Below are 144,179 nucleotides of genomic sequence, written 5' to 3' on the forward strand. Positions count from 1 at the left end.
TATAAGACTGATTACTGATTGTGATTCATTTTCATAGTTGTTTTGTTTGATAATTCGACATGCAACAAGTAAAAGTACTTCTCCAAATCACACATCTGCATACAGGTTTTGATAATTAATCTATTTATAAGGCATGTATTTGTTCCTCAGTTTGGCAGTAACGAATATTGCAACAACCATAGTAAAACATAATCAGTTAGGACTGGGTTATGTGGCTTAGTTTGATACATATAACATTTTGTAATTATAACTGTGAAAACATCGAAAAACAAACCTTTTTCAAGTCTTGATACTTCCACACGCCTCAAAACAAGTTTACAAAAATTGATATTATTAGTACATGACAGAACAATTTGCATGTAGAATGCTTCTTTTAATGAACAACAAAGGAACATTAAAATAAACTAACACCAAACAAACATACTGCATACTATTTGTTTTGGTAACTTGATGCTATTGGCATTTAAAAAAAATCTTTAAATGAAGATCTTAGTTATGAAAAGATTTGATGTCATAAGTTGGAATTCAGTCTTTTTCAAAGCAGTAAAAGACTTTTCATTGTTTGGGCTGGTATTTTACTTTTTGAGAAAATAACCTGATCACGAAACTTGCCACAAAATTCAAGAACACACTGATATGAGAAATGTGAACTCCACAAAGCCTCTATATATAACATATAGATAACTTTATAAACAAAACGATTACTGTATTGTTTCTGTCATAAAAACATACTTGCATCATTCATTTAAATCAAAACAACAAATAGATGGCAACATCAAATTATTATCAAAAGGGCTACTATCATGCAATAAAAAAAACAAGTATATAGAAACAATAACAAATTTTATTATCATTTTGATATGGAATGCAAAGAAAAGAAATATTTAAATTTCACTGTGCCATAAATAGTTACGCATGCAAGCTAAAGCAAAATGTACAAGCTACTTATAGTACCTTAACATTACAGTTCAAAAGTATTTGTTTTAATCAGGATTGACAAATATTACTTAATTTCATGACATGGTTTAATTGGGTTTTTTTTATCACTTGAAAATTTATAGAATGCACACCATCAAATACAGAAAATTATAAAAATACATTAGGTAAATGTTCAAAACCATACAATTCTTTTACCTCAATTCATATCTATTGATATTTTACTACTTTTTGTTATATCTAAAATAGAATATAAAATGTTGTAAATGAAATTTTTATCCAATCAAATGCTATATAAAAATATCTGTATGTTCAAGCACTACAAGTACTGTCAAATATAACAATTTATATCCACCAATTACAATTTCTAAGATATAAAAGCTTAAAATCAAATGCAAGCAAAAATCTAGAGATAGATTTTCAATTTTTGTATTTTCTAGTTTCTTTTTAATTGTCCAATGTAAATCCTATATGGTAACCATTTGACTTTAAGTGCTGATTTTGAACCAAGGATAGCTATAATCTTACTTTAAAATATTCAATTACTGTATCAAATGAAAATATTTGATTTCTTTAGAAATAGTTTTAAACTGTAGATTTCCATTTACCAAATAACCTTTTACAACCATAAATATTGTTGAGAACTTTTTTCTTTTACAACCTGAAAATGTTTTTCTTGTTTAAAAAAAACAAGCTATAAATTAGTAAAAAAAATAAAGATACTTTGAGCAAACAAACCTACCAGTCTCTCGAAACAAAGTACCATGCCGTCAATATCAAAAACAACTAATAGGATTACACCTGAATTATTAACAGATTTTATTCTAAATTATATAAGATCTGTTCTTATATCCTGTCAAATTGATAAATATACAGCAGCGTATCTATATCACAAATTGCTAAAACCAATTTTAAGTCTCATATAAACCCCTCTCCTATTCATATTGTTCTTGAAGAATTAATCTAAATACTTTTGCATCAAATTGTTCCTTAGAGAAAAAGAAAAAATTATATTTAGGCAATTGACCATGAAAATTTCATAACGTTCTATTGCCAAAAAAATACAACAATTGAATAGGATTTTCCATTACCTTTTACCTATACATGTAGTTAAAGATATCATTTGTAATCTATAGCTGAAATTTACATCCATAAGAAATAATGGCAAATCAGTCTTTAATGGTTTGTCAACAGATTTCACCATAATCTTAGCTATCTTCATATAGGCTTTAACATGAAGAACAGCTATAAAGGAGCTCAACTGCAACCTCAAACAGTATCCTGGGGACTATGTACTTTAAATTAAATGAATATTATTTGAAAATGACTTGTTGCCAAGGGCATACCTTCATATAAAATTTAGTTAACCTGGTGAATGTAAAATGGTACTATATTAGTTTTAAAAGGGTTGATAGTATTATGGCACAATCAACAAAAAAGTTCTAGCTGCGGCTTTCCTCAAAAAAATTTGCTCATAAAAAATTCATGCATCAAAAACAATTCAAAATTGTAGGTGTCCTCTGGAAATTGTCATTTTTTTTTCAAAGATGAAAAGATTCATGTTATTGTTGGCAGTGGAGTTTACAGGCTTGTAACTGTATTATGTTATCATGTTTGTAAGCATAAAAATGCTTTCAAAATAAGATTCTCTAACTTTGTTAAAATTGTAAGTTCCTATAACTAAAACTATGATGATCAACATGAAAGTCCGTAAAACCATCTAACAACATTTCACTAACAATGTACAAACAATTTATATTATTAAGCATGGAAAATCTATCCCTAGCAGTAAAATATAAATGCAATAATACTAAGCAGAAATAATAAGTATCACAGATAAATAATATTCTTAAAATTCTATATACATAATGGGACTTTATATATGCTTATGACTGCTGCTCTCGATGATAATCTGTAAGATTGCACATGCACATAAATACCAGTTTGAAATCATCAGCATTATTGTATATATCATTATATTACATAATCTACCCTACAGTTATAAAACATGACACATTTGATATAATATGTATGATTACATTCAAGTTTAAAACAAACTTATTACACTGGCCCATTCTGGACAATTGTCAATATACTATGGTTAAATACTTTTCATTCTTGTGCACATTTCATGAGAAATGTGCCATAAAGGAAAAGTTTACAATTGGAAATTCAGGAATATGCATTTCACAACTGCTCACATTGAAAGACAAATGAGAAATCTTGGGTAAACTTTAAAATTTGATTTTAAAGTGATTATGTAAAATGCAATGTATAAAACTTGTCATTAAATGCATGTATTAACATCTAAAAAAAAAAAGACAATGTCTGCAATTTCAATATTATACCAATTAGTACAAATAATTAAATTATGCAAAATCTAATTAGTTTTAGGATGATTTTTTCTGCAACAACAGCAATAATAATATTAAAATTTACTACATAGTAAATTCTTACCTATTTACCCTTCCTTCATGCAAAAGATTATATATCTATACTTCAATATTAACACACTAATAAGTTATATTTAAAATATATACACTTTAACAAATCAAAAATTACAATGCTGAATACAGTATAATAACCAATCCCTTCCAAATCAAATCTGTTATCTCATGTAAATTCAAGAACAGTATGACATATGGCTGATCAGTGTGAAACATATGTTAATAAATTTACTTGGATGAGATTCTTATCATATATATTAAGTACAATATCATTCAACAATTTGTTAAAATCAGATTTCATTATCTGATGATAATGTTCTTATCAAATTAAAGATTAGTTTCTGAAAATAATGACTTCAATTATCAGGGTTGTTCAGGAAAAGGGGGGATTATTGTCCATTATAATAATAAATGTCAGATATTATGCAATTTAAAAAAAAAAAATTCCGGAACCTTCTGTCACTTGTTTGAATTATAGTTCTTTTAACTAGAATATATATACAGCTAGCAAATGCTTATTAAAATGACTTAAGAACTGCAAACAAAAAACGTCAGCTCTAATATTGCAGACTTATCTTCCTACATGTCAGATTGTTACATCAACAGACATTTATCATATTTCTGCAGATTTAGCACATCTATAAATATATCTCAGAAAATATCACTTTGCCTCTGAAGAGAAACTAAATGCAATAAAATAAGAAAAATATGAGCACCATATGAAACAAAAGATAGGACACTTTAATGATATTAAAAATGAAATTGAGGCATTTTTTATTTAACCAGTCGTCTTGAAACCTGTTTAATGTGAAAGCATTATTTTGCTGAAATTTATCAGATAACAAAACCACTGTGATGTGATAAACAGTTATTAAAGGTACCAGGCTTATAATTTGTTACACCAGGCACATGTTTTGTCTACACAAGACTCATCAGAAAGCTCAGATGAAAAATAGTAAGAAAGCAAAACAAATGCAAAGTTGAAGAGCATAAAGGGCCCAAAATTCCAAATAACAACTGTTGATTGACTATCATTCAGGGAGTATTAAATGTCATTGACATATGTGAGCCAGGTATACCAGTGTTTATAAATATACAATTTCATTAGAGACTTGTATTCCAAATTTTGCAGAAAAAAATATTCAAAAATCAACAAAAGTTTTGTCCTCAATCAATAAAAATTATTCACACAAAATAAAATGAGGGTAGTTAAAACATAGATTTATTGCTGTTCTTTGTACCTTTATTCTAAAATTTCCCAAGATTCTAAAAGATACTCTATAGAACTAAATTTGTAAAAAGAAATAATAAAAAAAAGTTTTAAAACTTACTATATACAGTCAGGGGCATTACTTAAACAAGTAACAATTAAAATTACCTATACAAGTGATGTTGAAAACGAGGCTATTTTAAATATTACTTATATCAGTAACTTTTCTGAATATTATTTTTATAGGTGTCCATGGCCAATAATACAGATTTTACTAGGTTTAACAATTTTTTACAGTCATCTGGTTATTTTTCCCCTGACATATCAAATCTAATCCTTCTGAAACACTCTTTAACTTTCTGACGCACTTATCTTTCATACCGACGCTTCTGGGTCAAAGATTGGTCTCTTGGGACTATTAAATTATCATTTTCCTCCAAAATATTGAAGGAAGACTGATATAAATAGAGAGATACTTGTGAATTAATTAAGATTTGAAGTTATTTATAACTCGTAACCGAAATCAACTGCATATGTTCCTTAAATAAGTGTTATTTCTATTTTTTTTTTAAATGTATAAAATAACTGATTCAAGTAACACTTTTGTAATAACTTTTAATGGAACCCTTTATCTCTATACTCCTCTCAAATCTAATAAATTCTTCTTAAATGATGTAAAAACTCATTCAAACTACATTTAGTCTATGCTTCTGCTAGAATTTAAAATAACTCTATTAAGTTATTTTATTATTTTTAAAAACAAAAAATACTTATACAAGTAACTTAAAAAAAATTACTTGTTTAAGTAACGCCCCTGACTGATATATTTGCTGAGGTTCCTTGAAAGTAATATATCCATTAACAGCACCACATTCAGGTATAAGTAGAAAGTTTATGAAAAAGATATTTTGTTGAATAGAGCATTTCATAAAGCCTGTTTTGAGGTTTAAATACTTTATGGGGTAAGGATCTTTTCTCAAAACAAATTAATTGTGTCTGTTCATATTACCATATCACTTCAACATATCAAAATTTCTGCACTGAAATTCCCAAAGTCATATAATAATTACTTTACGGGTAACAAGAAAGTTATTTATTATTATGTATATCTACTTATTTTTTAGGGGGGGAAGGGGCACAACAAATAATACTAAGCTTCAATCTTTTTATTTCAAATCATGATTCAAAACACTTCTTAAAAATATAATTTTCCAGAACTTACTAAAAATGTCTTTGTGTTATTTACTTTTCTTTTAGACATAAATGATGTATGAACATGTTTCCAATTATCAAAACCAAAATCCTTATTGCATATCGGCATTGCACTTTTTATGTCAGAATTATGCATGATGAAAAACTTCTTAAAGTTTGAGAGAGATCATAGAATATTTGTGATATGTTCTTTGTATATAAATGTTTGAAACTCACGTTAGTGTTAATATCATAGAAACACAAAAGATCTTCTTTTCATGAAAAGCATTCATATAGTCAGTGAATTACAACCAAAGGATTAATGAGGAGAGTAAAAATAGCTCAATAAAATTGTTAGACTTATATCAAGCATTGAAACTTAACTTATTGCTAGTTATCAGAAGTTTGATTTATTTTGAGATAAGTTAAAACTTACACTTATCTATTTTGTTTATTCTCCTATTTTTGTCATAATTTGTTTATCAACTTCCATGTTATAAAATTACAAAAATATTGTGTATCGAGTTAACACATGATACCATGAAAAATTCTTAGATTATTAGCAGAAAGTTCATTGAAGAATTAAGTCTTAGTACAATTGTTAGGAAATGAAATATTGTTTTTTATACAATGACTCTATATTTCATGCATAAAATGTATAAATATATTTAATGAATAAATTGATAATGCTTATGTCCAATGTATAACTAATTACTGCCTTGATGTGAGACAATTTTTTACAGATAAATAAATATACTGATATTTTGTGACTATGACATTGAATGACTGAGACTATTTCAGTAATTTTAGAAATCCTTTTGACTTCTTCTTGTCTTTCTTGGCTTCTTCTAACTCCTCATTGTACTCTTTGATACGACTGTTGAATATATCTACAACACAAATGAAATAACTTATTACTACCTGTCAATTAGTATCCTGTAAACAATTAAACCTATTCCTTATCTCACCAAGGTTATCAGTTATCCTGCTCTCATTAGCCTTGTCAGTCAATTTTAACCAAGCATATCACCACTATTAAACAGACCATAAATTTATATTTCACAAGTACATTTAAAGGGAAATCACTTGTATACTGTAGGAATAAGATATAAAACCTTAAAATTTACTCTTAAGTCTTTAAACACAATAATTCTAGTTCTATCAGATAAAGAACACACAGTTCAGATTTTCTGTCATATCAATCCAACTGTCAATAAGGAATACTTTAAGAATAATTGTTGCATGCAGCGAAATACTTAAAACTGAAAATAATATTCTTAGCAAACAATTCTAAAATAATAAACATTTTAGGAATGTTTCTGAGTAAGAACTGTTCGATTAAAACATATGCGGAACATATGGTAAGGAATGAATTAACAAACTCAGTAATCTTCAGCCTCGTTTTGAAATTTTGAATACTTGTAGATCTGTACATTTCATTCTGTGACCAACATTTTCTCCTCATCTCTTGATAGGAAACTGATGTCTATCAATCTGAGCACTCGGTTGGGAACTGAGGTTTATCAAAAATGCTTATCAAAGGCATGACAAATTTAAACTTTCAATGGTATGCTATATTATGAACATATTGAATGGAATTGATATCTCTTGTGGAAAGCTGTCTCATTGGCAATTATACCACATCTTCTTTTTTAAAGTATATATTATGTCATTTTTAAATCATGAAAAAAAATAACAGCATTTTTATTTCTGTGATTTGATTTTGAAAACTTACTTAGTGTACTCGTCTTTGATTTGTTTTTAGTTTCCACTTTATCTGTGAGGAATACTTCAAACATCTGTGTTTCTGTAAACCATTCTAAGAACTGTTCCATACTAGAGGACTGTGCATTCTTTACAAAACTATCTCTCTAAAAGACACATTGTTTATATAGATATCATTTATTACCTAAATTGCTTTGCTAATTTGTATTCTTAAAAGTATGCCTCAGAGCGCTAGCAGAAAATTTCTCAATTGGCTATTTTTTTTGCAAGTGATTTTTTAAAAACATGATAAAATGTTTGTTTGTAACGTATGCTAGAGACTTAAGATTGGGTAACAAAGGAATAATACACATTGTAACCTTTAATTCCGAATGGCCTAGGCAGAACAGGTTTAAGTTATAGACACTAAAAAAAAATGAATTATTTTTGTGATTTCAGGTATATAGAAGGCCTATCATCTTTATTTTTTCTTAAAAAGAAGTACACAAAAACATACCTCAAAAACAAGCTGACCATTTTGCTGAGTTGTAATGTGGTTTCCATAATGTCCAATGGCTTCAACAAAAAATCTTAGAAAAGCTTCTGATATCAGCAAGTTCTGGGCATTTTTCAGATCTGAAAGTATTAGCATTGATAATTCAAAATCTGTAGTCTTTCTGCAAAGGCAATGCAAATAATTGCAGGAAACCTTTAAGTTACCTTTTTTCAAGGGAAAACAAGGAATGAGCTGTCCAATTGATAGCAAATTGGGTTTTCCCTTTTTTAACAGACATTCAGGCTTTTTTTACCTACCACCTCCTATTTTCCAATCCATCATCCATCAAAGACCTACTGAACGGCAATATTGATAATCTTCAATAACAAACTTGACCACCATTTAGTCACCAGCATATTCAAATTTTATGAGCATTGACTGAAGAATTTATAATCAATTGCACAGAAACAACATAAAGTGCCAGTTATCAAGAACCATAACACCTGGGAGGCAAACATATTTGTCCATAGGACATCATGCCTCACTTGCATTATCATGTGTTTGTGTTCAGAAAACCAAGAAATATGAATCAAAATCATAATGTCATAATATTGAAAAAAGGTTAACCAACAAAGAACATGTGTTCTAATTCTTAAGTTGGTGGTTCAAGTTTAAACATCATGGAACACTTCATTAGCTAAAAACTTGAACCTGAAATGGGATTGACAGACAAATCTGATGAATAGGTACAAAGGATGAACAAGCAGACAGACAAATGGACCAACAGACCATAAAACATTATGCCCTTCTACTGTCCTAGGCGATCCAGGCATAAAATATATAGTTCTCCATATCTTATTAAATATATCAATGGAAAAATATAATAAACTATTATGAGTACTGTGGATTCATTAATATTAGTTGGATACCAAATTTCGTGGATTTCGTTGGTACATGGAAAACACGAATTTAAATATTAAACGAATTGCAAATTTTCCTTAAACCACGAAAATTGGTATCCACGAAAATAAATGAATCTACAGTAATTGCCTAACCAAAAATTGACAATAGCAAGTAATTTCATACAATCTTAGAATAAAACATGCAACAGTGCATAAAATATCAAAAAGATGATGTGGTATGACTGCCATTTAAGTCACAATTAGCAACCAGGTGCTCCGCAGGGCGCAGCTTTATACGACCGCAGAGGTCGAACCCTGAACAGTTGGGGCAAGTATGGACAAAACATTCAAGCGTGATACAGCTCTGAATTTGGATTGTGATCAAATTTTTGACATTACATGGGTTTTTTTACACAAAACAAATGTCAAGATTTTACAAATCAATTAAAGATTTCTTCTTATTTAAATCTAAAATTAAATAGTTGACACAGCATAGGTTTCTGACACAGAATGAATGTGGTCTAATGAACTTAAAAGTTTTTTTTTGCCTTTGAGCAATTCACTATGCTGTTGAATATTAATCCTCTCAAAAAAATGTTTGAAGAAATTTTCTTTTTATTTATGAAATCTGAAATGAGAAAAATTTAACCCCCCCCCCTTTTTTTCACATCCCCGTTTCCCTTTTTCCAAAACTGATATCAATTCAAATTTCTAATGGAGTTTGCAACAATAACTACTTTTTTAAATACATCATAAAATATTAAAATGTAAAATAAAGTGCTTGTTATCACTGAATGGTAAAGATTGGTTGGTAGTAAAAGTGAATATACATTGTTTATTGTATAAAACAATAAAAAAAACTTCATCAGCAACATTTTATATTGGCAAATTTCCAATGAAGTTATTTACATAAAGTTATTGGCAAATAAAAATAGAAAATGACATCATAGTCATGTCTGGCAAATTTCCAACATACATTATCTAAAACATTTTAGATAAGATAAGGAAAAAAAGCTTCATCAGCAACATTTTATATTGGCAAATTTCCAATGAAGTTATTTACATAAAGTTATTGGCAAATAAAAATAGAAAATGACATCATAGTCATGTCTGGCAAATTTCCAACATATATTATCAACTACTATTCTATACAAAGAAAGATAACTCCAATTGAAAATTAATTGCTATTGCACAATATTGTGCAATTAGATATTTCTTGCTATTGTGCAATACTGTGCAATTGAAAATTTCTTGCTATTGCACAATACTTGATATGGAATCCTGATTTGGACCAACTTGAAAACTGGGCCCATAATCAAAAATCAAAGTACATATTTAGATAAAGCATATCAAATAAGCCCAAGAATTTAATTTTTGTTAAAATCAAACTTAGTTTAATTTGGACCCTTTGGACCTTAATGTAGACCAATTTGAAAACTGGACCAAAAATTAAGAATCTACATACACAGTTAGATTTGGCATATTAAAGAACCCATTTATTCAATTTTTGAAGAAATCAAACAAAGTTTAATTTTGGACCCCCATTTGGACCAACTTGAAAACTAGGCCAATAATTAAAAATCTAAGTACATTTTTAAATTCAGCATATCAAAGAACCCCAAGGATTCAATTTTTGTTAAAATCAAACTAAGTTTAATTTTGGACCCTTTGGACCTTAATGTAGACCAATTTGAAAACGGGACCAAAAATTAAGAATCTACATACATAGTTAGATTCGGCATATCAAAGAACCCCAATTATTCAATTTTTGATGAAATCACACAAAGTTCAATTTTGGACCCTTTGGGCCCCTTATTCCTAAACTGTTAGGACCAAAACTCCCAAAATCAAACCCAACCTTCCTTTAATGGTCATAAACCTTGTGTTTAAATTTCATAGATTTCTATTTACTTATACTAAAGTTATGGTGCAAAAACCAAAAATAATGCTTAATAGGGCCCCTTTTTGGCCCCTAATTCCTAAACTGTTGTGACCTCAACTCCAAAAATCAATCCCAACCTTCCTTTTGTGGTCATAAACCTTGTGCTAAAATTTCATTGATTTCTATTTACTTATACTAAAGTTATTGTGCGAAAACCAAGAATAATGCTTATTTGGGCCCTTTTTTGGCCCTTAATTCCTAAACTGTTGGAACCAAAACCCCCAAAATCAATCCCAACCTTCCTTTTGTGGTCATAAACCTTGTGTCAAAATTTCATAGATTTCTATTCACTTAAACTAAAGTTATAGTGCAAAAACCAAGAAAATGCTTATTTGGGCCCTTTTTGGCCCCTAATTCCTAAAATGTTGGGACCAAAACTCCCAAAATCAATACCAACCTTCCTTTTGTGGTCATAAACCTTGTGTTAAAATTTCATAGATTTCCATTCACTTTTACTAAAGTTAGAGTGCGAAAACTAAAAGTATTCGGACGCCGGACGACGACGACGACGACGACGCCGACGCCAACGTGATAGCAATATACGACGAAAAATTTTTCAAATTTTGCGGTCGTATAAAAAGTGAACCATTATAGGTAGGGGTTTACAATCCATACTAAACGCATTAATGAGAAACTATCTAGTCCATTTCTAGAAGGAAAAAAATAATTTATAAACTGATAATAAGTTACACTGACCAGTTTATGACAAGAATTAATGTAATATATTCAAATAAGATTTCATGTAAAATGGAACTTTAAAACTTCATATTCCATACCTCCCTCAACTTTGCACATGTTTAGGACTGTTTTCAATGCTTTCTGTACAGATTTAGGCAGCAATGTATCCTCATCTCCTTGTGATTTAATCACTTGTCTTTTATCAAGATCAAATATAAATATCTAAAATGGTAACAAAATGCTGTTTGGCAAGTAATAGTCAAGTCTCTTAATTCTAATAACAAAATAAAATACAGAAAAGTATCTCTTAAAACAATAAGTAGCATTGCTGTCTGACATATTCTGTTGGTTTTTTTTATATTTTTGCTTGTCTTTAATTTTATTTTCTGACAATAGCAAACAGTTACTTCTGCCAAACATACAAACTAAACCTATATCATGAAATGAAGAATTCATTAGATTTTAGAGTAGTATAGAGATAAAGGATTACTTTTAAAACAATGACTAAAAATATTACTTGAATAAGTAATAACACTTATTTAAGGAACATCTGTAAGTGATTTAGGCGACAAATAATAAATCACTTCGTCCTAATTAATTCACAAGTTTCTATCTATTTATATCTGTCAATCATCAAGATTTTTGAGGAATATGATATCTTAATAGTCCAATCTTTGACCCAAAGGGTTTGATATGAAAGATAAATGTGTCAGAAAGGCAATTAGTATTTCATAAAGATTAGATTTTATATTTCATGGAGAAATTAACCAGATGACCATGAACATTTGTTAAAGCTAGTAATATCTATTTAGTTGGACACCTATAAAAATAATATTTAGAAAAGTTACAGATAAGTAATTTTTAAAATAGCCTCTTTTTCAACATTACTTGTACAGTTAATTTTAAATAATTAAAGTAATTATGGCATAAAATTTCTTTTTACATGCATCTAATTATCAGTATTGCAGAAAGGCTTCAGCAATTGTTTTATATTATCTATGCATCTTCAAAAGCATATATAGTTTTACAGTTTAAGGACTTCAGCTCATCACTTAAAAATCCTCAGTAATGATAACAACATCTAAGAAAAGAAATCTAAATATAAATGTGAAATATGAATAACATCAAACTATTCTCCATGTTATCCAATTCCAGAATTTAAAGAATTATAGATTATCGTTGGTAATCTCAACAAGATTAATTTTCTCACTCGAGTAGATACAGCGAAAGTGAGATGACCAATGATTACCTGTTTATCTTTATTTTACCTATGATGACGTTGATAATTTCATTGAAAATGGCACATGCGCCCTTAGTTTCTAGCTATAATTTTCCATATCATTCTACTGTGTTGAAATAGGAAATTTTCAGTCAGTAAGATCAAAGGAAATTTTCATAAAATAACGATCATATTAGATATCAGGTATATGGTATTTATTCTCACCTCACTAAGTGGCAGATTAAGAACTTTCTGTAGATGTGATGACAGTATACCAATAACATATGGTGTGGGAGAACAACAGATATCTAACATGGTATCTGGTAATACAGGAATGTATGTGTGTGGCCAGGAGAATGGATAAAGTAAAGATCTCATAGCATGGATTGTCTGGGATAAAATCCTGAAATGAAACATCAGATATATAATTAAGAAGTGTAATTGTAGTCTTAACAATAATAGCTATAAAACAAGTTAAAATAAAATAATCAACTGATTTAAATGTATTAACTGCAGTATTATAGATTCTTGAAAAATATAACAAACACAGATCCCTTTTGATAATTTGTGTTTGTGTTTCATTGAGCTGTATCCCACATCTTTTATTTATACAAAAAAGAAACATTTGAGAAGTTTTAACAGTTCTGTTTACTTTATACAATGTTCTATGAACATATTGCTTGTTACAATGCAATAAGTATGGAATTTTAAAAGAAAGAATCTAGAATTTTCATTAATGACAAATAGGAAGCTATGTACTCTTACTATTTTCTAATGTCTTGTGTACTGATCGATACTGTCAATTCTGAAATTAGGACACTTATAATTGCCATGTTAAAATGACTTTCAAAAATTCTTGATTAGATCTTGCTTTTTCAGAAAAATATTGAATATAGATATATGTATCAGATATCAGAGTGGGGATTTCTTATTATCCAGCAACTTACATAGTTGCAATACTAATACATGTATTCATTAAAAAACTTGAAAAAAATTCTGAATTTACAGTTTATGCTATCTTTAGTCATAAATACAAACCCAAGGTTTTTGGCACAGAAAAGAATGCTTCTCTCCAGTAACATCACAGAAAATAATTTGATTAGTTTATCTACACCAAGCTTATGTAACAGTGTTTCTCTATTAGCCTGAAAAAAAGTAAAACAAAATTGTTAAAAAGATTTTTTTAAGTTAATATATACTGAACACATTCCCCATTTCCATTCTCAATTCTATTAACATAAATCTGATCATAAACAAAGTCTTCACATAATATTTGGATAGCTTAACTCCTCATAAATAATAAATCAGAAATTATCAATCTAATTTTTACCAATACAACAGAAAACTGACGAAAGATTATTTCTTATTAACCCCCCCAACCCCCCCCCTGAAAACTGAAAAAAATATTAGAAGAAATTTTCTTTTTGATTTCTGAAATTTGTAATGAGAAAAATTGCCTCCCAATTTCTTTTTTTTGTGGTCGTATAACAATACTTAATCCAGATTTATAAAAAGAAAAATCTGTGTGTACACTTTATTAACAATGTATGTATACAATGAAGGCATTAATAGGGAATGGCAAGCATGTAATAGCTTTTTGCAATTAATTTTAAAAATTTTAACTTATAATTACATAAACTATTGTTGAGATCATAAATATCTCTATCTATATTGTAATTTTTTACAGTGTCCAAAAATTTTCTTCTGCATTTTTTTTTCAATTTAGGCCATCAAAAAATCATTTAGCTTCAAAAGCACTTTCTCATCTTTTCTATCCTTTAAAAATAAAATAAAATCAGGACTAACAGAAAGGCATTCCAACCAATTCTAAAATAAAAAAACAACTAAAAACTTTTCCATATGATATACTTAAAATTTTTAGTGTGTGCACCAAGGATTTGTTTAACTTTACATCAATACACGAAGAAAACAATCAATAAAAAAAAACAAGTTATCTTCTTAGGTACTCACTCTTTTTTTTGTGGTAATAGTTATTAAAAGTTAATGTCTTGAAGAAAAGTAACCAAATATATAAACTACTTTGCCAGACGTGTTTGTGTATTGTATTTTGTTATTAAGTCGATTTGAAAAGCTCACTAGAGCTTGTGTTTATGTAATTTATTAAATATTTACTTGTAAAAAAAAACTTTGAATCTTGAATCTTGAAATGAGCATTATACAACCATCCCCAAGTCAATGAGATTGGACACTGTCTAGTTATATATTTATTGATAGATTGATTGTTTTGTGTTTTATGCCACAGCACTATAGGCTATCTTATGACACTACATTATATTGGTGGAAGAAACCAGAATGCCCATAGAGAACAATCGACCTTGGCAGGACAACCTACAATCCTAGTCAATGAAGATTGAAATAGAACAAGGTTCCTATTATTATTGCAAAAAAAAATGTACATTTGATTTTAGAGAAACCAATTGTATGCTTTATTATTACACAGTCACATGAAAATTGCATTGTTTACAGAAATAAAACATGTAAAAAACAAGAATGTGTCCAAAGTACACGGATGCCCCACTCGCACTATCCTTTTCCATGTTCCATGGACCGTGAAATTGGGTAATCATCTAATTTGGCATTAAAATTAGAAAGATCATATCATAAGCAACAAGTGTACTTAGTTTCAAGTTGATTGGACTTCAGCTTCATCAAAAACTACCTTGACCAAAAACTTTAACCTGAAACTCCCACTTTCATTTTCTATGTTCAGTGGACCTTGAAATTGGGGTCAAAAGTCTAATTTGGCTTAAAAATTAGAAAGATCATCTCATAAGCAACAAGTGTACTAAGTTTCAAGTTGATTGGACTTCAGCTTCATCAAAAACTACCTTGACCAAAAACTTTAACCTGGACGGACGAACGGAACCACAGACGGATGGACGGACGGACGGACGAACGGAGCCACATACCAGAAAACATAATGCCCCTCTACTATCGTAGGTGGGGCATAAAAATAACTTACCCGAATATCAATAAATTTGAAAAATTAATTGTTTGCCCATCTTAAAACCTTGCAATGCATTGAAAGTTCAAAACCTTACATTTTGTAGAAAGAATAAATAGATCTGTGAGAGTATGCATGCTCAAAGTGTTAAGATATACAGGAATTTTTGGATTAAAGTCCCAGAACTCTGGAACAACTAATCTAATAATCATAAACATTCAAAAGTAGCTAGTCTTCATGGAGCCTTACATTGCATTAAAATGTTGTAAGAATATGTGAAATTATTACCAGTCCAAGAAATCAAAGAACATGCCAACATGTAAAACACCTTAAAATTATTGCTAAAATCATGTCCTTGTTCAGTGTCTCAAAATGTAACTATTTCCTGTATTGACAAAATGCAGCAAAATTAAGCAAGTTGAATATATAATTTGCGGTCATAGGTTTGCAATCTTACATTATTACTGTTGGTGTTAAAAAAATTAAAAACAAGAATGTGTCCACAGTACACGGATGCCCCACTCACACTATCATTTTCTATGTTTAAAGGACTGTGAAATTGGAATAAATTCTCTAATTTGGCATTAAAATTAGAATGATCTTATCAAAGGAAACATGTATACTAAGTTTCAAGTTGATTGGACTTCTACTTTATCAAAAACTACCTTGACCAAAAACTTTAACCTGAAATTTGCACTATCATTTTCTATGTTCAGTGAACCGTAAAATTGGGGTCAAAACTCTAATTTGGCATTTAAATTAGAAAGATCATATCATAGGGCACATGTATACTAAGTTTCAAGTTGATTGGACTTCAACTTCATCAAAAACTACCTTGACCAAAAACTTTAACCTGAAATTTGCACTATCATTTTCTATGTTCAGTGAACCGTAAAATTGGGGGTCAAAACTCTAATTTGGCATTTAAATTAGAAAGATCATATCATAGGGCACATGTATACTAAGTTTCAAGTTGATTGGACTTCAACTTCATCAAAAACTACCTTGACCAAAAACTTTAACCTGAAATTTGCACTATCATTTTCTATGTTCAGTGAACCGTAAAATTGGGGTCAAAACTCTAATTTGGCATTTAAATTAGAAAGATCATATCATAGGGCACATGTATACTAAGTTTCAAGTTGATTGGACTTCAACTTCATCAAAAACTACCTTGACCAAAAACTTTAACCTGAAGCCAAAAACTTTAACCTGAAATTTGCACTATCATTTTCTATGTTCAGTGAACCGTAAAATTGGGGTCAAAACTCTAATTTGGCATTTAAATTAGAAAGATCATATCATAGGGCACATGTATACTAAGTTTCAAGTTGATTGGACTTCAACTTCATCAAAAACTACCTTGACCAAAAACTTTAACCTGAAGCCAAAAACTTTAACCTGAAATTTGCACTATCATTTTCTATCAGTGAACCGTAAAATTGGGGTCAAAACTCTAATTTGGCATTTAAATTAGAAAGATCATATCATAAGGAACATGTGTACTAAGTTTCAAGTTGATTGGACTTCAACTTCATCAAAAACTACCTCGACCAAAAACTTTAACCTGAAGCGGGACAGACGGACGAACGGACGAACGGACGAACGAACGGACGAACGGACGCACAGACCAGAAAACATAATGCCCCTAAATGGGGCATAAAAACAAGAATGTGTCCACAGTACACAGATGCCCCACTCACACTATCATTTTCTATGTTTAAAGGACTGTGAAATTGGAATAAATTCTCTAATTTGGCATTAAAATTAGAATGATCTTATCAAAGGGAACATGTATACTAAGTTTCAAGTTGATTGGACTTCTACTTTATCAAAAACTACCTTGACCAAAAACTTTAACCTGAAATTTGCACTATCATTTTCTATGTTCAGTGAACCGTAAAATTGGGGTCAAAACTCTAATTTGGCATTTAAATTAGAAAGATCATATCATAGGGCACATGTATACTAAGTTTCAAGTTGATTGGACTTAAACTTCATCAAAAACTACCTTGACCAAAAACTTTAACCTGAAGCCAAAAACTTTAACCTGAAATTTGCACTATCATTTTCTATGTTCAGTGAACCGTAAAATTGGGGTCAAAACTCTAATTTGGCATTTAAATTAGAAAGATCATATCATAGGGCACATGTATACTAAGTTTCAAGTTGATTGGACTTCAACTTCATCAAAAACTACCTTGACCAAAAACTTTAACCTGAAGCCAAAAACTTTAACCTGAAATTTGCACTATCATTTTCTATGTTCAGTGAACCGTAAAATTGGGGTCAAAACTCTAATTTGGCATTTAAATTAGAAAGATCATATCATAGGGCACATGTATACTAAGTTTCAAGTTGATTGGACTTCAACTTCATCAAAAACTACCTTGACCAAAAACTTTAACCTGAAGCCAAAAACTTTAACCTGAAATTTGCACTATCATTTTCTATCAGTGAACCGTAAAATTGGGGTAAAATCTCTAATTTGGCATTAAAATTAGAAAGATCATATCATAGGGAACATGTGTACCAAGTTTGAAGTCGATTGGACTTCAACTTCATCAAAAACTACCTCGACCAAAAACTTTAACCTGAAGCGGGACAGACGGACGAACGAACGGACGAACGAACGGACGAACGAACAGACGAACGGACGCACAGACCAGAAAACATAATGCCCCTCTACTATCGTAGGTGGGGCATAATAAAAAGAAATTAAACTCAATCGACATAATCATAGTAACACAAGCGTGAATTGAAATAAATCATGCACATATATATGTCAAAAAAGTACTCACTCTTATCATCTATGATATATAGTAATGAACAGAATATAAAAATATATATATGCATCCAAAAGTAAACTATAAAATTATTGGTATATATAAGTTTGGAAGAAAGAAAGAAGCATGACCTAAAGAATAAAATTGGATTGTAGTTTATTTGTCCCATTTTCCCATATCTTATTCATTAATTTATATTTTTAACTTAACCCTTTCAACGCTACACAAAAAAATAGAAAAATGGCTGCTGCTGCTGCATTTTTTTTGTGTTCATTCATTAGAACAGTATATTCTTTTTCAGACTGCTGTATCTTTTTTATTATATGAGATACAGAGAAAGTTATTGCATGAAAAATGCTCAGGAGAGCATGAACTGTAATGTTAGGCAATTATTTTAATGAAATTTTTATCAGGTTACCTGCATTTTCAGGTAATTAACAGGTAAAAGGTGTAATTTATTACATTTGTATTGAATTTTGAATAAAGACTACCATACACAATGTTTTATGTAATCGTGACACAAATAAATGGCTCTGTCCTAAAAAATTTCAGTCAACCTCTGTTTTCCCCCCTTTTTCTACGTCTCGTAATGATCGATCAAATCATATTTCCCACACGAATTAAATGTAATAAACACATCGAGATAACAAGAAACCTTTTAACTAATCCTCGTTGTTAGTTTCGCCATAGAAATGCTGAAATATTTCCATATTTATAGCTTCGTTTCCGATTTCCGCCATTTGCAGTTGTCAAAATATTGTTTTTAATTTCCTTCTATTTTCCTTCTACTGCATGATTTTACAATAAAAATTGCCAGGATTTCAAGCGCAAATGAGACCTTGTACCGCGTATGTCATCGCGGCATATGCCGTGTATAGCTTTTAAAGGGTTAAAATAACACACTGTATTTTATATGGATATTAGCTGACCAGTTAAAATGAATTATTGAAAAGGGATACATAAAGTTATCCCTTTTTATTCAAATTCTAAATAATAAAGAAGCATTATTTGAATATGTTTTTTCCATAAATCTATCTTTTATCCATTTACAAAACGTTTATCTTTATTTTACTTACATTATCAACTCTGTCGTCAGAAGGTCTGGCAAGAAATATAGTACCTGTTTCCCAATTCTCATCCTAAAAATAGAAACAAGAAATATAGTTCATGATTCCTAATTCTTCTCCTAAAATAGAAAGCAAAATATATATAGTTCTTGATTTCCAATTCCCATCTTGAAAAAAAGAAGAAAGCAAGCAATATATAGTTCTGGTTTCCCAATTCTCATCCTAAGAAAAAAAGTAAGGAACATAGTTCATGTTTCCCAATTCTCATCCTAAACGTAAAAGTAAGAAATATAATTCTGGTTAACTTATTTACATCTTTAAAATAGGAACAAGAAATATAGTTCATGTATTCTAATCTTATAAATCAAAGTAATAAATTAAGTAACTATTTCTAAATGTTTATCAAAACTGAACCAAACTAGAAACAATGATTCTTAATAGCAATGCACAAAGAATAAACCTCCTCACCAATATGGCTTAAGGTCATCATTTTTTCTTAGTAAAATTTACAGAGATACTGAACTACCACTTATTAATAGAGCAACAAAAGGTTACCCCATGACTCCCAGACAAGACTAAATATCTGTTTAAGGAGCTTTCTTTAAACCTATGAGTTGAGATTTCATACCAATGTCCTAACATGGACCATCTTTCCTGGTTCTGGTAAGGGTCTACCAAATGCTGCTACAATCAACTCTTTCGCCATGGTCAAAGATAGTTGTCTTTTGTCTTCAATTTCATCCAACAACTAGAAATAAAGTAAACAAGTACATAATATACCTTAAAATATAAACTATTATTTAAGGAATGACTGTAATATTTTTTCTGTCTATGAAGAAATAACATAAAAAATTTGGTGCACACTGAATAACGCGCATAGCGGGTAATTTAACAGTGTGCACCACATTTTTTATGTTATTTCGAATAGACAGAAAAAATATTACAGTCATTTCTTATAAATTAATTCTAAATTCTATTTTAAACCGTAGAAAACCATGAAAAAACGTTGATGACGTCACAGTCACATGACTAAATTATGTATATGGGCTCATAACAAAATAACGTCAGCCAATCTGAAGATGCTTTACATCCAAAATTAAATTACAGTCGACTCTCGTTATGTCGAAGTCAGCCGGACCAGAGAAATATTTCGAGATACACGTAGTTCGACTCAAACGAACACCGGAAGTTCGACAATCTAAGTGACACAACTCTTGCTTAGCTTGGTAAAGCTAAAATAAATCCCAGTGAATATGGCAAGGGGATCGATATTCTAGTATCGGATCGATGTATTTGTACGTCACAGTCTTTATTATTATAATAACATTATTTTTACTTATTCAATTGTTTCAATTAAAAAAAAATCCTACTATGGCTTTTCTAAGAGAGTAATTTCCAATCGATAGTTTCGTTATTCAGGTCGGTTATAGCTGACAAAACTGTTTATTCTCGGATACAAGAGATTTAAGAAAAGTTTGATTTCTATTCATTTTGTTTTATCTCACTCTTTTTTTTTTCAAAAGAAAATATAACAAGATTAAAGACGCCGATTGAGTTGTTTCTATGTGATCATCAACAGAAGCCATAATCCTCGCTTTATACACACCCAAGCTCATTAGTGTAAATCACAAATTAATTGTTTTGTAAACATTTCAAATACTTTTTCATGAACATTAACAATGTATCCCTAATTATTTATCAAAATTCTATAAAAGATAATCTTAATACGTAAACACTCATGGAAATAGCATGTCATAAATCAATACAGTCGTCAGTGACCGGAAATTTAATTACATGTGTATTGTCAGATTAACTATTCAATCCATTTAATCCCGGAGGTCATATTTTGACATACCGGTATGTGTATTAGTTCGAGATAAAAAATGAATTTTGAATGCTTTTGTTAACCTTGGGACCACAAATTTAGTTTGACTCAACCGAAATTTCGACTCATCCAATTTTGACTCATCAGGAGTTGAATTACATACCTATGACGTATGGAATAAAGTTCGGGACCACGTGAAAACTTCGACTCATCCGAAATTTCGAGTCAACCGAGTTCGAGACAACGAGAGTTAACTGTATATCAATATATTTGCAAATATCCCGCTTGTGTCAATTTTGAATCTGTAGTATTCAAGGTAACATTTTCGAGATCATAGGCTCAAACTATCTCATTTGCTAACAGGTAAAAAAATAACATGTTTCATTTTGGGGAAATAACATAGAAAATGATATTTGGTCTGTAGATTCTGAAATGTGACAAATATCTTATTTCTTAAGTAAATTATTATATTTTGCATAATAATAATAAAAACTTAAAATATTAAACATCAAACATATTTTTATAGAAATATGCTACTTCATGACATTTTAGAAGATTTAAAATTCATAATGTAGTTATTTATTCTGAATTTGCAGAATTCATAAACAATATAGGACATGTACAATATAAGGTTATATATTTTTGCAGATTTTCACTGTACATTTCTGTATGAATCTGACTTTCATATTGTAACGTAGTATTACAATCAATATATTCTCTTATTTATTATTACTTAAAATATAACCATCCAGTATACTCACCTGTGTAAGACATTAAACACTAACCAAAGATAGATAAAACTTAAAATACAACACAGAAAACATAAAAAAATAAAAAATATTCTTCATCTTACATCGTTATACATAGAGAAAGCATCTACAGGACTAACAATACAAATAACCTCTGGTAAACCAGCTGGTGTGTCGATAGGCTGAAATAAAAATAGTATATTGTCATCTTTAACTTTAATGAATAAATTAACCAACCAACCTAATTATTTTCTATTTTTTTCTTGGGAAAACATACACAAGTCAGGAGCCTGCAATTCAGTGGTTGTCGTTTGTTTGTGTGTTACATATTTGTTTTTCGTTAATTTTTTTTTTTTTTTTTTTTTACATAAATAAGGCCGTTAGTTTTCTCGTTTGAATTGTTTTACATTGTCTTACCAGGGCCTTTTATAGCTGACTATGTGGTATGGGCTTTGCTCATTGTTGAAGGCTGTACGGTGACCTATAGTTGTTAATGTCTGTGTCATTTTGGTCTTTTGTGGATAGTTGTCTCATTGGCAATCATACCACATCTTCTTTTTTATACATCTTTTTGTTTAAAAAAAATTGTGATTACATAAGCCAATATGGACATCCAAAATCTTGCTATGCATAAATAAGTTCTGCTTTTAAACTGTAATTATGAAATAAGATAAACCTTAAATAATATATCCAGAAATTATTTTAACTCTGTTCATACTCCACTAGTAAAACAATACTTAATCATTGGTTTATAAATTTTGTAAGTATCAAAACTTAAATGTTACTACCTCAGGCAAATCTTATTCTGGTGATTGTGTTGATTCTGTTCAGGCACTTTTGGTCTAAGATTTAGTATGCATAATTAATGTTTGTATTCAGTCATCTTACAACATAACTCTAATTTGTAATTTTTATCAGAATATTTAAATAAAACAATTTCAGCTAAGTTTGGATTATTATTTTTTGTATCAAATATTAACAAAAACATGATATTTTTAATTAAAGCAAAAATAACCTACCACAAGTCTTTTACAGTATCCATATACATGTTGTCCATCGAAGGTGGTCAGTACAAAGGAAAAAGACTCACTGCAAATATATATATCATAATTAAAACAACTTTACTAAAATGCTTGCTACATCATCGACAAACTATATTATCTGATGTTATTATAGAGCTATCAAATAAAATATAGTCAAAATTGTCAATTTAAGAGTTTAATCATTTGTCCATTACAGCAAAATCACTTCATAAAACCATGTTTTTGTTTACTCTTATTGGTCAATAATATATTGACCTGTGACCTTTATTGGCCATATAACTATTACGTATCTATAGTTGGATTCTTGTTTAATGTCTAGTTGTGGCATATGTTACATGCATATCACTATCAGACCAACAAGAAGTTAATATGATTTGAATATGAAAGCTGAGTTGTATATAGACAAACATGCTTAGTCAGAATTTGAAGAGCTTAATCATTAGGTACCAGTTAACAGGAATGCACGTCACCTATTAAACCAGGACTCACAATTCTGATGTCAAGCTGACCTATCTTTGCTCTTGTTTTCGCCAAATGTTAAGCACCAAAGCAGCAAAAAAAACCAACAATTTTGAAGTCTTTGGTTTGGCCTTACCAGGAATGGATTTGGCTGTTTCACTCCAGGCAAGCATGCTACCACTTGATCACTGAGGCAACCTATACACTGTATCACTATGAACTATCAGTACTTAGTTGATATATCGGTTACTTAACATGATCTAATACTTAGTCAACTTTTCCATTAAAATAATTTGACAAACCTTGGTGCTGCAGGAGAAGCTGTTTTTACATCAAATTCTAATGCATCAGGAAAACAGAACTGGGGAATGGAGATATTGCTCTCTATCTGGAAAACAAAAAAAATATATAATAAGTCGTTTCATTTATAATCATTGTACCGTCTGATTGAGGTTTTCAATTTTTTACTTTAGTAAAAAGTGTTCATACTATAGCACCTTTTGTACCCTCATCATGCATTATTTAATGGTATATAAGCTGTAAGTGAACTGAAAAGATCACCTGGCTTAAAGTTTTTTATGAATGTGCCTCAGTAAAATAGAATTTTCTAAGTTTTATACAAACAAAAAATATGCAATTACAAGACAATCCCATTTCTTGCTCATGTTCAAATTTTTAACCTCAATTGCACAAAACATTTTTCTTAAACCTGTTTAAGAATTCTTTTCCTGATTTCATAATTTACTTTTTCATTGTTCATGTTAAAAACAGTCATATCAGAGACAATGTAATTTCAAGACTAATCATAATGGACAATCTCCTTACTGGTTAGAAGTTTCAAAATTGAAATACTAGATTTGAAAAGTAAGATGAAATTTGATAAGAGTAAGTTTTTCTCTGCAAAATTCCTAAACATTAGATAAAATGATTCTTAATTCTTTGACCCTATCAAAGTTATGGTCTGATGGTTCAAAAATGGATTCTTCCTTATTTATCTTTTATTTGTAGTAATAGATTCATTGTTAGCATGCTTACAAAGGCATCTGGTGTTACATCTTTAATAAAGGTTGCCAGTTTTGTTTAAATAGTATCAGTAGCTTCATATGAGAAAATGTTTTAAGAGTTTTCAAGTGGACCAAAGAGCTCAAGTGATTCCATCTCACTTGACTTTATTAGCCAGGTGAGTTAAAAATAAGTCTGAAAAGACTATCTTAACTAGAATAATATTGTATATTGTATGATACATGAATAAATATTCCTGATATTAAAAAAGTACTATTTTTCTACATCTTAAACAATACCATGCTTAAAATTCTAGCTATATTTAAACAATTCAATTATTTACATGTTTGGTATAAACCTAAGACGTGAAACAAAAAGGTGGCCCTTTACTCTTGAACATAATACTTAAAAACATGTTTTTCATTTCTTTGCTTGTACCTGGCAATTAACAGGTTAGTTAGTCAGATCTGAACAATTAGTAGCCTCATTCTTGAATCATATGCAAAGGTTTTATCATGCAAAATCTTTTTTTTTGTGCTATTCCCTAGATTGATCTTTATCTCCACATGCACATATAATTATTAAATGATCATAATAAGATATCCAATGATCTTCATGTATTCAATAAATACAATGTTAAACAAATAAAAGATACTGGTAAAATGATTGATTGATTGTTGTTTGCTTTACGCTGCATTAGCAAAAAAAGGCTATGTCACAGCGACTGATAAAATGAAACTTGTAACTTAAAGGATTATGTAGCTGATGTACATATTATTTTACTGGGTTAATACAGAGTCTGCAAATGTTTTCTTATGTCAGGCTAACATTCTATTCCCACCCACTGCTCAGTTATCATATGGGCTTGAACATTACAAAAATGAACAACTTATGGTCATTTAAAATATACAAAGAAGAAATCTGAAAACTCCGTTTATATTTGGAAAAACAGAAATACACAAATAAAAAATAAAATTTAAACAGCGATAACAATATTAATCAGTTCCCATTGTCATGCAAGTTGGTTATTCTTTCACCATAAATGCAAAAATATTTCATTGATACATATATAAACAAGGGAGATAATCCCATGTTTATCTATATTTCCTGAGTAAATAAGGCTTTATATGGATGCAGGTTTTATACTAACTTACAAAAGAATACATCTAAATTTACCTTTCCATCTCTTGCAGGCTGAAATCATTTAAATTCAAACAATAATGCTCCCTTTCAGTAATATACAACTTGTTATTATACTGTTTTATTATACTAAAATTATTTCAATTTAAAACTGTAGCCTTCCCTAAACTGTTCTTGAAGGTAATGGTAAGACATTTACTAATGGTAAGACATTTACTAATGGTAAGACATTTACTTAGGAAATGCAATGAAACAACAGTACAATTTCTTGATGCCATGAATCTAGTCAAGTTGACATCAACAATTTGAAAAGGAGCACCAACTTTTCAATCATTTCAAAATGACCAAAATTGTGTGAAAAAAATTCCAGATCCTTGGCCAATAACTTCTATATATAAATTTTGTGTTCTTGTATATTTTTGCTATTACAATTCTCTATCTTTTATAGTTTTTAACATAGGTACCAAAATAGACAAAAATACTTATACATTATACTGTGGATTCATTTATTTATGTGGGTACTAATTTTTGTGGATTTAGAAACACTTGCATATTTTTTGGTGGAAATATAAGTTCTTGGTTTCGGCAAAGTCTGCATACATTCCTTAAGAAAATTTGTAATTATAAAATGAACCCACAAAATCAACAAAAGCTAGTATCCAACGAATATTAATGAATCCACAGTACATGCATTTACAGAAATGTATCATACAATAATTAGCATTCATTCATTCCACACACCTGTCTTGTTATCCAATAAATCAACATTAACTATGACATGGACCATACAGTGGACATAAAAAATGAACTGTAAACTTATCTGTATTATTATTCGTTTATAGTACAACTAGATTATCATGAACTTATTTTTGAAAAAGTAAAAGTTTATTTTTACACACATAGCCAGCTATATAGGCCTGTTTTAGTATGGCAAAATGTTGAATTAAGAGATAAATTACAAATTGTATATATACAATACAACTATGCATTCAATAACTGCAAAAGACAATCAACAATTACAAATGTATGTATAACAACTGGAAACAACAAATATGTAAAATAACAAACTGACAAATATGCTTTACATACATGCATGAAATCCACAATTAGTGTTTATTGAAATTTAAAACTGACCAGTGATTTATCTAGATGCTTTTTATGAACTGGTGGTTGTGTCATAGGAATAACACTAGAGGTGCTCAGTTTTTATTGAAAACTTAGAAATCAAATGAACAACATGCACATAATTTGACTTACCGAACAAGAACATAATTTGACTTACCCCACAAGAACAGAATATCAATTGACCATTTTTAGTTATTTTGATGTTCCTCTTTCAGTAGTAAGAATAAACAAAATGTAAAAGAATACATATTTAAGAAAAGCTGCCATTTTCTAAAAATCTCTATTTTTTCCTTGGTTATCTATATAACTATTTCTTCAAATATTATTAATTACTTAATGTCTTGCTTCTTAAAAAAGGCAAAACTTTTTAAAAATCGAAAAGAAAAAAAAAAGATTTTTTTTCCAAAATTATTTAACAAAGTTGAAGAAACATGATAACCATCTATGACTTTAAAAAGAATAAAGATCAGAAATAATGCTGAAAGTTTTTCCCGCTTACAGACCCCTATGTTTTTGGTTCAATCCTGAGCGGAAATTATATTTTGGAGTTATTTTCATTCATCTTCAAATTTATTGTTTCTAGTGGTAAATGAATCTACCTTCATGTATTATCATTTGTAAAAAAAGTTGAGAGAAATTCCCGGTGAGCATTTGCCAATAAATGATATGTTTTACTTTATCTATATATATATTTATCTCCAGTTAAAATATCAAAATATATTAGTTTTCAATTAGGGCTGTAGCTACAGTAAATATAAATTTGACCAAACTGTCACTGAAACATTTTTTTTCTAAATTCATTATGATGTTCACCAATGTAAAAAGGAGATGATGATATTGTCATGGTAAATAGAAACCATCATCACAAACAGTCAACAAAATGTTTTTATTTTTCAGAATTATTATTTGAATGAAATTGATTTTCACAAAAAAATACCTTTTCCCTTTCTCTGTGTAAAATTCAAAACAGAAAGTACACAGCTTTTGTTTGAGGCCTGGGAGTAACACTTCATTCCTGCATTATATTTTAAATATGACTTTTATAACACTTGATTATAGGTTTAAATACCAAGCTGATGATGTGAGAAAAAAATTAAAATAAGCAGAAACTTTTCATTGGTTAAATAATCTGTTCAAGTAATAAAATTTATCGCTATTTTGTGCATTTTTCCTTTGATCTTTTTTTGTGATAATTTTCATTTCATGCTACTCGTTTGAGATGAAGAATTATCGCTAGAAACTAAGCAGGCATGTGGTGTTGTTAACGAAATTGACATGAAATTGACATCGTCATAGGTAAAATAGCAATAAACAGATTATCATTGATCATCTCAACTCGATTGCCTTTCTCGCTTTCGCCATCCCGGCTCAAGCGAGAATATCAATCTCGTTGAGATGATCAACGATAATCTATAAGTATCAGTTACAACCTTTGAATTTAAACTGTGAAAATCTTTTAAAAGAATTGTAGTATTTATACCTGTTCAGGAAATTTGTATATAATATATGGCCTGTATCCACCTTCTTCAGAGACGGGCTCAAGACCTACAATCAGGGCAAAGTCAAACAACTGAGGATAGGCTACTGACTGGGCTTGTTTGTTGTCTTTTCTCTTCTTGGCCTGTAAGTTAAACATTATTTTGATAACTTGATGTTAAAATACAAAAACAGTTGGTATACTTTTGATTTTGGAGCATTTTGAACAAAACAGTTTTGTAAATTTTTTGAACCATGAGAAATCTCTAATTTGCAAGTTCAATTCTGACAGGAAACAGAATTAAGAGTGCAAAGAATAGGTAAAATATTCAGCTTTTTAATAGGTGTCTGGTGACCTACACATCTTTTCAGAATTGTTTCTTGAGCTCTTGGCTGTTCTGAAAGTATGACTTTTATACAGGTTTAACTTTTGTGCTTGAGAATATAGTGTAAATATCTCTTCTACATTATCCTTCACAGTGACTCGAACATTTCTCGCTATGAAATATTATAACTTGGTGTATGTTTTCTAGGATGTTATGTTTGAATCTTGTTCCTCTTCTGTATAAAGGTTTCTTTTTTTTTTTAATTTCAAGTCTTCCATCATTATAGACACTTTGTAATGGTATAGAATTAATTGCATCTGCAATTCTGAACAGTAACAAAAAAAAAGAGGCACCATTTTAACTATTATTCATAATCTATACCATTCCATTAACTGCATCAATATTTCAGATGACAATTTATATATAAAGTCATAAACATTATCTATGCTCTCTTCCTGTGTGTGATACAAAAGTTTATATACTAACTGTATTTCTCCTAACAATACTACAGTAATCCTTTCTCTTTTCATGTGTGATACAAAAGTTTATATACTAACTGTATTTCTCCTAACAATACTACAGTAATCCTTTCTCTTTTCATGTGTGATACAAAAGTTTATATACTAACTGTATTTCTCCTAACAATACTACAGTAATCCTTTCTCTTTTCATGTGTGATACAAAAGTTTATATACTAACTGTATTTCTCCTAACAATACTACAGTAATCTTTATATACTAACTGTATTTCTCCTAACAATACTACAGTAATCCTTTCTCTTTTCATGTGTGATACAAAAGTTTATATACTAACTGTATTTCTCCTAACAATACTACAGTAATCTTTTCTCTTTTCAATTTCCTTTTCATCTACCAAACTGTCAGATTCCACTGAAATTATAAATGGATGTAAATTTAAATATTCTTTTTTTAAATCTTCCCCAATACTTATTATATATGGTAAGTATATTTTTATTGTGGGAGTGTGTTAATTTAGGTAATTTTTATTTTGTACTATACTTTGATATTGTAATATTTTATATCTGATGAGTGAAATATCTTTATTTTTAAGAAACCTACTAATATTTGCTAGCCATTCATTCACACAATTTTTGTGAGTTTTTGTTTTGTAACTCCCAATAATAAACGTCTCTGAAAAAATATGTTGGTTTATAGTAAACAACTCCTGTTTTGTACATTATGATTTTTTTTGTTTCTTTGGAACCTGTGACGAAGAACAATCCTTACCAATCTAACATGTAATTTGTTTTGTAACAAGCTCTGGGTCTTAAAAATAAGTCTTAAATAACACTTAAATGGTCATGCAATGTAAGATAATTAATAATCAGGATTTTTAAAAGGCTTATATTAAATTAGAATATAAGCTCCTAGAAGGAACACTTGCAATGGGATGCATTAACGTGATGTTATAAAGTTTTTGTTTGTTAAACTTAAACTGACATAATGCAGAAATATTTTGATGAGTATGGTTAAGGGTTATTTTCGTGCAATGTGTTTCACCATTTTTATTTCACATGCAGCCCTGAAAAAGGTTTGTTATTCACTGTTTTTTGAAAAATCGGTAAAAACAACAATGTGCAAGAAATTTTTAGTTGTTTTCGTTCATTATGAAATGGCAATTTTATTTCGTGTTCTTCTGTGCAGATACCCCATTTACGCCCTTCTTTGATGTTTTAACATAGAGCACAAGCACAATAATGACAGTGAATTAAACCTATATTGCTAATGTAAATTTCTTTTTTTTGGCCAATGGTTGTGCACTTTACAATTTCTCAAAATGCACATGTCAATAGCAAAGATTTTGTGTTATTGTGGCACATTACTGAATTTACTGTCATTTCATTATGACATAACCCATGACAAACATAATATTTTAAAAGCAAATTGTGATGCTTTATAAAAGAACATCGATTCAAAATTGAAATCCATCACAAGCAGTTTGGTAAATGTAAATTCACACACTTTTTTATATGCTTTGGAACAATAGTGTTGTAAGTAATGACATTCTATATATATATATATAAAAAAAATATAGAAAATTACCATTTTTCTTAAGAATTCAACCAGACATACCTTGAAAACAAACACAATTGCTGTGGAGTTCTAAATTGCAGCCTAGCACCATTTAAACTATTATTCATTTATCAATGCTATGTAAAGTTTTATTATCAATTCAAAGAACTTATAATCTAACTAATAAGAAAATGCTGATAAGTTAAATATTTCTTCTGAAATCCCTTTTCTGGTTTTTTTTTAATGTAAAATAGTTACGTCACCAATCATGCCAATCAAAACTAGTTAAATTATCTATCTCACTCTTATCCCAGTAAAAAATCTTGTCAGTGGGTATCTCTGCTTATTCAGTGTTGATTTCACATTGTTGGTCATTTCTTTTGGATTTAATCTCGATATGTGTATACTTTAGATTTTAAGATTTAGAAATTAAAATCCCTTAATTGTTTGCACATGTCTTTTACTTAAGAGCATATGTTAATTTTGAATTGTTTTTTGCAACCTTGTCATGATTTTTCCTCATTGTTGTTAAATAAAGCTATATTTATATTTATCATGTTTATATGTATCATATGCATAGCGACTTACCAGAACCTAAGTCAGGACTCTGAGATCCTTCTTGGTCCTCATTTTCTGTTTTCTTTGCTTTCCTCATTATTGCAAAAGCTATATTGATCTTCATTTTAACCTGCAAAAACAAAGTCAACACATTTTTCTTTTAAAAGATTGATAAAGATTTTACTGAAGATTAAAATAAATCTTACATTGTATCTCACCCTAAAAAATTATTCTAAATCATGTAAATAATCATCATCTGCCAACCCAGTCTTAGAGATATCTATGTTGTTTTTTATCGGTTATTGTTTGTCTTTCTTTTTTGTCAGGGTTTTGTGTTTTTCCTTGACTTATATATGATTTTTGTTAGGGGACATGCAGTTTGTCTATATAGGTAGCAATCATGACAGACAATAAATTACAGCAATAAAATTATTTGTCAAAATGTTTATATTGCATGTATTGGATTATTTTCTATTTTCCCGTTTTTAAATGTATTAGTATTTTGGAAATGTATCAACCCCTGGCTAACAAAATATATACGTAAAAGTGTAAGTATACAATGTATATCTATCTGGTAGGTTGTTGATTGAAAAGTGCAATGAGTTGAGAGAATAATGATTATTTATTACTTAAACATTAGTTTAATCATAATTATGTGATATTGGGTACATATAGATCAGAGACCCAAAGTATTCATAATACATTTAGGTTTTTTTCTTTAGTACTTCTACTATTTTTAAACTACATGTCTTTTATAATTGTCATGCACATTATGTTTTGAATAAATTTTTGTATTGTAGAATGTTTGTGTTTTTGATTTTAATTTGACTCACGGCAATCTTGTACTTTTTTTTTAAACTTTATACCATATATATACATGTATGCATAGTCAGAAGGTAATAAAGTAAATATAAATGTCATCAGCAGATGTTACATACGCTTTGTAGTTTCTTTTTATTCTTGGAAATGTCAAATTCTTTTCTATCTTTTGTTAAATGATGAGTGTCTTGACTGAATATTCTCTTCCTCAAGTTTCCCAGCTTGCATTTGACTGCTTGACTTATAGGTCTGGCTTCCTGTAAATAAATCAACAAAAATCAAAATCCCTTTTCTCATTTCATGGATAATCATATTAAACTTCAAAGTATATCGTATCATTATTATGTTTTTTTCACACTTTTTTTTTAAACAAACTGACTTCAGATCACTATAATGTAAATGTGTTACTGTCTTTAATATAATTATATAAGTTGAACCAAATGTATGAAATGCTTATTTTAAACATAGTCCACACAAAAATTCTGCTATCATTTTCAATTCATGACTTTTGTCTCTGTTAACGTTAAAATTAAGGAATAACAGTACTGTAGTTGAAGAGTTGCCACCGTCAATTTGACAGTCGCAAATGCAGTTTTACTGGCGATGCGTAGTGGAGACAGTAAAACGGAGATTTGCGACCGTCAAATCAAAATTGACAGTGGCAACTCTTCAACTACAGTACTGTTATTCCGATTCTAATGCATTTCAAAAAGAAATAATACGATAAAACTTGGAAAAATGTCTAAATTTGAAAAATAAAAAAAAAATCTGCAAAACTTCATGAAAGACGTCATGGGTAAACGTGACGTCATACAAATAAAAACTTACAAACTGGAGGTTATTACGTTACCTGAACGCTTCAAATTCGGATAAAATAACTTTAAAACGGCGAATTCGAGGTAGGAGTTGTTTTATTTTGGATTATATATAGTAGTAATTGAACATTTGTTGATTCAATCATTTCAAAATGGTTGTCCATCCTTAGTTACGCCTGGTCAATTGTGGATTTGACGGCAACTTTTAGCCAATGAAAAAAATTGTTACATACAAACTGCATTAGAATATATATAAATTGAAAATCTTACATAAAACTACATTAAAAATATATTTCAAATCAAGGATGCGAAAGTGCATGTTGCACAAATATTGACCAACAATAAAATATGTTGAAACAGGATGAAGGTCTCAATTTATTTAACAAACACCCAATACTCTGCTAAGTACTCACTGTCTTACTAAAATTATCAGATTATAGGAAGTTTAATTAAATAGCTATTCAATAAACCAACAAGAAAATAATATTGGATGTTTACGCATTTTTCATGTTTTGGCAGCATGTTTTTACCGTCTCTTTACAAATGAACAATTATCTCAGTATTAGCTTGTGTATTTAAAAATATATACTGTACCATGTGGATGCTGTACATGTTGATATTTCAGAGGTTAGTTGTCACTTAATTTTAGAAGAAAATATACGGTTGATACTTTTGATGTTTGTTGCCACTAAGTTTTAAACTATAATACTATTGAAAATATAATATATACATGTATGAACCAATCAAATTCCCTTCTTAAGTGTGTAGTTATGTTGCCATTTAAACATTTTAAACATTTATATGTAGGATCGATGTTACCAACAACCAATAAAGGTATTTTCAAAATTTCACTATCATGTTCAGTAACCAGTATCAACATGATCAAAAACTGGCTGAATGTGTATCAACAAAGTCCAATGGAGTAGTAATGAATCTCATTTTTACTTAAATTAAATATAAACCTAAAAAAAAAGGATGGCTTATAAATTGTGATGAGTAACCATTCATGATTGATAGGAAAAATATTTTATTATTCATTTATATGTAAATAACATGAATAAGGGGTGTTGTTTTTATATATCATTGTATATGTTAATGAGACAGCAACTTAAAAACAGAATTCAGAAAAACAAATTAAGCCAATGATTACAGAAATCATGATCCAACTAAGTACATGTACTGTTGGTAAATAATAATGTTAAAAGGCTTTGAAAACCTGTCTTTTAGCTAATCTCATTAGTGTGCTTATTGTAAAATCATTTGGTAAATCAGGTTATACATGTTATAAATGAAATATTTTGTAATAAGTTACAAATTTAAAAAAAATATTTTTGCCCTACATGTATCAACATGCATATATGATCAACCCATGTTTTTTAGATGCTGAGCATGTTCATTTGATGTTAATACAAACACATGTACAAAATGTACATGTATAAAATTGAGAATGGAAATGGGGAATGTGTCAAAGAGACAACAACCCGCCCAAATAAAAAACAACAGCAGAGGGTCACCAACAGGTCTTCAATGTAGCGAGAAATTCCCGCACCCGGAGGCGTCCGTCAGGTGACCCCTAAACAAATATATACTAGTCCAGTGATAATGAACGCCATACTAATTTCCAAATTGTACACAAGAAACTAAAATTAAAATAATACAAGACTAACAAAGGCCAGAGGCTCCTGACTTGGGACAGGCGCAAAAATGCGGCGGGGTTAAACATGTTTGTGAGATCTCAACCCTCCCCCTATACCTCTAACCAATGTAGTAAAGTAAACGCATAACAATACGCACATTAAAATTCAGTTCAAGAGAAATCCGAGTCTGATGTCAGAAGATGTAACCAAAGAAAATAAACAAAATGACAATAATACATAAATAACAACAGACTACTAGCAGTTAACTGACATGCCAGCTCCAGACTTCAACTAAACTGACTGAAAGATTATGATTTCATCATATGAACATCAGGCACAATCCTTCCCGTTAGGGGTTTAGTATCATACCATCATAACATATATGAGAAGAACATAACCCGTGTCATGCCAACAACTGTTTTTAGAATAAATGTGTTTAGTTCCGATGCAAAGACCTTATCAGTGACTCAATATTAACGCCAAAATATGCAATCTTTAATGACTTGACAACAGTATCGTAATTATATCCCTTCTTAATAAGTCTATTCAAAGGTTTTGTAAGTTTCTGAGGTGAATACTGACACCTTTGTGCTTTATAAAGAATATTACCATAAAAAATTGGATGTGAAATACCTGAACGTATTAAAAGTCTGCATGTTGAGCTATATTATACATGTATTATTAATTTTTTTAAATACCTACATGTAAATCATACTAAATACCTTGCTTTATAAACTCAACTTTACCAACAACCCAAAGGTTTATTAACACACAAAAATATGTATATTAGATATATATGCCAGACAAGGACAATTTGTTGATACACAAACAACAAACAAACAGAACTAACACACAAGGTTAAACAATATATATGAGGTCAATGGCATAAAGGGTTCACAAAAACTAATAATGGTGTCACAGGTTAGTACCAAACGTAAACAACTATCCCAAACCTACCATACTTAACTGACGGTACAGTTTACTTTTCTTTGATTGCTGTAATATGTGTATCAGATTTATCAAATATAATTGTTCAACTGTGTGCTTAGAGCTGAGCACATGGATATTTAAATAAGCATTCAGCATTCTTTGAACAAAGACAGTCATGACAGTGTTTTTTTATGCGATTTTATTAATTTTCTTCTTGAAGTTTTTATATGTATATATATATATTGAAGATTCTAGTTTAACCATGTCATGCATCATGTGCATGTTGACATATTGGCACTGCATTCATAATACTCAAAAACAAACTTTGACATGCAAAGACACAAAATAAATTACTCGCAAAATTTGTTGGTTTACAGCAATAATCATGATAATGTGTCGATGAAAGCTGAATCATTCATAATATAATTGATATGAGTTATTACAGCTGACACCAACTTATTAAAGAAAGAGGAGATCACTCATGAAGTTTTTCTACAATAATCATATGATAATAAAGATATAACATAATTAACTGCTAAAAACCTTCTTTAATAACTTAATAGGGTTATGTACTGTACTGATTAATATTTAGATAAGAGCCACAGCCTTACCCAAAAAGATGTTTTGTTACAAAATGACAAAAAAAAATCATCTTTTGGGGTTATAGCCTGATAGAACATTAGAAGGCTGAGCTGCTCATATCTAATTTGGTGGGAAATTACACATTAATGGCCATTTTTGGCAAAGTATGTGAAATTAAACATGCATAAGACATCACTAACTGACAATTTTATTTTACATTAGCAACTTCAATGATGAATTTTTTTCCAAGACTCTAATCTAAACATTTGAAATAAACTTTAAAATTTTCTCTGTTTACAGTTTTGTCCAAAATATATTTAAGTTTTATCATTCTATACATGCTATATATACACTTTCTTAATCTATGCATAATTGTGTAATGTTTTGGTTTACAATGTACACATATCATGTTAAGTGCCCCTATTTACTTAAAGATTTGAAGTTACAGACTTACAATATGAAAGTGCAACTGAGAAACATTGAAAACAAGTACTTCTTTCCATGTACAAAAAGAATGCACATTTGTGCTTGTACATGTAGGCATAATTTTAAATTTATACATCTACAGAAGTATTGAAGCATATGTCAAAGGATTTACAATGTGTCAAGCTGTAATCTAAATCAATTAAAACTTACTGCTGGTGTGGAAGCTGTCTGTTGAAGTCTTTTGTGCATGTTGTGTCTGTAGGGTACAGCGTAACCTGATGGATCAACATAAACATCACATTCTGTGTCATCTCGGAAGTTGACCTTGATAGGATCAACATAGATAGGATCATCAAAAAAGTTCTCTCTCCGCAAACATTCAGCACTATAACTTCTTTTCAAGCTGCCACTTCCTTCAGATAAGTTATCATCAGGTCGATCCCAATGTTTGATTTTATTCAGATCAAACTTAGAATTTCTTACTGAATCAAGTTCCTCATAAAGAGGTGATACATTACCAGTGAGTGTTTCTCCTGATGGTCGTTTTGGTACTTCTGGCTTTTCCCTCTTACAAAATGAATTAGATTTTTGAGGGGTACTTGTTGCCACAGTGTCTGGTTTGTCTCTAGGAGGTGGAGGTCTGTTTGGCCTCAGAGCTTGTTTTGAAACACTATTTCTATTTTCATCCTCAGATTTGTTAATTCTTTTATATACTGGTGTTACCGTACTTGGAATGAAATCATCTGGAACGGTTTCATAATGATGTTTTACATGAAATTTTTCCTGAGATATTTGTTTGTCTTGTATGTTCAAATCTTTAAGTTTCATATAATCATCATGAGCACCTGTCCGTGGGGGTTTAACAGGAGGTGGATTTGGACCTGTTGGCCCAGACTCCCATACAGCACCATATTCATTATCTTCATCCTGAGCTTGACTGGGAGGTCGCGAACGAGGTTTGATTGGTGGCGTTGGTTTTATATCTTTAGAATCAACCTCAGAGCTAACTGGTCGTGATCTGGGTCTTGCAGTAGGTGTTCGTTTAACAACATTATGGTCATCTTCTGTGCCCTCAGTTGAAGAACTAATACGTTGTGATCTTGTTCTAGCAATAGTAGGTGTTCGTAATGAGGAAACTGTAGACTGACCTGTAACAAAGGTATCCTCAGAATTGTCTATGCTTTCAAACCTTTTTGTTCTTTCTGCAACGGAAACTGGCCGTGAGGGAGTGAACCTTGATACAGGATTTCGTCGCAAAACTTCGGAGGCGATATCATTGTCTGAATGTACAGTTTTTAACCTTCCAGTAGGCTGTGTATTACCCTCACTAAAATTCTGAACTAATTTACTAATTGCTGGAGATTCACTACTTGGTCTACGTTTATGTAAAATTTGTTCACGCATTGATATCAATTCTCCTTTGTCATTATTACTCCCATTTTGTGATGTCAATGGAGGTTTTGGGAAGGTCCTTTTAGGGCTTACATTGCTAGAATTTGACACAGCATCTGATACTGGTCTAGGAATTTTCTTTGGACTAATTGGAGGTTTTGGGTTCGTACCTTCTCCAGTATTTTCAAATCTTTTACGGATGTTTTCCATCTGACCAGCATTCAATTGACGTACACTTGTTTTGGGGTTCACATATTCAGACATATTTGATAATGTTTGCTTTTAGAAAAAAATCCCATATTGAATATTTTTGCATAATTTCTCTTTTCTTTTTCATTTTCCTTAACAAATCTTTAAATCTTGCATCTGGAAAAAAAAAGACATTCCTTTAATAGTTTTCTGCATTAGGTAGTGAATTTCAATACATATATATGGCCTTATATAGCTCAGGGTTCTCGCTAAGGATTTTTGAAGGTGAGTCCAGGGACTCGTCATTTTTGGCCATGATGAGTCCAACAGCTAGAAGAAAATAATTTATTGCAATATAATGTAACATTATAGTCTCCATATCCTAATAGAGCAATGAAATGACATTAAATTAATAATCACTTTTAAACTTTTGCTATAAAATGATGATATTTGTGTTTATCTGTGTTCAGTTTATATACAATATTTCAATCTTGATGCATCTGTGGACTCATCAGTTTTGAAAATGGTGAGTCCAGACAGATTTTGATGAGTCCAGGACTCATGGACTCACCTTAGTGAGAACCCTGAATAGCTGACAATGTGGTATGGGCATTTCTCATTGTTGAAGGTTGTACAGTGACCTATAGTTGCTAATTTTTGTGTCATTTTGTTCTCTTGTGGAGAGTTGTCTCATTTGCACCATACCTAGTCAGGGGACTTACTTAAATAAGGATTTTCTAAATCACTGATTCAAGTAACATTATTTCCATAAAGGTTGGAAGTTAGAGTTGTCTTTCTTTAATAATCACCTATTTGAGTAGTACAAATTAATCACTATAAGAAGTGATTTAATTTTATTTTATCTTTAAATATAGAATACTAATGACCCAGGGACTAATTTTGTTTCTAAACTTATCAGAACCAACATCTGTGTTGTCTAGGATGACCAGGTCATGTCAGGTGAAGACCTTGTACTGAATCTAGGACAATGACATAAAAATCACTTGTTTAAGTATCATACCTCAATTTCCTTAAAAAAATCACTTCTTTAAGTATCATTCTTTTAATAACCCCCACTAATTTCAACACCCCCGAACAGTGAAATTTTTATCGCGAACAGTAGAATTTTATTACACAATCTGAAAGATGAAACCTTGAACTTCACAGGAAAAATACCCCCACTGCTGGGAAAAATCTTTTAAAAAAGTATCAGTTCATTATGTAAAGCCATTATTATAGCATTTTTTCAACTAAAATAGAATTTTCAGCTAAATGATAGCATCAAAGTCATAAACCTTGCTACTTAAAAGAAGCAAAAAGTTTATTTTTTTTTAAATTTTACTAATTAAAAGAAATTATTTAAACCTATGTGTTTAAAATTTTGAAAAAACTACAAAATTCCAATTTGTGACAAAACCTCGAATTTGCTACTCAAATAAGTGATTTAAAAATCACTTATTTCAGTAAGTCCCCTGACTGATACCACATCTTCCTTGTTTTTTATGAGGCTAGTAATGCCCTTTACAGTCAGGCGTCAAATGGTCATTTTTAGCTACCGTTAGCGGCAAATTGGTTTACCTTAGGGAACAGTCATTATTTATCAGCTGAGGGGGTCGGTGCATTTTAGGGGGGGTCATTGCCAAAAATATCATACCACTGGGGGGGTTACCATAAAAAATTATTTTAACTAGGGGGGGTCACACAATAAAGGTTTTTATGTCTGACTTGTATATAAATTGTTGGCAAAATTGAAGTGAGTGTGCGATCTGTGAAATAATGTCTGTTTATTAAATCTTTGATAGTGTAAACTGTAAAGCACCATGCAGCAGGATATGCCTAATTTCTCAATGGCAGTGAATCTGATCACTCCTTATCACAGTTGTGTAAATTTACAATCAATAAATTAACAACTCTATGAAACGTACCTCCCTAGTTTTGACCACAAGAAACAATGAGCTGGAAAGGTTTCTGGACATGCATAATTAACTTTCTATAGTCATGATAGTGTTTAAATCATTTTGATGTGATTCTTGAGATGAAATGGGTGTGTATATATAATTATTTTGATGAAAGCAAGGATGCATGTTAGTTATATGTCCGTCACATGGTAATTGGTATACCTATTTTATGAAATTATTACAAAGATATCGAATAAGAATAAAAAATGATCTCGATATTATAGGTATATCCCTTCTGTATTCTTTAATTTTTAAGGTAATATTTTTCTATTCGTTAGTATTTTTTGCCCTTTTCTCCTTTTATTCATATTTGAACCCCAGTGTTCTCTGTTCTTTTTTTTAAAAAAATTTTGATCCATTTTTCTGTAAATTTTATCCATTCTCCGATATTCTTTCCTATCCAGATTTCAGACCTTAATAAAGAAAAAATACTTGATGGGCACAATGTTATTCACACACACTAAACAATACACTATATGATTTGGAAAAAGAACAAATATATTCAGCTGGAGCCCTAAAAAAAATGTGAACTTGTTCAGAGAAAATTGATAACACACTAAAATCTTAAAACATACATCTGTACAAAACAAAGAAAGGCCAGAGGTTCTTGGCTTGGTTGTATATTTCTTTATCTCAAATAAATCATTTACACATTTAATCAAGAAAGGACAAGAACCATTTAATCGACGTTATTTTATTTGCACTTCCTAAATCATTTGTACATTGGAATCCTGAACATCCCCCCATTCATAACTAGATATTTTAATGTTCAAAGGTTAAAAAATATAAGATACAAGGGCCTGTGATTGGGATTAAAATAACAGTCAGTATTGAAAGTTTATCTACCAGTATACTGATAAAATTTGTAGAATTATAGGTTGCAGTAAAATAAATTGATAAATTGGAACATTCAATTTTCTGTATATTTTTTTCTATTTTTCTACATGCACGTGTCAGATATTCCTTTTTGAAAAAAAAACAAGAAGAAAAGCTGTTTGTTATACTCAGAGCTTCTCAAAGCCGGTTACTATGTAGCTGGTCATCATCTCCTCAACACAACTGGGAATTCTTTTTTTTTTTGGGGGGGGGTCACACTTTTGAAATTATGTTCTTAGGGGGGGGGGTCATTATGTGGTTTTATAAAATAATGGGGGGTTCCCAACATAAAATTTTATATCAAAAATTTACACCGACCCCCTCAGCTGATAAATAATGACCATTCCCTTATTTATCAAAATTTCCATATTTATTATCATGATTCGTCACAGGTTTCAAATCATTATCGTTACGTCCTTTATCATGTTTATAGGAAAAAATTAACATGATTCGTCAAAATCAGCCGATTTTTTTTATCGTCTGAAAGAAAGTGTACATTTTATTGTCATGCAGCAAAAATTACTGTTAACGTCATTTGGCAAGAATTATTACTGTTATTCGTCATGAAGATACCCCCATAAATTTACCACTCTCTTATATATATATATGGTAAAAGTAAAGTACTGTCAGTTATGTATAAATATGCAATTACTTATTTATCTATATTAATTTACGTCATATATATGTATATATAGCTTGGAAACATAGGAAATAAGACAATGTATATACATCATTTTGTTTATTAATTAATTCTCTAATGATATGCATGCTGATTGGGAATGTTGGGATAGAATCTTCCTCAGTTACTATTTTCTGCAATATGCCACCACAGAAATGTTACATTCACAGTCATTGTTAGTCACAAACAATATTTAGTAAACTGGTAAAACTAACAACTGAATTCCGGACTAGAAGAAGATGCCCATTTGCTCATTTTGTAAAAAATGCTGACAAAACTCTTTGTTTAGCATGTCAATGTATCGCATACCTATATTCTTATTTAAACAGAAGCACAAGAAACTATCTTATTATGTGGATTTTTACATGTTTATGCTTTACATTTACTATTCACTTCCTATACCGTCAAGAGCCATATTTCTTATCTCGTTTCCGCTTCCGGTCTTTCCGTAAAATATTGTCAACATGGTGGGCTATTTTCTATTCTGTCTTTTTCTAATCGGAAGTCATCTTGCCTTCCCCTTCATAATTTTATGCGTAAAAATATTTTTATAACACAATCAAAAGTGTATGCTGTTTCCTGTTACATTTTTTATCCTATTATACATGTTAAAGGGAAAATTAAATGTGTTTTTTGAAACAATCTATTTGGTGTTCAGTTTAGGTTAACTAGTGGGTCAATGAAGTGGAATATATATTAATTGGCGATACTACAATAACTAATACATGGTTACTCATATATTTAGAGGCGACGTTTATAATTATTTCCCAAGCTGAAATTTCAGTATTTATTGTACAGAATATATATACCAACCGTCATTGTCAATTTCTAAATACAAGTCTAGATATGAAGCAGGCTTAACTGAAACTGTTGTATACTTTATTATTAGATAGATTAGATTATATATAAAGATGCCTTCATTCAACATGGCCATGATAGTCCCTGGGGCCTGGATGGCCAAGTGGTCTATAAATTTGTACATGTACTACTGTTTCACTATCACAAGCCAGTTAACACACGATAAGTCTTTTCACCACCGAACACCCGAAAAATTTATTTTGTCATCAAAATGTGACCTGAAAATAATATATAAGTTATTTATTAAACAAATCATAAGGTTAAAAGATCAAATATCTACATAGAACAGATAAGGAGAGTCTATACAAAAGAATTTTTTGTGCATGAGGATGAAATGAACACTTTCTTTTACATGACAAATAAAAGTTAATTTTAATGAATCGTGCTAAAAAAAAAGATAAAAATAATTAACAATATTTACGAGACCTGATGAATCACGATAAAATTTTAACCAATTTGATGCCCGACGTTAAAGGGCATTACTAACCTCATACACGATAATTTAGAAAATTTGTGGAGGGCTTATTCATTTATAATTATATCTTTTATAATTACCATTCTTTTTCAGACAACAAAAAATAAGAAGACCAGGAAGCTGAGAGGTCATGTCAGTCATGGACATGGTCGTATTGGTATGTTTATTTGTTTAAAGTTTAAATTGTAGAATGATGCTTAGACTGATTTTCTTCTCTTTGAAGTTTATATCTTTATCTAATGGACAACAATTACAAATTACATCCCTTAAAAAGTCAATTTGAGATCACCATATTGTTTTTGGGGAAAGACGGCTTCAAGCTGTCAATTCCCTAATGGGGTTGGCCAGAGTATCATTCCCTCACGTCAATCATTTTGTTTTGATAGTTTGGAAACCCCCTCAAAATGTCATACTGAAATTGATGACAAGGAGAACAGATTGACTTTAAATACATTTTTTACACATTTCCCTTCTGTTTCTCGTGAAATTATCGTATAGTGAGCTTTCCCTTACACTATATACGTTTCTTTTACAGTCCGGAAAAATCAGTATTACGAAATATTCTACATATATCTAACCTAGTGACGTCATTGTTGGAATGCCACACAGGGATATCCTGTATACATTATAAAAATCATTCACAGTATTTGTATACTAATTTAAAATCCGTATTTGTTAAATGTAAACCTAATGATGTTTGCTGTAGTGTAGATCATTCACACACCAACATGCAATGCTTTTAATAATCTGAGGCTATAATCAGATAATTTGTAGGTCAACTTTCGCGGTAAACAATGTCAATGGGATACATGAGATTGGGGAGAGAAACGACAGTTTTCATTGTTTCTGTAAAATTCTGTTTAGAATCTTCCTCCAATTCAGGAGCACCTCTACTGATGAGTAATTATACACTAAAATCAAAGGAAATGTTTCTGAACACTTAAAATGTGACATTTAGTATATGATAAGTAGTCTTCTGTATAAAAAAAAATTGTGTAACAACATAATTATTGAAATGGTTAAAAAAAATTAAAAAAAATTAAATGTTGCTTTTTGTAGTTTATACCTATTGAGATTGGGGAGAGCAACTGCAGTTTTCATTCTTTCTGTAAAGTTATGTTTTTAGAATCTTTCTCCAATTAAGGAGCGCCTCAATTGATGAGTAATTACCCACTAAAATGAAAGTTAATGTATCTGAACACTAAAAATGTCACATTAAGTATATATATATGATAAGTAGTCATCAATTAAAAAATAATTTTGCGTACCAACATAATTATTGTAGTGGTCATTTTTTTTTTCATTTTTTTTTTTTTTTTTTTAAATATTGCTTTTTGTAGTTTAAAGCTATTTATTCATGAATTTTACAGATATATCAAAATGTGGGATCTGGAAACAAACTTCACACAGCTTATATCAATCATATTTGATTTTATAAGTACATGTATCCCTATGATGAGAGTTGTAACTAGGAACTTTATCAATGAAAAATTAAAACTGAATATATTTTTCAGTCCTCACTTTCTTGAGAATACTGTCACAAAAAATGAGAATGGTCTTAGCCTGCCGTTCAGTTGTACATAATTAAAATTCTAAGATATATTGTAGTAGTTGTTAAATTCAATTGAATTTTAGATAATTAACTCCCAACTTTAATCAAATGTTTTGATTTAGAAGGTGCAGATCTCATTGGTCCAAATTGTCTCTATGATGAATTCTTGACTAAGGAAATGAAATAAAAATAAACAACAATTATTTTCATTATTGTTAGCCTTTCTATATGTTCTAGCTGTTCTTTTGCTCATTCTTTGTATGTAGACTATCAAAAGATACCCCCTAAAAATTGAAACAATGGCCGTCTTTTCCCTCAGAGCTTTTCAGCTCTTTGATTAATGTTGATTACAGTGTATGTACCGATATTGTCCTGATTGATGGTTTGAAACAGGCTGAACAAATTTATATAACTTGACATAGTATTTACACAATTGACCTAGTGTCCTTCTTGATGGAATGCACATAAAAAAGAATGAAACTACATGTAGTTCGATGAAACGGAACCTTCCCATTTTAAGGTTCATTATAACAAATGGACAAATATGGCCATATTTTCACCTCAAAAACTACTCTTGAGTACAGATTTCCCTGTGCTGTTTGGAAAGTTTTAATGCCTAGCATCCACTAGATATATAAAAGTTAAATGCATTTTGTGTTTAAGAAAGATAAAATCTTTCTTGGTTTTTGATGGGCATTTTTTTTCCTTTCTGCAGAAGGTGTACCTGTAGGCCCCAATGTCTGACAGGGGGAAAAAACTGTTTGCATCTCTGCTATAGAATACCCAAACCAGTGTTGAACAATAAAACTGGGGAAATACAGAAAGCATAGAAACTGTAATTAATTGCCAAATCTTGCATTGCACAGAGAAAACTTGCGCTTCCAAAGCCAGGGGTTTCTTTATTTTTTTAGACTGGAGGTACCATTGAGATTATAGGGGGAACCAAACCCAAACGGCGAGGGGTCTGGGGGCCGCTTAAGGCCCCCAGTAGGTCCAGGGCTAGCCCTGGTAGGGGGGCCAGGGGGCAAAGCCCCCCCCCCCCCCCCCCCCCCCAAAGCTCCTGGATTTTATGGATTTCAGCCTTAATTTTTTACTTTAAAAAATAGGGTAAAGTCTGTAATATTTGCTTCAATTTTGGGTAAGTTAACATTGAATTGTTTTTTTTCTAGAGTAATTATTAAGGTCTTTCCTTTCTTAAATGGAAAGACCTTACTGTATTTCGTTTGTTTATTATTATTCTTTTTCCTCGTCCGTTTTCAAAGTTCAAAATCAAGAAAAGTATGCAACATATCCAAATGATCTTTGGTACCATGTATCAGGGGTATAATATCTATCTTGTATTAGAAGAACCAAGATTTACTATTTACCTTATAGGAGTTATCTCCCCAATTACAAAAAAACACTGTTATCACTACTCCTCATAAACTATAAGACTTAGCGGCAAATGGTTTTTTTTAAAATGTTCCTTGCCAAAAGTTACAACTTCAAATAACTTTAACCGAAGCGATCCAGTGACCTATTATAGGAGTAATTTCCCCTTGAATATTTAAATTTTCGATATGCATATAAATCTCATGAACCGTAAGTCGTAAAGACTGCGGGTCTTCAGATTTGAGTTCATTGGACCAAAACTTGAAAATATAAGTCAAGGTCAAAGGTCAAGGTCATATTTTAGATTTTCAAAAGTTTTTCATTTCCCTTTAACTATTGAACGGTTATAGATACAGAAAATTTAAGCAGTGAAAAATGATTGGTACTTGAAGGGGCAACTTTTTTACATTATGACTATATTGATTTTACCATCATGTAAGGGACATAACTCCCATCGATTGTTTTTAAAAAGCCATTTTTAGGCAAAACTCTTAAACAAAAGGTCCTTGACCCATACAGTCTTTTGCAATGACCTTGTGGAGCAATGACCTTGACGAAGGTCACAAGGTCAAAGGTCAAGGTCATCAAATTATGTGTTTTTTGCACTATTTAAACAGTTTTATGTGTGTTTGAATTCCAACCAACCAATCAATCAATCATTCAATCAATCAATCAATCAATCAATCATAGCAAGTTTCCGTTTCATGTGTTTAATACGGGATCCAATTTCTTTTTTTCTCTCGCTTGTTTAACCATCCAACGTGTTTAACTAACATGTTTAACCAACGTGTTTAACCAACATGTTTAACGAACGTGTTTAACCAACCAACCAACCAATCAATCAATCAATTAGTGCATGTTTCCGTTTCATGTGTTTAATACGGGATCCAAGATGGTTTTTTTTCGCTTGTTTTAATTGAGCCTATCCAACGTGTTTAACCAACATGTTTAAACCAACCAATCAATCAATCAATCAATGGATGTTTCCGTTTCATGTGTTTCATACAGGATCCAATTTCTTTTTTTCTCTCGCTTGTTTAACCATCCGTGTTTAACCAACATGTTTAACCCCAACGTGTTTAACCAACCAACATGTTCAACCAACCAACGTGTTTAACCAACCAATCAATCAATCAATGCATGTGTCCGTTTCATGTGTTTCATACGGGATCCAAGGTTTTTTTTCGCTTGTTTTAATTGAGCCTATTAAACGTGTCCAACGTGTTTAACCAATATGTTAAACCAACATGTTTAACCAACGTGTTTAAGAAACCAACCAACCAACCAACCAACCAACCAATCAATCAATTAATCAATCAATCAATGCATGTTTCCGTTTCATACGGGATCCAAGGTGTTTTTTTCTCGCTTGTTTTAATTGAGTCTATCAAAAGTGTTTTACCAACCGACGTGTTTAATCAACCCACATGTTTAACCAACCAACGTGTTTAACCAACCAACCAATTAACCAATTAATCAATCAATCAATCAATGTTTCCGTTTCGTGTGTTTAATACGGGATCCAAGGTCTCTTTTTTTTTCGCCTGTTTGAATTGAGCCTATCCAACGTGTTTAACAAACCAACGTGTTTAACCAACATCTTTAACCAACGTGTTTAACCAACATGTTTAACCAATGTGTTTAACCAACCAACCAATCAATGCATGTTTCCGTTTCATGTGTTTCATACGCGATCCAAGGTGTTTTTTCGCTTGTTTTAATTGAGCCTATTAAACGCGTTTAACCAACCAACGTGTTTAACCAACATGTTTAACCAACGTGTTTAACCAATCAATCAATCAATCAATGCATGTTTCCGTTTCATGTGTTTCATACTGGATCCAAGGTTTTTTTTCCACTTGTTTTAATTGAGCCTATTAAACGTGTTTAACCAACCAACGTGTTTAACCAACCAACGTGTTTAACTTACCAACATGTCTAACCAAAGTGTTTAACAAACCAATCAATCAATCAATCAATCAATCAATCAATGGATGTTTCCGTTTCATGTGTTTCATACGGGATCCAAGGATTTTTTTTTCGCTTGTTTTAATTGAGCCTATTAAACGTGTTTAACCAACCAACGTGTTTAACCAACATGTTAAACCAACATGTTTAACCAACCAACCAATCAATCAATCAATCAATGCATGTGTCCGTTTCCTGTGTTTCATACGGGATCCAAGGATTTTTTTTTGCTTGTTTTAATTGAGCCTATCCAACGTATTTTACCGACCAACGTGTTTAACCAACCAACGTGTTTAACCAACCAACCAACCAATCAATCAATCAATCAATCAATCAATCAATGCATGTTTCCGTTTCATGTGTTTCATACGGGATCCAAGGATTTTTTTTTCGCTTGTTTTAATTGCGCCTATCCAACTTGTTTTACCAACCAACGTGTTTAACCAACCAACCAACATGTTTAGTCAACGTGTTTAACCAACCAATCAATCAATCAATGCATGTTTCCGTTTCATGTGTTTCATACGGGATCCAAGGAATTTTTTTTTGCTTGTTTTAATTGAGCTTATCCAACGTGTTTTACCAACCAACTTGTTTAACCAACCAACATGTTTAGTCAATGAGTTTAACCAACCAACGTGTTTAACCAACCAACAAACCAATTAATCAATCAATCCATTCCATTAATTAATGCATGTTTCCGTTTCATGTGTTTAATACGGAATCAAAGGTCTCTTTTTTTTTTTTGTATCAAGAGACCCTTGATCAAGTGTTTAATTAATAAACCAATCAACCAACTAACCAACCAACCAACCAACTAATCAATAAAATAATCAATCAATATATATGATATGTTTATTAATGACAGTATAATTAAAACAAAATGGAAGGAAAGACCTATCAATTATTCAAGAAGAATTGAACTTTAATCTGAAAATACATTGCTTATAATTATTTTGTAATCAGTTATAAAATATGTATGACCTATACATGCTATAATGCAGGGGTTTCATGTGAAATGTTGTTTAAATGTTTTGTTTGTTTTTTTTTACTTTTAATAAATGTTTTGCATTTGTTCAATATTGTATAAGAAATTTCATAAGTTACAGACATTGTAGTATATATTATTAAATTAACATGCTCTCATGCAAAACACCAAACAAACGTTTTTGATATACGCTAAGTGTTGTGATGATTGTTCTTGTCAGATAAAAAAACATGTATTAACTTTCACTTAACTTATATAAAGGGGTGATTGTGTTAGTAAAAATGTTGTTTTTTTTTTCACTTCTTCAGAGCTGTCCTTTTTTTTTTTAAATTTTAAAAGTCTTAAATCTCGTCAGATATTATATTTTGTAAACGTAACAGTTATGTTACTTCAGGTTGTTTCACTAAGTCTTGCACTAAAAATTCACAACATAGAACACATATCGAGAAAACGGAGATCAGTGACAACGTCCAATGGGAAACGAACTGATTTGATACAATTAACGATTTTCTGAATTCCATAGAATGTTTAAAGCGCTCTTACGATACAGATACAGACACATGGTTTATGATTATCACTTCTCCTACTTTGGAGGTGTGCCTAAATTGGCAGATAGATCTATACTTTAACGCGGACCTCGACGAAGACACCTATAAACATACATATGAACGACGTACACGGAGATTATCACTTGAGGAAAAAAATAAATTAGATTTGAACGATCTTCAAAAGAATTTTACACATTATTTTTTTTTGTATTTTTATTTTTTCTGCCGGTACCAGACGCTTCCGTAGGCGGGTAAAAGTACCGGGTACCGGGTCTTAATGAATGCACTGCAAAGCCAAAATTGAAGTGCCAAATTAAAGGAGATTTAAGAAACTAATCATTTTGGCCCTGTAATATATTCATATGAAATGTACTTTGTAGAGAAAAATCAAGTTTAGGCTACATGTTACATGAATTGCGTCTCTGACGCATTGGAATGGTTGGTAAACACATAGAATAGTGTGTAAAGATTTATTTTCTTTTAAGGCAAACACAGGAAGCATCCTGGTGGTCGTGGTAATGCTGGTGGTCAGCATCATCATAGAATCAACTTTGATAAATAGTAAGTATTGGTCAATGATTATTAGGTCAGAGTGTCCGAAACTTTGTCGGACTTAAAATGGCAGACAAATATTCATTTGGTCCGACAACTATTTAGATTTTTTAGTGGCAAAGGTCAAATTCTTAACATAATGAACATGTTTTGAAAGAGCCAGTGTGCGTTATTCAATCTTGTCTTGTTTTTTTTTTTGTAAAATTTTTTAAAATCTACAGTGCCAATTTTAACCGTTTGCATTAGCAATCATTTTTACATCATGTTTTTGGAAAATTCATAAGATGTTTAGGAGTAGAGTTACAGCAACATTAATATTATGTTAACATATAAAAGCTAATTTAAAGTGTATAATTTAACCAATTATGATATATGATATATTTTCAATATTATTTGACAGCCATCCTGGTTACTTCGGTAAAGTAGGTATGAGATACTACCACAAGACCTTAAATAAGTTCCACTGTCCTGCTGTTAACATAGAAAGATTATGGAGTTTAGTATCAGATCAAACCAGACAAGTGTATAAAGACAAAAAAGACAAGGCACCAGTCATTGATGTAGTCAGAGCTGTAAGTATGAAGATGCAAGAAAAGTAGACACTGTACCAGTATTTACTGCTGTCAAGTGTTGTCTTTGTGCAGAATAAGAATCTAAATATAAAAGATCAAGTTAAAATAATTCTCAAGATTCTCACAATGATTCTGTTACAATCGTTATTGTACAATAGAGAATTATAGATTATCATTGGTTATCTCAACGAGATTGCTTTTCTCACTTGAGTCTGTCACGGCGAAAGCGAGAAAGGCAATCGAGTTGAGAGTCTGTTTATTGCTGTTTTACCTATGACGACATTGTCAATTTCATTAGCAACTCCACGTGGCTCCTTAGTTTCTAGCGATAATTTCCCATCTCAAGCTTGTAGCATTATATAAAAATATCACAAAAAAAGATCAAAGGAAACATGCACAAAATAGCGATAATATCAGATTATTACATGGCATTTTTCATATCGCATGTATTGTCAGCCCAAGAGCCGGAAAAATGACATGTTATGATCTTTTTATCATATGCTTCAACAATGTAGAAAAATAAGATTCAAATAATGATCCTATTTCGGGGTTCCCAAAAAGAAGTTCAAAGAGTAAAAAGTTCACGGACGTCGAAACCCCAAATTTAGTACATTCGACATGAAATTTTTCTATCATATGCCTCAACAGAGAAGAAAAACATTTTGTTATGGACGAATCGACAAAAAAATAAAATTTACCAATATTCATAATGAACACTGTTTGGAAAAGTCAACTTTTTCAAAGTAACTTTCTAAATTATGATTGAAACTTTTAAAAAATGCATTTATTTAATAATTTGTTTTTTATTTTGTATTTTATTTTTTTTTTTTTTTTTACACAATATACTTTTAATTATCAAAATAATTGTTTTGTACACACTACTTTGTAATGTTTTTCACTGAAAACGTAGTATTGAGGTGTATTTTCCGGAATATGCCAAGTATCACCGGAATGCCATGCGATAACGTTACGGAAAGGCATGTGATAACAATCGAAGCATGTGATAAACTTTTCATATCGGCCTGCTAAGCACCAATTCGAAAAATATGGAATTTACGTTAATTTAATGCTATTATCATACAGTTAAAATCATATGTTATTTAGTCTAAGTATATGATAATGTTGGTTATATTACAATCAAAATAGTTTCTACCATTGTTAGGTTATCAAGTATTAAATAAGGGCATAACTTTATTGTATTTTAAGCTTTAACTTGCTACGCTTTACCTTGCAAATTGAGATTACCTAGCTTTGCGTAGCAGCGCTATTCAAACTGGTATTTATGACAGTCAAATTCACTTTTACAAAGGCCAAATTAAATTACAATAGGATTATCAAAAATGGTTGTAGACAGTTGTCTTTAAGGAACAGATGTCAGCAAAATTAAGATAATCATAAACATTTTGTTTTTACAGGGATACTACAAAGTTCTTGGAAAAGGACATTTACCAAAACAGCCAATGATAGTCAAAGCCAGATTCTTCAGTCGAGAGGCAGAAAAGAAAATAAACTCTGTTGGTGGAACATGCGTCCTAGTGGCATAAGTGTCAATAAAAATAACTACAGACTTCATTGGGTTCAGTGTCTATTTTCATATTGTCTTGTTAATACAGCTGTATATCAGCCTAAATTCATTCTGTAGACTGGAATTGATTTGGAAACCATAACAAATCACAAATGATTTAAAGATGACATGGAAAAAACTCTGGTTGCTTTGGTTTTAAGTTCCTTAATTGCTTGACCTTGATTGTTACTTGAGTTCAGACACTTTGTCTTGTGGTAAATTTTGGAAATTTTCTGGGTATGTAATTATTAATTAGTTTTGTATTTACACTTGTCATTACAGAAGTTCTCACCCAGATAGATCTCTTTCTAAAGGTCTAATATCACTTTACACATTCCTCACATGAACATTAGGTATGATTAGAATCCACAACATGTATCTGCATCAACTTTAAGTTATTAAGCAGAAATCTTTTAAATCTTTCCATTAGCTTGGGAGAGAGACCTGAAAAATGCAAAGTGTCCTCCCAAACAACTGTTACTCCAGTTGAAAATGCTTTGATATCAAAAATCCCAATCAAACAGTATACCTACAAAAATATATAGATAAGACAATGGGGAATGATTGCCAAGGAGACGAAAGATACCAGAGGTATGGTCAAATTCATAAATAAAATAAAGGGTAAGCAGATCCTGCTCCACATGTGGCACCCGTCGTGTTGCTTATGTCATAACAAACCTGGTAAATAGTCTAATTCGGTAGGTCACTTTCATGAAAGGGAAGGGGATCGTAGCCACAACATAAGGGACGGTGAAGGGTTTGTGATATTTATATAATATCAATAGTATGTAAAGAAGGCGAGACATTCAGCTTTCCACCAGCAACTAAATGACACATTATTATGATTGTAGAAAAATGGTTATTATTTTGCTATTTCAAGAATGCTGGTTATTAATAATACTATTAAAAGAAATGAGTTTTTATACACAATAATGGGACAGGACAGATTATGGTATACTGTTGTCATCACTTCAGACAACTTAAAAACACTTTCACCCATTTTCATGACACTTTGGCTCCTGCTCACTTTGATTTCCATAAATAAGTTGTCGGATTTTATTGTCAAGCCTGTGACTTGAGTAGCATAAAGCTTAAAACAAGGGTAGTGATACTGCTGTGGCATTGGCTTCTTAAAAGCTTTCTATTTTAGAAAGTGGAAGACCTGCATGCTTCATACTTTGTAGATGCCTTATGTTACGAAGTTTCTGTCAGTTAAATGTCCATTGTCCTTGACCTCATTTTCATGGTACAGTTACTACAAGGAAGAAACATTTTTATGTAATGTTAATTTCTCTCTTATTATGAGTAATAGGATAACTATATTTTGTATCTGCTTACCTTGCCAGGTACTTGTGCCGATCAAACAGTTTTCACTTACTTTGACCGCAGTTCGTCGATCAGTGAATAAGGTTGAGTTTTGGTGGTAAAGTCCACATCTTGGATACTAATAGCAATACTACTTTATTTGGTGTGTCGAAGGATTGTAAGGTGACCATGTCTGAATTTAATCACGATCGAAATTCAGACCGTATTGAGCTTGAATATTGTGTCAAAACTTGCCCTTATTCATGGTTCAACATCTGTGGTCTATCAGGCTGAACCCAGTTTAGCATTTTATTTTAGTCTACTTTAAGCAATATATATGTCAGCTATATTCGGTGTAAGGTGTATAGGTCTTTCTGGCAATTATTATCTGACTGGCCTCATTTTCATTGTTTATTGGTCAATCTCGAGTTTTCCTGGTTAAGTTTGTTTCTTCGATACTATTTATGCAAATGGGCAACTATATTTAAAGCATGTAATGATTGAAAGATGTACATTGTCATTTCGGGGCCTTTTATAGCTGACTATGCGGTATAGGTTTTGCTCATTGTTGAAGGCCGTACGGTGACCTATAATTGTTAATTTCTGTGTCATTTTGGTCTGAGCTCTCATTGGCAATCATACATCTTTTTTTTATATGTCTGTTTGGTAAGGTTCATTTTTGTTTTGGTTAATTGATCAATGTTAAGTTTTCCTGGTTAAGTTTGTGTCTAAAATGTGCAAAAGGTCTACTATATTTCAAGCATATTTGGTATAAGGAATTATTTTAAAGTGCAGATGTATTTCAAATTGGTGTATCTGACCTTGACCTTGATCATGTTAAGTTTATGTGATAGTTGTAGTAAAGCCTATAAAATTCTATTTACATAATATCAATAGTTGGCAAAGAAGGTCATTTCAGCGTGTGCACTCTTCTTTGATTCTTCTTTAAAAAAGAATTAGTAAGTTTCCATTTGTTATGCCCCACCTAAGGTCTATGCGTTCGTCTGTCCTGCTGCAGGTTAAAAGTTTTGATGATGTTGAAGTCCAATCGACTTGAAACTTTGTAAAATGCAATTCAGAGAATTTACCCCAATTTTACGGACCACTGAACATAGAAAATGATAGTGCGTATGGGGCATCTGTGTAATGATATAAAATCGTTAACAGCATGAAGATATTTAAGATAAAGGGCTTCGTGTGTTTCATTGGCTCATGGTGCAGCTCCTTATTGTACCCTGCGCAGGGACCATAATAAAAGTACAAGTCCCAATGTCCCCCGCATTGCACATATTTTTTTCTATCCAAGGTACAAGGGCAATCACTAAATTCAGACATGTTTGACAAGAGTCGCAAACATTTGATCTCTATACATGGTTCATTGGTAAATAGTTCAATATTATTTTAACTTCCTTTTATGAAACACATTCAAACAATTCAGTTAATGTCGAGACATTTCAGTGTATACTCTAAGACTTGTTTAAGCAGATTACACGAAATGGAACACAATCTGTAAAATTACTGATAAGTCGACTTCGAAGTCATCTGAAGATTTGTTAAGACTGAGACCAGGGACTTTTTATACTAGTTAGTATAGATTGTCCCTGCTGAGACATATATCGTATTCATTAACCAATTCGTGGTGGTGACCGTAAAAATTGGCTATTTTATCATTCTTCTCTGATAACTCTGTTGGAGTAGACTTTTAAATTTATAAGCCATGCTAATGAATTCACTATTGGGTAAAAATGTATGAGTGTAATCATTATACCAATGTATTTTAGATATGTAAACTCCATACGATGAGGAGGGGGTAAGCACTCAGAGTAACAGTTAGTTACTGCCGAGACGAAATTATCACCTGTATACGTTGAGACCCCCAACTTGAGAAACAAATCGCTCCGTAAGAGCCTTCTGACAATGATCATAAATGTATTCAGTTGATTTGGGCCAACTATTTTGAAGTATAATTAGAGCTAACTTTGAAATACCTACATTTTTTATAGTTATTTATAAATCCTTGCAATTTCATTGCAAAATGGTTTTATTTCCAGTCCCCATGTTATTGAATAATAATGACTTAAAAAGTCTTTACAAATAGAATTAAAAATGACATTTGAATAATTATTATATTTAAACATTTATGATTGCGTAATTTTGGGGAGTCATTGTGAACGCTTTTTGTTTTCTGATACATAACTATTAAGTAACAAGGTTTGATGTTCTAGCCTAAATTGATGAACAGTTGAGACATCTGCCTTTTCAGTTTTAATATTGTTTTTTTTGTTTTTTGTTTTATGAATGTGTATTCCAACTCAACAGAGACAAATTGCACTTTTCAAAAACGAAAATGAAAGTAAAATACTATTCTAATCATTTACTGTAAACATTGCATTTAAATCTGTACAAAGTCTTTGTTTCGGGTTTACCAGTTTCCAAAATTAATTTGAATACACGTATTTTTACCTTGTATACACGGAAAGGTATGAACGTCATGAAAATTTTCAGGACACCAAAATGCATTAGAATATATATTTAAACTCAAGTTGTAGCAACCATGTACCCGAACAAGGACCAGTATATTATGTAGTACCCCTCGAACGGTATGTGTAATAATTGCTTATACGTATATATTTATTATATCTTATCGTTTATATCTCACTATATAATAAGCTTTCATTTTATAAACTTTTGAACCAACAATGGTAATAGAACAAAGATATATAGATATAGGAAGATGTGGTATGAGTGCCAATGAGACAACTCTTCATCCAAATAACAATTTATAAAAGTAAACCATAATAGGTCAGGATACGACCTTAAACACGGAGCCTTGGCTCACACCGAACAGCAAGCTATAAAGGGCCCTAAAAATTAGTAATGTAAAACCATTCAAACGGGAAAACCAACGGTCTTATCTATATATAAAACGAGAAACACGTCTGAACTACATAAACAAACGACAACTACTGTATATGGAACGCCGTAGCTGCCTTATGTGTACTTGTTTTTAGATACGCTTATACTTTTCAATATATGCACATAGTTTTTCTATATATGCACATACTTTTTCTCTATATGCACATAGTTTACTTTATATGCACATAGTTTACTTTATATGCACATAGTTTTTCTATATATGCACATAGTTTTACTATATATGCACATACTTTTTCTCTATACGCACATACTTGTTCTCTATATGCACATAGTTTACTTTATATGCACATACTTTTTCTCTATATGCACATCTGTTACTTCTTCGTTTTTAATGCGCGGAGTATACGGTTGCACTTTGAATTAAATCGTTTTTCAATTGTGTTCATGTCTCTGGTGGTAACAATGTGTTCTTACAGATGAAATGACCCTATAAGCGCGATTGCAACCGTTCCAGTGCTCGGTTAATACCCTGTTACTTATTCACTTATAATACGTTTGTTGTACGTTGCACCTTTTAAAAAAAAAATTCAATTGTGCCCATGTCTCTTGGTGTAACAACGTGTTCTTAGAGATGAAATGACCCTATTAGCGCCCATGTACCCGTTCCAGCGCTCGGTAATTAACCTGTTACCTATTCGTTACCTATTCACTGATAATTCGTTTGTTGTACGTTGCACCTTTTAGAAAAGGATTTTCAATTGTGTCCGTGTCTTTGATGGTAACAATGTGTTTTAAAAAATGAAATTACCCTATTAGCGCGCATGTACCCGTTCCAGCGCTCGGTTAATACCCTGTTACCTATTCACTTATAATACGTTTGTTGTACGTAGAACCTTTTAGAAAAGGATTTTCAATTAAGTTCATATCTCTGGTGGTAATAATGTTTTCTAAGAGATGAAATGACCCTATTAGCGCGCATGCACCAGTTCAAGCGCTCTGTTAATACCATGTTACCTATTCACTTTTAATACGTTTGTTGTACGTTGCACCTTTTAGAAAAGGATTTTCAATTTTGTCCATGTCTCTTGTGGTAACAATGTGTTCTAAGAGATGAAATTACCCTATTAGAACGCATGTACCCAATCCAGCGCTCGGTAAATAACCTGTTACCTGTTATATAAAATTAAAGTATTTACATGTTTCTGCTTTTGCACATATTTTCCTTGGAGAACCCTGACAAATATGGTTGAAAATCAAATATGATGAATAAAAGATAAAAATTTGCTCTTCTTAATGAACATTTATCATTGTCATAGAAAATTGTAGATTAAAGCAATGTCGCTATTTTTTGGTGGCAGCTTTGTGACAAGTACAGCTTTCTCTTAAATGTTAAATTTACTATTCTAATAAATTCAAACTCTGAATGTTAACACTGCCATTACACATGGAATATTTAAACAAGAGTGCACACACAGAAATGTCTCGCCTTCTTTACTAATCATTGATATTATGTTGATACTCCTTAATCTAAAGCTTTATTACAACTGTCACATAGACTTAACATGAACAATGAAAATGAGGTCAAGGTCAGTTGAACCATATGCCAGGTAGACATGTACAGCTAACAATGCAGTGGCGGATGCAGGAATTTTCGAAAGGGGGGGTGCTAGCCCAGGGCAAAGGGGGGTGCAGGGGGGGGGGGGGGTGCCAAACATATGTCCCGATTCAAATGCATTGATCGGCCAAAATAAAGGGGGGGTGCGGACCCCCGGAACCCCCCCTCTGGATCCGCCACTGCAATGCTTCCATACAACAAATATAGTTGACCTATTGCTTATGGTTTAAGAAAATAGACCAAAACACAAAAACTTAACACTGAGCAATGAACCTTGAAAACCAGGTCAAGGTCAAATAAAACCTGCACGACTGACATATAGATCATAAAATATTTCCATACACAAAATATAGTTGACCTATGACATATAGTATTAGATAAAAAGACCAAAACTCAAAAACTTAACTTTGACCACTGAACCATGAAAATGAGGTCAAGGTCAGATGACATCTGCCCGCTAGACATGTACACCTTACAATCATTCCATACAACAAATATAGTAAACCTATTGCATAAAGTATGAAAAACAGACCAAAACACAAAAACTTAACTATAACCACTGAACCATGAAAATGAGGTCAAGGTCAGATGACATCTGCCCGCTAGACATGTACACCTTACAATCATTCCATACAACAAATATAGTAGACCTATTGCATGAAGTATGAGAAAAACAGACCGAAACACAAAAACTTAACTATAACCACTGAACCATGAAAATGAGGTCAAGGTCAGATGACACCTGCCAGTTGGACATGTATACCTTACAGTCCTTCCATACACTTCCATGGCACTATCATACTTAGCGGTTTAACACAAGTTTGGCACACAAGTTAAACGATGATAATATAATTTGTTGTGTGAACAATCAACGTCATATTTTTCTTGTGGACATCGTCGAAACTCTCGGAATGCGATGGGTATCAGTATTATCGTGACTAGGTACATTTCTCGGATACTATAATCGATCATAATCAGAAACTGAACTTTTTTTTTGGTTACTGGATGATTTCCCGTCAGTCAGGATTGATCTGACATTGACTTTACTTTCTTAGTGAAGTTTTCTTTTTACGCTTGATTCTCAAATACTGTAAGCAGTAGTTTAACTTTGTTCGGCAGTGAATGTAATAATTGTAAGGTGCACATGATCTACTGTCATAGTTCAGGCAGCAGTCCGTTTGCGCCAATTACTGTTTTTTCAGGGGTATCATTTGCGCCAAATTTTGTTTTCCAAATGTATCAATGCGCCAATATTTGGAAGTCATTTGCGCCAATTTACCTGTATACATGTTTATCATAAATATTAATTGGTGACCTTCGGCTGTTGTCTGCTCTATGGTTGGGTTGTTGTCGCTTTGACACATTCCCCATTTCCTTTCTCAAATTTTACCATTCTTATTTTTGGCTTAAAAAGTATCATATGTTTTGAGATATTTCACCATGAAGATGAGCATCTGAAGAGAAATGGCTTAAAGTGCGTTAGACAGTCAACGTACAGAGATAGAATAAAACTGATTGCTTTGCTGTATATTTAATAGAAATGTGCCAAAAGAGAAGAAAATAGAAGCTTTTGCTGATTATGTTTTAGTAGCATATGTTCATGACACAGTGCTTTGTTCAAAACATGCGTATGGGCTTTATTACTATTAATTAGGATTATTATACCCCCGCTTTAAAAAAGGGGGGGTATACTGTTTTACCTCTGTCTGTCAGTCCGTCCGTCCATCAGTCCGTCCGTCCGTCAGTCAGTCCGTCCCATGAAACTTTCGTCACATTTTTCTCAGGAACTACACATCCACCCTTTCTGTAATTTGGTATCAACATTTATATATGTCAGCCATACCGTGTGATGCGTTTTCAGATTCATCACTTGACAACTTCCTGTTTACCGAACACTTGTCTGATTTTACACATGATAGCCAAGTTGAAAATTTTCGTCACATTTTACTCAGGAACTACAATACAAGGATTTCTGAAATTTGGTTTCAGGATTTATATAAGTCAGCTATACCGTGTGATGCGTTTTCAGATTCATCACTCGACAACTTCCTGTTTACCGAACACTTGTATGATTTTACACATGATAGCCAAGTTGAAAATTTTCGTCACATTTTTCTCAGGAACTACAATACAAGGATTTCTGAAATTTGGTTTCAGGATTTATATAAGTCAGCTATACCGTGTGATGCGTTTTCAGATTCATCACTCGACTACTTCCTGTTTACCGAACACTTGTATGATTTTACACATGATAACCAAGTTAAAAATTTTCGTCACATTTTTCTCAGGAACTACAATACAAGGATTTCTGAAATTTGGTTTCAGGATTTTTATAAGTCAGCTATACCGTGTGATGCGTTTTCAGATTCATCACTCGACAACTTCCTGTTTACCGAACACTTGCATATTTTTACACTATTAATATTATCCACTTGCGGCGGGGGTATCATCAGTGAGCAGTAGCTCACAGTTTAAAATTTTCGTCACATTTTTCTCAGGAACTACAATACAAGGATTTCTGAAATTTGGTTTCAGGATTTTTATAAGTCAGCTATACCGTGTGATGCGTTTTCAGATTCATCACTCGACAACTTCCTGTTTACCGAACACTTGCATATTTTTACACTATTAATATTATCCACTTGCGGCGGGGGTATCATCAGTGAGCAGTAGCTCACAGTTTCACTTGTTATGAACTGTTTTATGCATTTCATCCTTCAATATTTGTGTTTTTGGATAATATAGTGAAGTTAGAAGCTACTAGATACACTAAATTGGGAAGTTCCCATGCAGCAGCAGTAGGAAAAAGATATGTTTCAGAAAAAGAAACAGTTGCCGTGTACAGGGGCGGATCCAGCCATTTAAAAAAAGGGGGGTCCCAACCCAGGACAAAGGGGGGCTCCAACTATATTTCCCCATTCAAATGCATTGATCGGCCCAAAAAAAGGGGGGTTCCAACCACCGGACCCCCCCCCTGGATCCGCCAATGCGTGTAAACTACCGGTTTCAAGTCCGAAAAATGGAGTAGGGAAGTAATTTTTCTTCTAACTGGCGCAAATGATACCATGCAATTTTAAAACATGTGGCGGAAACGTAGCATTTGAGAGAAAAAAGTTATGTCGCAAATGGACGCATATTTGGCGCAAACGGATCTCTCCCATAGTTCATCTGATCTTGACCCCATTATCATGGTTCAATAGTCGATGTTAAGTTTCGGGATTATGTATGTGTTTCAGATACTATACTAAAGAGCATTAGGTCAACTATATATTGTGTATGGACTAGTTGCAAGGTATACATGTCTGTCTATTAGAGTTTATCTGACCTTGAACTTATTCCATGGTTCATCTGTAAATTTTAAGTTTTTCTGTTTAATACGGAATACCATATGGTGTGTATGGATTTATTTTGAGGTGTACATAATCGTCTGGTGGGTTAAACATACTACCATAACCTTATTAATGAATCTTGATATTGTTAAGTTTATGTTAAATCGTTAGTAAAACATGATCTTAAACACTCATCACAAATTTAACCATTGCCAGTAAAGTAGGCATTTGCTCTTTGATCCAAATTGTTTGTTAGAAGTTCCACCCATCATGGTTTATTTTTATATTTTATTTCAGCTTACCAAGATCTACCAATGCAAATTTAATATTTCCATACTAGTTCATTGTTGCTCAGCCAGATTTGATATTACAAAACCAGAAAATTGGAAGCGGCAATGACTTTTCTCACAGGAATCTATTATCGAATAGCCTTGCTGTATGCAATGGACACTAAAACAAGATTACAACATCTGTATCCAGACCAAGGACAAACTGTATATGACTATATTGGTATGTCAGTAACACAATAACACAATTTTTAAGGAAGCGTTAATTTTTAAACACTATAAACCTCCAAAATACCATTGAATAGTTAATTGCACACTTGTTCATCAGTGATGTTAAACATCAAATATTAGAAATCCAAATGTTTTTTAAAAAGTCAAAAAGCAATAAAAACAAAACAAAAACGACAAATTCAAACTAGCTAACGAAAATATGTAGGGAGGATAATCATTTATAGTCGCCGCTTTCTTACTGCTGATTCGTTTGTCCGGAAAAAATATAAAAATCCGGATGAAAACTCAAATTCAACATGTATCTTATATAATTACTACTTTGACTATAACATCTAAGGCAAAGTCTACCTAGACTACTAGTATATGTAGCCGTGGTGAACTCCATTAAGAAGCTTCGTCCTTAAGTCTATTACACAATGAAGATGACACGAGGTCCCACAATAAAGTGCACAGGTAAATAAAAAAAACTTGATAGAAATCATGTTTTTATGATCCCAGCTAAAAAAAATGTAGTAATAAGTATTGAATGCTTTTTATGTGTAACTTCATAGGGGTGTAAAGGCGTTGACCATGCGCTTATTTTCACCAAAAAGTATACAGATCATTTGACCATCATAAAAAACAACTATTTCATGAAATTTAGATAAGTCGTTCTCAAGTTACGGTGCGACATGTTTACGCCGGACAGACAGACGGACAGACGGACGGACAGACAGACAGACAGACAGACAGACGGACGGACACATACCATAATACGTCCCGTCAAAATTTTGACGGGCGTGTAAAAACCAATACACACTGTCAAAACCTTCATTAGGGAATAGTACCATACGTTTTGGATACAGCGAACGTAAAATGAATGAAAAGCACCAAACCAAGTAAAGCAGTATTTTTCGAATTTTTGTTGAACAATTATGCATTATTATTATGGGGACAGCTAAAACCCCTAGCTGGGTTCAGAATATTCTCGATGCAATGAAGACCAATTGGTGGCCTTGTGCTGATTTCTGCTCTTTTGTCGGGTTGATGCATGTCTCTTTGACACATTCCCCGTTCCATTCACTACTATAGTAATATTCAATGTAGCGTAAAAATGTATGAAAAAAGGGAAGCGAAAATAGTTTTTTTCAATCGGAAATTATGAAACCAGTAAATTCCATATTGTTTGTTGTTTAATTTCAAGTGCATTGCGCGGGTTTTTAAGAAAATAGATTGTTTTATTTTTTAAATTTGAAAAAAATAAATTGTCTATAACATCACCCCCACCCTTTCTCCCTTTTTTAACCTTACCCACCAAAAAATTAAAGTTGAAGCGAATTTCAACCTAAAATATTTGTCGTTAACAGCTATATCGGAGTGTAGTTTGATAAATGTTTTCAAAAAGGACAGAAATTGTTTTCTTATGCTTTAACCTTTATTCTTTTTCAGGTCTGCCAATTTTATGCTCTCTTCTCGTTTTACCAACAACCATTACAGACAGATGTTTTAGGTATGGATCATGTTTTATGATAATGAATATGGACTACCATTTCTTGAAGCATTATATAACGAACAACAACTCCTCTTCTGACAAGGAACTGATGTTAATAATGAAATGTCCTCTGAAGATTGTTTGGATGAAGTCAGACTGGGTGTACTTTTTGAATAATTCTATTTGTAATGTTCAAAGCAACAATTCGTTAAATGTGTCTACCTACGCTATGATGATGATTGTACTTGCATGTTTGTATGTAGGCATTCTAATTTTCAGATTTGCTGCTGAACACAGATCTAAAATGATTTTCTGGTTAACAGTTACAATAACCTTGCATGTTTTAATACTCTACTTGTTCCCTGTTAAGTACATAACTTCCCCTGGTGTCAATCTAAAGGTAACCGTATTATTGGTATTGCAAGCGGTTTTAGCATGGGTTTATCTCAACACTTTCAATATTTATGGATACATAAAAAGCGTGTTGATTTCTGCTTTTCTTTATACAGAATCAGCTCCGTTGTCATATTTCTGGTTTCTACTTCGTACTGGTTGGTATTTTGTTCAATGTCTCGCCAGATTAGACGAATCAACAAATTTTCAAGGACTGGAATCTTTTGATATAAAAAGATTTTCACAATCTCAGTACAGGGAAACTTTACTTTCTATTTTCTTTTATTCTATGTTTAACATCATATTCACTGGATTGATTACATATGACCCAAACTCGTTGGTTATAAGACATATTCAGTTAACTGTTAGTATTTTCTGTAAATCATGGGTAGGAATTGGTTGCTTCATCATTTGTGTATTCGTTTTTTCAAGAGCTGTCATAGCTGCTTGCATATTTTATTTACGAGGATTTAGAGGAATTCGAATTAGAATAGAAAACCCATGTTTAGCTGACATATGGATTATGGTCTTCCTGTTGGTACAATCTTCTGAAATGGATACTCATAATCAGGACCAATATTTAATAGCAGGCGTGCTTATGATCGTTTCTAATATCTTGAATGATATGCATAATCTTGCAGAGCCTGTTTTAATGGAATTAATTGCTAGTAAAGGAATGACTCGAAAGCAGTGGATGATTTATGTTTTCTTTGGGGTATTGGGGCTAGTTCCGATATTTCTTTTTTCCAGCCTTAACGAGGAGATGAATGTTTTATCAGTATGGTGGACGAGAGTATATTTCATGAGTTTGATTCTTACAACAATTCAGGTTATTTCTTCTCTGTCAATGCATTGTATTTTGCGATTTTCTCTTTTCAAATCGAACTTTGAACGAGCTAAGAAATGTGTCTTAGGGCTGTCTCTATTTTTCCATATCTTTTATGGTATTTCGTTTTTGCTTTGGTGTGTTTCAAGTATACTAGTAACATCAATCCTGTCTGGATCTATACTTGCGATTTTCACAATTGTATATGTTTACAGTCAAGGGCAACAAGCATGGGATATGTTAAAACAAAGAGAATCTAAAATGAGCCGTCTCGCATGGAGGCCGTGTAAATGGGACAGTCGACTCGTGAAAAATGGTGATAATTGCTCAGTATGTTTATGTCCTTTACCACTTAATTCTTTAGGTAACTTACGCATGAGGATTTGTAATCACATTTTTCATGAAAGTTGTTTTCGAAAATGGTGTGGTTTAGGGAAAGATTGTCCTCTGTGTATATGACAAAACTATGCAATAGTTTCCAGTGTATTTTGTTTCATTCTTCACGACTCCTGTTTTCCACACATATATATTAGTGTATTTACTACACCAAACTAGATATGCCAAACATACTCAATGTTGACTGACCAGTATACCAAATACAAATTGAACTATACTTCAAACTATATAAATCTAAATAATAACTCAACAAATATATGTTGCATTTGCCGTACGGACGAACTAGCCGGCATTTAATATGATATTATCTGACATTATGTGACAATATATATATTCATTATATACTTAGTAGTAAATACAGATAAATTGTATGTGTTATACAATCATTGGCAAGCGTGCTGTATCAGCCACCCGTGATGATATCGATATCAGCACGGTTGCAAAAGCTTTATCACACCTTTAATCTGTATGACGTCACGTCATCGATTGCATTCACTGTTGCAAAGGCTTTCAAATCCCTAATCTGTGTGACGTCATGTCAAACCTATAATCTGTATGACGTCATGTTACATAAAAAACATCTACTTGAGGTATATGTATATAATAAAGTGTATATGATATGGCTTTTTCAATATCACACACCATATCAACCCTCAACCAATATAATCCCTCGAGCAGAGCTCTTGGGATTATATTGGTGTCTCGGGTTGATACGGATGCGATATTGAAAAAGCTATATGATATTCTCTATTTATTACAATACATCAATCGAAAATGATAAATTAGACTAACAGATTTGTCTGTTTCATAAACAATATAAAAGATTCTATTCCTTGGATCTTCATCTCCGTCATTAGTGATGAATTGCCACCCAGGAAAAACCATAAACAATAACTTAATTCATGGAAACCTGTGACTCGATGTAATGCCGACACCACTTCCAGAGAAAGCGTCAAGTCCAGCGCTTAAAAAAAACAAATACAAAAATAAACAGCCACTGCTTATAACATACTTATATATAATTATATACACTTGTAATTTGTGGTTTACTATCGAACGTCCACGGCTAGAATGAAGACCTTAAAAAACCTTGACCATTGGTCATTCTGAACACGTGACTACACTTAGTCTTGATGAACCGTACAATACATTATTTTTCTACTATACTACGAAACGCAGAAAAATATACTTTATTTGTATTTTGTTTAGTTTTATGTATATTGCGTTTTGTATGTTATTAATTGTCACTTGTCTTGAACTTATTTTTTCTGAACGATTCAATTATGAGAAAAAATATATTGTTAACGATGAATAATGTTGAGGCAATTGTATTTTGTGCAGCTTGATTCTCATTTACTATTATCAAATTAAATAAACATCACATGCAATTTAAAATTTGAATTTTATTTCAAGTTTTGATTATTAAATCTGTTACAAAAGATATTCTCAGCATACTTCAATGTAATGATCTCTCTGATAAAATATGTTGTCAAAGAAACAACAATAAAGGTATTTGTTATTGAGACAACAACCCATCTTCACAATTACCCCCCCCCCCCCCCCCCCCCCCCCAAAAAAAAAAAACCAAAACGAAAACAAAACATGAATCATAAGACAAAAAGAAAGAACAGCGCTTTTGTTACTGTTCTTCATTATAAATCCATGATGAGACCTTCTGCACAAAATACGACACCTCATCACGCTGCAATATTAAGTCAACAACTATTCTACTGAGATGATTTTTAATGTCACATGTGAAGCAGGATCTGATTAAAATTCTGGTGCATCTGAGATCCCCCAGATTTTTGTGGGGTTCGTGTTGCTCAGTCTTTAGTTTTGTATGAAGTTTTTTTTTTTTTATAGATCTTTGAATTATCTAGGAAATAAGATTCCAAACTGTAACGTTGACAATTTAATTGATTTGGCGACTTACTAAGTTTTGTGTCCCCGTTAGTCATATCGCGTTTCTGTTAAAACCAAAACAATTGGACAGATCTATCAATTACGACCAATTTGACATCGGGCAATAAAAGCGTATGTGGTTCGACCTAGTGTAGTTTTTTATAATTCTGAACGGCTTTAAATTTACATAAATTATCATGTTAATTATGAAAATAACTGTAAAATAGTCCATCAAGTTTTATTTTATCGCCGCATAATTCTTCTGGTAACTTGATACATGCATCTAATTCTCAATTCCGTTCTAAATTTTATCTAATGTTGTATAACATCAACATTGTCAAAGGTATCGATTTACTGAAACTGTTACTGAATTATAACATCAAATATCTAATATAAAAGAGGGACGAAAGATACCAAAGGGACAGTCAAACTCATAAATCTAAAACAAACTGACAACGCCATGGCTAAAAATGAAAAAGACAAACAGAAAAACAATAGTACACATGACACAACATAGAAAACTAAAGAATAAACAACACGAACCCCACCAAAAACTAGGGGTGATCTCAGGTGCTCCGGAAGGGTAAGCAGATCCTGCTCCACATGCGGCACCCGTCGTGTTGCTTATGTGATAACAAATCCGGTAAATAGTCTAATTCGGTAGGTCACATTCAGGAAAGGGAAGGGGATTGTAGTTACGACGTAAGGAACATATCCGATATCATTTGTGATACGGTTATTCCATAACGGTCAACCAACTCGTGATGGCGTCCGTAAAATTTACGAAGGGATGATTTCAACTTCACCATTTGGAACTCTTGGTTTAATAGCTTCCTTGTGAGCAGCAACCCTCTATCAAGAAAATCATGATAGGAAATGCAAGCACGGGAATATCGTATCAATTGGGAGATATATACCCCGTATGCAGGTGCTGCTGGAATGTTGCTACTTAGAAATGGAAAGTTCACAATTGGAAAGCTGAAATCATCTCTTTTGTCGTAAAGTTTTGTTTTCAACCGACCCTCATTGTCAATTTCTAGATGTAAGTCAAGATATGAGGCCGACTTAACTGTATCTGTAGTATCCTTTATCTCTAGCTCGATTGGATAGATGCGTTCCACATAGTCACCAAATTTTGAATTATTTAGTGAAAGAACATCATCTATATAGCGAAACGTAGAGTTAAAGGATAGTGCTAACTTCTTATCTTAAGTTCCTGCATGAAGTCAGCCTCATAATAATAAAGAAACAAGTCGGCAAGTAGAGGGGCACAGTTTGTTCCCATTGGAATGCCGACAGTCTGTTGAAAAATACGTCCTCCGAACGTAACAAATATGTTGTCAATCAAGAAATCAAGCATCTTGATAATATCAGTTTCAGAGAATTTTTTGTTCGAATCAGAGTGATCCTTTAATATAACCTTCCTTTCATGTAGAAAGTGTTTCACGTTGAGAAGAAAAACAAAATTTGCAATACATTGTTTTGTTTTTTTTTTTAATTTTAAGAATATCTGAAGTTTTATATAATTGACCAGAAACATTGCTGTAACGATTCTTACGTCAGGCTTTTTTTTAAATAAGGAGGAGTATTTCATTCAGAATTTCAAAAATATCAAAACATCCAACCAGAGAACGACGTTAAATATTTTTCATAGGACACGAAGTATAGTATGATCTCTATGATCTTAAAAAAAGTAAAAAAACAAAAAGAATATATGCGATTGCATAACTCGGTATTACCATTTCATGACGATTTTTCAAAAACTTTAAACGTTCAAAATGACATTTCTATAAATATTCTCGGTGGTATCTTTTCTGTCTCTGAATTAATACATTGTTTTTGCAATTGATTTGTCTATTAGGGGAAAAATGAAACAATGTTAATAAGCAAAGTTTTTTTATTCTCATTCTTTATTTTATTTAGCTCTTCGTTTTTGACAGACATACGCGTCAAAAAAGCAGAAAAACAAATATTCATAAAAGACTTGTTCATTTACGAACCCGTTCCTTTGGTGGCTCATGGAGACCTTTTTGAATGTGCAACACGCTGTGCTACTGTTAATCGATGTATGTCGATATTTTACAACAAAGCGTCGAGGGAATGCAGAGCCACATACAGTGGTTCCGAGGAGAAACATTCGTTATTAGAGCACAATGTTACTGGATGGAGTTATTATCTAATCAATTCAAAAGGTAAGATTCAAATTTAAAACTTACAAATAAAGACAGTAAATGCCTCTACATATGTATTAAATAAAAACCTTTAAATGGTCATGATTTGCGTCAATTCGAAGACAAATGTCAATGTAGTATACTACTATATATATATATATATATAGTCGTTTGATTGATTGAATATTTGGTGTTTAACGCAACTAACAGCACTATAGGCTATTTTGTGAAGATCAATTTATATTGAAGAAGGAAATCGAAATGTCAGGAGAGAACCAAATACCTGCAGCATGAAAACTGGCAATCCTATTCAGTCAAGAATCGGAAATCGGCAAAGTGTTTACATAGGCAGTGAAAGTAGTTCGGCAACATAGTCTATCGAAATGTAAATCTAGGGAAAAAAATTAATTGGCAATTCAATTATTTGTAAATATACAAATCATTTAGAAATTATATATCAGAGTATAATCTGATAGTTCAAGTAACAGTAAATATTTTACTCTACCAAGATAACTTTTTAGAATATAAAATGGTTTTCCTAATAATTGTTCTCTGGATAAGTCATTATGAACTATCTCAGTCGACCATGACAAACTCCGAAGATGCAACATTACGAAATTCTTGAACGTAAATTCAGAACCCTTTTCTAAAGTTTTAAGATTGTTCTCAATCTTTATTACAACTATAGTTTTTAGATAGTAATCTATGCACAATACCTTTGCCAATATTTTCTAATATAATAATGACAAAATTAACTTCAGGAAATATAAATAATATTATCATTATCAAATCAGTACAAAAATCTGTTTCAACATTGTTATTTTTACTTTGGTTTTTATGTCAACTGCTCAACTAGAGTTCTGATCATAGTCACATTTTCAAAAGCCAAATCACACAATAACAATGTGTCAAAGGAATAGTTCGTATACATTCAAAGTGAATCATTGTTATACTGTTAGCGAGTTAATACATACATATATACATATAGGATATTTTAGAAACCAAGCACTTATTTGTTCGGGTAGACACCAATTAAGCAAGTGAAACAATGAACTGCAAGGAAAAATCATCACGGAAAGCCTTTGATCATTTAGCAAAACCAAAAGCCCAAACACGTCAGACAAATCGAATGGAAAACAACTGTCACATTCCTGACTTACATGCATTTCTTTATGTAGAAAATGTTTACACACTATAATTTCCATGTAATTTAACATACACAATAAAGAGTATATAGACAACAAAAAGAAAAGCTTTTCTCTTCAAAGAAGTTGCAATCAAGACTTTAAAACAGCGATAGATTGCCAAGTACCCTTTTTTGATATTCGCAGAATGTTCAGGTTGATTACAATTGTACCTGCATCTTTATTTAATTAAAGTATGTTTGTAAATTGCTTACTAATCCAATTGTTGAATTATCAAGATATTAACTAAATATTATTTTGAAAAGTATACCCGTCGAGTTTTATAATTTCTGTTTGAACTTTCCACCTTTGTTATCATTATGTTTGTTTTTTTTGTTAGTCTTAGTATTACTATAACGTAACTAATGTATAACTAATTAAATGTTTTAATATGAAATATGTTTCCCTTATCAGAACGCTGTTCAAGAGTATCTGGTTATATGTACAGCGAACAATTTGAAATTTGCTACAAATTCCATGAGGCTCATATTTCCCGGAAGTACCCAGAATATGATCCTACATGTATTAAAGAAGGAGGTGAACTAATGAAAATTGATTCTGAAGAAAAACAACAGTATGCAGAAAAATTTCTTGGTTTGTATTTTCTGTTTCAAGTAATTATTTTTCCAGCTTTGCTATTCCCTGCAAACACTTTACAGTGTGTAACATGTGTAACCTTCATGACATATGATTGGTAGTACTCTGTACATTTTCTCTTGATTTCAGGTACCTTTTACTCGATTGTTACATTAGTTTATATAAAGAATGTAAATTTTACAGTTACTAATAACTCATCCGGAAAACTTTCTTCTTAACTGGGATGATGGACATACCTGCGACTTTTAAAAAGTATAAAACAAAATTGGAATTTAATGGACAGTATAAGACATTTTTTATACAACATAACCGAAGTTTGGCCTGACTGTCCTATTCCTGATTCCTTAAACGATTTTTGTTCACCAACATAATTTTTTTTTCTCCCAAATCGAAACGCCCTTTTCAAAGGGAAGCGTAAGATACAAAAAGGGCATTCAAAAACAGTCCTCAAAATAAAACTGATCATGCAATTGCAAAACAAAAACAGAAATCGAGCAAAAGATAAATATTTGTATACAAAATGCAAAGCAACACGCACCTCCAAATAAACGGAGACCTCGCTCGAATTTAGGTTTGCAATTTACAAACCAATGTCAGAATAGAAAACTCCTGAAAATGGCAATCACTCTTTTTCTAATAGTTCAGTTGCACATTTAAGAAATAAATCATGGCAGCCGTAGATTAGTTTTTATTTAACCATGGGTTAAGCATTTACACACGATTATATTATCCTGAGCGTTACGACTGCCATGAATTATTTCGATTCTAATAGGACAAATTCGGTAATTTTGTTAACCGTGAAAGCCCTATACACAGGATCATGTTTTGGATGTTCCGTTTTACCCACATTTGATTATATTGGTAATATTATATAATTCAATAATATTGTTTTAAATTGCATTTGTTTCAGCTATATATTTTCTTTCAATGTAATTTTATTGCATTCCAAGGGATACAAAAAGCTTGGTATTTACATTTACATTTAAAAATTTCGTTTTGTGCAATTGTACTACGAAAGATTAATTGAAATGGACTGATTTGTTTATTTTGCTGTAAAATAGAGATAACTATATTGTATCTGAATCCGTGCCTACGTAAACTCTCGGTTTTAATTTGATATCAAAAATTGAGAATACCTGGTAGTATAATTCAATTGGGTGTAACGCGGAACAGCCGGTTTCGTGTGTGTATGCGCTTATGCTAAAAGTATACATACTGTAATTATACTGGTTGATGACAAAAGGTCGTCATATTTGAATTTGTTTTCTATCTTTGATATTCTCTTACACATGAATGCTAAATATTAATTAATTATTAAAATTTTAATTTTACAGGTCACTTTAAGTTCAAAAGTACAGATTTTATTTTTTCCCAAGGACATCATTATACAAGAGACGAAAATTGGTACTATAACAATGGGTCGATTATGACTTATTTCAATTGGCATCCTTCACAGCCCGGTAGTGAAACCTACAAGGAATATGAAATCGTCGGCATGACGAAAATTGATAATTATACATGGGATGATCTATATGATAACAATCGTGGTGCATTCTTATGCGAAAGACAAATTTTAGAGTTTTGATAAAACCATGCGTATTGACATATATTAAAACTACTAGGTGTATTTAAAAATGAAAAAAAAAAAAAAATATAATGTAAAACAAAACTGTGCAATTACACAAATATGAAAACAATAGTATACATGTATGACAAATTGTTTTTGATGGTATTTTGAACTGCTTATGATTTTTCATTGTCTTGCGTTTGACAAATAAATAAGATATACCAATGATTTTCTTGTGTTGTAATTCCTACCGTATTTTAGGGTTAATATTCTATTTTAGTACGTGTTTAGATATATTTTGGATTTCATTAAAAAATATATATTTATCAACCCTAAATGAAACAATTCTGGTTTGTATCATGAGAATCTTACCGTGAAGAAGATATAGGAATTCATCGATTCATAGCTAAACTCGTCTTTTCGCATTCACGATGGGTTTTTGGTAAACATTGTCATATGTAATTTCTGATTTCTCATCCAAGTACTTAATTCTATGCTATTACAATTAATTTCATCTAGCAAATATGAAATAGCTGAGAAGAATAAATCAGACATCGTTTAACTTTTCTTCCTCTTTGAATAGTCTGCGTTCTGATGATTGATCAACGGAAAAAGTGATAATAATCGAAAGTCGTACTCAAAAAGGCTGTGAAATATTTCCGTTTCAAGTCGTTACAGAACACTGAACATCTTTTAAACTTTTTTTTTGACATTAAGTTTAAAAACAATTAAAAAAAGTTTCACTTATTGAAAGAAATAAACGGCATTTTGATTTAAACGATGTCCTTTCTCATCTGTTCATAATGCATGGCTGTGATTTCGTAATGCACGGGTGTGATTTCGTAATGCATGACTGAGATTTTGTAATGACATTCTGTAGAAATTTCTCCGTTCATATTGATCAGTTGTCGAAATTTTCCTTTTATAAAGCATGGACATTTCTAAACATATTGTAGTATGTTGGTTAGTATTTGCTAATAAAGAAATGACTCGAAAGCAGTGGATGATTTATCATTTCTTCGTGGTCTTGTTGGTAGCGCCAGTTTTTCTTATTTTCAACCTTCAAGAGGAGGTGAATGTTCTATCAGTATGGTAGAAGAGAGTATATGTCATGAGTTTGATTCTTACAACAGTTATGATTACTACTGCTCTGTCAATGCATTGTATTTTGCAATTTTCTTTTTTCAATCGAACTTTGAAGAGCTACAAACTGTGTCTGTCTTTATCTTTCCATATATTTTATGGTATTTCGTTTTTGCTTTGGTATATTTCAAGTATAATAGTAACATCAATCATCTCTGGACCAATAATTACGATTTTACAGTCAGGGGCACCAGGCATAGGAAATGTTAAAACAAAGACAATCTAAAATGAGCCGCCTCGCACGGAGGCCGTGTAAATGGGACAGTCAACTTGTCGCAAATGGCGATAAATGTTCTGTATGTTTATGTCCGTTACAACTTTATTTTTTGGGTAACTTATGCATGAGGATTTGCAATCACATTTTTCATGAAATTTTTTTTCGAAAATGGTGTGGTTTACGGAAAGATTGCCCTCTGTATTTGTGACAAAAATATGCATATATTTTTTTTTCATTCTTCACGAATCATGTTTTTTTTCAGATAGATTTATTTGTATTTTGTTTATTTTGCTGTAGTTTGAATTTTGTATGGTATTGTAACTTGATTTGAAGTCCGAGTCATTTTTTTAACGATAAAAATATTAGAAAAGAATTGCTTAATGATGAATAATATTGAAGGCCATTGTATTTGTGCAGCTTGATTCTCATTAACTACTATAAAATTAAATAAATTTTAAAATTTTAAAATTTACTTTTAGATTCAATAAAAATACTATTCCTATCCTCTTCAGCTTTTTAAATCAGTTACAAGGCCACATGTGGAGCAGGATCTGCTTCCCCTTCCGGAACATCTGAGACCACCCCAAGTTTTTGGTGGGGTTCGTGTTGCTTTTTCTTTATTTTTCTATGTTGTGTCATGTGTACTATGGTCTTTTTGTTTGTCTTTTTTTATTTTTAGCCATGACGTTGTCAGCTTATTTTCAATTTATGAGTTTGACTGTCCCTCTGGTAGCTTTCGTCCCTCTTTAACAAAAGATATTCGTAGCATACGTAGATACAATGTTCACTGTCAAACAAACAACAATAAAGGTATTTGTTATTGAGACAACAACCAAACTTCATAATTTACCCCAAACAGGTATTTCTAGGTCCACCAAACAATTGTAAAAAAACCTTTTGGAAAGAGGTTTTTAAAGCATGGACAGAAATGCAAAATAAACTTATACCAAAAAATGAAGAAGAATTTTCAACAGACTCACTTTGGAATAATGGAAATATTAAAATAGGTAGCACATCTGTTTTCTATAAAAACTGGTCTGATAACGGTATTTTGTTGATTAATGATCTGGTAGATAATGAGGGTAAATTGATGTCTTTAGAGCAATGCAAAAATATTCATGAAATACATTATAACTTTCTAGTTTATAATGGAGTTACATCAGCAATAAGATTATATCAAAACTCCTTTTTCTATGTTGTGTTTTGTGACCTGATGTTTGTCTTTCGTTGTTTTTCATTTTTTTGCTATGGCATTGTCAGTTTGTGTTCGATTTATGAGTTTGACTTAACCTTATTTTTTATAACATACCTCTTTTTAATTGTATTTTTATAGATCTATAAATTATCTAGAAAAAAAGGTTCCAACTGCCGTCATTTAATGTAAAATGATATAGCGACTTGTTTTGTGTCCCTGTTAGTCATCTAGCGCTTCTGTCAAAACCAAAACAATTGGACGGAGATATCAAGAACGATGGCAAAGAGCGCTAAATAAAGGCAACAGTAGTATACCTCTTTTTAAAACTCATAAATCGATAGAAAAAAAAAACAAATCCGGGTTACAAACTAAAACTGAGAGAAACGCATTAAATATAAGAGGATAACAACGACACAGAAACGAACTAAGCATTAGACAAAATCCGATGAGAATAAAAAAAATAACATCGAAACTAAATACATGAATTTGGGATCGAAAAGTACCGTGACACGTCTTGTAATAATGTGAATTCACACTCAAATATAAGAGGAAACAAACGACACTAATGAAACACAACGTGAAAATGTAACACTTACAGAAACGAACTATAATAGAACAATGGCCATATTCCTGACTTGGTACAGGACATTTAAAAAAAAAATGATGAGTTGAACCTTGTTTTGTGACATGCCAAACCTCCCGCTTTAATGGCAATGTTTAATGTAACATTAAAATGACAACACAACATTACAGGACTACAATACAAATAAATAGCAGAACATATTGGACAAGGAAACACAAATAATAGCTAACAAAAGGCTATCTCTGGCTATCTATGCATCGGGCAATAATAGTTATAAGTGGTTCGAAATATGGTAGAATTTTATGATCAGCTGTAAAATTACAGAAAATAACCATGTTAATTATGAAAACTACTGTAAAGTAGTTTATCAAGTTTTATTCTATCGCCGTATAATTCTTCAGATAACTTGATGCGAACATCTAATATTGTATAACATCAACATTGTCAAAGGTATCAATTTACTTAAACTGTTACAAAAATATCACATCAAATAGATAATATATCCTTGTTTTCATGTAAAAAGGGGTTTTACGATGAAAAGAAAAACAAAATTTGAAATACATTGGTTTTTTAAAAATTTTGAGAATATCTGAAATTTTGTATAAATGACAAGAAACATAACTGTATGAAAAACTTATTGATATTGAAACTGAATTGACAGTTGAAATAACATTGATAAACTTTGAAGCTATAATAGATATCTGCATTAAACTTTAAAAGAAAAATGTATATACTATTATTATATTACAACTTGAAAAATGTCATCAACATCAAACATATAATGTTAGCTTCCATTGCAGTAAAAAATCATCAAAGATGATCGGTGCATAGCTGTAACCATCCCATAGATCATAGGTTAAACTATTCACCACATTTTATTTTTGTTATTGATTTAATGTTTTTAATTGCACACACGGACAACAAAGGAATAAAGCTAATTTTAGAATTGAAAATTACAAGACTTAGTAATGTTTCTATTCTCTATTTTTTTCCATGATAAATATTAAATTTTGGATACTTTAGTTTAAATTTATCGCTCTGAATTTATAGAAAACATATTAAGCCTATAGACGTAATCCGAAAAAAATGCTTAATTTGTTCATCAAAGCGTACTTGTTTTTTCGTGTTTAATTATTTAATTCCCCTCATATCTAGTTGAACATTGAATGTATTTGGTCCTACTTTTTTGTAAGGTCACAATCCTCATAATTAACAATGATGTCTTTTAAATTGTTCCCTATAGCTTCCAAAAGGTTGTACCATTATCTTTACATATTAGAGAGATCGATAAATACGTACGTCAGTGGGATAAAACTTTTCGTATTAAAATCGCTATATGTGTATACGATATATCTTGCATAATCTTTATATGTTTGTGATACCAAATAGTGTATGTATTTCTTGACCTTAAAATAAACTCAGACTAACTGATTACCGAACTTCAAAGTTAAAATAATGCTGTATAGCCGCAGCGACGAGAGATAAATATATGTAGGAAATACTAAGTAACCAACGAGTGACCGTCTGCGGAACTAAGTGAGAGAGATGATTTTATCATAATTAATATCAAAACCATCTCGATAATAATTGTCTACATATAGTTGATAAAAAAAAATTGAGAATGGAAATGGGGAATATGTCAAAGAGACAACAACCCGACCAAATAAAAAACAACAGCAGAGGGTCACCAACAGGTCTTCAATGTAGCGAGAAATTCCCGCACCCGGAGGCGTCCTTCAGTCAAGATTATTAGTACTTCCGTTTATTTTGACTTGCTTTGCGTAAGGTTATCGCATGAAATTTCGACGTCATTCGGCAAATTCTGGAATACCTCAATGGTACCTTGGTACAAGATAGTCAAGATATGAATTTCAGGCAGTACAGAAATACGCTTTCAGAATATTGGTTCTTCATACCATCCCAAAGATACACCTCTAAGCCAGGTAGACAAACTTTGTTGTTGTAATGTTTAACATACTTTTAATATAAAAAAAACCCAAGCATTCTGAAATAAATTGTTAGAACACGCATTATAGTACGTTAGGCGGAGATCATCTGAAGCTCGATCAGTGCAAGGATTAATGTGGGAACAATTTATGATATCAGGGACAGGAAAATGCATTTGAAAATGATATGTGATGAATATAGATTATAACATGGCATTTTTAATATCAGAACCCTTATCAACCCGAGAACCGACAGCCTCAAGGGAGGATTTTGACTTTGAGCTGATAATGGGTCTGAAATGAAAAATGACAATGTTATGTTTTTTTTTTTTATCATATACTTCAACAGAAGACATACAGACAAAAACTATTTTCAAAACTTTGCAAAACTGCTTTGGTTATAATAAGTGTTCTGCATTTTTAATTATATATTTTCCTGATTCTTATATTTTCTTTTATATCCAAACAAAACAAAAACGTACCATTGAGGTATTCCAGAATTTGCCGAATGACGTCGAAATTTCATGCGATAACCTTACGCAAAGCAAGCCAAAATAAACGGAAGTACTAATAAGTGCTTAAAGAGACAACCCACACACATGAGAAAAAGGGCAGTGATAAAACTATTGGAAGGTGAGTTTAATAAATTGTTTTTTTTAAATTGTCATTTGTTCTCTTTACATGATGAAATAATTGGAGTAATTAATAGTTTTTTTTTATTTCAGTGATTGAACTATCATTTACCTGTAATAATCAGTTATGCTACCTTTAGCTGTCCAATATTTTTAAGAAAGAGGAGGGCTATTCTTAAAAATATTGGACAGCTGAAGGTAACAAAATGGTTTCTTTCAGGTAAATGATAGTCCAAATCACTAAAATAAAGAACGGGTAAAATAATAGAATGATGTCACAACAATGTTTTAATACTGTTTTAAAAATCAAATAACGAGAATTCATTTCAACCCATATAAAAATTTCACAAGTTGTTAAACCTATTTCTGTTATGGTCAACACTTGTTGTGTTAAATTGTAAATTCATTGAACAGTTGATCTAGTCTTTTACCAATCAAAAGTAAAATCACAAAAATACTGAACTCCGAGGAAAATTAAAAAAGGAAAGTCCCTAAGCAAATGGCAAAATCAATCAAAAACACAAACACAACAAACAAATGGATATTAACTATATATTCTTATGTAGACAATGGTTGATAAAACCTGGTTTTAAAGCTAGCTGAACCTCTCACTTTTATGACAATCACATCAAATTACATTATATTGACAAAGATGTGTGAACAGAACAAACAGACATAATAGGTAAAAATGTCAAAAATAGGGGTACAGCAGTCAAGATTGTGTTAGAATCTTAATCACTATAAAAACAAACAAATATGTAACAAAGAAAAACAAAATGGCACCAAGACCAAGACAATTAGCAAAAATTGAAAGACAACAATACCCAAATTTACCATTGCAAAATAATTGATAGTCCTACGTTGGCCCAATATCTATTCAAAATAGACTGTGGTTTTCTAACAACGGACCAAAATGTGACTATATATTTCTTATTCATATAATAGCAATATAACAATTATAACAATGCTATAAATGTCATTCACTTGTCTTGTAACAATATATATGTGACTCGCCATGACATTTGCAGGCTTATGGAGGTAGAACGTCATTGTTAGAAAAATTATAAACATGATAAATATCGAGATTCAATGAAATACGTATTTGTGAAGAAGAGATAAACACTTTCCTTGGCTTCTTTTTTGCGGACGCCGAACTATACATCATATATAAGTTTTGAAGAAGTTTTACTTTATCGTTTGAAGTGAAAAATATTTGAATCTACATTTTAAATTAATACAAAAAAAATCAAATTTCTGCTCTATAGATTTCCTTTCATAAATGAAGTCTGAAATATATCAATAATAAATGCACCGTATCAAATGCATATATATACACCTACTTATAAACTGTCACGCGTCGCATACTATGTGTAGAGACATACATAATAAATCTTAATTTAAAAAGGAATTCTTAAAGCTTACTTAGATTTATTTCCCCGAGAGTATCACAAGCTCAGTAGTCACGTTTTGTGCTGACATGAATTGTCATTGATATTGTTATATTTATGAATTTACTGTTTACAAATTTTTGAATTTTTTGAAATACTAAGGCTTTTCTACCTCAGGCATAGATTACCTTAGCTGTATTTGGCAAAACTTTTAGGAATTTTTTGTTCTCAATGCTCGTCAACTTCGTACTTTATTTGGCCTTTTTAACTTTTTTGGATTCGAGCGTCACTGATGAGTCTTTTGTAGACTTTAATGAGTTTATTTGACACATTTTAAACTAACTTCATTTCAACAAGTTTAAATTACATGTTCCAAAATAGAGCTAAGAATTGTTTGCATTGTAGTAAATTTAGGTCTTTGAAATTTTATTCAAATACCCTATTGAACATCACTAACAGCCAATACATACAATAATTTTGTGTTTTATAAATTAGTGCCTTCAATAAATAAAAGTCGTCATAGAACAGTCTCATTTTCATACCGGTATTCGAAATGACTCGTTTCATTGCTATTACAACAAATATGTCATAATAACATGAGAGAGTTTTGTTTCGGAATATTCTAGATAAATATACAAAAAGCAAATTTTAGACAATTTCCTAAGCCTGGAAATGGCTAGTCACATATAGTTAACGGCGTTTTTCTCATAATGACGTTCTACCTCCACAAGCCTGGATATGTCGTGGCTGGTAGTTTAATACCGAAAAGATCAATAAAAAAATTGAAACTAAATAAAATAATATGCAAAGCCATTATCCAATCAAATCTTAGTATACTGTATTAAGATTGAAACTCCGCTTTTATCCATACATTTTTACATGTCAACAGTAGTTACAGAGCATCTGTAAATTTGCAGGCGACGTTGTATTTTTGAAATATAAGGTGAATTCAACGTATTCGTAATAAAAAGTATGATACAATACAGAACTCAGAAGTAAATTTCAATAGGGGAGTAAAAAAAAACCAAAAACTGATAACATGAAACAGAACGAATGGATATAACTGTCATATTCCAGAAAAAATCTGAAAAAGATAAAGTTTTGCAAACCGGGAGATGTATAGAGATTTAAATTGTCCATTTGGAAAAGCTGACAAAAAACTCAAAACGTCGTAAGAATACAAACTTAATACATTAAAAAGATTAAATTTTTCAAACTTCATGATATATACTATATCTGTTGAAGTATTCCAACAAGACATTTAGAAGGCAAACAATTAAAGAGAACACATGAAGAGTCAAATATGTCGAAAGGGTCACACATGTAAATTTGATTAATTTGGCGTAGCAATATTGATCACAGGGAGATAAATATCTTTCATACCTACCAATTTAACACCACGGTTCGAATATAAAAAGCACTGATTTTGTTTTAAGCCTATATTAACTTATCATAAACTATTCGTATATATCACATGAATATAATATGTTCAAAACAAAGTTTTTTTTATCGAAAATATGCTAAGGTGTGTTAATGTTAAAAGCATAAAACTTCTATGGTAAATCTTTTCTAGTAAGAAAGCTTTTGTCACAGTTTTATAACACCACCCTTAAAAAGAGGCTTTTAAATGAACATAAATTTAATGATATATTATTAACACGGCCCAAGTGATTCTGTTTACTCCTTCTTACTGTGTTTATATATTTCAATACAGTCTCAGTTAGATCTATGTGGAAGGGCTTGCATTAAGTTCTGGAGCTTAATATCTGGTATATTGTTCAAGACTTATGTGATGATCTAGATGTCTTCTCGATGTTGCTGTCGTTTGGTTGCTATCTCATTTATAGATACTCCACATCTGCTATAAATGTATATGTATTATAAATCATGGACACTATCGAACCATTGTAAATGATTACCAGGATTCCTGTTATACGATACGCTTATAGTAAGTGTTTCTCATTTTTATATAGATTAGACCGTTGGTTTTCCCATTTGAATGGTATTGCACTAGTAAGTTTTCGGACCCTTTACAGCTTGCTGTTCGGTGAAAGCCAAGATTCCGTGTTGAAAACCGTACTTCGACCTATAATGGTTTACTTTTATAAATTGTGACTTTGATGGAGAGTTGTCTCATAGACACTCATACCACATCTTTCTATATCTGATTATAGTAGTAAGGTTATGTTTTACATTTTTTCGGTTTTTATGTTTCATACATTTCTTTGAAGTAACATAGTTCAACCGTGATTCCAAAATGTCTTACTAGAAACAAAAATTCGCATTATAATATTCTTTGCTTGCATTGAACCTTCGCATATTCGAGTTCCCCCGCGATGTATTAAAACATTGCAGGTTTGGTGTCAAGCAAGTTTGAACACAGCTTACATTAAGATATTCAGTATATAGTACCGATCTAATCTTACCTTACGTCCCTAAAATATAGTTCGCAACCATTTAAAACCATTCTTGTCACAAATAAAAGAAATGAACGAAAATGACGAAACCAATATATGTGTTCTTTTAAATCTTTGACAGATCATGATCGGAGCAAGATAAACTATAAAAGATTAAAATAACTTCTGCAGAAAGTAAACGAGCATCCTTTCACCACAAAAAACAACGTTAAACAGACAAATATTGAACTAAATGACGAATCATTAAATGAAAATGAACGTATTTTGCAAATTACATGATGACATCTGAAATATCTATGTGTTATAAATCACGGGTAGTTAAAGAAAAGATAGGTATTTAAGTATCACTTAAACATTTTATTTAGTCTGTGTATTCATTAACGATTCTTACATCAGGCTTTTTTTTAAAGAAGGGGGAGTATCTCAATCACAATTTTAAAAATATCAATATATCCAATAAGAGAACAATTTAAGATATAAAATGTCTTACTAGAAACAAAAATTCGCATTATAATATTCGTTGCTTGCATTGAACCTTCGCATATTCGAGTTCCCCCGCGATGTATTAAAACATTGCAGGTTGGGTGTCAAGCAAGTTTGAACACAGCTTACATTAAGATATTCAGTATATAGTACCAATCTAATCTTACCTTACGTCCCTAAAATATAGTTCGCAAAATTGCAACCATTTGAAACCATTCTTTACACAAATAAAAGAAATGAACGAAAATGACGAAACCAATATATGTGTTCTTTTAAATCTTTGACAGATCATGATCGGAGCAAGATAAACTATAAAAGTTTAAAATAACTTCTGCAGAAAGTAAACGAGCATCCTTTAACCACAAAAAACAACGTGAAACAGACAAATATTGAACTAAATGACGAATCATTAAATGAAAATGAACGTATTTTGCAAATTGCATGATGAAACCTGAAATATTTATGTGTTATAAGTCACGGGTAGTTAAAGAAAAGTTAGGTATTTAAGTATCACTTAAACATTTTATTTAGTCTGTGTATTCATTAACGATTCTTACATCAGGCTTTTTTTAAAGAAGGGGGAGTATCTCAATCACAATTTTAAAAATATCAATATATCCAATAAGAGAACAATTTAAGATATAAAATGTCTTACTAGAAACAAAAATTCAAATTATAATATTCTTTGCTTGCATTGAACCTTCGCATATTCGAGTTCCCCCGCGATGTATTAAAACATTGCAGGTTTGGTGTCAAGCAAGTTTGAACACAGCTTACATTAATATATTCAGTATATAGTACCGATCTAATCTTACCTTACGTCCCTAAAATATAGTTCGCAACCATTTGAAACCATTCTTTACACAAATAAAAGAAATGAACGAAAATGACGAAACCAATATATATATGTGTTCTTTTAAATCTTTGACAGATCATGATCGGAGCAAGATAAACTATAAAAGTTAAAAATAACTTCTGCAGAAAGTAAACGAGCATTCTTTAACCACAAAAAACAACGTTAAACAGACAAATATTGAACTAAATGACGAATCATTAAATGAAATTGAACGTATTTTGCAAATTGCATTATGAAATCTGAAATAGTTATGTGTTATAAATCACGGGTAGTTAAAGAAAAGATAGGTATTTAAGTATCACTTAAACATTTTATTTAGTCTGTGTATTCATTAACGATTCTTACATCAGGCTTTTTTTAAAGAAGGGGGAGTATCTCAATCACAATTTAAAAAAATCAATATATTCAATAAGAGAACGATTTAAGACATTTTTCATATGACACATAGTAAAAAGTATATCAATCACATTTTAAAATTTTTCAATATATCCAATAAGAGAACGTCTGAAGTTATTGTTCATAGGACACGTGGTAAATTATCACCTCATTTGTCTTCAAAATAGGGGAAAACTGAATATATGTGATTGCATAACTCGGCAATACCATGTCCTGACGATTGTTCAAAACTATACAAGTTTTACGTACGAAATGACATTTCTATAGATATTCTCGGAGGTATCTTTATTGTCTCTAAAGTAATATATTGTTTTATGACTTGATTTGTCTATTAGAGGAAAAAAGAAACAATGTTTATAGGCAAAATTTGTGTATCCTCCTTCTTGATTTCAATTTGCTCTTCGTTTTTGACAGGTATACGCGTCAAAAAAGCAGAAAAACAAATCTTCATAAAAGACTTGTTCATTTATGGATCCGTTCCTTTTGTGGCTCAGGGGGACCTCGTTGAATGCACACTGCGTTGTGCTATTGCAGATGGATGTATGTCGATATTTTACAACAAAGCTTCTAGAGAATGTAGAGGCACATACAGTGGTTACGAGGAGGAACATTTATTACTAGAGTATAATGTTACAGGATGGAGTTATTATCTAATTTATCACGGTAAGATTCAAATTGAAAATTTCCAAATAAAGACTTTAAATATGTAAATGTTTTCAAAATAAAATAGACAGTATTTTCCTCTAAATATTTATCAAATAAAAACCCTTTGCCAATATTTTTTCTAATATAATAATGACTACATTAATTTCAGGAAATATAAATTATCTTATCATTATGAAATTAGTACAAAAAATAGAAGTATAAAATCTGTTTCAACATTGTTATTTTTACATTGGTTTTATGTCAACTGCTCATTTAGAATTCTAATCATAATCATGCTTGCCATGGGAAAATCCCCCTTTTAAACGCTGTGTTAAAGAAATAGTTCACTAACATTCAAGGTAAATAATATTTTTTACTGTCACCGAGTGAATAAATAAAGGATAATCTAGAAAGCAAACACGAGTGTGTTCGTCTAGACACCAATTTAGCTAAAGATGATGGAAAAATATACCGAATTCCAAGGAAAAACAATCAAAACGGAAAGCTTTTGCTCATATGGGAAAACCAAAAGCTCAAACAAGTCAGACAAATGGAAAACAACTGTCACAATCCTGACTTGGGACAGGATTTTCCTTATGTAGAACATGATGGATAAAAACCTGGTTTTGAAGCCAGCTAAACCTCTCACATGTATTCAATAAAATGTAAATAACAATAACTAAAGAAATGTTGGAAAAGTAAGTATGACAAATTGTCGGAATATCGTAATGCAAAACAGGAAAGAATTTACGTTCATACACTGTAATTACCATGTTATTTAACATACACAATGAAGAGTAAATGGGCAACAACAACAAAAAAATACTCTCCAAATTAGTTGCAATCAAGACTTTGAAACAGCGATAGATTGTCAAATGCCTTTTTTTTCGATATTTGCAGAATGTTTAGTTTTGATGGGAAATGAACCTGCTTCTTTATTTAAGTACAGTATGTTTTCAAATTGCTTGCTAATTCAATTGTTGAATTATCATGATATTAACTAATCTCATCGGTTGTAGTTAAAATTATTTTGAATAGTATACCCATCATGCTTCTGTTTGAACTTTCCACCTTTATTATCATCATGTTTTGTTATTGTGTTAGTCTTAGTAATATTATAACTAAACAAATGTATAACCAATTAAATGTTTTAATAGCAAATGTTTTTCCCTTATCAGAACGCTGTCCAAGAGTGTCTGGTTATATATACAGCGAACAATTTGAAATTTGCCACAAATTCCATCCGGTTAATACTTCCCGGAATTACAAAGAATATGATCCCATATGTAATGATGAGGGAGGTGAACTGATGAAAATTGATTCTGAAGAAAAACAACAGTATGCAGAAAAATTTCTTGGTTTGTATTTTTCGTTTCAAGTAAAATATTTTCCAGTTTTGCTATTCCTGCAAATACTTTCCAATGTGTGACGTTCATGTCAAATGATTTGTAGTATTCTGTTCATTTTTTACTTATTTCAGCTACTTTTTACTCGATTGTAAATTTAGTTATTATAAAGAATGTAAACTTATGTAATTATATAAATTAATTATAACGTAAAGTATCCAAGCGATGTAATTGTTGTTTCAATGTTGTAATTTATTCCAATGAAGAAGGCCGAAATTGCCGAAACGTATGGAAATTTGTGTTATAGTTTTTGTTATCTAATCATTCAGAGACTTAATGTATATATATATTCATTAAATACAATTATTTTATTTAATGAATATATATATCTGCAAATGTAAAAATTAAATTTTTACGCCTATATATACATAATATATACGTCTAAATTGAAAACAACGTTCAAAACCTATGATTGCGTTGGATAAATATACAATATTAGGTCAATGTAAGAAAAATACAAACTTTTCTGTATGATGCTGAGAAACTGGGGAAGGGCGAGGTTCTGCCGAGTAAACAAAAGTTTATATCTTAATGACATTGACCTAATATTGTTTAAATACTGCAACTTAAACTAATACATTGATAGCTTTTTAAATAGTAATACAATTGTCAAACTTATTTTCATCACTTAAATGAACCCCTGATTGTGGAAGAAAGTGTTCCATGATGAAATTGACATTATACAAAATATAGCTATGTTCTATATTTAGGAAATAAACATAACTAGTTGCAGTATAAAAACCGCAATTTGTATACGTGTGCATGTAACAAATTTCATTGTAGACTATACATATATGAATTTATAACACTTGAGCATTATGTGACGCCTTTTATATAATTTGACCAACAGAATGAAATACGTATTGTAAAATGAATAAATACGAATTTTCATTTTTCACTTTAAGATGAAACTTTCAAAGTGAATTTTCATAGAAATTCATCTAAAACATAACATAAAATCAGAAACATTCAATGCATGATGGTCAATCGTGTTTAAATGATATCATTCATTCGGGAAAAAAAAACCATTTTCCCGCCGGGATGATGAACATACCTGCGACTTTAAAAAAAACATATATCTGTATACAAAACACAATATTGAAATCATTGAGCAACACGAACCCCACATAAACTGAAATCGGTCCGAAATGTAAAATCAAATTAAGGTTTGATATTTTAAAACTCTCCTGAAAATCCCAAATAATTGTTATTCTAGTAATACAGTTGCATACACTTGTACTTAGTTTTCTATTTTTGATACTCTCGTTATTCAAAGGTTACAAATACATGCTTGATATTATTTTTTTTAATTTTACAGGTCATTTTGAGTTCGACAGTAGGCATTTCATTTTTTTCCAAGGATATCATTATACAAGAGAAGAACATTGGTACTACAACAATGGGTCGATTATGACTTATTTCAATTGGCATCCTTCACAGCCCAATAGTGGAACCTTTCATGACTATGAAATCGTCGGCATGAAAAAGACTGATAATTATACATGGAATGATCTATATGATCACAACTATGGTGCATTCTTATGCGAAAGACCAATTTTAGAGATTTGTTAAGACCATTCATATTGATATATTTTAACAATTTAATTTATTCAAAAATGAAAACAATTTAATGTTTAAAAAAGTGTCGATTACACAAATATGAAATCATTGGTATACATGTATGCCAAATTGTATTTGATGGATTTTGAGCTGCCTATGATCTAACATTGTCTTGCGTTTAATAAATAAATAAGATATACTAGTACCAATGGTCTTCTTGTGTCATACTTCCTAGCATATTTTGGGGTTAATTTTCCATTATTGTACGTGTTTAGATATATCATGAAGGCTCATTTGTTTGATGCAATTGGATTTTATTAAAAAATATATATTCTTATCAACCCTGAACGACATAGTTCTGGTTTATATTATAACAACCGGATATGAATTTCCCTTTTTTGTCAAGATATTGTTTTAAAACACGGAAACAAGCATGATCTACCCGGAAATTTTCTAAAACGATATCTTAAAAGGTGGCTCGGTAAGATATAAACCAAATTGTTTAAGAAACATGCTAATCAAATCCTTTTTATATAGACCTTTCATTTGGATGAAAAGTTTTGAAAAGGATTAAGAAATGATTCTTAAGGGCATATCTAACAGTTTATTTCTGACGGTGAGAATTTTTTCCCATTAAGATATTTCATTCTTCAATTGACAGAGAATCAAATTTTGCCAAAAAAAAAAATAGATGTTGTCGATTTCGTTTTTGCAAACAATGCTGCTGAAAATTGAACAGTTTTGCAATTTTTGAGTAAAAAACGAGTTTTATTAAAAAAAAGAAATATGATTTTTTTAAACAACATTTACATATTAAATAGGGCTCAAATTGAAGCAAAACAATTCAAGATGGTGAGAAAAATCTAACTTTAACATTTAAAGCATTAATTCTTACTCAAATAAAGCAAAAAACGTTATGGTTTCCTCAAAAACCGGCATGAAATGAACATTTGAAATGCACATTTTTGATTTTTTATATTATTTCCAACGGTGTCGATTTGGCCAAAGTAAGATATGTTATTCTTTTAAAAAAATGGAACGTCATAACGTTTTGAAAAGTATTTGTCACCGTACTCGTTTTTGAGAAAAATCTAGGAATATGATATTGTTTACTCAATCCCTGCCGTAAGCCTCACAAATTGCGCCAAAAATTAGGACGTTGGGGGAAATAACGTTACATTTCCCGTCAGTGCGACAGTGTGGCTGAAAATGTAAACATACTCTGTGACTTGGTTGGAAAGTTGTCTCAATGGCACTCATATCATATCTTCTTATTTATAATGAACCAGTTTTAGGATGTCTTTTTGAGATAATAAATCCGTCAGTTTTACTGTTGTGTTCGTCAAAATTGTGAAACCCGAGTGCAAAACATGCAAACCGTGGAATTACAAACTATTAAAAAAAAAACAATGTAAAAAACGGGCTTCACTTTTTAAGTATCAAAAATTCCAAATCATAAATATATTGCCAACATATTCAGTGGCGGACTCAGAGGGGGGCGTAGAGGGCGTACGCCCCCCCTTTTTGCTGGCACTTTTTTTTTTAATAAAATGATTTTAAAATAATCAGCCTAGACTTCGTGTATTTTGCTGTGTATTTAATTTTAATGCGACAGTTCTCCACTTATAAAGATATTTTTCGCTCGTATTCACTGTAATATATTATTGATTATGTCAAAATTATGTGATTCGCTACGTTGGAGTTGACAAGTACGTCGAAAAAAACCCGTCACTCAGTCATTTTGAAATTCACATTACAGTAACACATGTTTAGGCTAAGGATGACGCCTTCAAAGTATTGAGCAAGGAAGTATTGACTTCTTTATCACAATTCCACCCAACAGAATATTATACTCCATTACACTCTAAAAAAACGGTCGTATATTTATTTTGGGTGGGGGGATTGCATGTGAATCCCATATCTGACCGGAAGGTCTGTTCTGCCGAACTGATATACTGAATATTATTTTTCAAAGCCCGACTGCAACCGCCCTGCTGGGTGCGGCCTATATGACTCCATGTGTCGAACGTTATTCACAACTTCATTTTCGTGTCCGATTCATTCGTAGCCTTTTGGTTGATTTGTACCCCTCGCTTCCATTGTTGGGTGAAACATTTCAACCAAACATTTCAATGGATAAAAATTTCTTGTTTGTTTTTCTTCGTGTTGGTCGTAATGTAAATTTCATTGAATAGCCGTATATCTTGTTCACAACAAGAAATCTGTAAAGTTATGCTAACTAACCATACAACAAACGGGAATTTCCCATGTCCATTTTTTTCTGACAAATTCCACTTCAAATATATTAAATAGTACATATAGCTTTGGATCCATTCAATCATTTTATAATGGACAATCAATGTAGAGAATACGGCACCAAAAATGTCCAGCCCCTACACTTTAACTAAAATGCATTTTACACTTATTTTTTGTTTTTTTAGCAAAAACAAAAAGGTCCCCAAAAACTTTTCACCCCCCCTTTCCAAAATCCTGGATCTGCCCCTGATATTTATTATTTTGTTTGATATTTCGTATTTATATCTGTCATTCCGGATCAACATGAGTTAATTAGAACCACCTTTCATTTCTAATTTATTTTTCACACTTAGCATCAATCGGAACTACTCGGCCTATTTCTAGTTGTTCCAAGAAAAGAGAATGGTCAAGTAGTTACAAAAACCATCAGACGGTGAATCATGATTAGTTGATGTAGATTTCAAGGAAGTTATTACTTACGTAGGCGACAATTTACTTCTACCATAGATGTAATACTCTGCTTCTACCTATTATCATGGACGTAAAATCATCTTTATTTACTTCTTTTTAACCTATAAGTGTATACCTGGCCTTGAAGTTGTAAAACTTTCGAGTCAGTTTTTCATACTCACATTCCAAAATCAACAAACCAAAATGCTGGACTTCATGTTTCGAGCATGATTTTTGTGCTTCGAGCACTGAGTAAAGTTTTATTACTTCGACCTCTGGTGCTCTAGACAGGAGAACCGTGGTACATAGGCATCACACAGTTTGGCACTCCGAGGCGGATGGCGAACAAGATGGCGAACTGTGGTTTATATTTGACCAATAGTACATGTACCACCTAAGTCGACACTAGGGGCAGTTTTGATTCGTTGTAGAGTATTAATGGATTGCTCATTGTTGAAGACAGTAATCTATGAAGATGAAGAACAATAAAAAGACCTGTACATTAATAATCTGTACTTTTTCTATGTATTTTGTGCTATTTAGCCTATGTACATTTACTCCATATCACTATATTTTCTACCGTATACATGTATTTTTTTTTTATATGTATGTATTGTATATATTCATCAAGTGGAATAATGATTAGTGACGTCAAAATGTAAAAGAAAACGACATTCCTTTATTGAATTAACAAATAAAATATATTTCAGGGGAACACTGTACAATAAAATCTCGAATATTAAATCTGCAAAAATAAGGTTCTGGTTGCTAATGCATAGAGTTACATAATTTCTTTACAAAAGTATACGTTAAAGAAAAATAGAATTGAAATTTGTCCACAAACTTTAAACTCTGACTTGGCATGCACATTATATAGAACTCATCACTCATCTATAGGAATATATGTACTAAGTTTCTTGTCGATGTGACTATGACGTCCTCTGACAACTTTCACAAAAACATTAATCTGATTCAGGACGGACGGGCGGACAAACTGTTGGGTATACAGACACACGTAGGAACAGATAAACGGAAACACGGAACTAAAAAAATTACTATCGTGGGCGGGCATTAAAATATCAGGTGTTTATAGAAGATCTTTTAATTATCAAGTCAAGAGACTTACCAAAGTAAAAGGGTAAGATTTAGTTTTATCTGTTCATTATACGTTTTGTCAGATAATAGGTTTTTTTGAAAACATAATACCAACTAAAATTGATATTAGCACAAGTAGAGCAACATTATATATAAGAACAATATAATTGAGACATATGAAATATGCAGTCAACTATCCACATTGTTCACAAGAAATGTTCAAAATACTGGCAAATCCAAATCTTTGTTCGTTAATTGTATTGTGCAATTTTAAGTTTGAGCCACAACTCACGCAGATATTCCCTCAAATTATCGTCCAATTTCTATTTTGAATACCATATCTAAAATTTTCGAAAGACATGTATGTACACAGTTATATGAATTCCTTAACAATAAAAAATTGTTACATATCGCCCAGTCAGGTTTCAGACAAGGTCATTCCTGCCAAACAGCGCTAACAAAACTAATTGACGAATGGTTAAAATATTTAGATAATGGAGAAATAGTTGGTACAGTGTTTTTAGATTTCAGTAAGGCTTTTGACCTTATTAACCATGCCATACTTTTAGAAAAGTTAAAATTTTATCATATCGGAAAACATATAATAGATTGGATAAAATCATATTTGTCTGACAGACAACAAGAAGTCCAATACGCTAACATTAAATCTGATAAATCGTTTGTAAAGTATGGAGTGCCTCAAGGTTCTATTTTAGGTCCGCTGTTATTTTTAATATATATAAATGATTTACCACTTCATGTTAAACAATCCAATATGGATTTATATGCTGATGATTCAACATTGCATTTTCATGATAAAAACATTGAAAAAATAAACAGCATATTGCAAAATGATTTAAATGCTATACAATCTTGGTGTAACAATAACAGTATGAAAATCAATGCACAAAAAACTAAGTGTATAAAATTGGGTTCAAAACAAAAACTCAAACAACTATCAGAATTATGTATTACCGTCAACGAAACATGTATTGAGAATGTCCATTCTTTCAAATTACTTGGAATAGACATTGATGAAAATTTAAGCTTGGAAGATCATGTTGATCGTCTATGTAAAATTATCTAATCTAAAGTATCACTTTTATATAAAATTAAAGTATATTTGCCAATACACACAAGGCAACTATTTTATAACGATAATTCGATTACTGTATGTGAAAGATTTTAACTGATTTAGTCATTAAAAACGCTCTGATTCAAGCTTAAATATGAAAAATGTATCAAATATGCCAAAAAACGTCACTTTTCAGATGGTTTCTGTAAAAAATGAAAGTGGCCGCATCCGTGTTCATCCTCAACCTTTATATATGTTTTGTATTTTTATCAAATACAACTTACATTTCAATATTATGAATGAACACGAATGCGGCCACTTTCATTTTAGATGGAAACCGTCTAAAAATTAACCAAAATGCTAAAAATTTGAAGATTTCAGTAATTAAGCATGACTTAATGATGCTAGAACGCGATATTTGTGCATTGTATTGTCCAAAACGGCTCATACTTATGTAGCAGAAGCATTTTACTTTCCAAAATATAGCTTAAAGATTACATTTTCACAATTTTCTAAAACTGCTATATTTTGGGGCCAAAAAGGGGTCTTACTGAACCTACTCCTTTACTTGCATAAGTAGGGCATTTCCAGATAACTCCTCCTACAGTTTGAATGCTAGGAATTTATCACTCTGCAAGCTGTTTGTACATGTATTGAAGGTGTGCATGTGGTCAGGTTTTTTTTTCATTATTTTTCCTCTTTTGGGAGAAAAATTGAGCTTTATCCTTTTTGTGGTATGAGCGGTTAAACGAGTGGAGTGCGGGGAACTTTAATTCTAAGCAAGACTTGAATTCGAAAACTAACTCAAAGTTTAACTCAAACAGTAACCCGAACTTTAATTTGAACACTAATAAGATGGATGGCCACACGCATTCAATGCACATACAACATGGAAATCTATCTAAAAATAGAACAGGTTTTTCCGAATTGGTCACGTGGTTTTACCTCATCAAGGAATGGGATAACCACATCAAAGAAGGACAGGACCACATCAAAGAATGACAAGACCACATCAAAGAATGACAAGACCACATCAAATAATGAAACAAACACATCAAGCAGTGTAAAATTGTCAAATTTTGAAACATCATTACGTAATGTTAAAACCATATTGAATAATGACACAACTATATTAAATAATGGTGAAACCACATAGAGTAATGACAAAACCATATTGAGTAATGACAAAACTATATCAAGTCAATACGAAACCATATAGTGTAATATCGAAATATCATTAAGTAATGACTATTCCATATTGAGTTATATTAAAACATCATTACTTAATGTCAAAACCATATTAAGTAAGGACAAAATATCATTAAGTAATAATAAAACAACATAAAGTAATATCCGAGTTCCACATAAGACAGTTGTGGCGTTCCAAACTTCCGGGTGCGGGATTTTCGCGCTGTGTTGAAGACCCATTGGTGGCCTAAGGCTGTTTTCCGCTCTTTGGTCGGGTTGTTGTCTCTTTGACACATTCCCAATTTCCATTCTCAATTTTATTTCATTATTTTAAAAACTACAGAGTCTATTTTTGTTTTAGAGATTGCGGAGTTATGACCAAATTCTAATTTATAACTACTTAGTCTCATTTTGGTAAAACCTGTCTTGTAAATATCTAGAATTGGTTAACATAAATGATTTGATAAATCAAATATTTGAACCATATTGATAACTTTTACATATGTAGATGAATTTTTAGTAGGCTGTACACATTTTGGTTCATACAATCTGTTGTCATGAAAAAATATTAATTATTTATATACATATTTATAATCGTCTATCATAAGAGGTAAATATAGTTCACGGTAACGCAGTATTGAATAAATGCATGACAATATATCCAAACTAAAAACAGTTGGTTTCAAGTGATAGTACTTAAAAACATAAAGAGACCTTTTAAAAAACAAGTCAACTTTCAGGGCAGGATGTAGGAAGAAAGAACATAGTAACAACCCAAATTTACTATGAATAATAACAACAACTAAAGCTAAGGCAATTTGAACGAACATATAAACCAGTCAGTTGATAGATTTGACATCCTGTTCCTAATGCAAACATCCTTTACCTGATTCGATCGGTTTATACATTGAACCAATGCAGTAACAACGTAAACTTTTGATAGTACTACATTGACCCAGTATTTATTCAACATAGACTGTGTTGTCCCAACAATGGACCAACGTTTGACCTATGTATTGCGTACAATCTTACAACGTTCTGCAGACATTTGCTCACTTTGCACTTAAACATTGGGCAAACGTTTGCAAAGAACGTTAGGCAAACGATATGAAATTCGTTGGGCCCCTGTTGCGCCAATGTTCTAATGTCGTCTGAGTAAGAGCTTCTACAAGTTTAAAAGGAATTTAATCAAGTTATCATGGTAATAAAATAAGATAACACACTGCTATGAACGTATACGAAAGCGATATTGAAGAATTAATATCTAAGTTAGACATTTTTTGTTTACAAATTTTATACAATTGTATGGTGAACAAACTTTGGTTAGCGTGTTTAGTTTATTATGATCCTTGCTCGGCAGTGTTAACTCATAGTAATATTTGGAAACTATTTACAGCCATTGTCCAGTCAAATCTTAGTATACTGTATTTAGATTGAAACTCCGCCTTTACCCAACCATTTGTACATGTCAAATGCAATAACATAGCATCAGAATTTTTGCAAGCGACGTTGTATTTCTGAAATATGTTATGAATTCAACATATCCTTAATAAAAAGTATGACAAAATACCGAACTCCGAGGTAAATTCAAAAAGGGGAAGTAACAAAAAACTAAAAAAAAAAAAAAAAAAAAAAAAAACAACTGACAACATCAAACGTAAGACTTTATCAACCAACAGAACGAATGGAAAACAACTGTTATATTCCTGACTTGGTACAAGCATTTTCCGGAGCAAATGGTTAGTAAATCCTGGATTTATTGCTCGCTAAAATATATAAACGACAAATATAAAAACAAAGGTAACTAACTATGTAGGATATTCAATGAAATTGTTAAAATAAGATTTGCTAAAAAAAAAACGTAATTATTTATCTCAAAACTCTGAAACAAGAAAAATTTCAACCAGAAAAATTGAAAAGCTGAAAAAAACCTAAAACTTCATACGAATACAAAATTAATACATACAAACGATTACATTTTGCAAACTTTATGAACTTTGTGATATCTGTTGAATTACTCCAACCAGATATAAGAAAGCAAACGATGAAAAAAAATCACACATGTAGAGTAATGTAACAAATGTAAAAAAATATTCATTTCGCGTCGCAATATTGACAACTGGGAGATAAATATCTTGCATACCGAACATTTTGACACCATGGTACGAATATAAAAAGGACTAATTTTGCTTTAAGCCTATATTAACTTATTATATACTCATCGTAGATACCACCACGAGCATATTATGTAAAAACTTATGTACCTTTTTATCGAAAGTATTCTTAGTTAGTGTGCTAAAAGCAAAAAACTTGTACGGTCAACTTTTTTCGTAAGAGAGCTACAAAATAAAAGGAACAGGGAAAAAACCAAAAGCACCTTTGATGGACTATAGAGTGGGATACCCATTAGACAGAATTGGTATAGACATCATTGGTCCACTGACATTAACCAGAAAGAAGAATAAATTTATACTGGTTATAGGCGATTATTTTACCAGATGGATGGAAGCCATCCCTATACCACATCAGCATGCTGACCTGGTAGCACAGAAACTAGTGATGGAATTTATTGCTAGGTTTGGCATACCACTAGAACTACATACAGACCAAGGAAAGAACTTCGAAAGTGACCTATTCAAATCTGTTTGTAATTTACTTCAAATTAACAAAACCAGAACAACTGCATATCATCCGTCATCAAATGGTTTAATAGAAAGGTTTAACAAGACTCTTGGTGGTATAATCAAGACCTTTGTTAACAAGAACGTAACAAATTGGGATGAATACATAAATCTTCTGCTAGCTGCTTACAGAAGTACCCCTCATCCGGCTACAGGGTTTTCACCAAACTACATGATGTTAGGTAGAGAGTTCAATATTCCTCTGAACTTAATGTTCAGAAGTCATGAAAACAGAACTCAGAACAACGAAGATTACATTGCAACAATAAAATCTCATTTTCAAAACGTCTATGAGATTGTGAGGGAAAATCTAAAAAGCAATGCAGAAAGACAAAAACGTGACCATGACACACGATTGACTGACAATAGATATGAGTTAGGGGCCTTGGTATACAAATTTGACAAAACCGTAAATAAAAAGTTTCGCTCCCCATGGCTTGGTCCTTTTGTAATCACGAAAATTCTCAGCCCCGTTGTATATGAGATTCGCGGTGAATTCCGCACTGAGGTAGTTCACCATGATGGATTAAAACCCTGTAATGAAAACATGCCAATTTGGGCAAAAGCAAGTTACTAGTAGAATATTTAAAATGTGTAAATTTTAAAACAAATTTTTATTTTTTTGATAATTTTTTATTTATAGAATGTCAGACGTCATAGGAACCAAAGTATGGCAGTGTAGGCTTTGTGATTTTAAACATTTAAACAAGAAAGGAGCTATGCAACATTTTATGTTTAGGCATACTCCAAATAACCAAATACCATTTTTATGTAATATCTGCAACTTTAAGGCACTAACTGAGGGAAAATGGAAAAAGAGAGGATTCTGCTGTACATACTTTTCATAAGTCCACAAACCCATACAATGTAAAGATTGGAAGTGACATTTTTATTAAAACAACACTTATTACACCTTCAACACAAAAATCAGAAATTGAAGAGAAATTTGAGGAAGAATTCATCCTGGATTATGATGAGGAAATCACCATCAGTGAGGAAGAAGTTGCCATTATGGAAGTAGAGGTAGATGAAAGAGATGAACAAATTGAGGGACTTAAAAACAAAATAAAAGAAATGGAGGAAAAACACAGGGAAGATAACAGAAGTATGGAAGAAACCCACAAGAAGCAAATTAAAGAATTGGAGGAAAGACACAAATTTGAATGCCTAAGAATCCGAAATTTTATACAAAGACTGGAAAAGAGAAAAGAAGAGCTAAAGAAAGAGCTGAAGTCAGCGGAAAAGAAATTAGAAAATGAAAACATTTGCACAAAGAAAATTAAGAGTGTAGTGACACTTCCAATAAAAAGAAAACTTAACTTCAGATAAACATTTTATTTTCATAAACATTGTTGTTAAATATTGAATATTGTTTTATTGCGCATGTATATATTTGTATATTTGTATGAATAAGAAAAGTTTCTTAAAATTTTTAAGGAAGAGGTTAATTAAATTTTTCATTTTAATGATTCCTTTTTGGTTAGTGCTAATATTGATAGAATTCATGAATAACTTTTTCAAAAAGCTTGATTAATATTAAATTGTTCATTTTTAATTCTGCGGACAGAATTCTTTATTTGACGGGAGGCAGTAGTGTGCCAAAGCTAATTAACTTAATTTACTTTCGTGATAGAAGTTATTACGTTGTTTAATGCAAATAATTTGTGTAGTTCATTTTTTGTATTTCATAATTCCCGCAATATTTTGGTAATGATTTTACCGGGAGTTCGTAGCACATTTTAGGTTGTCATTCGCTACTCAGATGTTATGCGGAGTAATTTTCATAGGAACTGCATAACAAATCATTTATATATGTTAAAGTTGTATGGAATTACCTTTTACACATTCATTTATAACGATAATCTTTCATAATTGTAGTCTTATGCTACACAGCGTTCATGTTTACATTGTAACCGTTAACCGGAAGAAGGGAATATCTGTTTTTGTGTATTCACTTTGTAAACTAGGTCGACTATAGTCAGTTTCAAATTTGGATTGCCAACGATCAGCTGCTTTCAGAAACGAACTTCAGAATATATATAACTTCACAGATTAGTTATTTTATAGGTAATTAAACACATAGAGACTATTTAAATAATATTTATTGTAAATTGCAATACATTTCACATTTATTTCTGTTATAATAAACGGAATATATTTTACACCAGTTTTTCATTCATTGCTTTGAAATTGGTAAACTTAATAAACGGTCGGCGCTACAACTTTGTTCGAATGTTTATAAACTACGAAGCATCGTAAAGTTAACGGAAAGATCTCAAAATAATAAAGATATTTAACGATGTTCGAAATGAATATTAAACTATAGTTTAAAATCATTGTAATTCATTTCAACAGGAAAACCTCACCACTGTGCCTTTGAAAATTTACAAACACCTTTAATGAACAATTAGATGATAATGTATAGTTAACAGATGATGTAGTAATCAAATGACCACTGAATTATGATTCATTTCAAAGGCTTATGACATAAAAAAGAAACACCACCAATATCACTTCGTCAGTGCTCCAAAATTCTGTTTTCGCATAAAAATGCACCTACGTTTGGTTCCTTCCACATAGCAAATCATTCGTAACTTGGCGTTTTCTCATATCTATGTGTTTAACAGTAAAGTAGGCACTATTGTCAGGCTGTATATGATGTCAAAATAAGTCTTAATCGACACATCGTTAGTGTACCAATGTTTTGGTTGATTTATTGATTGATTGGTGTTTAACGCCACTTTCAACACTATTGTTACTTCGTGGCGGTCAGAAATTATTGATGAAGGAAGCAGGAGTTCCCGGAGAGAACCACCGACCTTTGATAGGAAAACTGACAATCCTATATACAAAAGAAGATGTGGTATGATTGCCAATGAGACAACTATCCACAAAAGACCAAAATGACACAGACATTAACAACTATAGATCACCGTACGGCCTTCAACAATGAGCAAAGCCCATACCGCAAAGTCAGCTATAATAGGCCCCGATAAGACAATGTAAAGCAATTCAAACGAGAAAACTAACGGCCTTGTTTATGCAAAAAAAGTGAACGAAAAGCAAATATGTAACACATAAACAAACGACAACCACTGAATTACAGGCTCCTGACTTGGGACAGGCACATACATAAATAATGTGGCGGGGTTAAACATGTTAGCGGGATCCCAACCCTCCCCTAACCTGGGACAGCGGTATAACATTACAACATAATAACGAACTATAAAAATCAGTTGAAAAAGGCTTAACCCATCAGATGGACAAAAATACAAGTGGACGTGGCCGGGTACTTATACATCCCGACACAAAAAGACGCAATAAACAGATCTGAGAGTACTCGCACTTATCTGACAGCTAGTTCAAAGCCACTAACAACTAATAAAAAAAATCATGCATCTAACTATCAATCCGTACACATCCAACATCCAATGGATTTAGTGTAAAGACGTAATAAACAGCCAGAGAAAAACATGACTTTGTGCAATGCCAAGTTACAGGTATCAACAGATTGTAGATCCATGAATATGTATATGTATATAACATACTAGTAATATTTAGTTAGCTTTTAATTTACTGATAACAAAAGCAATATTTATACCAATAAAAACAATATTCAATGATCTTATTACAGTGTTGAATAGGTAACCTTTAAGAATAAGTTTATTTAAAGGAGCGACAAATTTACATGGACCATTTTTAAATTTCCGTGCACGGTTAACAACATTTCCGTAAAAATGAGGATGTGCTATCCCGTTTGAAATAAGTTTTCTACAGGTACAACCAAACTTCAAAACCAAATTTTTATATCTATGGAAAAATTTAGTAAAGGTTTTAAGTAATTTATGGTAACGATATCCCTGGTTTAATAATTTAACAGTAATACATAGGTTGCGTTCGTTAAAATCAAAAATGTCACAACAGACATGAGTATAGCGAACAAGTTGTGAAATATAAACACCGTAAGATGGTGCCAAAGGAACATCACCATCTAAAAAAGGAAAATTAACAATAGGGAACGAAAAATCGTCTCTTTTGTCGCAAATGTTAGTGTGGAGTTTCCCGTTTAAAACCGAAATATCTAAATCCATGAAAGGACAGTTATTACCGAATAAATTTGATTTATTTAAAGTAAGTTCCTTGAGGTAAATTTCAGCAGTATATTGAGAAATTTCTTGATTATTTAACGAAAAAATATCATCAAGATAACGGTAAGTGTTGTTGAATTTATCAATTAAATGCAATTTCGACGGTTCCTTACTGAGTTTAGTCATAAACTGGGATTCGTAACAATACAAAAACAAGTCTGCTATTAAAGGGGCACAATTAGTGCCCATGGGGATACCTACTACCTTTCAATAAACTTTGTTGCCGAAACGTACACAAATATTATCAAGGAGAAAATTAACAGCTTCAATCATCTCATCACACCTCCAGTAAGTATATCTAGCATGTTTACCTTTCTCATTTGAGAAGAAGGCTTTAAGTGAGTTGCAGCAAATATATCTACATTCAGCTTTACCAAACGACCATTTAATTAAATAGGAAAACTTTTGTTTAATAAGATAGTGTGGGAGTGTAGTGTAAAGAGTAGAAAAATCAAAACTATTAACAGAGTCAAAAGGACCATCAATTAAGATTGGAGTTGAGTGAACCTGCCCCGAACCGGATTCCAACTCACAACCTCATTAATGAAAAGCCAGTGAAATAGAAGTTCGACTACATGTACTTAGACCACTCGGCCATCGATGTCCCTGTGTACCAATGTTCTTCTCTTGTAAGATGGTGCCTTTGGAAAATTTTAAATTTCATATGCAAACTTAAAGTGATCTAAAAATCATTAAGATTCAATCAGTAGAATGTTTTTCGACAATTTAGTCGTTACTATTAGTCATTGATGTTTGAAAAATAAAACTTTCAAAACTTGTTTGGAAGAAAACAAAAACTATTGGCCAAGGATAATTCTATTGTTAATAAACCTGTCAAACTGTATGATATATTTAGTTTATTGACGTGTATTTGTTTGTGTCTTTCTTCCCTTGCTGACTGCTAGGTTTTAAAAATTTAGATTGAAGGGAAACATTTATTAACATTCATGCCATTTTAAGTGTTGCATGTATTCACAATAATTACCGCTTCCTACAACAAATTACTAAAAATTATTATTTCATAAAAATTCAAAATAACGAAATAAAATAGTATATAATAAAATGAAACTTTTTGTTTTTAATTAAATTAAAAACAAATTGTAACAAATTTAATCAAACTCATTATTGAACTTATTTTTTTCTCGACACCGAGAGGGTTAACTTAGCAAATAAAACTGCTCAACACAAAAAAAGGCATAGCAGAGCCACTTAAAGTTTTAAAACGAAATAAGGCTTAGCAGGGTTGTTAAAAATTTAAAACGCTATTATCAGATTTTACTAGTTAATCTATATGAGCGTATCCGAGAACAAATATCTTGAAGACAATGAGTTCAAAAACCTTTGACTAAACAAAATTAACTTAACACTATTAGTGCTCAAAGTAAAACCGTAATATTTTGTTAGCTTTCATACAATTGCAGGATGAAAAAAATTTAGTTAGCTTGCTTGCAAAGTTTATTATTGAGATGTTTCCTTGTCTACGTCAACTAAAAGTGACATATGGGAACAATGAAAATGCTTTTAATGGATATTTATCAAACAAGCAATTGCATGAATTAGAGACAACAGTAGTTTAGATATTTAAATTTCATAAGCCCATTAAGTAGATACAAAATCAAAGTAAAAAAACAAAACAACTAAGGGGACAGCTCCGTCTTAATGAATACACTTATTAAACTTATTTCCAAGCTCGATATCTTTATGTTATCTGCTAACCAAAAATATGTACTAATAGAAATTTGATCTTCTTTCAAGCACATTTTTTTTTTAAATATCCCAACATTACGAAGAATTGTCTATATCTACGTCTTTTCTTGGAGTTTTCGATGTAAACTATTGCCACTATGTAAATTACACGATGTAAGGTAATGCCCACTCAGGTTAACATCCTTAATTTTCATATTTTGCTCCTGTTCGACTGTTACTAAGGAAGGTAACCAGTTAATAAGTATAAAAAAGAAGATGTGGTATAATTGCCAATGAGACAACTCTCCACAAGAGACCAAATGACACAGAAATTAACAACTATAGATCACCGTACGGCCTTCAACAATGAGCGCAACCCATACCGCATAGTCAGTTAGGTTCATTTGCAGATTGAAATTACAACGTATGCACAGAATTTACATTAACGAGTTTATCAACAATTTTATTAAAGCGTTAAATTTTGGTCTGGTAGACAAATTCACCAGCGGACTTCTACCGAACGTTTAACGGATAAAACGGATGTTGAACGAATGTGAAACGGACTTCTACCGGACGTATAATGGATGAAACGGATGATGACCGAATCTGAAACGGATAAATACCAATTGAAAATTTCGCGTCAGGAATGCCAATTATTGGTGGGACAGATTTCTTGAGGTACATGAATTCTTATTATTCATAATCGATCTTAGAGTAAGGGCACGTATTCACTATCAAGCAGCTCTTATTCATGCCAGACACTGCCCTTTGGCGGCATTTTGAAGAAGAAACCAAAACCATTTACACAGAAACATTTTGAATATGCGATTTACATGTATCATTATTGTCGCCTTTAATTTTTTCCGTATGTCTTGTTCATCCGTTTTATCCGGTACGCTTCCGTTAGGTGTCCGTTTTATGCGGTACTCGTCCGTTTGGATGCCCGTTCGACATCCGTTCTGTCCGGTATGTTTCCATTTCTCGTACGTTGCATATCCGGTGTGTGTCCGTAATGCATTCGTTACTGGTCTGCTTTATTTGGTCAGTACATCAGCGGATAAAACTTTTGTCAACGGACAACTTCTTCATCCTTTAGACGTCTGTTCGTGCTATCCGGTAAGGTGTGACCACAGCTTTAATGTCTTATTAGAAACGAAAATTTGCCTCATTATATTTTTGATTGCATTGAACCCTCGCATATTCTAGTTCCCCCACGATTTCCTCTTATAAAAAAAATACAGGTTTGGTGTCTTGTCACGAATAAAAGAAATGAACGAAGATGACGACACCATTGTAAGTGTTCTTTTAAATCTTTGAACGATCATGATCAGTGCAAGATAAACTAGAAATGTTTAAGATAACATCTTTGGAAAGTTACGAGCATGCTTTAACAACAAACAACGTTAAACAGACATATATTGAACTATATGACGAATCATCAAATTTATTAGAACGCATTTTGTCCATTGTTTTATGAAATCTGAAATATTTACGTTTTTTAAATCACAGGTAGTTAAACAAAAGATACTTATTTAAGCAGAATCACATACATATTCTATTTAGTCTGTGTATTCATTAACGATTCTCACATCGGGCTATATTTTTATTAAGGAGGAGTATCTCAATCACAATATTAGAAATATCAATATATCCAATCAGAGAACTATTTGAGATATTTTTCAAAACAAACGTAATATACTACTATCTCATTTGTCTTCATTTTCTGATGAGTTTTAAAAACAGTATAAGTTTTACGTTCGAAATGACTTCTCTATAAATATTCTCGGTGGTCCCTTTCTTTAAACTTTGTAACAATACATTGTTTTTTTTTCAATTGATTAGTCTATAATAGAGAAAAAAGAAAACAATGATAATAGGCAAAGTTTTTTTATCCTCATTCTTGATTTCAATTTGCTCTTCGTTTTTGACAGGAATACACGTGAAAAAACTAGAAAGACAAATATTTATAAAAGACCTATTCATTTATGAATCCATTCCTTTGGTAGCTCATGGAAATCTCGTTGAATGCGCAATACGTTGTGCTATTGTAGATGGGTGTATGTCGATTTTTTACCACAAGGCTTCAAGAGAATGCAGAGGCACACACACTGGTAACAAGGAGGGACATTCGTCATTAGGGTATAGCGTTGCTGGATGGAATTATTATCTAATTTATGACGGTAGGATTCAAATTTAAAATTTACAAATTAAGACTTTAAAGATGTTAATGTTTTCAAAACAAAAAAGTCCGCAAATGCTTTTACATATTTATCAAATAAAAACCCTTACGTGTTCATAACTTGCGGCAATCCTCAGACAAATGTCATTGTAGTATAATACTATAAATATATAGTTGATTGATTGATTGATTGATTATTTAGTGTTTAACGCCAATTTCAGCACTATTAGCTATTTTGTGAAGGTCAATTTTTATTGATGGAGGAAACTGAAGTGTCCGGAGAGAACCACAGACCTTAGGCTCGAAAACTGACAATCCTTTTCATTGAAGAATCTAAAATCGGCAAAGTGTTTACATGGGTAATGAAAGTAGTTTCGGCAACATGGTCTATCGAAATGTAAACCATGGGAAAATTTTCAAATGAACCATTCAAGCATTTGTAGATGTTCAAATCATATAGAAACTATATATGAGTATAATCTGATAGTACAAATAATAGTAAATCGTTTACACTACCAAGACGTATTTTTGGAATATTAAATGTTTTTCCTAGTCAGTGTTGTCTCGATATGTCATTATGAACTATCCCACTCGACCATTGCAAATCCCTTAGATGCAACATTTAGAAATTCTTAAACGTAAATTCGAAACCCCTTTCTAAAGTTTAAAAAGTATTCTCAACTTTATTACAACTATAGTTTTAATGTATTCTATCTATGCAAAATACTAGAAACACAACAAAGATACCGGAATCCAAGGAAAAATCAAAACGGCAAAACCAAGAGCTCAAACACGTGAAACGAATAAAAAACAACTTTCATATTCCTGACTTGGTACAGGCATTTCCTTATGCAGAAAATGTTGGTGTAAATCTGGTTTTATAGACAGCTAAACCTCTCACGTGTATGCATGATAAAGCATGTTAATAACAGTAACTAAAGAATGTAGGGAAACAAGAAGAATGACATATTGTCGGAATTTCGTAAAGCAAAATTGGCAATTGTCAAATTTAACAGGAAAGAACTAGTGTTAATACAATTTTTTTATCATGTTATTTAACATACACAATGAAGAGTAAATGGACAACAAAAAGAAAAGCTTTTCTCTTCAAAGTAGTTCCAATCAAGACTTTGAAACAGCGACAGATTGCCAGGTACCATTTATCGATATTTACAGAATGTTTATGTTTTTTGGCAAATGAAACTGTTTCTTTCTTTAAATACATTGTGTTTTCCAATTGCTTGTGAATTCAATTGTTGAATTATCCTATTAACTGATCTCATTGGTTGTAGTTAATATTATTTTAGATAGTATATCCGTCCTGTTTTGTTATTTATGTTTGAACTTTCCACCTTTGTTATTCTGTTAGTCTTATTAATAGTATACCGAAACAAATGTATAACCAATTAAATATTTTCCCCTTATTAGAACGCTGTCCGAGAGTATCTGGTTATGTGTACAGCGAACAATTTGACATTTGCTACAAACTCCACCTGAAAAATATTTCTCGGAGGTACCCAACTTATAATCCAATATGTAATGATGAAGGAGGTGAACTGATGAAAATTGATTCCGATGAAAAACAACAGTATGCGGCTAAATTTCTTGGTTTGTATTTTTTCGTTTTAAGTAAAATATTTTTCAGTTATGCTTTTCTTGCAAATACTGTACAGTGTGTTACCTTCACGACATATGATTGGTAGTATTCTGTAGATTTTCTCCTTATTTCAGGTACCAGCTTTAACTCGGTTATAACGTTTGTATATATAAAGGATGTAAATTTTTCAGCTACTTAATACTCTATTGAAAGTCACCAAAAAAATTAGTCTCAATTTACTGCAAATTTAAAAGTTATCATACATATTTTTAAATTACTGAAAAGTATCTCAGGTAGAAGGAATTCAGAAAAACAAAATAGTTTTGGACATTGAACAAGTTATCATGGCAACAGATCATGCCTTAATTTGCATATTTTGTAAAATTTTGTGATTTTCCTTGTTTTTCATAAAATTTTCAAGTATATTTTCGATTGGAAAAGTATGTGCGCACCCAAGAAACAACTTTATATTTGGTGATATTTTGTCAATAGTAATAATAAAGCTTCAGTTAAATTATTTTGTTGTTTCTTGGCTGCGCACGATGTTTCCACAACAGAAATAAAGATGGAAAACTGCATAAATTCTGAATTTTCATCGTTTTTGTGAAAACAGTACTTATTATGACGTAATTGTGACGTCATCACATAAAAATCTTAATGTTTTTCATTTATATTTCTTGACCCTATGCAATTCTAAAGATTATGTGCCAATTTGAAAAAGTTATCAAACATTTCATTTTCTTTAATGCCCCTACTCCTTTCTAGTATGATAATATTTAGAATATATAGCCCAGGTGGTCGTGGGGTCTAGCGGGACGGCTGCAGTGCAGGCGATTTGGTGTCACAATATCACAGTAGCATGGGTTCGAATCCCGGCGAGGGAAGAACTAAAAATTTGCGAAAGCAAATTTACAGATCTAACATTGTTGGGTTGATGTTTAGACGAGTTGTATATATATAACTCGTCTAAACATCAACCCAACAATGTTAGATCTGTAAATTTGCTTTCGCAAATTTTTGGTTCTTCCCTCGCCGGGATTCGAACTCATGCTACTGTGATATCGTGACACCAAATCGCCTGCACTGCAGCCGTCCCGCTAGACCACACGACCACCTGGGCTATATATATATATATATATATCGGAATTTATCATAGATGAGGGAAATATTTATAGTTTTTACACTTGAGCATTATTTGACGCCTTCTAAGTTTGACCAATAAAATAAAATACATATTGTAAAATGAGTACATGAGAATTTTTATATTGCAATTGAAGATGAAACTTTAAATGGTTGAAGTAAAGTTATACAACATAAATAGAGAAACATATTTTGGTGTGTGTGTGTGTGTGTTTGTGTGTCTGTCTGTCTGTCTGTTATGAATCTTATTCTGTTAAAAGAGTAAATAAAAGAAAGAAATAATGATGATTTTTAAAAATGCATTGCTGGCAAAATGTGTTCTCCTTCCCCAAATGACTTCTTTTCTGTATTAAAATGAAAATCTTAAGATAAAAGGATAAGAACAATACAATGATGAAAAAGTTTACAGAAGACTGTTTGACACAAATTTTACTATAGCTTAACATAAAATTTGGTAAAGTTCCGAAGTTAATCAAAACATGATTTAATATAACATACTATTAAGTCAATAAGTATTTATTTTATTGTGTTTGGTTTTGAATAGACTGCAGCATTAAAATGAGAAACCCGTAATATAATCATTCCAGTAGCGCCTAGATATGGAGTATATATCTCCTCATTGCAACAGTATCTCCGAGCTTACATTTCCTATCAGGATTTCCGTGATAGAGGGTGATGCTTACAAGGGAGCTATTAAACCAATAGGTCATAGTGGTGAAGTTGAAATCATCCTTCAAAAATTTTACGAATGCCATCACGAGCTGGTTGATCGTTTTGGATTATCTGTTTCAAAGATGACGATCGACAGATATGTTCAAATAATCGTAACCACTAATCCGTCTTCCTTCCTCGAACGTGACTTACCAAATTAGACTTACTAACGATTTGTTTCTTACATGAGCAAGATAACGGATGACACATGTGATATCACCCCTGGATTAAAGTTGGGTTCGTTTTGCTAAGTGTTAGTTTTCCATGTTGTGTTTTGCTTCCTGTTATTTGTCTTTTGATAATTGTTCTTGTTTTATCATAACATTGTCAGTTTTTTCGGCTTATAAGTTTGAATATCCCTTAGGTATTGTTTGCCTCTATTTTTTCCCTATTCTGTATTACATTCATATCAATTTTGGAGCTGAGGGTATATTCTATATGGTACCCAAAACGGATGTATTGTATCTTTGTGTCTAGAACAGTAAATATTTATAGATGGAAACATTGTCCATGGAATTGATAAGAAATGATAACAATTTCAATATACATTAAGTATTTACCGAATCGTCTGTTCAAATTGATTATAAAGTTTTTGTTTCGTGCGTTTTAGCTCTATACAAGTATTCTGTTTCAACTTTGAACTTTGAACTACGTGAATATGACATTTTAAAAATCATCATTAAAAGAGTCTAAATAAAAAAAGAGTTAGACTGGAGACTGGTAGTAATGCCCAAATGTATCATGTATCTTTGGTGACTAAATACAATATGATATGTAAAGAAAATTATCAACGATATCAGGTTTACAATTTAACACACCAGACGCGGGTTTTGTCTTTGTTAAACTTATCTGTGACGGCAGACGCTCGAATCAAATACACAGTTTAGCTTAAAAACCAACAATTGATAACAATGTCCCAAATATGGCTTAGGTTATTATGACCGGGATTAGACGAATGTGTGTGATTTAAATAAGCCAATGTCTGTATTAAAACAAAAAGATGAACTCCGACGTTAAAGTAATTTGTAGACCTTTGTCGGGTATAAGTATGACACCACTGACTGTCAAACAGACAAAATTATATAATGCAATCGTTATATTCATGTACAATCCAAGTCTGAATTATCCGAAGCTATAACAATGTATTTGATTGCCAAATGCTTTTCATAAGGTGAAAATTGCAAATCAACAAGCCTTAAACAAATGAAAACGTGTGTAACTACCTATGCTAGAATTCAACTATGTGTGATGGTCAATCGTGTTTAAAGGATATTACTTTTCCGGGAACCTTTTTTTCAGACGGGATGAGGGACATAGCTGCGAACCTATTTATTTAATAAATCATAATAAATATATATGTAATTTAATACATTAGAAACAACTGGATCCAGAAACAAGCAGCATTGCTTATTTTAATCTGTCTTCAAAATATGATGACATACAATATAATGAATACTTGAAGCATGCTCTGTCAATTGGAATTAAGTTAAAAGATAAGGAATACAAAATAAAATGGGTTATATTGTAATTTGAAAAAAGGGAGAACAAAAAGACAATGAAGTGAACTAACTGAAGTGCAATAAAAATAAACAAAGCTTCAACTTCAATATGCATAATCAAATAAAAAACACATGCCACGAACTCCTTCTTTTACTTTCAGTTAATTATCCAGTAATACATAGTTTTACGTTGATATATTATGTTCTTTTTTTATTTCAAAAAAGAACTGGCATGTTAATTACAATAAAAAAAACATAGGAAGCTAATGGACAGTCTAAAACAACTATTATACAATGTTCCCGAAGTATCTTGTAAAAAAAAAAAAAAAAAAACAACAAAAAAAAAAACAACAAAAAAAACAACAAAAAAAAAAAATCAAAAAAAATCAAGCGGACTGTCCTATTCCTGGTTCCTTTCATTATCTTTTTCCACCCACATAATAGGCTTTTTTTTATATTCCAAATCACCCTCTTATATAAAAGAGAGGCGAAATTTACCAAAAAGGCATTAAGAATCAGTCGTCGAAAACAAACTGAATGGTTCCACACTAGTCATTTTGGGGCCCTTTATAGCTTGCTGTACGGTGTGAGCCAAGGCTTCGTGTTGAAAACCGTACTTTGACCTATAATGGTTTACTTTTACATGTTGTGACTTGGATGGTGAGTTGTCTCATTGGTACTCATACCACATCTTCTTCTATCTATTAACAATGCAATGGCAAAATAAAAAACAGAAAACGACCAAACGATAAACCGCTGTATACAAAACACATTTTACAAACCAAAGTCGGCAGAGACAACTCTCCTGAAAATGACAATCACTCTTTTTCTTTTAATACAGTCGCACATTTAGTTTTCTATCTTTGATATACTCGTTATTCAAACCAAGTATGGCGTAAATGCAAAAAAATCCATTTGCCACAAAATAAAGAAATAAGATTACAAATCAATGTCTTGATATGAATTGTTTTAATTTTACAGGTCACTTTCAGTTTAAAAGCACTGATTTCATTTTTTTCCAAGGATATCATTATACAACCGAAGAAAATTGGTACTACAACAATGGATCGATTATTAATTATTTCAATTGGCATCCTTTACAGCCCAACAATGAAACCTCCTTTCCCATTGAAGTCGTCGCCATGAGAAAAATTGATAATTGTGCATGGAATGATCTATGGGATCACAACTATGGTGAATTCTTATGCGAAAGACACATTTTAGAGTTTTGATAAAACCATGCATATTGATATATTTAAGCAATCAATTGTATTTAAAAATAAAACGATATAATGTAACCAATACTGTAAAATTACACAGACATGAAAACAATATTATGTGACAAATCTGACCCTTTCCTTTTTAAATTGTTTTTGATGGTATTTTGAGCTGCCTATGATTTTTCATTGTCTTGCGTTTGATAATTAAATAAGATAAATAAATATTCTTCTAGTGTTGTAATTGCGACCGTATTTTAGGGTTAATGTTCCATTGTAGTCCGTTTTTCGGTTTGAGGCAATTGGATTCCATTACAAAAGATATATATCAACCCTGAACGACATTACTCTCATCAAACATTTTAAAACTGGTATAACTCGGATTTGTTTTCCCTCAATCAATTGATGACTTTTAAACACGGATATACTACTGTTCCCTTTATTTATTTCATGATTACCGGTTGTAAGAATTTTTGATAATTATTCTGTTTCAACTTCACAAATAATACATGATGGTCTTGAAATATCTATTCTAGTTATTGACGTGGTTTATCATCTTACATACGTGTTATAATGTTCTTTTATTTGTCTTTGTTAATTATTAACCTTTACTCTTTAGTCCATTTGTGGTAACATCCTTTAGGCGTGGCGTGACACGGTACTTATACATCCCACCATTGTGTTATTGGGCTGTGCCATTTCTGTATTCTTGTCTTTCATTTTTGCTTATGTGCTTTGTCTATAAGCTACTTTGTTTCTCTTTGTTGACATATTTGTTTATATTTATAGTGATTAAGAATATAACACAATGTTTGATACGACTGTCATACAAGTGGGAGGTTAAGCGCTGTAAAACCGGGTTAAATCCACCATTTTCTACATTTGAAAATGCCTGTACTAAGTCAGGAATATGACAGTTATTGTCCATTCGTTTGATGTGTTTTATCATTTGATTTTGCCATTTGTTAAGGGACTTTCCGTTTTGAATTTTCCTCGGAGTTCAGTATTTTTGTGATTTTACTTTTTTTGTTGACCTGCATCTGTGTACCCTTATTTTTGACATTATTACCTATTATGTCTGTTTGTTTTGTTCACACATTGTTGTCAATATAATGCAATTTTATGCGACTGTCATACAAGTGAGAGCTTCAGCTAGCTATAAAACCCTTGTTTAATCCACCATTTTCTTCATAAGGAAATGCCTTTACCAAGTCAGGAATATGGCAGCTGTTTTCAATTCGTTTGATGTGTTTGAGCTTTTGATTTTTGCCATTTGATAAAGGACTTTCCATTAGGAATTTTACTTTATAATTTGCATATTTTCCAATAAAACAGGGCTAATAAAACATGGGATATAAAAAAATGTCATGTTATCATCTTTATATCTTTGCTTCAAAGAGAAAAGGATATAATGGCATGATTTTGTGTTACTAATTATTACACTACTGGCTGCTGATTTAGGATCTGGTTGGCTAGTTAGTCTTTCAAATCAGGAGGATTTTTCATGATGACAATTAAGATTGACAATATGCTTAAAGATACTCATTATCACAAAAAAATCACAATTTTACTTGCATACATCATATAGCATTGGGAAATTTAATCAAAAACATTAATCTACTCTTTCAATTTTTATCGTCAGAACTTTAGAATTAAAAATTAAATATTTATAATATTTAGATATCAGCTCACTAAATCAATCTTGGAAATTAAGTATTTTGTGCACTTTTAATGTTTTATTACATACATGTATTTATAAATTTATAAATGTATAAATATTCTGCCACATCAAGTCTGTGTTTTTGTTACTTGTTTTTCTGCTCTGTATCAATCTGAATCAGATGATTTAAGCCCTTTTCAACTGATTTTTATAGTTTGTATATATGTTGTGCTGTTACACCACTGTCCCAGGTTGGGGCGGGTAGGGCACGTGCAAACATATTAACACCGCCACGTTCTGTATGTGCTTGTCCCAAGTCAGGCGCATGTAATTCAGTGGTTGTAGTTTAATGATGTAAATCATATTTGCTTTTTCATTCATTGTTTTGCACTGAAAATTGCCGTACGTTTTTTTGTTTGAACTGTTTTGCATTTGTCATTTCGGGGCCTTTTACGGCTGACTATGTGGTATGGGTTTTGCTCATGGTTGAAGGCTTAAGTTGACCTAAAGTCGTTAACTTCTATGTAATTTGGTCTCTGGTGAAAGTATGTCTTATTGTCAATCATATCACATCTCCTTATTTTAAATGTAGTACAATTCATTATATTGACTAAACTAACATGTTTAACCCCGTCACATTCTGTATGTATGTGCCTGTCCCAAGTCAGGAGCCTGTTATTCAGTGGTTGTCGTTTGTTTATGTATTACATATTTTTTTTTTCGTTCATTTTTTGTACATAAATTAGGCCGTTAGTTTTCTCGTTTGAATTGTTTTACATTGTCATACAGTTGTTTTCCATTCATTTGATGTGATTGAGCTTTTGATTTTGCCATTTGATAAAGGACTTTCCATTAGGAATTTTACTTGGACGTCGGTATTTTTGTTATTTTACTTTTTTACAAGGTACATGGAGAAACAGATACATGTAGACAGTATCTAGTTCAATTCAAAGTTTGATTTGAATTTCCTCAGGTCACCTTGAATTGTGTCAGTAATGGGAAATAGGCTCATTGTGTGATTTACATTCATTTATAAAGGAGAATTGTTACATATTTGTAGAACCATTAAAATCATGAGAGTCATATTAAATTGAGAATTATCATTAAATTTTGGGGGTCAGATTTTTTCAAAATAAAAGAAATTGTGTTCATTTGATTGTATACTAAGATTTAGGTATATATAAAAAAAGGTATATAAAATAACATTTGTAAAATATGTCTGCCATTGTATATACATGTATATGCAAATGGCAGGATCATGACTATTTTTTCTAAAATTATTTTATGTAATTTTCATTCAAACCTGCATCAATTGTCATAGCCTGGAATGCTTCATCTAGTAAAGACTTCCTTTCTGAAGCCACTGCTTGTCTCTCTATTATGTCTCCAACTTCATTTTCTCAGGTTTTGCGCGACTTGTGATGAGGACAATGAAAATTCATAACAGCTAGCAAACTATTTAACCAGGTTTCACCTATGCTTGAATGAATCATACCTGATAATATATATATATATATATAAAAAAAAAACAGACAAAAAATTAAATGGACAACAAGTTTAAAACACTAGAAAAATTATTTAAATTACATTCATCATCAACTTCATGAACTTGTATATCAGGTACAGACTCAAAAGCAACATTACAAAAATCAGATGTTTCAATGGTTTTCAGTTGGGCATACGAGTGGTGAGGTTCAAATTTTTGACAATGGACTGAGTCAAATGATGGTATTTCTGGGTGGTCTGATAGAAATCTACTCCTGTAAAAACTAGCCCTTGGTTTTTCTCTAAATATCTTCTTTGGAAAATTTTCCTTGTTTGTTTCTTTGAGAAATTGTTCAGCAGACGATACAATAATTTTACGATTGTCGTGATTTATAAAACTCTTCATCGTTCATGGATTTGCATTATTTCCTTGACTAATTCTGAACGGACGTTTTAGATATGTACCACAATATCTCTCTTTGTGGGTAGGTCTACGTGTTGAAAGTTCGAAAGACAGCTTAAATAAAGGCAACAGTAGTATACCGCTGTTCAAACTCATAAATCCATGGACAAAAAACAAAATCGGGGTAACAAACTAAAAACTGAGGGAAACGCATAAATATAAGAGGAGAACAATGACACAACACTACAATGTAACACACACAGAAACGGACCAAGCATCAGACAAAATCCCACGAGAATAAAAATATACCGAAATGAATACCGATTATAATAAATATTGATATTCATTCTGGTATAAATATAAAAGCTGGTTACTTGTCAAAATATTGAAAGCAAGTTTCTTCCGAGATTCCAAAATGGCCAATCTCTATGTCAACAAACCGTAAAAGGGTGGCGGCTTATTAGTTTTTAATACAGTCCTTTTTTCATTTTCATGAAAAACTAAATCGAGAAAGCAAGAATTTAGAACAATACTGTTGATTCTAACCCGGTAAAATGCTTGCAATGTAAACGTGATTGCAAGACTAGGGCAGTACAGTGTATAAATGGTCACTGAGTACATTACCCTTGCAAAATATTATCGCTCACAGAAATTCAAAACCTTCCAAATATTGACTTTAGTTTTAAAACAGGTAGCAAGAAATCTATGGCTGTATTGTATGCTATCACGACCGCAGAAGTTTAATTAAGAGAGGAGTTGAAAGACCATGGAAAATGTCTGGTATGCAATGATGAAATGACTGATGACAAACAAGCTGGTTCAACATGAAACCTTATTTCTCATAACACGTGCTTCAACGTTACTTCTGAACAATGTTACAGCTGCCATGTAAAAGAAGAACAACGAACTCTTATTGAGAATCAAACATCAATAAAAAAAATAAAAGAAAGATCGACGAAGTTATTGAATACCAAGCGGATATAGTGCATGTTAGACAACAACAAATATGACAAACGAAACCAACTCCTGCATTGACCTGCATCAGACTATACAAACAGCAAGTGACCTAGTGAACAATACAGCACCAAAAGTCATCTCAGAGAAAGAAAGTACATATGTCTACAACACCAACGTTAACAGGCAAACAAGAACAACAGAGTAAGCAAAAAGAACTAATGCAACAAGAACTAAAACTGAAAAAACGAGAGAAACAACTGCGTTTAACAGAAGCTGTGGTGAATGATCAATCTAAAGAAAAAAACTGGACTCTTCGACATGCTATATAGACTTGAAGCCAGGAATAAGGAACTTGAAAAAAACAGTCAAGTCCCAAGATCATAAGATTAATGATGAAAAAAATTCAATGAATAGAAACACGGAAACACAAAAGAGTAGTAAGCCAGCTTCAAATTCAACAAGAAACAACTATGATAATTTAGTCAATGCTATTAAGGAAAAATTTTCAGGCTATATCTTAAGAAAGTTTGACAGAGAAATAGAACATCTAGTCAGACTTGAAGAAAATGCAAACAATACTCCTGCTGAAACATACCACCATGAATACTATGACTATCTTCCTCTACTCCAAATCATAGTCAGCATGATGTATATTACAGTAATAAGCAGCAGAGTTACTGTACTGTTTTGGTAAAGTGCCGAATTTACCATGTCGTCCTTTTTTTGTCATTTCACTCCACAGTCTCATCTATCCCTCGATATTTGTCAAAACTGAAACACGTTGTTCTTTCTATTTGAAGTGTTATCCACCACTAGAGTAAGTTTACCATTTATATTTATATATGTGAATTTACACTACTGTTTGTATTTTTTATGTATGCATTTACCCCTTAAATTCCATTCATTATTTGTCAATTCCACATATTAGGATTTATTTTTGTGTTTTATTGATGTAGACAAGGGTCACGGTCGAATTTTCTAGAAAAACAGTACCGCACAGTTTTAACGTGTACGGTATGAAAAGTACAGTCAATGACGTATGCAACCTGTCATTTTTATTGCATATATAGATACTTGGGTGTAACCTTTTTCTGATATATTGATGTTGTTTTTCGAAGTGTAGTGTACAAGAGTTACTTGTATTGAACTATATAATCATTTTCTTTGTGAATATACTACTTTTGACATTTATTGTATAAGTGTTGACTTAATAGTATGCTTATGATTGTTATTTTGTACTTTCAGTTTTTCACCCTCTTCGGGGGTCTGTATACCAATAAACAGTTGATCTCTCAACGACTTATCAGTACAATGAAAAATCTAGATTAAAGAGATGAACCCAAGATAGATTCAACATGTCACAGTCAGAATCTGTTTCTGAAAGAGAGCTAAGATCTTCAAGAACACTAACATCAGATGGAGATCACCTTTTCCAACAGTCTAATGAAAGACATCAATATATTATTAGAACTATAAAACTAGATATAGACGCTATTATACTAGATGTAGAAGATAATCCAGTGGTGGACCTCTCCACAGCGTCAACATACAGAGGTGAACTTTTGAAGTCATTTAAAGTGTCATTCTATGCTTTAAAGGCTAAGATATAAGTTGTCAAACAACATCTAAGCGAATTACTGCCTATGAGCTCAATAGAAGATAGTGAACGAACTCATAAAAGTCGTAACTCCCAACATAGTTCCCGTCAAACTGGGCCAACAAGACACTCGTCACAAAGTGCTCAATCAGAGATTCTTAAACAAACAGTGAAACTTGAAACTGCAAAGACACGACTTAAATATGCCAAAGAGGAGGCAGAGTTATTGCAACGCGAAGCTACAGTCAAAGCAGAGAAAAACTTCCTCGCTATGAAGCGAGACGTTGACGACGCTGAGTCGGGATTACAAGCTTTTAAGAAGGCATTGGATTTCGATCTTAAAGACTATGGTGAAAGTGACGAACCACCAAGGATCGCTAATCCAGTAGTTCAACATGCCAATGAAGACAGAATGTCTGAAAGAAAGTACCGTAGTGCAAACGTACCATATACACGTAACATTACAGAACAACGTACAGCAGAATTTGTGAAGCAACAGCGCTCACATCATTCCTTACATTTGAGCAAACAAGACTTTAAAGCGAACAATGTAAACATTCCTATTCATTCTTTAAGACCATTAAATCCTACAGTACAATCTTTTGTTCCAACCCAGAGAAATGAAGCACAAGAATTGGCCAAGTTCATGGTGGAGAAAGACTTAATCACATCTAGGCTCATATCATTTGATGACCAGCCGTCACATTACTCATCTTGGAAAATTAATTTTCAACACATAATGACTGAGTTAGATACAAACCCATTAGAACAGTTGGACCTTCTTACAAAGTGTTTGGGACCAAGCTCAAAATAGCATGCTCAGAACATAAGATGTGCTAATGCTCATAATCCGGCTATTGCAGTGCGTCTTATATGGGAACGCTTAGATGCTAGATTTGGTAGTCCAGAGATGATCGAATTCTCACTTCACTCACGTATAGTTAACTTTCCAAAACTTTCAAACGATAACCGAAAGGAACTTTATGACTTAGCAGACTTAGCTGCAGAGATATATTCTATTCGTAGAGATGAAAAGTTTTCAACTATATTTGCTTACTTCGATTCCTCCCTTGGTGTAAATCGTTTTGTAAACAGGCTACCTTACAACATTCAAGAAAGGTGGACTACTACCGTCAATGGTTATAAGTCAAAGAACAACGGAGCATATCCGCCATTCTCCTTCTTTGTGCCATTCCTGCAAAACATTGCTAAAGTTCTTAATAACCCTGGATTCATTTATGACAATCAATGCACAAAACCAACCACATCACAGCAAACCATATTTCAAAGTCCCACGCAAGTGTCAATCATCAAAACCGACATTGGTAACAATGACTACAGGCCACCGTTTCAGAAGTCGAATGACGGAACTAACCATACACTCAACACGTGCCGTGGTTTTCGATGTAAACCATTATCAGAGAGACTTGGTTTAGTTAAGCAGAAGGGTTTGTGTTTCAAGTGTTGCGGACCTAAGAGACATTTCCGTGACAAATGTAAAGAGGATGTCAAATGTAGCGTGTGTGGTTATTGTGACCATCCTTCAGCCTTACACGTAGACGTTGAAAATGAACCCCAGCAAAAGCACGAGGAGGAGAGTTCAAATGAACAGATTATAGTCCGACCGATTGGTGCAGATATAGAGCAGAATTGCTCACTTGATGAGGAAAGCATAAAACTTTGCATAGTAGTTCTTGTTTATATTCCCTTTGATTTCAGCTATGGATCTACTCTGAAAAATCCAATATGGCTGCCATTTTTAAGATGGCGGAAAAACGGTATAATTATCAAGATTTTCCGAAAGGTATTCTATATAATTTCGGAAATTAAAGTAATGATTCTTTAAAAACGGACTTCATGTTCTTTAATTTGTTATCAATTGATTTTAAAATATAAAAAAAAATAATTTGGTTATTTCTATAACACATACATGTGCAAACATGGCTGCATATACAAAAACAAATAGTGAAATTCAAAATGTTAATTAATATGTTACATGTTATTATAATTATTCTTTAAACGCTTTCACTTTTAATGGTTGGAAAAAAAGGGTTGAAACGAGTCGATTGAACGTTAATATAGGTCGGTTAAATGGGTAGAATAGAAGGTAACTCATCTGAACTTTGAGGCAGTGCCGAGGGCACTTTGTCTCGTGTCTCTTCAATACCACGTCTTACGTCACTTATCACGTTTTCATCTGCCTAACCCACTACATCGTCAAATTATTCAATAGGTGTACCTTTCTTCAGGCGGTTAAGACGATTGCCATCAGTTAAAATGGTTCAGGGACAACTATTTCCTTTTCCAACTACGTGCAAAACCAATTCGCAACTGTTCAGCGAGCATGGTCCTAAAATACACTCCTGGTAACAGTCATTTTTGATTTTGGGGGATCTTTGATGGTTGGTTTTATGCAAACTTGCTGAGTTGAAATTTCGTTTCCACTATTAACAAATGCCGCATTTATCACTTTATTGTTGATGATAATTGCGGGAGTACTCAGGTTTATCACTGCTCTCAGTGTGTCCAAAATATCTAGCCTAAGTATAACATCGTCTGTTAATGGCTCTTTGCACACATTCCATAGTATGATTCTATTAATGTCGAGAGTCGTTCTTTATAATCTTTCCAATAACAAGCTATTAACTCAAACCATGTAGCGTTACGTTTTCCAAATCTCCATTTTTCTGCCGGAATTAATTTCTCATTTTTCTTATGTTATCATTGCAGCAGAGTCATGCTCACATTCTGGTCATGTATAGTACCTCGTACTGCTAAGCTCTTTCAAATCGTTCGTCTGATGACAATATCGGACGAGGCCGTGGGCCTCTGTTCGATTTTGTGATGAAGTGATGTTTCATGGCCAATAGAATTGTACCTTGGCCCACTGGCCCGACCCTTTGTTGCTTAAAGACTCCATTGTTGGGGTTGCACTTTAATTTGTTCCGTATCCTGGTGAAGGTGACCGTTGTCTGAAATAACCGGGAATGGTGGATTTTGTCTGTGGAGATGATAACCATTGTCTTTATATGATCTCTAGCTTAGTGGGGGTGTTGCTGATCAATAGGCATCAAGCTTGGGTATATTTCTATCTGGCGATCTACTCCGATTATATTGCTCAGGAGATCTGCCACGTGTATATTGATCAGACGATCTTCCATTGCACTCGTGATCTTCCATGATTATTTGATCAGAAAAACCAAGATTATATTGATCGGCCAATTTACGGTTATGCTGATTAATTGAAAGCATAACATCAGCTAGTTTTGTGACAATTTGTGTGAGGTTATGCACCTCATTATCCAAAGGACTGCTCATATTTCCTTTATCGGTCGGTGATACTGCGTCATCAGCAAAGAAGACTTGTCGATGGTCATAATTGGCAGTTTTTTATCCATTTATCGCCATCTGGTTTGCTTTTGAGGTTTTCAATTGTTTTAACGCCTTGTTAAATGTTTCTGAGTTCCACTCTATAACATGCCTTGAAAAATCTTTGCATCCTCGGAGGAATGCTTACATTCCAATCTGGTTTGGTCGTCTTTCTTGCTGAAGCGGTGCTAAAAAAGAATGCTTTTTTAACGCCTGTGAATCATCATCTGTGTTTACCTTGCGAGCCTTCGCAAAGCGAACATCGGCCTAGCAATCTGGGGCCTACACACATTTTTCCTGTTATCTCATTGTCATCTACCGGCAGTTCGTTCAATTGGTAAATGAACTCCTCCCAATTCAAGGTTCCTCTTCAATTGATTTTTTTTAAATTTTTGGGAGCTGTGGGATTCAGCTCATGTCCCTTGCATCAAGATTTTCTAGCCATCGGGTATATTCTCTCTCCAATGAGGAGTCTTAAGAAGAGCTGTTGTCACACTCTTTTTGTTTCCTCTGCCCTTTCCTGGATCGGTCAGTGGAGTCAGCTTGCTGTTACGGGAAGCCTGTTAGAGCTCCAGAAACTGACGAGGTTGTCTGTTTTGGAGTGATAAATGTGGGATTTGCCATTGACTCGACGGGGATGAAACCGTAAGTAGGCACTGCATTCACACTACAAACTCCTCAGAGTCTGAATTGACCAGTTTTTGTGCTTGACCAGTAAAATCGAGAACACATTTTACTCGACTAGTCTCGACATTGTCTCGACTGTACTTAACTGTACTTAAGTGTACTCGACTAGGTCTCGACTAGGTCTCGACTTTACTTAATTAGTCTGATTCAGTACTTGATGATCTTTGTGTAGTCTGAAATGGTCTTGACCAAGGCTCGACCTGTCTCGACCTGTCTTGACTAGTCTCGACCTGTCTCGACTAGTCTCGACTCAGTCTCAACCAGTCTCGACCTGTCTCGACTAGTCTTGACCTTCAAATTTAGTTTTGACTGGTGTAAATCAGCCCATCTAACTAAATAAAATATTGATCTTAAAAAATTCAAGCTTATTAGGTAGTTTGATTTATTGCTGTGAAATGAAAGAATTTAATTTTACAATATGTAAAAAAAAAATTATTATATAAAAATTCAGATAGGCATCTTTAATTTTTTTTTATAACTTTTTCAAATCAACTTGGATTTTCATCAAACTATGCAGATATCTTAGATATATATCAAGCTTACTGAATCCCATTTCATTTAGTTTTTTGTTGTATTGCTGTAAAATTTAAAAATTAAAGTAATTTTTGTAAAAAAAGCTAGGATTTGCAATTCGGACAAAATAGAGATAGTACACTTTAATTTTTTAAATAACTTTTTCAAATCAACTTGGATATTCATCAAACTATGCAGCTATCTTACATATATATCAAGCTTACTGAATCCCATTTCATTTAGTTTTTTGTTGTATTGCTGTAAAATTTAAGAATTAAAGTAATCTTGGTATAAAAAGCTAGGATTTGCAATTCGGACAAAATAGAGATAGTACACTTTAATTTTTTCAATAACTTTTTTCAAATCAACTTGGATTTGCATCAAACTATGCAGCTATCTTACATATATATCAAGCTTACTGAATCCCATTTCATTTAGTTTTTTGTTGCATTGCTGTAAAATTTAAGAATTAAAGTAATCTTGATAAAAAAAAGCTAGGATTTGCAATTCGGACAAAATAGAGATAGTACACTTTAATTTTTTTAATAACTTTTTCAAATCAACTTGGATTTTCATCAAACTATGCAGCTATCTTAAATGTATACTAAGCTTACTAAATCCCAGGTCATTTTGTTTTTTGTTGTATTGCTGTCAAATTTAAGAATTAAATTAATCTAGGTCAAAAAAGCTAGAATTTGCAGTTCGAACAAAATAGAGATAGTACACTTTAATTTTTTTTATAACTTTTTAAATTCAACTTGGATTTTATTGAAACTATATAGCTACCTTGGTGATGTATTCTTCTTACTGAATCCCAGGTTGTTATAAAGTTTGTTGTATTGCTGTCAAATTTAAGAATTAATTTAATATAGGTAAAAAAAGGTAGGATTTGCAGTTTTGACAAAATAAAGATGGTACACTTTTTCAAATCAACTTAGATTTTCATCAAACTCTACAAATATCTTTGCAATATATTGATCTTACTGAATCATAGGTTGTTATTTTGTTTGGTGTATTTCTGTCAAATTTAAGAATTTAATTAACCTAGGTCAAAAAGATACGATATTAGAAATATATCTTTTCTCATAATTTGGGAAAAAGTATACATAAAATATTTATATAATTCCTTTAATGTTTTATTCCTTTTGATATACACTATATAAATATATCAAAAAGGGATGAAACATTAGAAATTATTAAAATAGTTCTTCTGATTTGTGGTGATTTATAAAGCAATACCTTCTGCTTGGGGCAAACTTATTAAAAAGATCACATCTACCTGAGAGTTTTAAATTCTAAATAACATTTATTCAAAGTTGCAACATCCTGTTAAATCTAAATCGCAGGGCTTTTAATTCACTAGATAAGTACATGTAATACACGAGTTTAAGAAAAGTAGGGCTTTCTTTTTACCTGTAAAACTCACGTGTACTGATGTAATTAAATCATGTATAGTGTCATGTCATTAAATTTGACAAAAATATATTTTAAAACTTCATAACAACCTGGGATTTAGTAAGATCACCAAGGTAGCTATATAGTTTTAATAAAATCCAAGTTGATTTGAAAAAGTTATTAAAAAGCTTAAAGTGTACTATCTCTATTTTGTTCGAACTGCAAATTCTAGCTTTTTTTACCTAGATTAATTTAATTCTTAAATTTTACAGCAATACAACAAAAAACTAAATGAAATGGGATTCAGTAAGCTTGATATAAATGTAAGATAGCTGCATAGTTTGATGCAAATCCAAGTTGATTTGAAAAAGTTATAATAAAAATTAAAGTGTGCTATCTCTATTTTGTCCGAATTGCAAATCCTAGCTTTTTATACCAAGATTACTTTAATTCTTAAATTTTACAGCAATACAACAAAAAACTAAATGAAATAGGATTCAGTAAGCTTGATATAAATGTAAGATAGCTGCATAGTTTGATGCAAATCCAAGTTGATTTGAAAAAGTTATTAAAAGAATTAAAGTGTACTATCTCTATTTTGTCCGAATTGCAAATCCTAGCTTTTTATACCAAGATTACTTTAATTCTTTAATTTTACAGCAATACAACAAAAAACTAAATGAAATGGGATTCAGTAAGCTTGATATATATGTAAGATAGCTGCATAGTTTGATGAAAATCCAAGTTGATTTGAAAAAGTTATTAAAAAAATTAAAGTGTACTATCTCTATTTTGTCCGAATTGCAAATCCTAGCTTTTTATACCAAGATTACTTTAATTCTTAAATTTGACAGCAATACAACAAAAAACTAAATGAAATGGGATTCAGTAAGCTTGATATATATGTAAGATAGCTGCATAGTTTGATGAAAATCCAAGTTGATTTGCAAAAGTTATTAAAAAAATTAAAGTGTACTATCTCATATTGTAAAATTAAATTCTTTCATTTCACAGCAATAAATCAAACTACCTAATAAGCTTGAATTTTTTAAAATCAATATTTAATTTAGTTAGATGGGCTGATTTACACCAGTCAAAACTAAATTTGAAGGTCAAGACTAGTCGAGACAGGTCGAGACTGGTTGAGACTAGTCGAGACAGGTCGAGACTAGTCAAGACAGGTCGAGACAGGTCGAGCCTTGGTCAAGACCATTTCAGACTACACAAAGATCATCAAGTACTGAATCAGACTAATTAAGTAAAGTCGAGACCTAGTCGAGTACACTTAAGTACAGTTAAGTACAGTCGAGACAATGTCGAGACTAGTCGAGTAAAATGTGTGCTTGATTTTACTGGTCGAGCACAAAAACTGGTCAATTCAGACTCTGAGGAGTTTGTAGTGTCAGCATTGGAGAAATTTGATAGAATCCACTTGCAGCCAATTGTTTCTGAAATGGTGTGCTGCTCTGAGCCAAAAATTATTGACTCATAGCAGATGGTACGTGTGCGTAAGAAGACACGTAAGCCTTTTGCTGGTATCATTGGTTAGTACTAGAGGTTTCTAGTATGTTCTAAAATTGAGATTGTTGTTGAATAATTTGAACTGTCTCATGCAGGGCCAAGAGCCCTGACATAGAAATTTTGACTTAAGGTGAAGACACATTCAACAGAGTGGCCCGGTTGATGGTTCATGCGAACTACAATCGGGGAACGACCCAAGGCAGGAATTTTGTTGTGTACGTTTAGTAAACTTACGTTGTACTGGCTGAGGTCAAATTTTGGCTTAGATGATTTTTCCATTGCAGGAATTTTAACTTCTTTACTTCGCTTGTCCACCAATTCACTTACAACAGATGCCAGTTGTTGGAAGGTACCCTGCTGTTCAAATACACTTTTAAATTGAACTGTGTCTCCTTCCTCAGTTGTTGTCAGCTTGTCTATCCGTCTCACCACAACATTGAATATCTTATTAGTCTGACCATCAATTCCGCCAAGCAATTACCACTAGCCTTTTTGTCTATTCTGTCTTCAGACTGCTGAAGTTGCTGAGATATTGCTCCCATCTGTTCGATATTAATATTCATTGCCTCTTTCTGTTCAGCTTGAATCGTAATGCGACCAACACATATTTTATCAATTCGCGCTTCGCTCTGTTTTATATTCCGGTAAATCTCAGCTGTTCTTTGAGCATTAGATTTTCTATCTTCTCAAAATTCTTGGTACAATTGTTTAATAGTCATTTCTGAGCTGTCTCCGGTTAAAGCGTCTTCAGATGTGGGTTTCTCCATATCCCCAAGTGAGTAAGTTTCTACCATATCAATATTTTTGTCCTTGTTGTCCTCAATTTCTGCCATTTCACTGATATGTGTTTAAATGATTCTCAATTCACAGTATAATATCTCAAATTGCAAAATATTGTGACCTAAGATAAGATAGGCACTGAATAATATCTTAAGGCAGATAAATTCCAAATCACAGCTTTTATGTGTGATCCAAGACAACAAAGAGTGCAGCTTTTAATGAAAGCTACTACTACAGTTTTTTTTATGAAAGCTACTACTTTGTGTATAAAATGACAAGCAAGGCAAAATCAAAAAGGACAGAACTTAGACATATACTAAATGACACTATACATCAATAAAATGTTTATATTCAAGTCAATTCTCAATAATGAATATTTGCTTATTTTTCAAGGTGGCCATTTTGAAAATAGCCGCTATTTTGTATTTCAAAGATAGATCAAAACAAAATCTTGCTAAGTACACTAAGTCATTCAAATATGTTGATTTTTGTGCTTCCAGCATCAAATCCACTGTGATTTGTGTAATACTGGAAAAGATTTTAGAACGTACGGTAGCCATCTTGAAATAAGCCGCCATATTGAATTTTGAGGGTGGGTCCATAGCTAATATTGCTCAGTACACAAAAATGTACCATCATGCAAAATTTGGTGCTTTCCTAATTATTTGAGCATTTTTTCACCGATCGGCTGGACTATTAGCAGCACATGCACTTAAATATGTGACTCGATAAACAATACTAATAAATCTTGCTCCAAGATAGTACTTGCTAAAGTATATCATTCTGATAGACCAGAACATTTCAAAACTGTTTACTGCGTGACAAACGACCAAAGTAACAGAACTTTAGCTACTTCAGACTTCTTCAATTTCTTCAGAGAAAATGGCAAAGAAATCGAATACGCACTTGCTTCTTGTGCAGGGAGGTTCGTCAGAAGTGGAAGAAGTGCTTTCGGATACGTACTAGAGTCACTGGATGGGTCATCCTGTCTGAATGTACCTGAAATAATCGAATGTAGCGACATTCCTAACAATCGTGAGGAGATACCCTCACCTGTTATAGCTTCTAGTTATCCACACATGAAGGACAAAGCGAGTTGTATTCCTGACATTGACAATCAGTCTGAGATGCAGATGTTAATAGGCCGTGACCTAATTAGAGCACACCATGTTATTGAACACCATGTAGGAGTCAACGATGTACCGTATGCACAATTTTTACCCTTTGGATGGGTTATTGTGGGGAATGTATGCCTTGGAAGATTCAGGAACAACAATTTGTCAATGTGAACAAAACCGTAATTGTCGGCAATGTACAGTCTACTTATTGTTTCCGTGTGATAGTGAGACACCAGTTGGATTAGACCCAACTTTCGAGAAGTTCATACCAGACAAAACATTTTTAGAGAGCGGTAGGCAAATATCAAACCATGGAACAAAATCATTTAATATGAACTTAGTTTGCAACTCTGAAAAGCCCACTCATGTGGTAGATACAGTCGCTTCAAACTGCAGATCAGTGCTCGAAGCATTTCAATCAGATGACCATGCCACAAATCTCAAGGACCTCGACATTGTATTGGCAGATCTCTTGTTACAGATGAACTTAGGTCTCTCCTTGGACACAGAACTGGACGAGTTCACCTTAAGAGTGTCTTCTGATTACAGGTTGCACTTGTGTAAAACCAGCAATGCAGTTTTCCATAGGAACTGCCTTAATTGCATATGCAGTCACTCTTCATTCAAGTTTTGAGGAGAATGTTATATTTCCCTGGAAAGGAGACATGCACTACCTTTTTTTGCACTAATAAAAACATATAGCTGTGCGGCATATTTTCAAGTTTTACTGCCCTCCATTTATAAACATTGCAGGTTCGCACTGAATTTTTCCATTAAATTTGACTCAACACCCAAATGTCTTCCAGTCCTCCTGAAAAATAAGTTAAATAAATAGACATTTTTATTTATATCCATTTAATTCTCCAATCAAGTCTTAATTAAAAAAAAATTACTTTGCATCCATGGCAACAACTATGTAAACAGTAGCAGTATTTTATGCACATTCAATTTCTCCCCAAAAGAGGCGTGACTTGCAAATCACACGTGATTTACAAAGTGCAACCTATACTGTACTTTCAAACCCCTTTTAGTATCAAAATATTCTTATATTCTTGTTGTTATTTATGTAAGTAATAGAAAATAATAAGTTACAATGGTAGTTTTTTCATTATTGTATTTTTATAATACTTCTAGTAACTATATCCTGTTTGCGGCAAGATGTGTTTTTTTCCTGTTCACTATTTTTTTCTTTTTATTCAAATTATTATTTTTTTTGTCTACTTAATAAACTCATTATATATTTGTGTTTTTCTTGTGCCTTTGTGTAATAGCTATTTGAATCATGGTTAGTTTTACTACAATCTGTTTATTTTGTTGAATTTTTGTCTTCTTTATGTACTATACCATAAAATGCATAAAAAGTTGTCATACAAGCTTCAAAAAACTATCCCTATAACAAAAACATACACCTTATCTTTACTTTCTGTTTATGTTATAGCACACAAGCCTGTCAGCACTGATAAAAAAATTAAATGAAGAGAGGTCAAATTATATGAACTTGTCAAATTACAAAATAATGAGATTAGCCATCATGATGATTTTTATATGATTTATATAAAAAATCTTACATCTGGGGTCACCTTCAGTTCCATCAGATATAAACAAAAAACTTAGTCATTCATGATTGTTTAGTTGTAAGGTCCTATATTTGATGTTTAAATATTAAAATACTGGAATAAAGTGCATTTCAAACAATTCTTACAATAACAATGGGTCTAATCCCATGGCGTCTAAGGAAATACACATTTCAGAAAGGAAACAAGCCATATAATAAGGGGGAAAAATGCAGAAATAAGACTTTACCTGCTGAAAAAGGCAAATTTGTGAGACTACCAAAAGACTTGTATGACTTAGTGACTAAATCTGTTCATAAAAAGAATGTTCAACTAAAGGAAACAAGCCATATAATAAGGGGAAAAAATGCAGAAATAAGACTTTACCTGCTGAAAAAGGCAAATTTGTGAGACTACCAAAAGACTTGTATGACTTAGTGACTAAATCTGTTCATAAAAAGAATGTTCAACTAATTCCTGCCTCTACAAAGTCAGCTCGCTTTCTAAGGCCGAAGCCTCCGACAAAAACAGAAGTTGAAAAATGTGCTGAAAATGAAACAAAAACAGGGTAAGAATACTTTTTTTGTTATTAAGCTTTCAAAAATAATTAAACTTGCTTAAAAAAAGCCATTTATAAACAACTATGAAGAAAAAGGCATGTGTCTTATATGCCAATTCTTTAAATGTGACATCTGAAGAAAATGCAAGCTAGGATTATACTTATTTTAAAATTTCTAGTCCTATATATATTTTCAAGAGCTAAATAGTGCATGGTTTTTATATATAATATATATAAAAACACAGGCAAAGAAAAAAATATGCACTTTTGAGAGTACATTTGATCAAAAAGCTTATTTAAAGAAAACACTATTGTAAGGGAGGTAATTCAAAATAAAATTATTTTCACATTTTCCAAACTTAGTTTAACAAATAAAAAAACTAATTCACTTCAATTTTGGCAACATTTTTCAACTTCAGGTCAGAGAAAAATAGTTTTCGACTCCTTCGGATCAATGAACTTGAACAGATGTGGAATGAGGTTTTCATAGAACACAGACAAATATCCCCTATGTGTACAGGGTTCATATCATGGGATTTAAGTGCAGAGCAGCAAAGAGGGGCTGCCTGGAGGGAAAAGGCAAGCTGCAATGAGTGTTCTTACCATTCAAAAATGTTCAACCTTTACAATGAGGTGATCGCTAAGAAACGTGGTCGTCGAACAGCAGCTATTAATCTATCCATACAAGTCGCACTTAATCATAAAGCTATCAGCACAACTGGTCTACAGAAATTATTTCTTGGTTCTAATATACCAGCTCCTTCCACTTCAAGTATGCAACACAGTGCTAATGTTGTTTCTGAAATTATAGAAGAGTACAATCAAAAGGATTTGGTTCAGAAAAGAAAATTAATTAAGGAAATAAACATATTAAGAGGTGATAATCCTAATATTAATAGACATTTGCGGAAACTAGGTCTATACCTAGGATTACACTTCAGACTTACGATTACAGGTGACAAAAACAAGGGGTCATCTTAAAATACAAAAACAAACCAACAATACAGATACAAAATAGCAAATGGTGTCTTCTATAAAAATAAAAAAAAAGATTTAAACAACACGTTAAAATTTCATGTGTCCGAAGCACTTTGCTGGATTTACCTTCAGGACCGCACAAAGCTGAATATTTGAAGACAATGATTTATAAGGACCGAAGGTGCAGCCAGGAGTAATTGATTTTCTCCGCGAAACAGGGTACATTTAATGCAATGGTTAGTATACTAAGACCAACAATATATTATTCAGAGGGTACTGTACAAAATGTTTCATTTAAAATAGTTATATTGGTGTCGTTTTTGTTATGCACGATTACAACTTTGTATCAGCAACTGTTGCCTTTCCGACATAATCAGATTGTGATTTTTTTTAACAATTTCTTTTTGCCTGCTACACTTTTGCATTTTTTTTTATCCCTAACAATCAGTTGAATAGATTTGCGTATAAACTTTGTGTGAGATGAACAACGTCGCAGTGAGAGATTACGGGCTGGTCGGGGGCTGGAACACCACTTTTCTTGCCGATCAATGCTTTTGAATAGGGATATATGGTTGCCCCCTTTTATCTTGGGTTGGAACCCCCGTTTGAAAATGGCTGGATCGACTACTACGTCGTCAGTTCATATATATTACAATTTCATGAAAAAAGTACCAGTCTCGGAACAGGGGTTAAATCTCATGTTGAGAGTATACCATTTCCACCCATGTTCTTAGGGGATAATTATCGACACTGCGAAAAAAAAAAACCGTCCATACTGAATGATTCCCAAGATCTCCATTATAATACTTGCATAAAAGAAAAACAACTTGGAACTTGTTTATCATTTTTTGTTTGTTGCTGTTGAAAACATAGATAGCAAAGTTTTAACTATTTGGGTACACCTACTCCTACATTTCAACTGAGTCTGGCGAACAGTGTAAAATATATTTCCGACATAGAAAAGTTCGTTGATAACTGTTTTTTTTTTTTTTTTTTTTTGGGGGGGGGGGGGTCTCGAATAGTTTTTTTTTTTTTATATTGGAACCATAAACGTAGACAAAAGTGTGTGTCCTATTTAGGAAAAATAAAAAATTGTAAAGTTATACCGAACGGCAAGTGTAATTTCATGAAGAATTCATAGCTCAAAAACACCCGTCCTCTGTATTTCACCATTCTCTTTGAAACAAAATAAAAGAGAAAATAAAGTCTGAGCATAAACATGCTAGCATGCTCTATGGTTGATTGCACCTTTCCTAACACAAAGTATTCATTGTCGAATTTTTTCAGCAATTGTCCAAATCTAGCTACTGCAACGACAATTGCGATAATTTGTGTGTCTCATGTTAAATTTATTTTTAAAATAATGTTAGTTCATTCTATCCTCCTTCGTACAATTACAGCATTTCCATACTGGATAACACCGTATACAACAATAAATGTTAACACATTTTTGCAAATATATAAGAACAAAAATCGTTGTTCAACCACAAAAAAAAAATCACTATTATTACATTGTTTTGGATCGACATTTTTTTTTTACACTTTGAGAAAGCCCAATATTTAAATGCTACCCGTAAGTGTAATTGTAATCCTAATCGTAGGTGTATGACAGTTTCCGCAAATGTCTATTAACATTCAGGCCGACGGAATGTATAATAACCCTATTTATTCCGGAATGGGTAAAACACCATTTCAACCAGCTACCCAATGTACATATAACATGTTAGAAAATAATACTTATAAGCACAGTATTGTAAGCACAAGACAAGTGTCTAAGCTTTGCTCAAATAAGAGTGAACATAAAACAAAAACAAAAGTTAAATCTCACAAAGGTCACTGTTCCGCAAACATTGAAATGCATGACAGCATAGGCAGTGAGGAGCGATGGGCTAAAGACTGCTTGTTAGACCTGAAAAATGATGGTCTGGAAGTTCAAGAAATTACCACTGACCCTGACAGCAGTGCATTTAGAGCTGCAGAGTCTCTTTTTAAAGCTGGTACAACCAATACTCAGCCAATTCATTTTCTAGATACAAGACATGTGTCCGCAAAGCATAGAAATTTTATTAAAAAAATGTCAGGTCTGAAGGAAATAATGCCGGCACGATTAGTTTCAGAGAAAGATAAAATGCTAAAAAGGTTTGCATTAGATATGGCAGCACGTTGTCAGGCAGAGTACAATGCTGCCTTTGATAAATTCAATATGGACTCTGTACGGGTAAAAGTTCACCTATCATATGCATGTCATGCTATAGTTTCTTGCTATCAGGGTGATCATAACGGGTGTACAAAATCTTCCCTTGTTTGTTCAAATAGGAACAGTTTGAATACATGGACTGAAAAATCAGCTTATCTGAAAAATAACTTTAAATTAAATAAATCAGAGAACACAGCAGCATTGTTACGTGAATGCGTAAAATATCGCCTTGGACCTACCATGCTAAACCGTACATGCAAAAACACTAACACACAAAAAGCTGAAGCAACTAACCGTGCAATACGTGCAACTGTACCTAGCAATGTAACATTTACCAGAAACTATAAAGGAAGGGTACATACAGCTATACACAATGTAAATAATGGCCCTGGAGAATCCATCGTTAAACTCTGTAAAGCGGCTGGGGTTCCCATCGAACCAGGAAGTCGTGCTGCCAGAGGTCTGAAAAATATTCAACAACACAATGAAAAACATAAATTATATAAGCAGTCAAAGCAGTACACAGATCAGAGATGCTCAAAAAAGCATGAACTATATAAAATATATGATGAGTATCAAGAGGAAAAAGACTATGAGAAAAACAAACTTTTACCGACAAAACGGCTGGCCGCAAAACAGCCTCAAGAGTATTCGTTTGCCAAAAAACTCCGATCAAGACATGTTAAAAATAAATAAATTACCTGCATCAGATAAGACAACACGGGAAATGATTATTTGTACACTGTTTTGTCCGTCTACAGAAAATTCTCTCTATGTTTATACTGTGCGACTCTAAAATCAGGTGCTCCGGTTTAATACATTTGGGGTTATGGCAAAGGTGTGAAATATCTAAAGGATCGCCGTTTAGAGAGAAACGGGGAAGATTTTCTTTTAATATTCTTTTATCTAGCATATAAGATAATCTGTGAGCTCTTTCAAGAGTTCTAGTGCCATCAGGCCAATTCATAACTTTTTTCCCATAGACCCCATGCTTCAAAGCTCCAACCCACACTGTACAGTCATAATTTCCATATTTTTTTTTCACTTTTCTTAGACAAAGCTAAAGCAAATGCATTCCACAATGATTCCATGTTGTTTCTGTAAAATGAAAACCCAAAAGGGGTCCGAAATTGGGATCCCAGGGAGGCTGAGGGGTGAATTCCCATTATTTACCTTATAGGTTGCACTTGTGTAAAACCAGCAATGCAGTTTTCCATAGGAACTGCCTAAATTGCATATGCAGTCACTCTTCATTCAGGAAATTTTGAGGAGAATGTTATATTTCCCTGGAAAGGAGACATGCACTACTTTTTTTTGCACTAATAAAAACATATAGCTGTGCGGCATATTTTCAAGTTTTACTGCCCTCCATTTATAAACATTGCAGGTTCGCACTGAATATTTCCATTAAATTTGACTCAACACCCAAATGTCTTCCAGTCCTCCTGAAAAATAAGTTAAATAAATAGACATTTTTATTTATATCCATTTAATTCTCCAATCAAGTCTTAATTAAAAAAAAATTACTTTGCATCCATGGCAACAACTATGTAAACAGTAGCAGTATTTTATGCACATTCAATTTCTCCCCAAAAGAGGCGTGACTTGCAAATCAAAATTTACAAAGTGCAACCTACAAGCCATTTACACGCCAGGGATTTCTGTCAACAGTCAACAGTTTGTATGACCAAATTAGCTTAGCAAGGACAAGTTATTTATAAGTCCAACCTTAAGGCTTTTATCTACTTGTGATTGGAATAATCCATTCCCAGAATCACTAAATCAAACATGGGAATCAATTTTACCTTCATTGAACCAACATGCACATTTGCCTACACAGAAGAAGTACATTGGACCTTCATGTGTAAACAGTGTTAAAAAAGAGGACTACACATTTTTAGATGCTTTAAAAGATGCAATCACAGATACATACTTTATTCTGTATAGTGCAAGTACCGTTAACATAAACTTTCACTTAAAACCGATTACTTATACCATTTCGATCCTTGAAGCTGAGTGACTATGATAGTGACATTGTGTTTAATCAACCACATTTGATACATAAACAATTATTATAACATTGTTAAGGACACACATGTTAATTTTTCATATGACATCCTATAATATTTGAAAACGTAATGATTTCATAAGAAATCAGAGGAGAAGTATACTGTTTTGGTAAAGTGCCGAATTGACCATGTCGTCCTTTTGTTTGTCATTTCACTCCACAGTCTCATCTATCCCTCGATATTTGTCAAAACTGAAACACGTTGTTTTTTTCTATTTGAAGTTTTATCCACCACTTGAGTAAGTTAAGCTTTTATATTTGTGCACATTTTATATATCGTTGTGCATATTGTTGAATTATACATTTTATGCAACTTCATATTTGATTATTGGTGTTCATTTACGCACGAGATAAAAAAAATATTGCCGCTGTGAATTTACACTACTGTTTGTATTTTTTATGTATGCATTTGCCCCTTAAATTCCATTCATTATTTGTCAATCCCACATATAAGGATTTATTTTTGTGTTTTATTGATGTAGACAAGGATCACGCTCGAATTTTCTAGAAATACAGTACTGCACAGTTTTATCGTGTGTGATTTTATTTTTATCGTGCACGGTATGAAAAGTACAGTCCATGACATATGCAACCTGTCATTTTTATTACATATATAGATACTTGCGTGTAACCTTTTTCTGTGTGAATGTACTACTTTTGACATTTATTGTATAAGTGTTGACTTAATAGTATGCTTATGATTGTTAATTTGTACTTTCAGTTTTTCATCCTCTCCAGGGGTCTGTATACCAATAAACAGTTGATCTCTCAACGACTTATCAGTACAGTTACCATTACCCCTACTATCAACATGATAATTGGTCGTACTACCATCACTACTATTCAGATTATAATGAATATCAAGAATATAGTAATAATAGCAACCTCATAACAGTACAATTAGAACAGGTAACAGAAAATATCGATAGAGGAAGGTATCAGTCACACCAATAGAACGAAAGAATTAATGGGCACAAACTCAAAACAAATAAGATCTCGCAACATGATCATAACATGATCGTTCATAAACTACACAGTACAAGCATGGCTTTACAGGATTGAACAAGAGTAGCACTCCACTTGTCGAAGGTCAACCTACTTATTACAAAGATCAAAGGGAAAAAAATCAGGAAACACAATTGGATATTTTTTATACCAAAAAAATAAAAGAACTGTAAACATTTAAATACTTGTGGACTTTTATCTAATGATGTAAATAAAGTTGCAGATATCTGTTTGCTACAGGAAACATGGCTATTTAGTTGTCAAATGAATATGTGAAATGAATTAACTCAAGGTTATAATGGAACGGGTAAAGCCGTTGACTCGAAAGATCCAATTCCACCAACACATATGCTAAGAGGCCATTATGGTGTCGCAATCATATAGGAAAAAAACAACTCGATAGCTACGTCACATAACTTCCAGATGGGTACTAACGTATACAATGCACTGAATTCAGGGGAGCAGAACCACTTCTCATCATATCAGTATATTGCCTTATAAGGGTTCAACATACAGTATAGAAGAATTTCAGGAGTGTATATATCTACTACACGAAAAATGCTTAAAATTTAAAGATACAACATACTGCTTGGAGAAGATCTAAATGAAAATGCAAACCAATTTTCTAACAGCAAAAGATCAAAGAATCTTCAGGAATTTATGAAAGAACATAAACTAAAGACCTAGGTCTGACCTTTATTCATCCAAATAGATGTGACTCAACTTTCATTGACTTCTTCTTATATAGCGAAAATGCCAGCAGGAGTATTGTTAAGATCATCAAGCTTGAAAATATACCTGGAAACTTTTCAGACCACTACCTCATCGTAGCAAGGATTAAATATAACTACTTTATGCAAAACAAACCTAACAAAAGTATGTGTCCTACTTCAAGAATCAACTTGGACAAAGTAGATATTGAGCAATATAATTCAATAAGTGAAAGTGGCATATTAGAATTGAACAACATCAAATCAATACAGGATATTGAACATGCATATAGAGACTTTAACTAGTTAAAGTAAACTATACAATGCGGCAACAACATAAGGACCAACTAAACGAATAAGGAAGAAGATTCCAAAGCTACAAGAAATGACACAAGACATTTGTAAAGCCTTAACCGACAAGAAAATTGCATACCATGAATGGAAACAGAACAGAAAAAAAGTAACAGCATATAATTAAGAAAAGAGTGCCGGAAAACACTAGCAAATCAACAGTTAGAAATGAAAACTGAACTGATCAATGCCAAACGTAACAACTCAAATTAATTCTTGAAACTTATCCGACGTCAAAGTGGAAGTTTTGGTATGCATATTGATCAGCTAAATGTAAATAGACAAAAACATAACTCAGAAGGGGGGTTCTTGGATGGCTTTAGAGAGCATTTTGCAAGTTTTGCTGAACAAAGTGATAATAGTCAATTTGACCAAGCATATATTGAACAGGTAGACAAAGAATATGCTGAAATTATAGATAAATGCAAACATGACAGTAAAGAAGCAAGAGGTCAAGGTTGCCATCAAAAGCCTTAATCGAAACAAATCCGCAGATACCTATGAAGTCACATCTAAAAAAAATTCACGGTGGAGAAATACTTGCCTAATATATACAAATTCTACTCAATAGCTCCTTTGAAATCAGCTTTATTCCTGATATTATCAAATTTGGAACATTAACACCAGTCTTCAAAAATAAAGGTAATAACGATGACGCAACGAATTATAGAGGCATCACAATAATTTCAACTCTGTCAAAAATCATAGAAACAGAACTTAAATTTCGCATAAATCCAGAAATCAGCTGTCTTCAAAATCCACTCTAGCGAGGCTTTACTAGGAATGGATTTCCTTAATATTGCTCATTAATTATGGAGGAATTGCTACAAGAAAACAAGATCTAAAAGGGAAACAATATTCGTCATACTGGACACTAAATCTGCCTTTGATGTAGTAAACATTCAAGCCTTATACGTAAATTATTTCACATGGGAGTCACACCGCAAGAAATACTAATGGTTGATGGTATATATAAAAATCCAAGAATGTGTCAACTGGAACGGTGAACAATCTCAGTATGGCTTGACATATTTTGAGAATTTTTAATTGTGTCTTAAATGTGTGACAATTCTGAGTTTTACAAATCATGACCAATATACATGACATATCTTTATCTTTATTTCTCTTTATAGAATATGTTATTTCAAGTTACACTTATTACAACAAAGACATAAGTTGGGCATGTAAATATTTTTATAATAAAAAATTTGGGTATGTAAATATTTGTATAAATACAAATATGGGTACGAAATTTAAAATATTAACAAATACAAATGTGAGTATGTTGATATAAACCAACTTAAATGTGGGTTTGTACACAGTTACAAATGTTGATTCATAAATAATTGCTCAATGATTAAAACCAATCATACTGCAGACATATTTCATTTTTCATGTATAATATTCAATGTTAATATGGTAAACAATTATTGTACCAAAATGTGGATTTTTATAAATAGAAATGTATAATTGTATCCAAATTCTTCTATAAGTTTAGTTTAGCGATTATAGAAATGAGTACAAAACAGCAAATAAAAAGTGTTTAAAATTTAGACAATGTTAATACTATCAAGACATATGTCAAGAAAAATCAAGAGTTTTATAAGACAAATGCAGACTTTTTGACTTGTATAGTGGATCGAATTAACTGAAGGTAGATAAACTTTGATTGTCGCTGTACTTCTTTAATTTTCTTATATACATATTAAGCATCCTGAAATTATATCAAGTATCTTAGTACGACAGTTGGAGATCATCTGAAGCTCAATGCATGAAGTAATGTGGGAAATAATATCAGGGACAGATATGCATTTGAAGACGAGATGTATTCCCTTAATTAATTCTGAAAAATGAACGACTAAGTAAATGACGTTATAATCTCCCTTCATGATATATTGGAATCGATTTTCACCGTTCACAGTTAATATGATTTCAATATAATAATACTATAATAATACAAAATTGAATTTGTATTTCTTTTTTTAATGATTACTTTTACTTTATACTATATGGGTTGAATATTCCCAAGGGGCGTAACAAGTCTTTATTTTTTTTAACTTTCTAACAGGGAGCAGTGAATCCAAAACCTTAGCAAATACATGATACATATTAAAGGTTTAGTATCGACAGAAAAAGTGAGAGGAAACAAAAAGGAACAAAATTGATACTGCTCGTTAATAGATGATAAATGCATATAGTTGTGTGCATGATTGAACAATGTTGTCAGGCAGGGACAAATACAATACAATGGAAACTTAAATGTTTTTCTTTTCATGCAGTAGTGAATAAATTGATCATCATGTACTGAATCATGACATTTTAATTCTTAATCTGAAGAATTATGCAAACATATTATTACAATAAAATGGTAAAACTTTCCGAATTTGTTTTAGATTTTGCTTGTTGTAATGACGAATAATGAATTATATATATTGATATTTCTAATGGTCTTTCATTGGAGGTACATGTATTACATGGCAATACAATGTCGAAAAAATTCATGACAATTTATCAAACAAACCAAAAAACGTATACAAAACTAGTCATTTCCCTTAGCAAGAAGTAAGTATAACAAAGGCAATTTGACCAAACATGGTATATATAGACCATAAATGATGTCAGTTGTTGCTTGGTAGGGTTTAAAATCGTGTTCCTAATAAAAAAAAACACCCTTAATATGAATCGAACAATTCATTCGTTGAACTAAAGTAGTGATTAATGTTAAAGTTTAATAGTACTACGTTGACCAAACATTTATCCAGACTTGGCTGTGTTATCCCAAAACTGAGCCAACATTTGATCCATGTGCTGCATACAACAATAAAAAGTTGGTTCAACTTTGAGCCATACTGGTGTGTCAACCTTGGCCCACTTTGCACTTATACATTTAGCAAACGTTTACAACAAAACAATGTATAGTGTTATTAACTGGTTTTTTTCTGTATTAGCCCTGTTATTGATTCGAGATTAGCTGTATTAGACCCGAGACTCGAAGAGTCGAGGCCCAATTCAGCTGATCGAGAATCTGTAACAGGGCCTATACAGAAACAGCCAGTTCATCTTCTTTTATCAAATGATTTGAAAATTTTAAATCAGAAAAAAATATATAAGAAACTTACCGTGAAGAAAATATAGAAATTCATTTTCGCATTTGCGTCCATGGTTTTTTCAGATGTTATTTCTGAAGTCAAGTACTAAATATTATGCTTTTACAATTAATTTTATCTAGCAAATATAAAGTAGCTTGGAAGAATAAATCAGACTTAATCAGGATAAAATATGCATGCTCTAGACGTTACCGCTAAAATACCGTCTGCGTTTTGATGAACGGAAATGAAACAGTAAAAACAATCGGAAGTCGTTCTGGAAAAGGGTGAGAAATATTTCCGTTTCTAGGCGTTACAAAACTCTAAACATCATTTAAACTGTTTTTATAATATTAAGTTAAAATATATGAATAGAAATGTATTTTATGCATAACGATACGTCCAAAGTCAACTGTTAAGTCAATTAAGGCGTATTGGCCCCTGTATATACCCTGTATGAAAAGCAATATTAACTCATGATTTATATCGACAGGACAACGTCACTGGTATTGCACATGCTGATTTATCCGTATTAGGGCTCATTTGCTCGTATTATTTAATAATATGTTGAATACATCTTGGTAAGATTCCTTAATTTAGCTTATTGTAACGCTTGCTTATCCAATTTAACTACAAGTAATATTTGACAACTTCGGAAAAGCATTGTCTAATGAAATCTTAGTAAACCGTATTTAGACAGAAAAATCAGACTTTAACAAACCGTTTTTACATGTTAACTGCAATAATAGTGCATCAGTACATTTTGAGGCGACTTCGTATTAATGAAATATTTTATGAATGCAACATATTTTTTTATTAAAAACGTATGATAACAATACCAATCTATAAGGCAAAGTCCATAAAATAAACCAAATCAAACGTTCAACTTATCGATCAACAGAACGAATGGAGAACAACTAGCATTTTCCTTGGTACATTCAATTTTCGTTAGCTATTTCATTTTACTTCATATTTTCACCCCACAAAAAATTCGAGTTATGACAAATTGCCGATCAACAGAATAATGGCATTTCGTTGTTTGTTACTAATTTGATACGGGTTCGATTGATATTATTGCTGATTAAATCAGTGTAAAAAAAACAGTAATTATTCTATATATTTGTTGTTCTACGTTTTTGACATACTATAGTGTACCGTTATTTTATAGTTATAAGTAAGGTCGTTGTCTCATTGATATACCCTATATCTACTATAAATACATATTTGTCAAAAATCATGTTCATCATCGAATCATTCTCTTTTGCAAATGTTTCAATATTTTGGCTTATATGATACATTAAAAACTAAAAAAACCAAAAACATTTCATCCTATAAAAATAGGTAAAGTACTGTTTTGCCTTATTTTGGTTTTTCAAGTTGCACAAATATCTTTGAGGTAATAAAATCAAAAATGATTCTTCAATATCTTTTTGTAAACATGAATTCGACTCATTAAAGATTGATGAAGGTCACAAAAATGAAGTAACCATACTTTTCGGTTGCAATGAACCCTTGCATATTCGGGTTTCCACCACGCTGTCTTTTTGTTAAAATATTAAGGTTTGGTAGCTTGTCATAAATTAAAAAAACGAACGAAAAAGCAGAAAACCAATATATGTTATGTTTTGCTTATCTTTGAAAAATCAGAATCAGAGCAAGATAAACTTGAAATGATTAAGACAACATCTGGAGCAAATAAACGGGCATCCTTTAACAAACCAAAATAGCGGTTAACAAAAAGATATTAAAGTATATGACAAAATTATACAATTTAAATAAACGTATGAACCGCTACAAGCATATTAAGATCATAGTATATCGCAAACAGCTTATTCAGTCTGTTCTTTTATGAAATCTTAAATATTCAATTGTTATAAATCACAGGTAGTTAACAAAAATAAGTAATCACAAAAACGTAGTTAACCAGTATCACAATACTATTTTATTTAGTCTGATAATTTATTATAGCGATTCTTACATAATGCCTTTTTATAGATAAGGAGGAGTATTTCAATCCCGATTTTAAAAGATCAATATATCCAATCAGAGAACGTCTAACGAGGAAGCATAGTATACTTTTTTTTGTAAAACTTGATATAAAAGAAAGACGTATATGCACTCTGAAACCTTTATCTGTCAGCGTTTACTGAAAAGTTTTCTAAACAACATAATTTTTACATTTGAGATAACTTCTTTTTAGATATTCTCAGTGGTATATAACTCTTTTTGACTCGAGCCGTAGAAATAAAATGTAATTCAATTAATTTGTCTACCAGAAGAAAACAGAAATAATGATAATAAGCACAGTTTTTTTATCGTCATTATTGATATCATTTTGCTCTTCGTGGTTGACTGGCATGGTCGTCAAAAAAGCAGAAAAACAACATTTTTTAGAAGACTTGTTCATTTATCAAACCATTCCGTTGTTAGCTCATGGAAACCTCGTTGAATGCACATTTCGTTGCGCTATTGAAAATGAATGTATGTCGATATTTCATAACGAGGCTTCTGCAGAATGTAGAGGCACATACACTGGTTACGATGAGGGACATTCGTTATTAGGGTATAGCGTTACTGGATGGAATTATTATCTTATTTATGACGGTAAGATTAAAATTTACAAATTACAAATTAAGACTTCACAGATGTAAGTTTCTTAAAAATAAATCAGCAAAAACCTTTTTATAATTATTAAATAAAAACGGTTGTAACCGTAATAAAAGTAGGCTTACGAGTTCATGATTGATAGATTGGTGTTTAACGCCGTTTTCAGAACTTACTATTTGATTTTTTGTGACGGTCAGTTTTTATTGATGGAGGAAACCTGAATGCACAACAAGAAACACAGACCTTTTGTCGGAAAACTGGCAATCCTATGTAATAAAGATTGTGAAATCAACAAAGCGTTGGTAAGCTAGTTTTGGCAACATGATCTATCGAAATTCAAATCAGGGGAAACATTCAAATGGACCAATCCTATTTTAAGTATTTGTAGAAACATAATCATATAATATAAGAATAATATTTGAGTATAATCTGACAGAACAAATAACAGTAAATATTTTACACGACCCCGATGCAACACAGTAACGTTTTCCCAACTTTACCATGGTAAATCCCGTAGATGCATCATAAAGACATTCTAAGACTTCATTTCGAAATTCTTCTCTAAAGTAAAAGAACTGCGAAAAACAAGTTTTCTTCAAAGTAGTTACGATCAAGACTTTGACACAGCGAAAGATGCCAAGTATTTATCTTTCCCGCAGAAACATACATTTGTAAGATTAATTTACAAATGAACCGTCTTCTTTCTTAAAATACATTTTTTTTCTTATAATTGCTTGCGAGTTCAATTGTTAAATTAGAATATTATCTGATGTCATTGCTTGTTAGCAATAATATTTAGGATTTGCATACCCGTCTTGTTTTGTAATTTATGTTCCACCTGTGTAACTATCATGTATTGTTGTTCTGTAAGTCTTATAAAGAGCATAAGGAGACATATTGTCGCTGGGCTTTAAAAATGTCGTATATGACTTTTTTGGCTAAAAATACTTTTTGACACCAATGGTCTGGGCGGGGAAAAATCTTTGGTATTACAAAATAGAATACAGTTAGACCAATCAAAATGTGTGAAATAAGACATATTACAAAATTGCCAATGTCAGTTGTTTGAAAAGTTTGCTTCCAAAATGTTGTATGAAAACTTAAAAATCGTTGTAGAATGGCTTTGGGAAAAAATAATTGTACATTTATTTATTTCTGTGAAAACAGTTTAAGTTCTTGGATAATCCAGAAAAGTCAAAGTTTTTATTTCACTGCTATTTACAAAAATGTTTAAGTTCACATACGACATTTTGGATGCATGCATTTTGCCAGAATTTTCAAAGCCTGTTTGTGAGATATTTTTTTATTGAAAAATTTATAATTTACAATATTTTAGAAGCCCAGCGACGTAATATGTATAACCAATTAAACGTTTTAATAGAAAATATGTTTCCCTTATTAGAACGCTGTCCACGAGTTACTGGTTATGTGTATATCGGACAACTTGACAGCTGCTTTAAACTCCACCTGCCAAATAGTAGTTTAAGGTACCCAGATTATAACCGTATATGTACAGATGAAGGAGGTGAACTGATGAAAATTGATTCCGATGAAAAACAACAGTTTGCGGCTAAATTTCTTGGTTTGTATTTTTTGTTTCAGGTAAAATATCTTTCATTTATGCCCCCCCCCCCCCCTTTTATACTTTTGTTAAAATAACGTTCTTTCTTTGTATCACAATAAAAATATAAGTCAAAAGTAAATATCACATAAGACCAATACAAGGAAGATTTTGTTTTACAGAAGACAGATAGACACAAAACATTTTATCCCTTAGCATAAAATTTAAGTGAAGTTCCGGAGGTAATCAGCATAAAATTTTATGCAAAATACTGAAAGGTCAATAAGTATTTATTATGTTAGGTTTTTGAACAAACAGCAACATCAAAAATAATAATTTCAGTAGGTATTTACGACTGTTTAATACAGCTAGTTTGTGAAAGTTAAAGGGATATATGTGATGACTATATTCAACGCATCTATCCCACTGAATCTGAAATGCCTGAAAAAGCAGATACAGTTATTTCCACCTCATATCTTGACTTACATCTTGAAATTGACAATAAGGATCGGTTACGAACACAACATTCCGTTTCCACGTAGCAACACTCCAGTAGCGCCTGAATATGGAGTATACAATGTATGTCTCCCAATTGATATAATACTAGTATTCCAGAGCTTGTATTTCCTATCATGATTTCCTGGATAAAGGGTTTCTGCACACAAGTAAAAGGGGCCTCGGTGTGGCCGAGTGGTCTAAGTAGATACTACTGTAATCACTAGCAAGTCAACACTGGGCTTGTGAGTTCGAACCCCTTTCATGCGAGTGCACTTGATTCCAATCTTAATTGACTAGGATTGTTGGTTTTTCTATCGAAGGTCCGTGGTTTTCTCCGGGCACTCCGGCTTCCTCCACCAATAAATAGCCTAAATGCGGTGCTTAAAAGTGGTTTTAAAACAAAACAAAAAATCAAATCACACAAGGAAGCTATTAACCCAACTGGCCCAAGTGGTAAAGTTGATTTATCATACGTCAAAAGTTGCACGGACTCCATTACAGACTGGTTGGCCGTTTCAAATATTTGTTTAACCGATGACGACAGATATGTTCCAATTATCGTTACCATAATATCTGATTTCTTCCTCGAGTATGACCTACCGAATTAGACTTTTCACCGATTTTGACACGAGCAAAACTTGACGAAGGATGAGACATGTAGATCAGAATCTGACTACCCTTCCGACACACTGTAGATCACCCTTTGTTTTTGTGGAGTTCGTGTTGCTGAGTTTAAATTTTATTTATTGTGTTTTATTTACTGTTTTGATGGGTTGTTTTTATCGTTTTTCTTTTCTTCTCTGCCATTGTCAGTTTGTGTTCAACTTATAAGTTTGGATATACCTATGGCATTTTTCGCCTTGATCTTTGCCTTAATTCAGTACCACATTAATTTCAATTTAGAAGCTGGTTTTGGTAAATGGTTTATTCTTTATGGTACCCAAAAATGGACGTGTTGTATATTTGTTTCCAGAACAGTCAATATCTATAAATAGAACACTGTCTATAGTATTTGTTAGAAATGATAATAATTTAAATAAACAATAATTGTTGTCCGAATCGTCTGGCAAAACATCTTTCACAGTCTTAAGCTAATGTCTTTCTACTCAAATTAATCCAAACATCTTTTTTTCATACATTTTAGCTTCTAGTTTTCTTTTTGATAAACTTTAAACATGACACTTTAAAAGCCATCATTAAAAAGTTATGAGTTTGACTGTTTATCGGTTGTAATGTCCAGAGGTAACACTTTTCGTTATGACAAAACTACTGTTGCCAATTTGTATGGCATAATCAGCAAAGATTCCAAGTTTATGATTTGATACGCCAGACCCGGGTTTAGTATAATTATATGTCGCTCGATTCAAATACATTAGAATTCAAAATAAACAAATATTAAAGTTTTGCCAAATTTGCCTTAAGCTATTATGACCGGGTTGAGAAATTGTTGATGATTCGTAAATGCATGCGTCAAATTTTCAATAGTTTAAGGGAATTCTTAAATCGTATGTCAAGTATTTTGTCTGCAAATTTGAAATATAAAGCGATATA

General features: G+C 31.9%; 2 protein-coding genes and 2 long non-coding RNA genes across 9 annotated transcripts; 2 read left to right on the forward strand and 2 right to left on the reverse strand.

The window, feature by feature from the left end:
• Nucleotides 1-2,642: 2,642 nt before the first annotated feature.
• LOC143082843 (DENN domain-containing protein 2C-like) lies at nucleotides 2,643-42,006 on the reverse strand. Of its 5 annotated transcripts, none has more exons than XM_076258802.1 (19): nucleotides 41,892-42,006; nucleotides 36,699-38,246; nucleotides 35,508-35,546; nucleotides 32,218-32,355; nucleotides 31,310-31,409; nucleotides 29,502-29,578; nucleotides 28,367-28,507; nucleotides 25,798-25,815; nucleotides 23,922-24,007; nucleotides 23,137-23,206; nucleotides 22,222-22,299; nucleotides 20,172-20,291; nucleotides 19,553-19,615; nucleotides 13,764-13,870; nucleotides 12,951-13,128; nucleotides 11,605-11,728; nucleotides 8,006-8,124; nucleotides 7,520-7,655; nucleotides 2,643-6,674 (listed from the first exon to the last, which is right to left on the reverse strand). In XM_076258802.1, the coding sequence occupies exons 2-19, from the start codon at nucleotides 38,142-38,144 to the stop codon at nucleotides 6,577-6,579; spliced, it is 3,138 nt and encodes a 1,045-aa protein (XP_076114917.1). In that variant the 5' UTR covers nucleotides 38,145-38,246; nucleotides 41,892-42,006; the 3' UTR covers nucleotides 2,643-6,576. The 5 variants fall into 5 exon arrangements, with proteins under 5 accessions (XP_076114917.1, XP_076114915.1, XP_076114916.1 ...); XM_076258800.1 differs by lacking the exon at nucleotides 25,798-25,815 and adding an exon at nucleotides 27,044-27,094; XM_076258801.1 differs by lacking the exon at nucleotides 25,798-25,815 and adding an exon at nucleotides 27,044-27,094 and having other exon boundaries at nucleotides 41,963-41,980.
• Nucleotides 41,998-52,036, forward strand: LOC143082845 (large ribosomal subunit protein uL15-like). The gene is made up of 5 exons (XM_076258806.1): nucleotides 41,998-42,049; nucleotides 43,009-43,072; nucleotides 49,828-49,903; nucleotides 50,295-50,466; nucleotides 51,882-52,036. Exons 1-5 carry the CDS (start codon nucleotides 42,047-42,049, stop codon nucleotides 52,008-52,010), a joined length of 444 nt encoding a protein of 147 aa, XP_076114921.1. The 5' UTR covers nucleotides 41,998-42,046; the 3' UTR covers nucleotides 52,011-52,036.
• A 3,611-nt stretch (nucleotides 52,037-55,647) lies between these two features.
• On the forward strand, nucleotides 55,648-72,410 carry LOC143082846 (uncharacterized). 2 transcript variants are annotated; one of them, XR_012980486.1, is made up of 5 exons: nucleotides 55,648-55,935; nucleotides 61,454-61,666; nucleotides 68,603-68,854; nucleotides 70,432-70,611; nucleotides 71,949-72,410. It is a non-coding gene; the product is annotated as an uncharacterized LOC143082846 (long non-coding RNA). The 2 variants fall into 2 exon arrangements; XR_012980485.1 differs by lacking the exons at nucleotides 68,603-68,854; nucleotides 70,432-70,611; nucleotides 71,949-72,410 and adding an exon at nucleotides 63,103-66,199 and having other exon boundaries at nucleotides 55,667-55,935.
• A 53,703-nt stretch (nucleotides 72,411-126,113) lies between these two features.
• On the reverse strand, nucleotides 126,114-132,333 carry LOC143082847 (uncharacterized). Its single transcript, XR_012980487.1, has 4 exons — nucleotides 131,916-132,333; nucleotides 131,105-131,204; nucleotides 128,171-128,366; nucleotides 126,114-126,266 (listed from the first exon to the last, which is right to left on the reverse strand). It is a non-coding gene; the product is annotated as an uncharacterized LOC143082847 (long non-coding RNA).
• Nucleotides 132,334-144,179: the final 11,846 nt, after the last annotated feature.

Source organism: Mytilus galloprovincialis, chromosome 7, assembly GCF_965363235.1.
Source record: "Mytilus galloprovincialis chromosome 7, xbMytGall1.hap1.1, whole genome shotgun sequence".
Classification (NCBI taxonomy): Eukaryota; Metazoa; Mollusca; class Bivalvia; order Mytilida; family Mytilidae; genus Mytilus; species Mytilus galloprovincialis.

Bases quoted from the DNA above. Each gene is read 5' to 3' on its own strand.
- LOC143082843 (XM_076258800.1), bottom strand. From the start codon at position 38,144: ATGTCTGAATATGTGAACCCCAAAACAAGTGTACGTCAATTGAATGCT. The intron at 24,008-27,043 runs GTAAGTCAAATT...TTTGTTTTCCAG, and splicing joins TGATATTCTGTTCTTGTGGG to ATAGAGAGCAATATCTCCAT. The intron at 11,729-12,950 runs GTGAGAATAAAT...TTACCATTTTAG, and splicing joins TTAATCTGCCACTTAGTGAG to ATATTTATATTTGATCTTGA.
- LOC143082845 (XM_076258806.1), top strand. The intron at 43,073-49,827 runs GTATGTTTATTT...TTTTCTTTTAAG, and splicing joins TCATGGACATGGTCGTATTG to GCAAACACAGGAAGCATCCT. The intron at 49,904-50,294 runs GTAAGTATTGGT...ATTATTTGACAG, and splicing joins AGAATCAACTTTGATAAATA to CCATCCTGGTTACTTCGGTA.